Genomic DNA, 116,781 nt, shown 5'->3' with positions numbered 1-116,781 from the left:
GCTCCTGGACACCTTAAGGCCTTTGGATTCATCCTGCCCTGCACAGTTCAACAAAGGAGATTTCTGGTTACTTCTCTGACAGGTCACCTTTAGCCAGATGCTCCTAAAGAAACTTTCTGCCCTTCGGTTTCTGGCCCTGAATATATTCCGGGGATGTTTGTGTGTGCGTGGTCGCCAAGTCGTGTCCAGCTCTTTGCCACCCCCAGGACTACAACACACCAGGCTTCCCTGTCCTTAACTATCTTCCAGCGTTTGCTCTAATTATGTCCATCACAGTCTCATCCTCTGTCACCCACTTCTCCTGCCCTCAATCTTTCCCAGCATCAGGGTCTTTTCCAGTGAGTTGGCTGTTCACATCAGGTGGCCAAAGTATTGGAGCTTCAGCTTCGGCACCAGTCCTTCCAATGAATATTCACCATATTCTAGATTCTTTTTCAATACAGTGCTGTTGAAGTTGTTGTGTGGTCGTTAAGTAGTGTCTGACTCTTTGCAACCCCATGGACTGTGGCCCACCAGGCTCCTCTGTCCATGGGATTACCCAGGGAAGAATACTGGAGTGGATTGCCATTTCTTTCTCCATGGGAACTATCAGACCCAGGGATAGAACCTGTGTCTCCTGTATTGGCAGGCAGATTCTTTACCACTAAGCCACCATGGAAGCCCAAGTTGTGGAAGAGTATAATCTAAATTTTGCACACACACAAAAATCTACTTTTAATGTAATTTTTTTAAACTAGAGAATCTTCAACTTTGGGTAAAAAAGAGGTTTCATTCTACAAGGAGAAAATTACCTCTATAATATTTTTTTTAAAAAATCAGTAGGTATTATTTTTAAAACTTGTCTTAAACCTAGGGAACATTCATTCATAAGGATGGCAAGTATGCCATTCTCTTACATAATCTAAATCTAACCTTTAAAGTGTAGCATCACCTTGTGTCTAGTTAAGAACCTGCCTATACCTGCTTATTGCATCATTTGAGAAGGGAAGACTCAAGGAAAACGGAGAAGGGGGCCAAACAGTGAAAAGGATCTGAGGGCAGGAGAGGGTATAATGGAGATTTTACAAAGGTATAATGGAGATTTAGACACTGGTGGACAAAAGTTGGGTGGAATATCACCCTAAGAGAGCAAGGGAGACCCCACGAGTGACCACACTGAGTGTGGCCTGAGCGGATGCACCTCAGCTGCCTGCTCCCCGGGAGCACTTCCCAGCAGCCTGGACCGCCTAATTCCTGGGAGGGCCCGCAAATCCGAGCCGGTGGCAGCCTTGGGGAGTCAGAGCCTCCTGCCTCCCACACTGTTTCTCCCTTACCTCTCTGCACGCCTTGAAAGCAAATTAGGGCTTTGCACTTTTCCATGTGCATTTCTAAAATTATTCAGTCCTGTTTGTCTTTTATGGAGAGGTGCCTGACCCTCTCTTCACGGTTTAATAAAACATTTGAAGTCGTCATGACACCGCAGCCAAACACCGTCAGGAGGGGAGACGATGGCAGCATTTCAATGAGGGAGGAAATGAGAAACGAGTCCCCAGAGGACACTTCATAAGGAGCAGCAAACCTGTCTTTTCAAACATGCTTCTGAAAACGAGGTTGGCTATTTTTTTTCCAGCTGGGATAGTTGGTGAAGGGACAGCGGCTGCCAGACCAGAGGCAGCAGGAGGGAGCCAGGGGAGCTGGACCACGTGGATCCCGGGAAAGGAATCATCCTTACCACCCCAGCCTTGGGGGTCATTAGGAGTTTACCTGGACACATCCAGCCTGAGTGGTGTATTGGCATCCTCGGATTCCTGATGCAGAAGGTAGCATTCCAGTCACACCTCGTTTCCATTCGGACGAGTTCTTTCTGCTCCCATCGGACTAAGTGGGAAAATGCCCTGTGAGTCTCTCCCTGGTTCCCTTGGAGCTAGGCGTGCTCCAGCACGTCTCCTATTCCTACAACACCTTATCCCCGGCTCCTCCAGGACCACGGGGCAGACAGCGGAAGGTGAGCTAGGACTGCCTGGTGCAGTGAGTGACCTTGGATGCCCACCCCAAATATTGCATACATGTGCATGTAAGTGCACACTCACACACACAGAAACACACACACCCACCATGCTCTTGTGTTCCAACATCTTTCACCAGGCCAGTGCACTCAAAGTGCTCAAGAAAAGGGAGGGCTAGGGACCCTAGGGGAGGTTACATCCAGATCATATAAGAATGAAGAAGCAGTGGTCACCCTGCGGGCAGCAGGGAAGGAAACAAGAGCTTGCTATTTACATAGGATTTTAGGACAAGGTTCACTGAAGGCTCAGCGAGGCTAGAGGGAATCATGAAGGCGGCGAAATGAAAGTCAGAGGTGAGGGACTTCCCTGGAGGTCCAGGGGTTCAGAATCTGCCTTCCAAGGGAGAGGATGCAGGTTCGATCCCTGGTCTGGGAACTAAGATCCCACCAGCCACAGCTACTGAGCCCGTGTGCTATAGAGCCTGTGCGCCACAACAAGAGAAGCCCGCTGCCACAAGGAGGGCCCACCACAGCCAGAAAAAAAAAAAAAGTCAGAGGTGAAACTAGCTAGTTGGAATTACTGAGCAGGGTGGAGAGTTTTATTAAAACCATGGGTGCTGCCTTGCGACCCCTACTGCTGAATCTCCCATTGGTCATCTAATCAGTAATGTCTTTCAGTCGTTGCAGCTCCATTAATAGCTTACAGGTTCTAGGAAGTGATCGTGTCTCAGGAGATGTTTGACCCCAGATTCCCGGCTTGCTATCATGGCCCTGGCGCTAATTTTGGCAAGAACACAGGCTTCTACACGGAAAGAACAATAATACTTTATTTAAAATATATACAAAATTATTACTTTGAAACATATATATTACTGTCCAACACACATCATATAACACGGATTGATGTAAATTTTGGTACCTTCATTCATTAAGTTTGGGGATTTCTCTTTTACTCAAGGCTCCTGAAGAACATTCTCTTAAACGGCCACGAGCGAGGAGGTGCCCAGAGGCTCCGTCCCTGTGGCGGGCAGGCTGTGCTCTCAGATACCACCAAGGCCATGCGGCTCTGCCTCGTGGGGACTGAGGGCAAACCCTGACCTTGCTGGGGGCTCACAGGACACAGACGTGAGGGACACACCTCAATCAATCACACACCAACTGCCCATCTTCGATCAACCTCTCTCTCCCTCTCTGAGTATAAAAGGGTCTAGGGGCTCTGGGTCCGTGTATAAAGGGAGGGTGAGGTTGGTGAGAAAAGTGCCAACTATTTTCTGAAAAAGAACTCCTCTGGGCTTAGAGGAGTGTAAACTGTGTTATCTTTCTTTTTTGCTTCTGTCACAGGAGGAGAATGAGGAGCTAGTCTGGTGATACAGCCTTGGAAAGGAAACGAGAAGAAATACACATGGGGAACATCTGAGTTCCTGCGCCAAATGTGAGTCCTGATTATCCTGAGATAACTCTGACATCTGCCTCCAGGCCCAAACCCCTCCCACCCCACCCCCCAACCACACAGTGCCTTGCACCTCTTAGGCACTTAATTAATGATAGATAAACGCAGGCGGGGGGTGTGGTGTCTACGAGTGGAAAACATACGCATTTTAGAATCGGAGTGTGTGAGAGGTGGCGGGGACCTTGGAGACCTTCTAAACCTGTTTCCTCAGGGATGGGGAAACCAAAGCCCAGAGAAAGTGGGGAGAAACCAGCAAGCTCACATGACTAGTTTCTAACTGAGTTGGGCTTGGAATCATGTTTTCTACATTTTTCTTTAAATCTCCCACTCTCTTCAGATCTGAAAGTGTAAGGACAGTCCACAGAACCAACTGTGTGCCCTGAACTCAGGAAAGTCACTTTCAGCAGTGGAAGCTCCTGGTGGTAACAGGGGCCCAGGGAGTAGAGGCCCAGTGCCCAGGACAAGCAGAAGGGTCCCCTCCAAGCATCTGCCCTCTGGATCACGGTCCTGCCTGGGCTGGGGGACCGGGGTCCCAGGGTCCTGGGGAGGTGGCCCAGGCTACAGCAGTCAGACTCCTGCAGCCCTGCGTGAGGTAGAGGAACACAGAGGTCACGAAGGCAACCCAGTGGGGGTTGTATTCCCGCCACTGTGACGGGGTGATGTGGCGGGCCTCAGGGCATCACGAGAAACATGTAAACAAAGCCCCCAGCCACTTCTGAGCCTGAAAGCAAGTCAACACAAGTACTGAAATGATGAATCAGCAGGACAAGGCATGTGGTGCCCGCTCATTGGTCAGATGGAAGGAGGGCCAGGTGGGGCGGGGCAGGAAGCAGGAAGAAGAGAAGGGGCAGGGCTGTCACCGCTGACCCAGAGGTGGCTTCAGGTGAGGGGCCATGGAGGGCAGGAGGGTTGAGGACATGCATGAGCACTGGGGTGGGCTTCTCCTCTCAGCTGAGCTGCCCTCGAACATTCTCTGGGCTTCGAGCCACCGAGGTCTCCCGTGTGTCACACGGGAGCTGAAAGGCCCAGGGCCCCTCTGTCTCCTATGTGACTTTGGTTTCCAGAAAGGATGGTTTGGCATCACCCCAAATGCCCATCTGACCAACATAAAGAACTCTGCATGCTTCCACCACGCACACACAGATACCAACGCCTGTGGAGGATGCTGGTGCTGCAGACAATGCCTGACCACCCAGAGATGGACGAACCGGGGTTTCTCACATCAGAACAGGGCACCCGGGCGTCTCCAAGGCAGGCCTGGAGAGGGCTCACAGAGCCTTCCTCCTGCCACTCAGCCAACCTCCCTACTGCTCCCCTTCCTCCCTAACTTTCGGCCCAACTCGGGCATCACTCATAGCTTAGTTGGTAAGGAATCTGCCTGCAGTGCAGGGGACCCGGGTTTGATCCCTGGGTCAGGAAGGTTCCTTGGAGAAGGAAATAGCAACCCACTCCAGTATTCTTGCCTGGAAAATCCCACGGACAGAGGAGCCTGGGAGGCTACAGTCCATGGGGTCGAAATAGTCGGACACAACTTAGCGACTGAACCGCCACCACCTGCATCACTGCACGCATCTCCCCTTTGGTCCTGATGCCTTCGGGTTTCCAACAGGTCTGCACTAATGTTCCGCAGCAAGAAACAGAAATAATTCATCGTGCAAACGCGGGAGCCCGTTTCCCTGGTGACCAGCGGGTCCCTTTGTGCTAAGCGCTGACTGCTCGGGAGTCCCAGGAAGTCAAGTGAGGGGCAGATGGTGGCTATTGCTCGCCCCTCCCCTACACCGCGGACTGGTTCTCCGTGCACGCGTACACGGTGCTCGGCTGGATTCGCCTCCGGATCCGCTCAGGCACTTTGGGGAGGATCTGGAAGGTGGGGGGCAGCAGCTCCAGACAGGCCTCGCGGAACTTCTTGATCCGCCAGCAGTAGACGATGGGGTTGAAGACGGACTTGAGGTAGCTCAGCCCCAGCACGCAGGAGCTGGTGGCGTAGAAAGAGGGGCCGCAGTAGAAGCGCCGGCTGAACACGGACAGCAGGCTGTACACCGAGTGCGGCAGCCAGCACAGCGAGAAGCCCACGAAGAGGATCAAGATGGTGGTGAAGGCCTTGGTCTTGAAACTCAGGTCCAGGCTGGCCTGCTGCTGCTGCCGCCGCAGCCGCCGCAGGCAGGCGCGGGGTAGCCGGCGCAGGTCCAGGCGCTCGGACTGGTTGTGCACACGCACCGCGTTCTTGCGCACCGCATGCAGGACGCCCAGGTGGGCGCCGAGCATCACCGCAAAGGGAATGAAGAAGGCGGCGCCCACCAGAGTCAGCACGTAGGCGCGGCCGGCCGGGAGTTCGGTATAGCCCAGCACGCACTGTGGGGCCCGCGCCGGCACCTCCACCAGCGTCCAGCCGGCCAGCGCCGGCGCCGAGACGCAGAAGGACAGCGCCCAGGATGCGGCGATGATCACTTTGGCCCGGCGGGGATTCAGCCGGTCCTGGCGCTGCGCGATGATGAGGAAGCGGTCCACGCTGACGATGAGCAGGATGGACACGCCCTCCAAGACGAAGAACCAGTAGAGCGCGGCTGAGAGCCGGCAGAAGGAGTCCCCAAAGTGCCAGTGGACAGTGACGAGGGTGACGGCCGTGAAGGGCATGCAGCACAAGCACAGCATGATGTCCGAGAAGGCCAGCGTGGCCAGCAGCAGGTTGATGGCGGAGCGCATGGTCGGCCTCTGGTACACGATGATGCAGACCACCGCGTTGCCTAGGAACCCCACCACGACCATCAGCATCATGAGGACCGCCAGGGACATCCTGAGCGTGGCGGGCGGTGGGGGCACCCTGGAGTCCCCCTCGTGGCTCCCGTTGGGCAGCAGGTATTCGTAGGTCTCGATGGACGATTGGTTACAGGCCATCGTGGAAGAGGCCCTGGCAGTGAGGCAGAAGCGGGATAGGAGGGGCCTCAGCGATTCGGGGGCTGCATGTTCCTCCTGCTGGCTTGGGTCTCAGGGGAGCTGGAAGGGCTGGGAGGAGCCTGTCTTTGGGAGCAACAGGCTGGGACTTGCGATTCATCAATCACAGCCTCATCGTCTCCGTGACAACTGGCTGTGCAACTTCGTGGGCTCTGGATGGCCTGGAGCAAAGAAGCAGGAAAGAAAAGGGGGTTAGACCTTCCAAGCATGTGTGGAATAGAACAGTTTTTTTACCTTTTACAGGTATTTTAAGCATTGGAGTGGAGATGACTCACTTATTTACCACTTGGAACAAGGCTGGGTCTTCACAAGTATGACAAGCCTTGTCACATCACCTGGGAAACCTAATCAGACCCACCTTGTGGGGGACCAGAGTTTGCAATCAACATTTCCACAATCAGCATTTATTTAATACATCCTAAAGGAAATCAACCCTGAATACTCATTGGAAGGACTGATGCTGAAGCTGAAGCTCTAATACTTTGGCCACCTGATGTGAAGAGCCAGTTCATTGGAAAAGACCCTGATGCTGGGAAAGATTGAGAGTGGCAGGAGAAGAGGGTGCCAGAGGATGAGATGGTTGGATGGCATCACTCAATGGACATGAGTTTGAGCAAACTCCAGGAGATGGTGGAGGACAGGGAAGCCTGGTGAGCCGTCCATAAGGGTTGCAAAGAGTCAGACACGACTGAGCAACTGAACAGCAGTTTATTAACTTGAATTATAAGCACCCTGATCCAGTGAAGCTTTGCATGAGGCACTGCTGGAGCAAAGCCAGCTTCGTGAGGGCAGGGCTTTGTCTGTGTTGTTTGCTGTGTCCCCAGCAGAGGTGCTCAACAGAAACTTTATTGAGTAAATAAATGTTGGTATATGCCGCCACTCCTTGTTTAGCCTTTTTGTTGGTTAGCCACTCAGTCATGTCTGTCTCTCTTGCGACGCTATAGGCTATAGCCCGCCAGACTCCTCTGTCCATGGGATTCTCCAGGCAAGAATACTGGAATGGGTTGCCATTTCCTCCGGGGGATCTTCCTGACCCAGGGATTGAACCTGCATCTCCTGCATTGGCAGGTGGGTTCTTTACTGCAGAGCCACCTGGGAAGCTTGTTTGACCTTAAACAGTTGTAAGAAATAATCCAGCAGGATCGCATGTCTTCTTCCCCCAGTTTCCACTGTAGTAACACTCCAGATAACTGTGGTGCTGCCAGAGTGTTGGGCTTCCCTGGTGGCTCAGATGGTGAACAATCTGCCTGCAATGCAGGATATGCAGGGTCAATCCCTGGATTGGGAAAAGTCCCCAGGAGGAGGGCATGGCAACCCACTCCAGTATTCTTAAGTCTGGGAAATCCCATGGACAGAGGAGCCTGGAGGGCTACAGTGCATGGGGTCACAAAAGAGTCGGACGCAACTGAGTGACTGATCATCACACACACACACACACACACACACACACACACACACAAGTATATAGTAGTTGGGGTAAGAACCCAGCCTGGGATTCAGATAGATCCTACCAACTGAGTTGATTTTGTTTCTTAATTTCTCTTAAGTCTTTGTTTCTTTGCCTGTGACGTGTCGCCCAGGGAGGCCTGTTACGGGGAGCACAGGCGGGGCCTGGCCCTCAGTGCTGGGAGCAAGGCAGGCAGATCACTGCCCGAGCTGGTCTTTTGTTTTCTTCTTGTACCTGAGCTTTTACTGAGAGACTGTTGACATATCACACGTGTCAGTTTAGGGTGATGATGTGATACACATATATACTGTGAAGTGATGCCCACAGTAAAGTTAGTTAACAGCTCCATCTCTTCATGTAATTATCAGTTTTGGGGTGTGTGTGCATGTGGTCATGAAATTATGATTTCCATTCTTTACAGCAAATTTCAAGTGTATAATACAATCTTGTGAATTGTACTCACCATGCTGGACATTATTCACAGCATCCAAGGCATGGAAACAAGCTAAATGTCCATTGATGGATGAATAAAGATATTTTCATATGTGTGTGTGTGTGTATATATATAATGGAAGCACTTTTGAATTATTAAACAAGATATCATTTATTATATACTTTATTTAAAAATTACCTAAAAGGATAAAGCAATTTAAAAATATAAGACTTAATGAGCCAACAATTTGACTCAATTTTCTTTTTATAGGCCCAATCTTTATCTCCCCTGAGAAATAAATGTTTCATAATTTCAGTAAAAAGATTGTTGCAGTGGGGCATGTAGGTGACTGAGGTGGCCATGGAACCAGGAGGGGAGGCAGCAGCAGCTCTGGGTTCCTCAGGCTCCCCCAGAGGAAGCCCCACTGGCGGTAGGGAGGGATCACATGGGCAGTCCCTCGCTTGGGCTAGTGTGGGCAGGGCCCACAAGGAGCCAAAAGAACACACTTGACCGACTAGAGCCCCCTGCCATTGGCAGCGGTCTGGGAATGAAAACATTCGAAGGAGAACTGAATTGTTTCTTCTTTCCACTACCTTCTGCCAGAAACAAAATGCATGAGCCAGGTGTGAATCAGACCTGTAGACGCTCCTAGAGACACCTTAGGGATATGGCAGCTTCTGTCCTTTGGAAGCCCTCTGGCTTTCCACTTATTTGTGCCCACTTCTTCCTCTGTGCTGGTGAGAAGCATCTTTTTTTCCAGATTCCTTAGAGTCAATATCATAGAGATCTCAAGTTGAAGGACTGGGGTGGCGAAGAAATTCAGGAGGTCTCACACCACATAGTCTAAAGGCTCTGCCAGTGACAATGTCTTGGTGATGTTACTTCAGCTCAGGCCCGCCTGGTCCTCAGTGCTCCAGGGTAGACCCACGGTCTGAGCTCCAGTTCTGAGCATGGCCAGAACAGGCTTATCTCAGTGGTGGAAGCGGTTATCCAAAACTGTGGAGGTTGAGCTATATAAGCAGAGATCTTCTGTGTTATTCTGTAAGTGAAAAGTAGCTCTCTGCAGATCACAGATACTTGAGTTAGCACGAAACAATACTCCCGTGCCTCTGTCTTCCAATCTATGAAATGAAACCAACCACATGTCTACCCCCAGGGTTGTAAGAACATGTGCAAGGCCTGGTACAAAGAAGGGCATTAGTCAATAATTCACCAACTAGTAATTAGTAAGTTAATTCCACATCCCTCATTGTTTCCAGTTCATGGATTTCTGTCTCTTGAATTAAATAACAGGAACCATGACAGGTATGCTTGAAGCCCTGGTGGATCAAGTCCCTCTTGGAGCACAGAATACGGGCCACTGAGAAAAAGACAAACCCCTGCATGTCCATGTGTTTATCAATCCTGGCTGAGCCTTTCACCTGCCCCCGTCTCCACGCTGTAAGAGTGGATCTTTCCTACAACGTAATTATAGGGAGCGATTTCATGCTTAACCAAAGGAACAGATGGTGCAAGGAGTTTTTTTTTTTTAAATATGTGTCTTGAGGTTGAATCAGATTAAAATCGTTTGGGCTTCTGGGCAACAACTTTTCTCAGATATTTTAATTCAGCGTTTTGGTCACAGTCCTGTTGTTTGTCCCCAGATCAACAGCGCTTTTCTTAGCAAGTATTCGGGCACATTAAAGATCAAAGTAAGAGGTAACAGGCAAACAGGAGATGTTCTGGGGCCTTCTTCAGTCTGAAGCAGCTCTCAGCATCTCTCCTGCGGCTTGTATGTGGAAGAGAGGGGTCGTGATGGGAATTGTAAGCCCAGGAAGCATCGAGCTGGGAACGGAACCATTTCAAGGCACTGACTGTAGTTCCCATGCAATCGATCCCACCCTGGGGCTAAGTAGACGTGCAGGTGTTGAAGATAAATAAGCATCTCGGTCTCACAGAGAACCGAGCTGAGCTCCCTGTGCTATACAGCAACTTGCCACTAGCTACGTGTTTTACACATGGTCGTGTATTTATGTCAGTCCTACTCTCTGAATTCATCCCACCTTCCCTTCCCCTATTGGGTCCACATGTCCATTTTCTATTGACCTAAAGGGGAGAGGTGGGATGTGGGAGGTGAGTGGGAGGTTCAAGGTGGAGGGGATATACGTACACACATGTGCTGTGCTAAGTTGCTGCAGTCATGTCTGACTCTTTGCAACCACGTGGACTTTAGCCTGCCAGGCTCCTCTGTCCATGGGATTCTCCAGGCAAGAATACGGGAGTGGGTTGCCATTTCCTCCTCCAGGGGACCTTCCCGACCCAAGGATCAAACCTGTGTCTCTTCTGTTTCCTGCATTGGCAGGTGGGTTGCTTACCACTGGTACCACCCGGGAAGCCCCTGTGTATATATATATAGCTGATTCATTTCACTGTACAGCGGAAACTAACACGTTGTACAACTGTACTCCAATTAAAAAACTGTTGACATATTTTAAAGAATAAAGAAAAAGTTGAGAAAAAATAACAAGCCTTGTAAACTGAGGTTTCATTTACTAAGGGGAGGTGACAGCCTGTGCTCCGCTGTGAGCAGGGGTCCACTGGGCGGCATGCTTAGTGAGCTGCGTCTACCCCGGGGTGGAAGGAGCCACTGGCAGTGAGCAGAGAGGAGACACTGAACGGAGCACGGCATTTGTTGTCTGCAGCTCGTAGGGTCGCAAAGAGTCGGACATGACTTAAGCAACTTAGCACCCACAAAGGGTTTTCAACAGAGGCTCATGCCTCCTTTCTTGTCACGACTAAAGCAGGATTGTCCAAAGGTGGGTCTGCGTGGAGGCAGCAGATCGTCTTATTACATGTGTTAACTGAAAAAAAAAAAAAAAATGTGCAACCTAAACGTTGAGAGTTACGTTTTATTCGGAGGACAAAACTGAGGTCTTATGCCCAGGAGACTGCCTCTCTGCAGTCTCAGAGGGGCTGCTCTGAAGAAGTGCCAGGATTTGGGGAGAGGACCGACGGCAGGAAGCCAGGATATGCAGGAGTTTTTACAACAAAGACCAGGTAGTCAGAACCAGAGATTACTGTTAATTAAAGAAAACCAGACATCTCAAGCTAAGGAATTTACCGCTTTTCTAAGTGCGAGAAGGTGCAGGAGTCTGGGCTCACTGAAATCAGTCCTTTGATGTGCACCTCAGCTCTCCACGGCCAGTATCCTGTGTTTGCACATTCTGAGCCCCCTCAGGGTGCATCGCCAAGGTGGCTGTAATGTGATGGCCTGATGTTTACTGATATAGCTGGTGGCATTGGCAGTTCACACAAGTCTGAGGTTGGTCCGGCCCAGAAAGCCAGAATCACCATTGGGTGTTCAGAAAAATGACTGACCCTCCCCACACGACAGCAACAGCAGCTGCCCACTAGTCCCGCTATCTTCAGAACCCCACTGCTGCTCTGGCTGCCCCCATAGATGCTGCTCCTCTACGTCCTTCAAGCAAAGGTGGGCGCTGGCCTTCCTCAAGCTGTGCCCTGGGTGTCCGGAGAGTCTCCCTGGGGTGCGGCCACCATCCACTTTGAAGAATAAACTCTCAAAGCACTGGGTTGGGGAGCAAGCACTTCTTAGGGAACTATTTTCCAGAAATATTAAAAATAATTCTAATAGTCACTTCACAGCAGCACATCTACATTTTAATTCAAGATTTAGAAATATGTATATAATCTCTGGGGCTTCCTTGGTGGCTCAGTGGTAAAGAATCTGCCTGCAATCTAGGAGACGTGGGTTCGATCCCTGGGTCAGGAAGATCTACCTGGAGAAGGGAATGGCAGTCCACTCCAGCATTCTTGCCCGGAGAATCTCATGGACAGAGGAGCCTGGCAGACTGCAGAGAGTCGGGCATGGTAATCTCCAGTAGAACTTGCTGTCTCTGCTGGTGGGGAATTGGTGAGTTCTTTCTCTGAAGCTGTGGTTATTGCTTCCAGTAACCAATCACATTTGTGATACAGGACTTTTCATCCTTTACTCCAGGAAAATGCTGGTTCACAAATGCCGGATCTAAGGAGTGATGTCAGCTTGGGCAGATGGGGAAGTCTACCATGGAAACAGCTTGAGTCTGTCTTTACCTGCAGCCGCGTCACCTGTCTTTTTGATACAAACTCTCAAACAGATGGTATATCCCAATTTCAATAACTTTATTGGCAATGAAAACTAGGCAAGAGCTGCCAGAAGTAATTCATCAATAGCTTTGCTTAGAAACAGGTGTTAGGCTATGTGTCTCAGCTTCTAAGAAAAGTGAGCTGAGAGAGACCATATTTTTTATTTCTCAGCTCAGGCAAGACTCCTGGGAGGAAAATTTTCAAACAGAACAAAATCGGAGGGACTTCCCTGGTTAAGACTTTGTGCTTCCACTTCAAGGGGTGTGGGTTCCATCTCTGGTTTGGGAACTTAAGATCCTGCATGCCCCATGGTGTGGCCAGACAAAAAAGTGGGGGAAGGGGGAGAGAACAGAATCGGGGAGGCTTTTAATGAAGCACAGCTTTACTGAGGATTCTTAGGATCACCTGAAATGTATTGTGTGCATTATTACTGCCAGACTTAGCCCTGTGATAGCTCAGGAGTCCTCTGAACCTGCATTGGCCAGGGTATAGAAACTTATTAAAAATGCAGGTTATCAGGGCCACCAGACCTGCTGAATCACAACCCCAGGGTTGGGGGCCCAGCAAGCCTTCTGTTAACTATGGCTCTAGGGAATTTAAAGTTCTCAATCCTCAATTTTGGGAGCTGCTGACAGCCTACCTTGTAGAACCCTGCCACTGATGCAGTTTTATAGACTGCAGTCCTTCACCTAGAAAGTGGTGGCAAAAGACACCCACATTAAGACCCAGGAGGGCTGGCTTAACCCTGAGCTGGGCCACTTCCATGAGATTTAAGTGGGCGTTCACATACATGGGTTTTTTAAAACTATTATTCTTTATTTATTTTTGGCTGTGCTGGGTCTTGATTGCTGCTTGCAGGCTTTCTCTGGCTTCCATGCCTGAGCTTCCCATTGCAGCGGCTTCTCTTGCTGTAGCACGTGGGCGCAGTAGTGGCCGCTCCTGGGCCCGAGGGCACAGGCTCAGTAGTTGTGGCTCACAGGCTTGTTGCCCTTGGCATGTGGGATCTTCCCGGACCAGGGATTGAAGCAGCGCCCCCTGCATTACAAGGATTCCTAACCACTGGACCACTAGGGAAGCCACACGGGTCTTTCTTATTAGCAGTGAGTTAGTATTTTGGGACAGGAGCAGTGGAGTCTTTCAGCAGGAATAGGAGGAGGCAGGAACAAAGTAGCTTGGAGGCTCTGTGGGAACAGAGACGGGCAGGAGCACATGGGGCCACGGCAGCCGTGGACGGACCCCAGGACTCTGGCTGCCCTTGAACGCGTAGGACACGCATAGCTGAGCTCTCCCGGGTGCTTCTGGAGAGGAGTGGGTGAGAACTCCTTGTCCCCCTGGAGTTAACGCTGCTGGCTGCAGAGAATGTAGGATGACTGCCACATCCACAGGAGATACAGGGAAGCACCAGGATTTGTGCACTATCTGATCTGTTCAGTCCCCAATGCCACCCCAAGGATATGTACAAAGAGCATTCATATGGCTCTGTGGAGTGACCAGGCTTGGGCCTGAGGGGGCTAAAGCCTGGACACACTGGCAGCCTGGGCATTGCTTTGGGGTCAGGCACCCAGTTGGGAAATTCTAGTCTGTGGAACCAGGCTGCAGGACTCTGTGTGAACACGGGGGTCTAAGACAGACTGAATTCTTGCTCGGACCAAAGAAAACAGTAATAATACCTACTGTTTGGATAAGATTTCAAATGCACAAAATGGGACTTCCCTGGTGGCTCACTGGATCAACATCTGACCATCATTGCAGGAGACACAGGTTTGATCCCTGGTCCCGGAAGATCACGTGTGCTGTGGAGCAACTAAGCCCGTGCTCTACAACTACTGAGCCTGTGCTGAAGCCCATGAGCCTGGGGCCCGTGCTCTGAAACAAGAGAAGCCACAGCAGTGAGCAGCTCTCGCACATCAACGAGAGAGGCCCCACTCACCACACTAGGGAAAAGCCCACACGCAGCACCAGCCAAAAGAAACAAATACTTTTTTCATAGGGAATAACTTTATTTTTTTTAATTTTATTTATTTTTTAATTGAAGGATAATTGCTTTACAGAATGTTGTTTTTTCTGTCAAACCTCAACATGAATCAATCAGAGGTATACGTATATCCCCTCCCTCTCGAACCACCCTCCCATCTCCCAAATAAATAATTTTTAAAAACAAAATTTTAAAAATATAAAAAATGTTCACAGCCACTCGATTACATTAATATTCCCATTTAAAGATGAGAAAACAGTCAAGTGGACAGAGGGCCTCCGGTCACTTCTGCCTCCCCTTGGGCCCTGATCCCTGCTCTGTTCTGGGGCCTTGTTAGCGGTGCCCACTCAGGGTGCAGGTGGGTTTCCTTGTGCAGACAAATCCCTTTCTACAGACTCAGATGCTGACTTGGATCCACTGACTGCCTACACTTGCTCTAGTTATGACATAGAACAGTTGGTGTTATACATCCTTCTGAGAAGTCCAAATGGCCCACCCAACCTTTACCAAATGCCCATTTTTTTCATCTTTATCTTTAGTTGCTCAGTCGTGTCTGACTGCTTTCGCCCCCATGGACTATAGCCCACCAGGCTCCTCGGTCCATGGGGTTCTCCAGGCAGGAATACTGGAGTGGGTTGCCATGCCCTTTTCAGGGGATCTTCCAGACCCAGAGACTGACCCCGCATCGCTTGCGTTTCTCTTGCATTGGCAGGCAGCTTGTTTACCACTAGTGCCACCTGAGAAGCCCTTTGTATCTTTATATCACCCTTAAAGCATATGGCTCACGTAGGGACCTTAGGTTCCAAGTAATTCTTAAAAATTGTGTTTATGCATTCCACTGTGAAAAGCCAACTTCCCCCCTCTCTGATTTAGAAGTATTGCATCTAAGGGGTGGTGTTTAAAGTCTCTGAACCAGGTATAAAGATTTTGCTTGAGGCACAAAGCATATGGTGCTTCTTTAAAAACAGACACAGTTTGATGTTTTAATGAGATCTGAGACACTTAGCACTTTTTCAAGATGCTAAAAAATAAGATCTGCCAATGTCGAGTTTCTCCATGTAGAACAGGTGATGTCCCAAGCCACTTGCCACCTACCACCGGCCCCCACCCAACCAGGCTCCCAGTGCAGCTGCAGCTCCTTTAAATTCTAGAAACCCTGGATGCACGCGGGCTCCTCAGACTTCTCAGCCTTGCAGCCTGGCTGCTTGGCAAAACCTTTTTCCTTCTCCAAAATCACATCTGCAGGTGCCCATCCTTCCCTTGAACTTGACTTCCTCAGAAACTATTTTTAAACTCTTGGGTACCTTTGCAATTTTTCTAACATTTTATCCCCCTATTCTGAAAAAAGAAAACCCTGACTCTGATAAAAAAAAAAAAAAAATATATATATATATATATATATGCTTTTTCATTAGTAATAAAGAAAACACAGCTGATAAATTCTATTAAAATGACTTTTGATAACATTTTAATGTTTTAACAGCTTTACTGAAGCACAATTTACATATCATAAAACCTGCCCATTGTAAGTTTACAATTCAATGATTTTTAGTCAATTTATAATGTTAGGCAACTGTCACTACAGTCCACTTCTGGAACACTTCCGTCGCCCCAAAAAATACCCATTGCGTCTGTTTGCAGGTGACTGATTGCGTTTCATTTAATTTCATTTAATTTTATTTTTGGTCACACTGGGTCCTTGTTGCTGCATGGGCTTTTCCCTGGTCGTGGCAAGGAGGGGCTACTCTCTAGCTGTGGTGTGTGGGCTTCTCACTGCGGTGGTTTCTCTTGTTGCAGAGCATGGGCTCCAGGGCGCTGGGGCTTCAGTACTTGTGGCACGTGATCTCCGCAGTTGTGGCTCCCAGGCTCTGGAGCACAGGCTCAGTGGTTGTGGCACCTGGGCTCAGTTGCTCCACAGCATGTGGGATCTTCCTGGCCCTTGTCTCCATCATTGGCAGGTGGGGTCTTTATGTCAGAGCCACGAGGGAAGGCCTAGAGTTTTAAATTTATTTTCCCAGAGTCCCTAACACTGTTGTCCAGAGGGCTGTTAATCTGGCAGCCCCGCCCTGACAATCCCAGCTGGGTCCACCCATGAGGGAAGTGGTGTCGAAGGGACCACCTTTGTGATAAAGATGAAACAGCACTGGAACCTTGTCAGTCCTGCAGCCTCGGCCCATGTGGAAATTCGTGACCCTTGAGTGAACAAGTATCAGTTGGGCAGGGAGCTTAACTCCTTCGCCTCTGCCTCCACCAAACCACCACCCAACCATCACGGAGTTGAGATGGACCAGTGATGTACAGGAGGCTTTGGCACCGGTCCAGTCAGGGAACTCCAGACCTAAAGCATCGTCCTGCCTCTGCTTCTCAGCCTGGGAAACTGGACCCAGAGATCACCACACTGAGTGAAGTCAGTCAGACAGAGAAAGAGTGCATTGGTCTCTGCATTACATATTGACCAAACTTCCTCCATCAGCAGGAATACCTGCTCAACCATGCTGTTGTTCAGTCGCTCAATCATGTCTGACTCTTTGCAACCCCATGGACTGCAGTACGCCAGGCTCCTCTGTCCTTCACTATCTCCCAGAGTTTGCTCAGATTCACATCCATTGAGTTGGTGATGCCATTCAACCATCTCATCCTCTGTCGTCCCCTTCTCCTCCAGCCTTCAATCTTTCCCAGCATCTGGGTCTTTTCTAATGAGTTGACCCTTCCAATCAGGTGGCCAAAGTACTGGAGCTTCAGCTTCAGCATCAGTCCTTCCAATGAATATTCCAGGTTGATTTCCTTTAGGATCGACTGGTTTGATCTCCTTGCATTCCAAGGGACTCTCAAGAGTCTTCTCCTTGCTCAACCATAAATAGCAACATTCTCCTAGCACCAAGACAACTCCTTAAAAGATAGCATTCCTTCTTGAAGAGAAATATCGTATGATGTCCCTTATGAAGTGAAGTGTTGGTCACTCAGTCATGTCTGACCCTTTGCGACCCCATGGACTATAGCCTACCAGGCTCCTCTGTGCATGGAATTCTCCAGGCAAGAAAACTGGAGTGGGTACCCATTTCCCTCTCCAGGGGATAGGTCTAGGTTTCTCATAGCTTTTCTTCCAAGGAGCAAGTATCTTTTAATCTCGTGACTGCTGTCACCATCCACAGTGATTCTGGAGCCCAAGAAAATAAAGTCTGTCACTGTTTCCAGGTTTTCCCCATCTATTTGCCATGAAGTGATGGGTCTGGATGCCATGATCTTAGTTTTTTGAATGTTGAGTTTTAAGCCAGCCTTTTCACTCTCCTTCTCCCTTACTTCCTGCAAGTGTTTCTTCAAAAGCCCATCTCGGTGTGTCCTTTGCTGCCCACTGACGTTGACAACATCCAACCGGGAGTGCAGCCTGCACCTCCTCTTGGCGGGGACCCTGCCCACACATCTCCAGCAACTCAGGCAGCTTAGAAGCTGTTCTTCAAAATTCATCCAGTGGGGCTTCCCTGGTGGTCCAGTGGTTAAGAATCCGTGTTGCTATGCAGGGGATGCCGGTTTCATCCCTGGTCCGGGAAGATCCCACCTGCTGTGGGGCAACTAAGCCCGTGCGCCACAACTATTGAGTCCCTGCTCTAGACCCTGCAAGCCTGCAAGCTCTGAGCCCTCTCGCCCTAGAGCCTGTGCTCCGAAACAAGAGAGGCAACTGCAACGAGAAGCCCACACACCACCTAGACAGTAGCCCCTGCTCGATGCAAGTAGAGAAAGCCAGCATGCAGAGCAAAGATCCAGTGCAGCCAAAAATAAAATAATTTTAAAAAACAAACATTCATTGAGTGAATGATTTTACTTCTCTTCCATTGCAAATCTATATCTTCTAAACTTTCTGCAGATAACAGGCCACACTTTTTTTCCATAAAAGTTTCATTTTTTAAAAATGTATAGCATTTATGGGCTTCCCTGGTAGCTCAGACTGTAAAGAATCTGCAATGCAGGACATGTGGGTTAAATCCCTGGGTCAGGAAGATCCCCTGGAGAATGGCTACCCACTCCAGTATTCTTTCCTGGAGAATTCCATGGACAGCAGAGCCTGGTGGGCTACAGTCCATGGGGTTACAAACAGTCAGACATGACTGAGTGACTAACACTTCATTTCACAGCATTTTATCTATGTTTCAATTTTACACTATGTATGTTTTGAACTCAAGAATCATGGATATGATGGGTATGGTGTTGGGGGGAACAGACAGTTGAGAGGGAGGCAGGTAGAGGGGACAGGCACAATCCGCCATTTCTGGCCATTTCCTAGACAGCAAGCAAATCCTTTACTAAATCAAAGGCCTGGAATTTAATATGACTTCTTATCAAGAAAGGCAACTCACTAATTTGAACCCAGGGCCAAAAGATTTCAATACCAGCTGCTCCAACTTCTAAAAATTCGCAACATCTTTTTACTGCTTAGGATGGTAATAACATCAAACACGTCCTCCCCTGCATGAGGAACACGTTTAGTTCTAAACCAGCCAAGACAGAAAACATTCGAAACACACAAAGCCGGAGGGTGATTGGGCCCACAGGTCATCGGGTTCCACCTGGGCTTCCCCCAGAATCAGCCGGGGAATAGTTCATTTACTATAAGGGAGGCTTGGGTTCAGGTTTCTTGAGACGATGTTTAACAGTCTGCTCAGACACGCAGGCCTGTTCTGCATTAACCTCCTCAGGTAATATTATCCAGACGTCTCCAATGTATGGAAGGTGAGGGCTGCCTTCTTACTTGGAGACAAAAATCGTGCTGGAGCAGGAACCCTGAGGGTCCCGGGGTCTGCCCTGGCTTTTTTCACACACTCAACTAAAGAGATCCCTTCTCTTCCAAGACTCCTAACGTCCCAAGAGACTGCTCAGGCCCAATTCTAGAAGCCACACCCAGCCCCCTTTCTTGACTCCCATGGTCCTTGGAACATCAACTCTTGGTCTGTTTTCTGCCCAGCCTGCCCGAATCAGAACTCAGCATCTTCGCCCCAAACGAGGCTGTCCCCTCATCGCTCCACATCTCAATAACCAGCCCCACCAGCCCCGCAGGGTCATCTTTGACCCTCCCCCCCACTCCATGCTACCATCTAATCATCTAGCCTCTGCCTTAAGAATTGCAGGGTGTTTCCTGGAGGCTCAGTGGTTAGGAATCCACCTGCTAATGCAGGACACGTGGGTTTGATCCCTGATCTGGGACGACCCCACATGCCACTGAGCAACTAAGCCCATGAGCTGCAATTACTGAGCCGGGTGTCCCTAGAGCCCTTGCTCTGCAACAAGAGAAGCCACCACAGTAAGAAACGCATGCACCGCAACTCAACAGTGACCCCACGGGCCACAACTACAGAACAGCCTGCACAGCAGTGAAGACGTAGAACAGCCCAAAATAAATAAAATTAAGAGGGAAAAAAAAAAGAACCACTGAACTGAACCCACTTCTCTCCACCCACTCTGCTGCTGCTCCAGTTTGGGGGGCTGCCACCTCTCAACAAGGTCACGGCCACCGACCAGCCCTGAGAAAGACAAGACCCAGCCACTTCCAGCTGAAAACCCATGGACAGCTCCCTACCGACCTTGGGATGAAGGGCAGCCTCCCTGCCTGAACATCCAAGAGTGTGCGCAGACACCCCGTGAAGGTGATGAGATCAAGTCTGGGGTCATAACCAGTGCCGACGAAAGCAGAACAAGATGGACGTGGAGGTCTTCGTGCAGGGCGAGTATGGCTGGTGAAGGCTGAGTCCCACCTCCCTGGGTGTCCTGAGCTACGACGTAAATGCATTTCTCACTCTGGGCTGAGTGAAGACTAGTTTGAGAAACGCTAGTGGATGAGACCTTTGGTGAGCTGGCCCCGGCCCGACTCTCCAGGCCCCTCCTCACTGCCTGCTGTGAGGTTCTCTCATCGCCTCCAGACCCAGTTGCCCACTGCCCCCGGCCCTTTGCACAGGCTCTTCTCTTTGCTTGCCCCACTCTGGACTTGCATGTCCAATTCTCACTCCTCAAATCTCAGCTGAAATGTCCTTCCCTCGTGGAAGCCCTGACTGGGTGGGCCCCCTACCCCATGTCACCTTTCCTTCCCCACTGTTGCCCACATCACAGTGCAGAGCAGTGGTTTGCATCTGCTTTCCTGCTATTGACTCCACCAGGGCAGGAATTATGTCTGTCTTTCCCCTCTGTGACTCCCTGGTGGCTCAGATGGTAAAGAGTCTGCCTGCAATGAAGAAGACCTGGGTTCGATCCCTGGGTTGGGAAGATTCCCCTGGAGAAGGAAATGGCAACCCACTCCAGTATTCTTGCCTGGAGAATCCCACGGACAGAAGAAACTGGTGGGCTACAGTCCATGGGGTCACAAAGAGTCAGACATGACTGAGTGACTTTCACTTTCACTTTTCCTTCTCTGCTCCTGGCACGCAGTACATGGAGCAGGCACTCAGTGACCACGTGCTGAATGAACAGACGCTTGAGCCTGTCCGTTAATTCAAGTCTTATGTGTTGCCTGAGCCCCTCTGCTGCACTGGCCCTGTAGACACACAAACAAGGCAGCATCACTGCCCGGAATCCAGAGGTAACATCTTCCAGACCTCTGCATCAGGACCACTGCTCCCCAGGGAAGAGCAAGTTCAGGAGCACAGCTTCCTGTGGGTGATGCCAGGTGCTTAAGGGAGACCCTTTCAGACCCAAAATAAATCAAACAAAACCTCCTCGAGCCCAAATGCAGGACTCAAGCATTGATTTCCAAGCATGGAAATCTTGTATTTCATAGGACATTGTTATATGAAAATTATGCTTACATGTCATGTAAAATTTCATATGAAATAGATATGAAGTCCTTGGCTTCCTCAGAACTTTAATATTCTTGGGCAATGACAAGGTGCCTTGAGGACCTTACGTGCCTGACATGGTGTTTAAAAATAGCTCGAGTCTGCATTTAGTTCTTACGCTGGATTCCTGAGTTCTAGTTGTACTTTACGGGAAGGGTCAAGGGTCTCAGACAGGTTGGGGTAACAGGAAATGTTGGCTCTGGAGTCCCAAACCATCCCTCCAGGGATGGCTGATGGCACCGGGGTTCCCCAGAGGCCCTCAGATCAGCTCGGGGTCCCTCCTTACTCCCAAGTCTGCAGAACAATAGTCTCCCTTGAGTCCAAAGTCTCCTCTGTTCTGACTATCATCTCTTCTTGCATCTCTCAAAGGCAGAAGCAAGTCAGGGAACACCATTAGCCTTCTCAAACTTCATTCATTCTCTTCCCCGCGAAAGAAGTGCCCCTCAGCAAACGCCCCCACCGCCCACTGACTGCATGAGCCAAAGACCCCTGGGGTCAGGCTGGACACTGTCCTTCCTGCCAGTTCATCACCAGCGCCTGCTGCTTTTATTCTTGTCTCTCTAGATCAGCCGTCCCCAGCCTTTCTGACACCACGGACTGGTTTCCTGGAAAACAACTTTTCCATGGACCAGGACGGGTGGGGGCGGTGTGGATGGCAGCAGTGGGCTGGGGGGGGGGCACTCAGGGATGACTCAAGCGCATCACATTTATTATGCTCTTGGTTGTTGTTATTTAGTCACTCAGCCGTGTCCGACTGTGACCCCCATGGGCTGTAGCCCACCAGGCGCCTCTGTCCATGGGATTTCCCAGAGGAGAATACTGAATTGTGCCCTTTATTTCTAATCTAATGCCACCGCTGATGTGGCAGGAGGTACTGGTCCATGGCCTGGAGGCTGGGGACCCTGCTCTACACCACAACCCCAGCATGAGTTTTGACCTGAATTAACACATAAAGTCCCTGAGAAGTCCTGCGTGAAAGAAACCATTGGCACAGTTAACCCAGCCTTTCCAAATCCTATGCGGTCCTGGAATACTCGGCCCCTCCACCACATCTCCCAAAACTATGCCTCATGGGATACTCTTTGGGAAACACCTCTGACCTCCCTGGGGGCTCCCCAGCACGTCCACTCTGTCCTCATTGCAAGCTGCTTCCCGGGTTTAGCTGATGCCAGCTTCCTCCTCTAAAACTCCGGGCACCTCCATCAGTCCCAGCGATGACCTGGGGACACTGCTCCCTATCAGGAGAGGGTCCTCACAGTCAGATGCTAAACCAGGAGCCAGAGCACACGTACCAAAGGCCAGTGAGGAGACATCACTTCAGTCTCTCAATTGTCCTGGTTTTCCAACCATTCGCTTAAGAAAAAGCTCTAGGACTGAGTAACTTCCCTAAAGTAACACTTACCAGCTGGCTGACCACAGAATCACCAGCCTCATTCACTAAGCAGGATTCTACACTTGGAGTTGGAAATACTGAGTTCGGCCTACTTTTTATATACATTTTTTTAAAACTTTCCTTAAGGAATGACACCATGAATGGAAAGAACCCTAAAAATATAAATTCTCTACAACTGAGCAAATTCAGGGACAATGAAAAGTCTAATAATAAACTTGAGACAGACTAAACACCACATAATTAGCACACTTGAACCGAAGGCAGAAGAAAAACATGTAATTAAATCTGAATCTTTTAGGAGGAAATAAAAATGGTCCAATAATAGCTAAATCAACCAGAATGAGAAAAGTTATAAAAAGCAACCTCCAACTGATTTGCCCAAGAAGAAGATAATATAGGACCAAACAGCAAAGGCTGGAAGAAGGGGAGAAATTCTCTACGGATACAGAAAAGTGAGATGAGATGGTTGGATAGCATTACTGAATCAATGGACACCAGTCTGAGCAAACTCTGGGAGTTGGTGATGGACAGGAAAGCCTGGCGTGAAGCAGTCCAGGGGGTTGCAAAGAGTCAGACATGACTCAGTGGCTGAATGATGACACAGAAGAGTGAAGCTGACGCAATTTCCAAGAGCAAATGATTGCTTTTCCAGAAGCACCCCAAAGGCTGAGTTCTCTTACAGTTGGTGAGAACAAAAATCACAAATTTACAAAATTCAGTTCACATGTGAGTATTAATGATGCAAAAACCTGTGGTTCCTGGAACAGCCTACAGCATTTCCACCCCCCGGGGCCTCTGCACTGTGGTTTCCTGCCTGAAGACGTCTCCAAATGATGCCAGGGCTCACTTCACCTCGTTCTCAGCTCTGCTCAGACACCCTCACTGACACAGAATCCCCAGGCACTCTCTGTGCTTCTACTGGGCATTATTTTTCTTCAGAACAAAACATAACCTCTACTCAACACTGTACTGAGTTCGTGCTCAGTCGCTCAGTCATGTCTGACTCTTTGAGACCTCACTGACTGTAGCCTGCCAGGCTCCTCTGTCCATGGGATTCTCTAGGCAAGAATACTGGAGTGGGTTGCCATTTCCTTCTCCAGAGGATCTTCCCAACCCATGGATTGAACACGTCAAAGGCGTGAATAGACGCATCTGGGGAATTTGTTGACTCAGCTAAAGGAAAGCACGTCTTCACTCTCAACGTCGCTGTTATAGATGTAGCTGAGCGGTACTGGTAACTACAGCTGCCCTCAGCCCATCCCTGGGACTGAGTGGTCCTGGCATTGAGTTTGTTTCTCACGACCATCTTCTGGGGAGGTTCAGGTCTCTGGGGAGAAGGGATGCTTAGGGAACAGCCACTGAGGAGCAGACTCAGGACTGCCCAAGCTGCCAGGGGAGCCAAGGGAGCTGGCTGGCAGCCCACACCCACAGGAGGCTCTCCGGGAACCAGCCGATCTGGGATGGACAGAACCATTCCGAGCATGTTGGCTTTTCTCCAGTTTCTGTGCTGAAAAGAGTCCAGTTACTTGCTTCTTCCTCTCTCTGCTAAGAGAAGCCACACAGGAGGGACAGCTGGCTTTCCAGGGACCCTCCAGATGCCCGCAGACACAGTGACCACCACCCCGGGGCCCAGGAGAACCACCTAGGGAGTTTGAGCAGTCAGATGCTCAGGCCCCACCCCCTCACATTCTGTTTGCACTGGTCCGGGGCTGCGCCCTGGTATCTGCATTTTTTTTAATTTATTGATTGACTGATTGATTTCATCTTTGGCTGTGTTGGGTCTTTCGCTAATTGCAGAGAGTAGGGGCTACTCTCTTGGCGTGCAGCATGGACTTTAGGATGTGTGGGCAGTAGCTGTGGCCCCCAGACTCCAGAGCACAGGCTCAGTAGCTGTGGCACACTGGCTGAGATGCTCTGTGGCATGTGGGATCTTCCTGAATCAGGGATCAAACGCATGTTTCCTGCATTGGCAGGCAGATTATTTACCACTGAGCCACCAGGGAAGCCCAAGGCACCTGCGTTTTTTAAAAGTACAACTGTTTGCACGGTGCAGGGGGTTGAGAGCCACTGGGCCCCAGAAGAGGTGCAAGGGGTGGAGGATGGGGCGAGGGTGGGGGGAGAGAGGGGCGAGGGTTGGGGTGAGAGAGGGGCCTCACTTTCTAAATAGAAGATGATAGCTAACAATTTTTACTTTTGTTTCAGGCTCTGATATGGCTCCACAACACTGATTGTCCTGTCTTTATTTAAACATTTTGCTATTTTGTTCATCGTGGCTTTCTTTGCACTCGTGTTTATTTTTAAAATATCACATTGAAATACTATGTTTATCGGGCTTCCCTGGTGGCTCAGACAGTAAAAAAATCTCCTTGTAATGTGGGAGATGCTGGTTCAATCCCTGCGTCGGGAAGATCCCCTAGAGGAGGGCATGGAAACCCACTTCAGTATTCTTGCCTGGAGAATCCCATGGGCAGAGGAGCCTGGCAGGCTACAGTCCATAGGGTCACAAAAGAGTTGGACACGTATTAACAACTTAGCATGCATGCACAAGATATTATTTTTTACTCCATTATTTTACTGTATCGCATGTCCAAGTCTTTAATCTTCATGTAGTCCTACACGGAAGGTACTATCTCCATTTACAGACGAGGAAACTGAGGCTCAGAGAAATTAGGCTCCTCATCCCAAAGCACACACGTCATAAATGTCAGAAGCAGGGTTGCCAAGCTCCACACCCTGTGTTTGCTTCCCACAGCAGGCTGCCTTGGGCAGTGCCGCTGCCTGCAGCCTACAATGTTTTAAAAATATTTTCATTCCTCCAGCTTCTGTTGTCCGTTTATATCTCTTCTCTCCAACAGACTCTCATGCAGTGCACACCTTTACTTTCCCTGTCTCACCTGCACTGCTCCGCCCACTTGCCCAGGTTCTGGCATCTACACTAGGCTGTGATGGAGAGACGTCTCCGCTGGAGAATCTGGAACACAGCTGAAGCCTCTGGGATTAGGCAGTGGAGATGGGCAGTGGCTTTCTGTCAGCAGCCAGGCCATGGCTGGACGGACCTCAATGGATGCTTCACCTGGGGGCAGCTAGTCCCCACACGTTTCCATGGAGACCCTCCTTCTCCCCATCTTGCGCACCAGACCCTCTGCATCGATGGGGACCACTGTTCTGAGGACCCCAGGCTCGCTCACAACAGGCCCCCAGCGAAATGCCCCTTGCGTGGGGTGGGGGTAAAACGGGGGCCAGCCCCGCATTTTTTTTAAAGATCTTTATTTCTGGCTGTGCTGGGTCTTCATCGCTGCCGGGGCTACTCTCCAGCTGTGCGCCGACTTCTCCCTGCAGTGATTTCTCTTGCTGCAGAGCACAGGCTCTAGACACTACCCGTGTCCTTTGTAGTGTGAGTTCTTAACCACTGGACCACCAGGGAAGCCCTGGCCCCACATTTTGTCCAGGGAATTTCCCAGAAGCGGTTTGTAAATCAGATTATCCTAAAGCTAGTTTTCTTTTCCATAGAAATAAAGCTGTTACTGTGGCGATCCCAGCCAGAGCTGTCTGAAGAAGCCATGGATGTGACCATGTCACCAACGCAGCCAGGGAACTGAAGCCCTGCCCCTCTCCCCCAGCACTGGGCATCTCTCCTCTTCTCCCGTCAACAGAACTTGGGTCTTGGGTCTGGTCCAGGTAACTGGGCATCTGTGCAGGTGGGCGGGGTCTGGTTAGGGATGTGTGGGGACCTTCAGTCAGGATGGACTGTCCTGCCAGGACCCCCTGACTGGTTGCAGAAGAGCCACTGTGAAGTTTGGGGTGCAAGGACCACTCACACCCAATCTCACAACCCATCCCCAAAGCTCTGTGCTTCAGCCACCTCCAGCACACCCTAAAGGATGGAGAGGCCTCCAGGGACATGCTGCCTGAAGGGGCCCCTCCTTCTGGCTCCCTGGCCATTCTCAATCCTGTCCTACAGGGCAGGACTCCGATAAACAGATTCTTGCTGGAGTGGTGGGGACTTCCTGAGTTACCACGCGTGAGTGCTAAGTCTCTTCAGTCATGTCCGACTCTTTGCGAACCTATGAACCTCTGCCCGCCAGGATCCTCTGTCCATGGGGTTCTTGGGCAAGAATACTGGAGTGTGTTGCCATGCCCTCCTCCAGGGGATCTTCCCAACCTAGGGATTGAACCTGCGTCTCCTGCGGTTTCTGCGTTGCAGGCAGATTCTTTACCGCTGAGCCACCAGGAAAGCTCTCCTGAGTTACCACCGATACTTTTAGCAAGTGTAAAGCCCAGAATAAAAGAAATAACTTTCTGAAAGATGCAAGTGCAAAAGAAGAAATGCTATTTGGGAAATCCCTCTACTGCCTGAAATGAATTTCCAATTAATGCAAAAGTTTTGCATGCACTTTGGAGGCAAAAAAAAAAAGGCAGATAAAAAGAAGTTGACTAGAAAAGGATGTCTTTGCAGCATCATATATTGTAGAAAATAAACGTTACTATCAAGAGTCTGGGAAACCCAAGTACTGTTTTATTATACCTTGCAGCCTGTAATTTAATTCCCTTTGCATATCATCTTTCAGCTCTGGGGGCTGTAAGTATTTACCAATATATTTATATTTATTCAGTTGCCATAATAAAGAACAAAGGTTTTACTCTTTTTTTTTCAGCCAAGCAGGGGGAGGTAGTCTGAGAAAGCAGAAAATGGGGCGCAGGAGAGGAGTGGGGGATCTGCCACCTGGGGAGTGTCTCAGCGCTTGTCAGGGGCTGGAAGGATGGGGGGAGTGTCGAGGTTGGGGGTTACTGGTGCACCCCCAGGCATTTCCTGCATGTCTCCAGCCACGCTACAGGGTCACCCTCTCTGCTCCCTGAGGTTGAGTGTGGCAAATGGCCCTCCTTGGTCAGTAAGCGTGAGGGGTACCCTCCGACTGATGCTGAATAGCAGGTGAGCCCCTGACTCTCTCCCCACTCCAAGCCCTTGATGCTGGAGTCTTCCCTGCATGAAGGCGACAAACAGGAGAGCCCAGCCCCCCTCGGCAGTCATGGAGCTCAAAGGGCAAGCAGCGACTGCATAACCTCGTCCTCCCGACAAGGACTCGGGGTTCAGGTCACATTTCGGCCACTCCCTGGGGGTTTGGACGAGCGAGTTGCCCTCATTGAGTACGACACACATAGTAAGGCTTCCATCAGCCTACAGAAAATACTTATAAGGCTTAGGGGAAGCACACACCGCAGGGCTGTGCAGTGGCCAGCTCAGTGCCGGCCCATCTAGGTGCTCGGGGAAGCTCAGTCTCTAATCCTCGGGTTCCCTCCCAGGCTTCAGTTTCCTGTCGTGAAATGAGGCTGTGAGGTTGGAGGGGACAGTCCCTGAGGGCCCTGCCTGCCTCGTCTGTGATCCACTCGGAGCCGTTCACGCTGTCACGTTGCAGAGTCTGAGCCCGGAGCGTTTGCCTCTGTCTCAACAGCGAAGGATGACTGAAGGCGGACACGGACTACCCAGCTGTGCCTTCTTCCTTCTTGGAAGAGACGAACGATCGTTTCCCTGCCCTGAGGATCATTTATGATGCTCACAGAGCCCTTGGCGGTGCCCTGCCATAAATCAGTGGCGGGAGTCGCTGGAAGTGACGTGAGATTCAGGGATGTGCCTGGGAGGGGCCAGGAGACCCTGGGGAGAGCCACACGCCTCCCCCCCAGCTTCTGATCAGCTGTTCCAGACTCCGGTTGTTTATTTTTCACTTGCTTATGTGATTAGATCTGCCTGGCTGACAATCTTTCAAGGCTCCATTCTCAGGAAAACCGTTTTGCCATTTATTAAGCCTGAGTAGGCCATGGCAGGGTGGACTGCAGGGAGCCAGGTCAAGGTTTACCATCCCCAGCCCCCAGCCCTCACCTTCAGAGTCTCTGTTACATTTTCCTCTCCATCAGGTGGTCTCTCAGGGCAACCCAAATATTTGCAGACACCTCCTTCCCCAGAAAATTTCCCCCTCCAACCAGATTCCTTCAAACAACAAATAATTACAGCACAGCACCTACTGTGTGCGGGGCACTGTGCTGGGTGCTGGGATGGAACCACCAGGCGACTCCTGGAAAATGGAAAGGCTGGATCGAGCTGAGCAAGTGATGTCCACGTTGCAGAGACCATGGCTATGCTGGGGGTGGGGTGGGGGGCTCCCTTCCACATGTGCATGCTCCCCAAGGGGCCTCCTGCCTCCAGCTCTCCCCTGCCCGGCTGAAACACCCCACCTTGCTGCAAGGACTCCTGACTCTTGATCTCCAGCCCATTGTCTGAGTTTTGGCTGTATTTCTAGCCACCATTCAAACAGTATTAGCGACTGTAATAATAAAATCCAAACAATACCAGCATTTATTATGTGTGAGTTTGACAGTATGCACGCCATCCTCCTTTGATTGTTGTTTAGTCACTAAGTCATGTCTGACTTTGCGACCCCATGGACTGTACCCACTAGGCTCCTCTGTCCATGGGATTCTCCAGGCAAGAATACTGGAGTAGGTTGCCACTTCCTTCTCCAGGGGATTTTCCTGACCCAGGGCTCAAACCCATGTCTCCTGCATCCCCTGCATTGACAGTTGGTTCTTCATCACTGAGCCACCAGGGAAACCCATATGATCCTTCTTAGGAGTCCCCTTATTCTTATTTGGGGTGGGGGGTGGGTGGCGTGCAGGGGTGGCATACACTTGATCAAGGTCACATGGCTTAGAAGCTTCGGGACCTGGATTTGAACTCTGAGCTCTGACACCAAGCCTGAGCCTTCCCCATCGTCCACTCCATCCACTGCCAGTCAGGGGGACCCTCAGCACCTCGTACTCAAACACCTAAAACCAAGTTCCTCCTCCTCCTCTCCACCCAGCCCCTTATCCACTCACCCTATGAGAGGTCTGTCCCTCCTCCTGCCTCGTCTAGAAATGGCCTCATCACTCTCGTGGAGCACTTAGATTGTCACCTGAGTCATCCCTGACTCCTCCCTCTGCCTCTTTCCTCCCATCCAATCAGCTTCTGAGTCTGTAAGACAGCTTATGGTTCTATCCTCTGCCAAGTCTTCTAGGTCAGTGTAATAGCTCCTAAACCATCCCATTTCAGGATCATCTCTCTCCAGCTGACTCCCAAAATGACATGTGATGCTTGTTCCCCTAAACACTGGGTCTTTTGGTTCCTCCCTTGATCAAATACCTGATGGCTTCCTAACGAAACTCATGACTCCTAAGTCCAGCATCCACCCAAGACTTCGCTTCTGGTTTGCATGTGCTGCTGCTGCTAAATCGCTTCAGTTGTGTCCGACTCTGTGTGACCCCATAGATGGCAGCCACCAGGCTCCCCCGTCCCTGGGATTCTCCAGGCAAGAACACTGGAGTGGGTTGCCATTTCCTTCTCCAATGCATGAAAGAGAAAAGTGAAAGTGAAGTCGCTCAGTCGTGTCCGACTCTTAGCGACCCCATGGACTGCAGCCTACCAGGCTCCTCCGTCCATGGGATTTTCCAGGCAAAGTACTGGAGTGGGGTGCCATTGCCTTCTCCAGGTTTGCGCATATGTCCCCAGAAATTCACCCGTGACACCTGAAGCTCAACACATCTCACTTCCGAATGGGAGAAATTATTTGCAAGTGACATGACCGACAAGGGGTTAATATCCAAACTATATAAGCAGCTCATAAAACTCAATATAAAAAAAAAAAAAAAAAACTCAGTCAAAAGATGGGCAGAAGATCTGAATAGACATTTCTCCAAAGAAGGCATACAGGTAGCCAACGGGAACATGAAAGGATGCTCAACAGCACTAATTATTAGAGAGGACGCAAAGCAGACACAGTGCTGCCCCCAGGCCCGCAACTCTACAGCCCTGACTGGGTGCAGACACCCTCAGACCCACCCGAAGTGCTCTGCCCACCTGCTGTCTCTGAGTGAGCCCTGTCTCTGCTGGGCTCTGTGTGCCTCTCCCTGACCTGTCCCCACCTCGCTCCCCAATATCCTCTCCCCCGGACCTCCCAACGTCCCTCCAAACGGTTCTGAGTCATGTGGGATCTTCCCAGATCAGGGAGTGAACCCGTGTCTCCTGCATTGGCAGGCGGATTCTTTCCCACTGAGCCACCAGGGAAGCCCTTGTAAGTTCTTTAAAACTGGATGGATGCTGGTCCATGAAAACGGACCATGGAAATGTCTCTGCTGGGAATCTGCTTTTCCAAAGTGAAGACTAGAAATGTCCCCTCCCGCCTGAAGCCCCAGCTGGCTCTGGGCCTCCTGCCTGAAGCCCTGGCTGGCTCAGGGCCTCGTGGTATCTCCACCCTCCTGGACTGGTCAGCACCTCCACTCCATTCTGTTAGCAGAAGACAACTCTGAGCAGCAAGGCCGGAGGCATCCACCCTCTGGACACTGAACTGTAACTCTCTCTGGAGATAGATTCCTCCACAAGGAATAAACATGGAAATATTTGTGATAAAAAATAGGGTAGAGCCTTGTGTCTCTTTGGGGAACGGGATTCCAATTATCTCCACTTGCTTTCAGGCTCCACAGTGTAGTCTGTTTACAGATTTTTAGAAATCCTTTAACTGTACAAAATTCTTCCCAAATATGCTGCTGTGTCTCTCTGCTCTTTCATGAAGGCAGAAATAGGACCTTGAGGAGTGCATGGCACTCCCTTCCTGCCCCAGTGACATGAAAGGGACTGGAGACAGAGGAAAGCATTCTGAAGTATATAAGCCAAAAAAGTGTTCTTTGCTGGATGTGGGTCAGTGGTCAGTGGTGATGCTGAGGGCTCTCTTGACGGGGAGCTGGGCGCCAGGATGTAGCCTTGGATGACACCCATGGAGCCCATCCTTGGGGCGTACAGTAAAGCCGGGGGCTCACACATTGACCACTGCAGCCACAACAGCTCGCCCAGACCAACCAAATATCTAGTGACAATTTGGAATCAGTCATGGGAGAAAAAGCAAACTGCAAATCAGGTCAAGCTTCCAGGGCACAAGCTCAGTTTTTAAACCTTCACTGCCACCAGCTCCTTTCTCAAGGCATCAGACACGAATGTTTGATGAAAGAATGAGTGGATAAAAGAGATGACATCTTGTTAGAAAAAAATACCATTTTCTCATCCTCAGGGTCTCGGTCATCTGATCTACCACTAGACTACCATTTTTACTACTTAAAAAAAATACTTTTTATTTTGTATTGGGGTAGAGCCAATTAAACAATGCTGTGATAGTTTCTGGTGGACAGCGAAGGGACTCAGCCATACATATACATGTATCTATTCTCCCCCAAGCCCCCTCCCATCCAGGCTGCCACGTAACATTGAGCAGAGTTCCCTGTACAGCACATTAGGTCCTTGTTGGTTATCCATTTTAAATACAGCAGTGTGTACACGTCCACCCCAAACTCCGTAACTATCCCTTCCCCACATCCTTCTCCCCTGGTAACCATAAGATTGTTCTCTAAAGAGTCTAACACTTTTTAAATTAGTAATCACCTAATAAGTAACTCCATCGTCAATGGCTGTACCCACAACAAAAGCCTTGCATAGTAGAAGGGGGAGGAGCGGGGAGAGGAAGGGAGGGGTTGCATAGTAGAAGGGGGAGGAGCGGGGAGAGGAAGGGAGGGGTTATTTATTGAGCAAGTGCCTTAAACATGCTGTTTTTTTCCATCTTCTACCAGCTCTGTAAGGCATTTTTCATCACATCCCTCTTTTACAGAGGAGCAAACAGAAGCTACAACTGGTTCCATAACATGTACAAGATCAAGATCATATGGAGAGAAGGGAGTGACCCCACAGATGCTCGTTCAGGTCTGTCTGAGTCCTGCTCCTTCTGGAATGACATGACTTTCCAGACTTACTCCAGACAGACAGGAAAGACTGATTTTGCGGGGTTTCACCACTAAAATAAAATAATTATTTACATTAACAGTCTTTTCCCCGTTTCACCAGGATTAATTGAATTTTCTTAATTTCATGTTTTTTCTCCTTATTTTTTTCCTAAGGCTTTTGGTGCCTGCTACCCCTTATTGGATAGTGACGTCAGCAGTCCTAAAAGGGATGAAAAATTAGGAAAGGATCCTTAACAACGATTCATGCTTCATTTGGGAGATTTTCTTTTATTACGGAAGGTAGGCTCTCAATTGTGACTTCAGATTGAATGCATGTTCCAGGCGCCTTGGGCGCTGGCAGGAGAGTTACGCACACGGAGCTCATTTAAAAAGGTGTCTGGACAGGATGTCCTGAGGAGGGCCGTCCATCTGAAGGAGAACACAGGACGCACCCAGCTCCACGTTAGCAAGGACACACCAGGGGCGACGAAAGCAATTTCCTATTCAGAAGAAGCTGGTCTCATTCCTTCTAGCGAGCAGCCTGTCTGCTCTAGCTTCTATCAGGAGTACAAACAGTCTTTGGTCACTCAATAAATCACCCATTTGCCACAGAAGACACGTCCTCTTCATTAGAGAAGGGGGAGGATTAGACTCCGACCTTAGAGCTTTAGAGCTGTACTGTGATGCTCCAAACAATTACATAAAAGTCAGACCCCACTGACAGACAACCTCCCAGGACTAAGGAAGGAAAGAAAGAGCTTCTGAAAGCAGCCAGGTCTGAGGCTCTGCAGCCCTGCTGAGAGGCCAACTTCTTCCTTCCAGGAGCCGTTTATTCAGTCACGCCTTCATTTACTCATCCAACACTTTTTCAGCCCTACCCTGTGCTGTGCAGTATTTGGGAAGCCCCAGGATGCAATAGGAACCCCCTCCCATCCGTCTGGTGGGAGACGCGAATAGGGGAGAGAATTCATACAATGCTGCGCCCCACAGGCTCTGCTGGGTGGGGAGGGGGCCTGATGGGGGCCACGGAGGAGTGTGGATGTCAAGCAGGAAAGACGATATATTCCCACACGACCCCTCTCCCACAAGGAAACTTCAGAGTCGACGGAAACGACAAAAGGAAAATTAGACTGGACGTTCAAACTTACAACTTTTGTGCATCCAAAGACACTAACAACAGAATGAAAAGTCCACCGATGGGAAACACTTATAAAAGCAAACACGCAGCAAGGAATTAATGTCTAGAATAGACGAAGAACCCCTACAACTCAACAGTAAAAACAAACAGCCTGATTCCAACACAGACAAAGGGGCTGAAAGGGCATCTCTCTGAAGAAGATTCACCTATTTTCATAGTGTTTAGCTTTCCTTTTTTGTTCTGTTGTTTTCTGGTTTTGACAGCAGAGAAATCATGCGTTCATAAAGAGGCCCAAGAAGAGTTCTCTCTCTTTCTATTTTTTCTGGAAGACATTAGTTAGAATTGATCCACTATTCTTTAAATGTATGGTATAATTCTCCGGTGAAGCGGTCTGGTCTGGAGATTTTAAATTAGGAATTTAATTCCCTTAATAGTTGTAGGACTGTTAAAATTATCTGTTTCATATTGAGGCAGTTGTGGTAGGTTGCACTCTTTCAGAAACTGGTCTATTTCATCCCACTTGCCAGATTTATGTGTAAAGAGTTGCTTGTACCAGTCTCTTACTACTTTTTTTGATGTCTGAAGGATTTATAGTGCTATTTCATTTCTGGTATTAGAATTGGCATGTTCTCTCCTTTTGTGAGAGTTGGACTGTGAAGAAGGCTGAGCGCTGAAGAATTGATGCTTTTGAACTGTGGTGTTGGAGAAGACTCTTGAGAGTCCCTTGGACTGCAAGGAGATCCAACCCGTCCATTCTGAAGGAGATCAGCCCTGGGATTTCTTTGGAAGGAATGATGCTAAAGCTGAAACTCCAGTACTTTGGCCACCTCATGCGAAGAGTTGACTCATTGGAAAAGACTCTGATGCTGGGAGGGATTGGGGGCAGGAGGAGAAGGGGATGACAGAGGATAAGATGGCTGGATGGCATCACTGACTGGATGGACGTGAGTCTGAGTGAACTCTGGGAGTTGGTGATGGACAGGGAGGTCTGGCGTGCTGCGATTCATGGGGTGGCAAAGAGTCGGACACGACTGAGCGACTGATCTGATCTGATCTGATCTCCTTTTCTCTTTGTCAGTCATGATAGAGATCTGTCAGTAACTTTATCTTTTCAAATGGCCAGCTTTTTGTTCAATTGTTTCATTGATTTTCTATTTTCAAATTCACAAGTTTCTTTCTTCTTTTTTCTTTCTTTCTTGAAGTATAGTTAATGTATAATATTGTATAAGTGTCAGGTGTACAACATAGTGATTCACAATTTTTAAAGGTTATTCTCCATTTACGGTTATTATAAAGTATTGCCTAAATTCCCTGGGTTTTTACAATATACCCCTGTGGCTTTTTAAATTTTATATATTACAGTTTTTAATTTTATACAGAATAGTTTTATTTCATAGATAATAGCTTTTATTTTATACCTCTTAATCCCCTTAAGTTCATAGATTTCTGATTGAATATCATTTTCTTCCTTCTATTTGCTTTGGGTTTATTTTGCTGTTTTTTAAGTTTCTTGAGATGGAGGCTTAGATTATTGGTTTGCGACTTTGCCTCTAAGTATTTAATGTTGTAAATTTCTCTCTCAGCATTGAATTAGCTGCATCCCACAAATTTTGATATGTTTTATTTTCATTTTGATTGTCTTTATATTTCCCTTGAGACGTACTCTTTGACTTGTGAATTACTTAGAAGTGTTATTTAGTTTTGAAGTGTTTAGACCTTCCTGTTATCTTTCTGTTATTGATTTCTAGTTTGAATAATAGTGGCCATTATTTCCTTGAGAACTTTTTCAGTCCTGACCTTTTTCTCTTCTCCGTCTAGAGCTCCAAAGACATGAATGTTAGGTCTCTTCTAATAGTCCCGGGGGCCTCTAAGTCTTTCTTCCTTCCTTCTTTCTTTCTTTCCTTTTGTCTATTTTTTTCTTATTTGCTTTAGGTAATTTTTGATTATCTTCCAGTTCACTAATTTTCCTCCTCTGTCTCAACCACTCTGCTGTTAACTTCATCCACTGAGATTTTTCTTTTGTTTATTGTGCTAAAATTTCCATTTCATTCTTTTTCATATTTTCTATTTCTTCAGTGAGATTTTTTTTCATTTTTCATTTGAACAAAGTGTACCATAACTTCCCTGAGCACTTTTATGATGACTCGTTTAAAATCCTTGTTGGGTAATTCTAACACATGTATTATGTTGGTGTCAGCATCTATTGCTTGAGGTTTTTCAATCAGGTTGAGATTTTCCTGATTCTTTGTATGACGAGTGATTTGAGGTTGAAGCCTAGATGTGTTGGGTGTCATGTTATGGGACTCTGGGATGCCAGAGATGAAATAACACCCAGGGAACTCATGGCAGTGTTATCCTCCATGTCCTAAGTTCCCTGGTGGGTCTACCTCCTTCTTGCCACTTTCAGAGTCTTCTTATGCTTATTTTACACAGAATGTTCAGAGATGTTTAGTTCTACCTAGCAGGAAGAATAAGAACAATTACTTGTACATCATCTTCCTAGAAGCAGGAATCTATATGTGTGTGTGTGTGTGTGTGTGTGTGTGTAGTGAAGATGCTACCTCCTTAATAAGCCTTGAGTTAAGAGTATGCAGTTTCCATATTCTGTGCTTTGGTCCTGTTCTCCCACTCACTATCTCTTGCCTGCATTCTTTAAATGGTTCCCAAATTAGCCTCCAAGCTGACGATCTCTCCCTCTCTTCCAGGCTCCTCTGCTCTGCAGATTGTGGGCAAAGACATCAATCTCTAGCCTTCCTTTCTGTTCCTCCATAACTGTGGGCAGCTCATCTCTGGCTTCATCCTAAAACTCAACCTCCTTTGCCTTCAAAGCCAGCAATTCAATGGCTCCACCTCACATCCACTGCCTTCTCTTCATCTGCTCTCCCATGTGATCTGCTGCTGCCGCTAAAATGCATCACTGCTGGGTTCCAGACACATGCTGTGCAGTTGGTTCTGGGTCTTCACACATGCCTTGCCTCCACTCAGAATGCCCCTCCTTGCCCACTCTCTCGAGGGAACCTTCCTCGATCACCCAAGGCAGAACCGATGGCTTCTCCACACTGACATTCACACATAGCCTTTTACTCATCTTTCTCTGAGCACATTCCTCAATCCATTTCGCAGGACAGAATGTGTACTCCTTGCAGGGTCTCTTCAGGCCTTCTTGGCTCAGTGGTCCAGGGAGGAGAGCAGGCCCATCAGCAATGGGAGACCAGAGCTGGCTTCATCCGGAAGCAGGGGGTATGCAGAGAAGCATCTGCTACTTCTAGAAAGTGCACCTTCATCGGGAGATTCTGCTCTGTGTCTGGCTGTTCTGAAGGTCCAGGAAGATTCTTTAGAGATGCGTTCACCACATTTGTCTTGAGGTCAGTTGTGCAGACTGTCTAGAGCAAGGTTCCCCACCCTTCATTAGATCCACCTGTCATGACCGTGATGTGGACAATTCATCCTTTGGGGTGCAGCTGCTTTCTCCGTAAGGGGGGTGTTGGCAGCATGAGGAGTAAGGGAAGGGAGAAGTTGGTGGGGTTAAGTCTTAGCTCTGCCACTTACAAGCTCTGTGAACTCTGGAAAATTATTGAACTTCTCTTTGTATCTCAGATTCCTCCTCTGAAAAATGGGGATAAGTATAAAACCTCCAGAGAATCACATTCAAATGCTTAGAACCACTCACAGCACTCCATAAATGTTACTGGTTAGCATTTTCAATGATTTCCACCAAAGTGCCCTAAACAGTAGAAGAATATGAGTAAGGATCTGGGGAGAGACCCCAAATTAGCCTCTATCTGCTGGACGTTTCTTTTAAGCATCCTGTGTGCGTGCATGCTCAAACACTTCAGTCGTGTTCAATTCTTTGTGACCCCATGGACTATAGCCTGCCAGGCTACTCTGTCCATGGGATTCTTCAGGTAAGAATACTGGAGTGGGTTGCCATGCCCTCCTCCAGGGGATCCTCTCAAACCAGGAAATGAACCCATGTCTCCTGAGTCTCCTGCATTGCAGGTGGATTCTTTACCCACTGAGCCACCTGGGAAGCCCTTAAGCATTCTATCTCATGTTAAATATTTATGCAAGTCTTGCATTCTACTCCATTATAAGGTTGAGTATTTTTTTTAACACATTTTTTACTGAGGGACTTTTGCAGAAACTAACGCCTGCGGCTGGAGATTTATTACGGAAGTGAACAATGAAACACTCTGGTCGATAACGTTTGGGTAACAAAAGATGTATTAATATGTCTGTAGTCATAAGACCCTGATGCTGGGGAAGATGGGAGGCAAAAGGAGAAGGGGGCAGCAGAGGTTGTGATGGTTAAATGGCATCACTGACTCAATGGACATTAATTTGAGCAGACTCTGGGAGACTGGAGAACAGAGGAGCCTGGCGTGCTACACTCCATGGGGTCACAAAGAGTTGGACACAACTTAGCGACTGAACAACATTTCTTCTGCAAATGTATTTAAGAAAAAAGTACACTCTAGGTAGACACCTCCATGTTGCCCCTCGACATGGGCTTGAGTGAGGGGCACAGCCAGGGGACCTTGAGCCAAGGATACAGAGGGTGGGTGCCCAGGCTGGCACTGGAAGGTGCATTTCACTGGTGAGAGCCATGCAGGGCCCCCGCCCCGTTCCCTGCTCCTCCCTCAACTGGGAGCCACAACTTCAGTCCAGCTTTTCTCATTTCAAGAGCTGGCCTTTTCTTGGACGCCTGGGATCTAGAGAATGTGAGCGTGGAAATAAAAATCTTGGCTTGGATTTCCTGAGCTATGATCATCAATAAAATAGGGCAAAAGAGAGCTATAATCTAATGTACTATATTACTGTAATTAGAGCTTCACGCATGGAGCTCTTACCCGCCCTCCCTCCAAAATAACCAAACAGTTTTAGCATAGATAGTAGCGACTTTATTCTCCATCACGGGGCACTCTGTGATTGGGTAATTATGGTAACAGCATCCAGTATGCGGGTGTCAAGTTCAGAATAAGAGAAAAAAGATGGGAAAAGGCACACGAAGGAAGAGAAGCACAGAATCGCAGCATCGCAGGATTGGGAAGAACAATTGTGTACCTTCCTTCCTGCTAACAAAAGAGGAAATGGAGGCTCAAGATGGTGGGGGTGGGCTGGGTGGGGGTAAGCGACCTGCAAATGTCAGACACTTAGATGGAGGCAGAAAAAACGTGAAGATGTCAGTCACTTAGTCATGTCCGACTCTTTCTTGACTCCCTGAACTGTAGCCCACCAGGCTCTTCTGTCCATCGAATTCTGCAGGCAAGAATACTGGAGTGGGTAGCCATTCCCGTCTCCAGGGGATCTTCCCAATCCAGGGATTGAATTCAGGTCTCCTACATTGCAGGCAGAGTCTTTCCTGTCTGAGCCACCAGGGATGGACAGAGGTGGAGTCAGAACCAAAACCCAGGTCTGTCTCTCCTGTTCAAACTCTTTTCTACCTGATGTCCCTGGACAACTGCATAAGGTAGAATATTCTAGAAAACTTTCCACAAGGCAACGAGTCTTAGCTAATGAAACCTGTGGAGGTATAGAACACAGCGCTTCCGTGCCTTGAGCTGTTGTCAGTTCATTTGTTGCCTGAGGCCCAAAGTCATGGGCACTGAATGTCAACAGTCATTAGCAGGAAAAGTGTGAAACATGTTCTGTTTTGTCCATTTGGTTCCTCTGACCCAGCAGATGGGAAAAATGTGCAAGTGCACAAACTAATACTTTGTTCAGCTTCTGGTTAAGGAGGCTGATTGTTTACTTTCAGCGAGATTTTATTTCTGTTATTACACTGACAGCAACTACCACCCTGGTCAGGCGGCAGCCGTCACATCAAGGCAAGGCCCTCTGCCAGCAGAAAGATCATGACTCGATGAAGGCTCGGGTGATGGTTAGCAGTTTTCAGCAATAAAGTGTTTATAATTAAGGTATATACATTGTCTTCTTAGACACAATGCCAGTGCACACTGAACAGACTGCAGTGTAGTGTCAATGTATCAATAATCTTTAAATCTTTTTTTTAATATAAATTTATTTTAATTGGAGGCTAATTACTTTACACTATTGTATTGGTTTTGCCATACATCAACATGAATCCGCCACGGGTGTAGACATGTTCCCCATCCTGAACCCCCCTCCCACCTCCCTCCCCATACCTGTGTTGGGTCTTAGTTGAAGCATGCAGAATTTAGTTTCCTGGTCAGGGATCAAACCCAGCCACCTGCATTGGGAAAGCCAAATCTTAGCCACTGGACCACCAGGGAAGTCCCTCCCTCCAATCACTTTTATATGCACTGGAAGACGGAAAGATTTGTGTGACTTGCTTCACTGCGGCGTTCGCTTTACTTGGGGTGGGGGTGGGTCGGGGTCCGAGTCCACAGCATCCTGGATCTGTGCCTGGAGGTCTACCTTAGTCTCTTCTCACTTGAACCTCCACCACAGATTTCCCCTAATGACAGCAAACCAGAGTGATATGCTCCAATTCTTCCCATCAAATGAAATGAAATACTTGGGGATCTGACAGCAAAGTCAGGGGAAGACCTAGTTCCTAGCAGCCCTCCTCCTTATTAGCACACCAGAAGTACAACAATTAAGGTTATGCTGTTGGCCCACTTTAGATGAAAAGGACACATATCCAATTACTTCACATGACGACAAGTGCAAATAATTAGAAATACACCCCAGACAGTGTCTTGGAACTTTCTGGAAGAAACAACTTTAGGTGTCTAGGTGCTTTCTCAGGCTGCCATTCAGAGCTGAGATCCACCCATCTCCACTCTGCTTTGCTGTTTTCACTCCTCCCTTTCAGACCCGAGGGCAGCGAATCAATTATCAGTGATGTAGGTGGATGTACGTATATATGGAAGTGTTTCAAAGTAGATAAAAACAAAACTCCCCAAATCATACAGAACAGGGTGAAACAAAATATGAATCTGTGATCAACTACTGTATAGAAGGGGAAAAAACTCAAAACATGCAAAAGAAAATAAAACATTGGAAATTTCCCAATAAAAAATTCCGAACACGTTTGTTAAAATTTAAAAAAAATTTGCCTAACCAGGCTGTAACACCAGTGAAATTACTCTCACCAAGTCTCCCAGGCACCTGTGACTGACTTTCTTATTAGTTAATACAGTAGAGCAGTGGTTCTCAAACTCTGGGGGGGGGGGGCGTGTGAATCACCTGGAAGTCTGGTTAGCATTCAGAGGGTCAGTTCAGATTCAGGTGGTCCTGGGAGACTGCTGATTAACACAGCCACTAAGAAGAACCTACGGAGGTTCCTTAAGAAAAGAGGAATAAAACTACAATGACCCAGGAATCCCCCTCCTGGACATACACCCTGAGAAAATCATAATTCAAAAAGACACATGCACCCCACATGTTTGTAGCAGCATTATTTAAAATAGCCAGGACGTGGAAGCAACCCCAATGTCCATAGACAGATGAATGAATAAAGAAGATGTAATACATACATATAATGGAAATATACAGCCATAAAAAGGACTGAAATGGAGTCATTTGCAGTGATGTGGATGAACCCAGAGTCTGTCATACAAAGTGTACTTCAGTAAGAAAGAGAAAAACAAACATCGTACACTAATATACATAAATGAAATCTAGAAAAATGGTACTGATGAACTCTTTGCAGGGAAGGAACAGAGAAACAGATGTCAAAAACAGACTTGTGGACATGGAGGGGTCGAGTGAGAGCGCAGCATGGACATATATACACTCCCAGGTGTAACACAGCCAGCTAGCGGGAAGCTGCTGAAGAGCGCAGAGAGGTCAGCTCGGTGCTCTGTGATGACCTTGAGGGTGGATGGAGGTGGGGGTGGGAGGCTCAAGAGGGAGTGGATATATGTGTTCATAGAGCTGACTCACTTTGTTGTACAGCAGAAACACATAGCATTGTAGAGCAATTATAAATTAATTTATAAATTATAAATTTATAATTATAAATTTTTAAAAGAACTTACATTTCTGGTGTCAGCTGCTGCTGCTGCCACCTACACTCAGAAGCCCCCAGACTGCAGCTCTGGCCTGATATATGTGAGCCTCACAAGGTCATAGTTCACCCTTGCATTGTGTGGTTCATTCAGAGTTGCATCTAGGTGACCCCAGAATGCCTAGCACATAGCACATGCTCCAAAAACATCTGTTACAACTTCCTGGGAGACACTTCTACCTACATATCCCACAAGCTAACTGGCAACTGAGATCAGGGGTATTCAGAGAGTTATATATCACAAAAGGATATTATATAAACCAGATTCTTCCCCCACCAATATCTCCAATGGCTCCATCGTCCACCAGTTTTGTGAGATCTAAGAAACCAAAGGGGCATCCTTGAATCTTCACAGGTCAAACACGTGTTGATTTTGCCTGCTAAGTTTCTTTCTTTGTTAAATATTTACTTATGTTATCTTTTCATGTGGGTCTTAGTGGCAGCACATGGACTCTCCATCTGCAGTACATGGGTTCAGTAGTTGTGGCTCCTGGGTTTAGTTGCTCTGCCGCATGCGGGATCTTAGTTTCCTGATCAAGGATCAAACCCTTGGTCTTTGCGTTTCGAGGTGGATTGTTCACCACTGAACCATCAGAGAAGTTCCCTAAGTCTCTTTCAATCCTTGATTCCCATTGCCACTGCCTGGCTAGGCCACCGTGGTGTCTCGCTGGGATACCATGGCAGTCACCCGGCCCCCATCCCTTCTGTAGTCTCCCCACCGCACAGCAGCCAGCTGACAATCAGATCTCATCCTCCATGCGTGTCCGGGCCTCCTCCCTGCCAGAAAACCACCACCACCCCTGCCCCGGCCTGAGTCTCCTGGTGGCCCTGCTGACCCCCTGGCTGTCTACACACTCCTCCCCCAGACTGTGCTCCAATCAGCCTCAATGAGTTTTTGTTCCTCAAACCCTCCACACTCTCTTCTTTCTGAACCATGATGTATGACCTTCCTGCCACTCGGAACAGACTTTCCTTTTCCTCTGACCACATTTTACTGATGACCTTGTGCTCATGTTTCAGTTCCCAACTTGAAGATTCACATCCTCCAAGAAGCCTTCCCTTTCCCCCTCAGGAAAAAAAAACAACAAAAACTAGGATATGGCCTGGAATGTTCTGTATCTGCATGCAGTGTCACCCCCGCTTATCTAAGTATCTGGTTTATCTGCCTGTCCATGGGGAGCTCCTGTCCATGCAGTGCTGGGCCCAGGGCTGGGACTCAGTCATAAATTTCTAAAAAAAAAAAATTATTTGTTTATTTAGATTTTTGGCTGTGCTGGGTCTTTGTTGCTGCATGGGCTTTCTCTAGCTGCGGCGAGTGGGAGCTCCTCTCTAGCTGTGGTGTGTGGGTTTCTCACTGCAGTGGCTTCTCTTGTTGCAAAGCATGGGCTCTAGGGAGCATGGGTTCCATAGTTGTGGCTCCTGGGCTTAGTTGCTCCTCAGCATGTGGAACCTTCCCAGACCAGGGACTGAACCAATGTCTCCTGTATTGGCAGGCAGATTCTTTACTACTAAGCCACCAAGGAAGTCTCCAGTCCTATTTGCTAAAGGAATAGGCCAACCAGATTTAATGTGAGATACTGAAAAGAAATCAATCTAAAAGGAAATCAGTCCTGAAATATTCACTGGAAGGACTGATGCTGAAGCTGAAGCTCCAACACTTTGGCCACCTGATGTGAAGAGCCGACTCATTGGAAAAGACCCTGATGCTGGAAAAGACTGAGGGCAGGAGGAGAAGGGGACAATGGAGGATGAGATGGTTGGATGGCATCACCGACTCAATGGACATGAGTTTCAGCAAGCTCTGGGAGATGGTGAAGGACAGGGAAGCCTGGCGTGCTGCAGTCCATGGGGTCACAAAGAGTTGGACACAACTGAGTGACTGAAACACACTGAAAAGAAATTATTTTTCTATGTTGGGAACAGCCAAAGAAGAAGTTATATCTGGAAAAGGACACAGAGGAACACTCACGGACCACAGAGATTTTCTCTCTCTTACTCTGGGAGCAGGTTATGTGGGGGTCAACATAGGTAAAGTTTGAGCTGTGCAGTGAGTTAAGTGTATAAATGATACTTCAGTAAACAGAAAGAAGTTAGGGCTTCCCTGGTGACTCAGAATTCACCTGCCAATGCAGGAGACATGGGTTTGATCCCTGGTCTGGGAAGATCCCACCTGCTGTGGAGCAGCTGAGCCTGTGAGCCACAACTTCTGAAGCCCACACTCTAGAGCCTGTGCCCTACAACAAGAGATGCCACCGCAATGAGACGCTCAAGCACTGCCTCCAGAGAACAGCCGCCGCTGCCACAGCCAGAGAAAAGCCCGCGCAGCCATGCAGGCCCAGTGCAGCCACAAATAGATAATAAATAACAATCATCTTTAAAAAAGGAGTCCTGCTACCCTGACTTTTGGGCAAGAAAATTTCCAAGCATATCAAGATACGTAGGATTGTCTACTTTACGTCTAGTTGGACGAGAACACAAAACCCAGATGTCCAAGGCTCATTTCTAACCAGTGGGCAAAAACAGAGGGGACTTAGCTGCTTATTTTCTGAAAGCCACTTTTCGTAAGGAGCCGGTTTTGTGGGGCTCACCTTGGGCTCCCTAACAGCCCTGATGGCTCCAGAGCCGCGTGCGTGCTTTGGTCTGATCTGTGGTCCCTTGGACCAAGGAAAGGCCAGTTTGAAACAGCAACGGAAACATTCTTGGGGCAGCGTGAGAAACTACACACATCCAGAGTAATGAGATCGAGATCTACCAACCACCAAAAGCACTCTCCACACGTGATGGGGCTCACTGCCTTCAGCCCACTTGGGTGACTTTTCTACAAAGGACCTCTTTTACCCCTATTCCTGGTTATTATTTTTGGAAAAGCTTCATTTTCCTCTTGTCTCCACTTACTGCTGGTATTTTCACACCCAAAAATTAAAAGAGAGAGAGAAAAAATTAAACTCCTGATTATCTAATTTAGTGAGGATATTACTTTATACTTGATCATCATCATCAACATCATCATCATCATCATTACCAAGTGAGGGGGAGTTTTTAATCAGACCTCTCCAGCACCAGAATTAGAAAAACCGAGAGCATCGAAGCCTGATTGCTACCTTAGTTAACCGGCCCCGGACAGATGACTGCAAGCCCCTCTGATCTCTGATTTGAGGAGCTCCGATGCTTTTTCAAAGTATTACCCGTGAAAAGGAAATAATCTGATAAAGTTGTCTTTACACCAGGGAGGAGGTGGGGGAAGCCGGGATGGGCGCAGGTCAGTGATGGTGATGGTGGTGATGGTGATGGTGATGGTGATGGTGATGGTGCTGGTGCTGGTGACGCCGGCCCGGTCCTCTCCCGTTGCTTCATCACTGCCTGTCCTCTGCCTCCTGCGTCCCCGTGTGGCCTCTGCCCTGAGAAACACGGCCGACAGGACTCGCACCCAAGCCGCACGTCCGCAGGCGCAAGGCTGCGGCGCCCAGCGAAAGCGCACAGTGTCCCAGAGCGCGGCGGCTCGGCACCTCCCCCACGACCCCTGCGCCGCCTCCGCGCACCCCAGCGCCCCTCTCGGCGCCCTCTCGGCGGCGGCCCCTCCGCGCCCACCGCGCCCCGGCACCACCTGGCCGGGCGCGCACAGCCCGAGCTCCGGACAACCGGGCTGGCCCGCATCCCCCGCAGGGAGTGCCCCCGACCCGGGCCCGCTCCCTGCCGAGCCCCCCCGCCCGGCCACCGGTCACTTACGCCTGCGCTGGGCCCTCCGCCCGGCTGCCCCGAGACAAAGGCTGCGCGGCCGCTGCGCCGCCGGCTGCTCCCAGAGCCTCGGCTGCCGGGGACCCGGAGGAGGATGGGGCGGAGGAGACGGGGAGGAGGGGAAGGGATCGCAGGGGAGGGGCCGCCGCACCACCGGCCTCCCGGCTGGGGCTGCGAAACCCAAGCCCTTCTCCCCGGCCCGCCGCGCTCCCGGGTCCTCGGCCTAAACCTCCCCCAGGGACCAGGGTACCGCCCCTCGCGGGGCGGAGTGAGAGGAAGAGGATGGAGGGAGATGAGTGTGTGTGTCTGTGTGTTTTCCTCCTTCCCAATCACGAGTCTCTCCATCCACCCCCGCGTCCCCAGCCAGCTTTGGAAAATGCCGGCCTCTGCTTCACCTGGGCAATCCTGGAGGCGCTCCCGACCCACCCCCCTTCACTGCCCGCGCCTCTTCCAACAGGGACGTCAGCCCATTTCAGGGAGAGCAAAACCGAGGCCAGGAGGGGCTCGCTGCGGGGGAGGAGGAGGGGCGCCAGCTCTTTAAGAGCGGGACCCACCTTTTACCTGTTTTCCTTCCGAAAGCGTGGCACCTGTCGGACAGACAGACCTGCAAGGTGCAGGGTGGCGACTGAACTTGCCCTCTCTGGGAGAAGTTACACTTCCGCCTGGCTGAGTGATTTGCATCTTGTTATGAAGAGTAGCTTGGATTTATTTTTATTTTTTAAACTTTTTTATTACGGCATTTTAAAAATCAAAAGTAGAAAAAATTGTATCCTGAACCCAGGAGTGCTCAGCTCCAGCCTGAAAGATTGTCAACATTTTCTTTCTTCTTTGATCTGCTCCCCACTCCCCCAGGCTAACTAAAGACTTTAAAAAACCATGATCACAATATCATTATCCTATGTCACAAAATTAAGAATAACTTCTTAATATCATCTGACTATGATTTATTGACAGCTGACTGTTGTCATCTGCCTGGTCTGTTCCGGCGCTTTACCTGTGCGGCTCAGCCTTGGTGGGCCCTGACTTTCGCTAAAGCTGGTGGTGGACAGGCGGTGAGCTGGCAGTTACCTGCCTGCGATAGTTTGTGGAGCAGGAATTAGAGAACAGTGACCCCCTCCCAGGCCCAGACACTCCTTTCTGGGCCTGAACGCCTTGAGAATTTTGATTGAAGGCCATCCTTCCAGAAAAAAGGCACACAAAGAATTTTTATTTAAATTCCAGGAGTTTCACACTTATTAAATAGATAAATAACAAGGACCTAAAGGATGAGATGGTTGGATGGCATCTTATCTCAGGCGAGAATACTGGAGTGGGTTGCCATTTCATTCTCCAGGGGATCTTCCCGACCCAGGGATCAAACCTGCGTCTCCTGCATTGGCAGGCAGATTTTTTACCACCGAGCCACTGGGGAAGCCCAACGAACAATATCAGCGTCACCCAGACACCTGTCCGTCATCCACTAGATGGGTGCAAGGGGTGCCTCGTGTAGCGTGCACACAGATCACAGGCCCCCCTCCCAAGAGGTTTCGGCCCAAGCCAGGACCTCCCAGCCATTAGCTTGGGCAACTCACACCTGTGCACTTCCCCAAACCCTTCCTGGGGGCAGGACAGGGCCGGAGGGGGGAAGGAATGTGCCCTGGGCTGGGGTGTCCCAGTCTCCCCGATTGTGACCGCTTGACCTTGCCTCTTCTCCTCCTGGTTGCTCTGAATCTGCCGCCCTGAGTGGGAAGGCTCCTCTCCTCTCTCTATTCTCCCCCTCCCTTCCCCCACTCACGACTTCCTGTTTTCTTTTCCTATCTCACAATCCGGATTGTACTGGTTTTTAAAACCATTTGATGTACTTTGCTTGTATCAATGAGGGACGATGTAGGTGAATAAAACCAAGATTAAAGTTTTTGTGGAGTGAGATGGACTAGTGACACTCAGCGTCCAATTCTACTCAGGGGAGAGCAGCCCAACAGGAAGACTTCAGTGGAGAATATCTGAGGGATATTCAGGTCTATGGGTCTTCTCGGGAATAAATTTACCAAAGGCTCCCAAGGTAACCCTTCCAATGAGCTGACTTATTAGAAAAGACCCTGATGCTGGGAAGGATTGAAGGCAGGAGAAGGGGGCGACAGAGGATGAGATGGTTAGCAATACCAACTCAAGGGACATGGATTTGAGTAAACTCCGGGACATAGTGAAGGACAGGGAAGCCTGGCGTGCTGCAGTCCAGCATGCAAAAGACATGACTCAGTGATTGAACAACTACCACCCAAGGTAACATGGAGTGTTGCCGGCATCTACTAGACATGACTCAGTGATTGAACAACTACCACCCAAGGTAACATGGAGTGTTGCCGGCATCTACTTGTTCTTTGGGGGACAGTCTGACACTCTGTGCCAGCTCTAAGGAAGAACTATTAAAATGACAAAGAGCCTTAGTCGTGGTAAAGAAATAGGGTTTGGTTTAGCTAAACGGAAGACCATGCAGTTGTGAAAGGACAACTCTTGGCGATGAATGGATTTCACAACCCTAATGATCAGTTCACAGAAGATTAATAGAAGGAGAGCTGTATGTTATCAGGGTGTCCAGCTGTCAAGAAATGGGAAACTTATTGACACTGAAGGTAAGCTCAGATAAAAGGCACTCCATCCAAATGGAGAGAAAATACTTGAAAATAAGCCTAATGTTAGCAATTAAATGAAGGCAGTAAATACATCTGTGGTTCCAGGCCATTGACTGTTATAGAGACCACAGATCATCATAATGAGCCGCAGATGATTAACCACCAAGTGCTCCGTGCATCACAGGAACCTGAACCCTCACGCTCCTACATCAGAGGAAATCGGCTGTCCTGACAAGGGAGCTTTCACACCTTAGCTGGAAACTAAGAGAGTTGAGATGATCATACGGGGTGAGGTGTGGTCTGCGCCCCACCCACTGAATCTGGATGGGCTTGGGGTGGCTTCGGCCAACAGAGAACGGAGGAAGGGTCCAGTGGGGTCTTCTGGGACCAGATCGTCAGAGGCATGTAGCCTCCATCTGGGTCATTTGGAGCACTCACCCTCCAGTGCTCCCTCTTGGGATAAGCCCATTCAGAACATGGCTCTCCGGCTGGGAGAAGTCTGAGCCACATGGAAAGGTCACGAGGGGTGCCCAGATCAGCAGTCCTGGACTTCGAGCCCTCCCTCCCAGCCCAGTTGCCTCCCAGAGATGCTGGGGCCCAGCCTTCAAGCTCTCTTCCTCCCTGGGTGTCTCTTTCTCCCTTCTTTTTCCTTCTTGTCTTTCCTTTTCCCTTCTCTAGTAATTTCCATCTGTAAGACCCAACCCCTCTCTGATATATAACCAATGATGTCAGCTTCCTGCCAGCATCCTCCAGTTCTTTCCTGGTGATAAAATCCCAGCAGAAACCTTTGCCACACATACACCTTTGCAGTTTCTAGAACAGGAGGTGTGAGGGGGAGAGGAAAGCTGGGGAGGACCTTGGTGCCAGCCAGGGGATGCTGGTGTACCATCAGGACAAGGGCCTCAGTGTGGATGACAAGGGTAGGGGGGCGGGACGGAGGGGCTGGCCCAGAGCAACTCCTCACACCCTGTTTGCACAGGTGTTGGCTTTACTCTGCGGGACAGGCTGGTTATAAACACAGGTAATACGGCGGAAAGACTACTCCAGGACAGCCCCGTGACGCCCACCCCCGCCCCCAGGGGTAGAATCTGCTCTCCTGACTGTGGGGGACTGGTGCAAACAACCGAACCTCAGTTTGGACAGGAAGGAAAGAAAGATGTGTGATCTTTGTGGCGAAGCTCCCGCCACGGAGCTCAGAGCACGTGCGGTACCTGCTGTCAGGTGAACAGCAGGTTTGGGGGCGCAGAGCATCGGGATGCCCAGGAAGCCAGAAGAGGGTGGGCTGGGAGGCTCTGTCTGTCTGGAGTCCTGCCCGCCCTCGTCCTCCGGGCTGTCAATGTGCTCAGGAATGTGGTCGGGACCCAGCGAGGCAGCTCGCACTTTGCCGGTTAGATGCTCGTCCTGTGACTTGGTTATTTTGTCTGAATCAAATCCCCAGAATATTAAACACACGCATAATCAAATGTAAGTAAAAGCTCACATTTGAAAGTCAAATATAAAGAGTTTCTGCATTTGTATCATTTTGCATTATCCAGGCTTCTGCTTTCATCCGTGGGAATGAATAAATAAGAGTTGTCTGAGACCGAAATAATTTTCTGGGCAAAGCAGAATGAATGTGTTAAAATGAAGGGGAAAAAAAAGAAAAAAAAAACACCAAGCCTCTGAAAATGAAGAGATTTTCACCCAAGATGGAGATAGGAGAGATGGAATCTGCCTGTTACTTTCAATTTTGATCATCCAGCCTTTTGTCATCAGTGTAATGATAAGGCTGCAGAGAACATCTTGAAGGGAAGATGAGGCCAAAACAGCCCCGGACCTGAACCTTGGGAAACAGTAGTCTCCAAGCAGCTCCCCTCAAGGTTCTTATGAAAACCAAATTTTGCTTGATAATTAATATGTTCAGAGGAAGCCTGAGAAAGCCACTTCTCACTTAAGACCCTAAGTTAGCTGGATGTTAATTCAAATAAAGGAGATTCTGCAGTTCGTGTCCTCGTTCCATTTTTAGAAGAGTATTGGCTCAGCAGACCTGCAATGTGAGAGATCTGGGTTCAATCCCTGGGTCAGGAAGATCCCCTAGAGGAGGGCAGGGCAACCCACTCCAGTATTTTTGCCTGGGAAATCCCATGGACAGAGCAGTCTGGTGGCCTACAATCCATGGGGTCACAAAGATTCAGACGAGCCTGAGCGACTGAGCATGCACACACAGAGACCTTTTCTAGCTCAAGGCATCTTGGAAGCCTTCTAAACTGGGGAGAGATAAATTATTAAAAGGGCTTCCCAAGTGGCTCAGCAGTAAAGAATCTGCCTGCCAATGCAGGAGATGAGTGTTTGATCCCAGGGTTGGGACGATCCCCTGGAGAAAGAAATGGCCACTCACTCCAGTATTCTTGCCTGGAGGGTCCCATGGACAGAGGAGCCTGGTGGGCCACAGTCCATGGGGCCACAGAGAGTTGGATACTACTGAAGGGACTACAAAACAACAACAAATTATTAGAAAACTGTTTATCTTCTGACAACTTGGTATCTCTCATCTTGGCTTATCTAAGAAGCCCTATTTGTATTTTCAAAACTGGCTTTTTCAATAACATTTATGTAAGAACTAGTTCTATTTTACATTGCACAGGCATCTCCCCTTGTCAAAGACAACAGGTACTTTGATTAGTGAAATGGAATCCGTGGGTTGAAATAGCATTTCTACGTGGGCCACCTGGATTTCTGCTGCTTCTCTGAACACGGAAGGTCACTTCTTATTGTGGGACACAACATCCGTTCAGGCGTGTGCAGCTGAACGGATAATTCTCCCGGGGACACTGCGTGCTGTCACTGTGGAGACCAAGGAAGAGAACTCCACCAGCACCCAAAGGCCCCGCTGGCTCCCCACCCACAGCCCCAGACTTCACCTGCAGCCTCCACGTGCTTTCCTTTTCTTTTCTATAATTGACTTATTCACTGTTGGCTGTGTGGGTCTTCGTTGCTGCTAAGGCTTTTTGAGTTGTGGTGAGAGGCAGCTCCTCTCTGTTTCGGTGTGTGGGCGGGCTTCTCTTGTTGCAGAGCACGGCCTCAAGGGCACGCAGGCTTTAGTAGTTGTGGCCCGTGGGATTAATTGGCTGAGGCATGTGGAATCTCCCTAGACCAGGGATCGAACCCGTGTCCCCTGCACTGGCAGGCGGATTCCCATCCACTGGGCCACCAGGGAAGTCTCATAGGTTTCTCAAGAGGCAGGTCAGGTGGTCTGGTATTCCCATCTCTTTCAGAATTTTCCACAGTTTATTGTGATCCACACAGTGTGTATACATGTATGATATTAAAGATTCAGAACCTTTCTCAAGACATCAAATTGCCAACATCCTCTGGATCATGGAAAAAGCAAGAGAGTTCCAGAAAAACATCTATTTCTGCTTTATTGACTATGCCAAAGCCTTTGACTGTGTGGATCACAATAAACTGTGGAAAATTCTGAAAGAGATGGGAGTACCAGACCACCTGACCTGCCTCTTGAGAAATCTGTATGCAGGTCAAGAAGCAACAGTTAGAACTGGACATGGAACGAGAGACTGGTTCCAAATCGGGAAAGGAGTATATCAAGGCTGTATATTGTCACCCTGCTTATTTAACTTATATGCAGAGTACATCATGAGAAACACTGGGCTGGATGAAGCAAAAGCTGGAATCAAGATTGCTGGGAGAAATATCAATAACCTCAGATATGCAGATGGCACCACCCTTATAACAAAAACCAAAAAAGAACTAAAGAGCCTCTTGATGAAAGTGAAAGAGGAGAGTGGAAAAGTTGGCTTAAAGCTCAACATTCAGAAAACGAAGATCATGGCATCCGGTCCCATTACTTCATGGCATCCGGTCCCATCACTTCACGGCAAATGGATGGGAAAACAATGGAAAGAGTGACAAACTTTATTTTGGGGGCTCCAAAATCATTGCAGATGGTGAGTGCAGCCATGAAATTAAAAGATGCTTGCTCCTTGGAAGAAAAGCTTTGAGCAACCTAGACAGCATATTCAAAAGCAGAGACATTACTTTGTTGACAAAGGTCTGTCTAGTCAAAGCTATAGTTTTTCCAGTAGTCATGTAGGGATGTGAGAGTTGGACCATAAAGAAGGCTGAACGCTGAAGAATTGATGCTTTTGAATGGTGGTGTTGGAGAAGACTCTTGAGAGTCCCTTGGATTGCAAGGAGATCCAACCAGTCCATCCTACAGGAAATCAGTCCTGAATATTCATTGGAAGGACTGATGCTGAAGCTGAAACTCCAATACTTTGGCCACCTGATGTGAAGAACTGACTCATTTGAAAAGACCCTGATGCTAGGAAAGATTGAAGGCAGGAGAAGGGGACGACAGATGATGAGATAGTGGGATGGCATCACCAACTCGATGGACATGAGTTTGAGCAAGCTCGGGGAGTTGGTGATGGACAGGGAAGCCTGTATAGCGCAGTCCATGGGTTGCAGAGTTGGACGTGACTGAGCAACTGAACTGAACTGTACAGATACTGGCACAAGGCCACCCAAGGTCACCACGTACATTCCCTGCCTTGGACACAGCAGCGACTTCTCCAACAAGCCCTGATTCATTTTTAGTACAAAATAGTATTTAGAAATCAGGTTGAGTACGGTTGTACGCACAGCTGTGAGTAGTGGCTGTGTCGGCAAGCACCGTTTCCAGTGGATCATTTTCTGGAAAGGTGAGTTCCTGTCTTAGCACTGCAGGTCACCTGGCCTCCTGGCCCTGGTGCAGGAAACACCAGCATTACCCCTCAATCACTGAGAACCCCCCCCCAAAGGCCTCCCCCCCATTTTCCATCCTGGAAAGAGTCACTGGTCCATACCACTTTCACCATCAAATGCACCTGTGATCCGCATCTGCACTCTGCCTCCCTCCAGTCTAACAGAAGAAGGGAGCTTTCTCCTGTCTGCGGTTACAGCCTCCTCTGTCCTCACTTCCCTGGCTTCCCCAGGGCTTCTCTCCTCCATGTCACCCCCTTTCCTAACATCTTCTTCTCTTTCCCCGCTTCACTTCCTTCCCCACCTACACTTCCTCCATCTTCACTTCCTCCCCGCACCTTCACTTCCTTTTGCCATTATGGAAACACAAATTAAATCTACACTGAAACAACACAGAATGGCTAAAACAAAAACCAGTGACAACATCGAATGCAGAGACGTTGGACCTCTCACACCTGGCTAGAGGGAACGTAAAATGGTTCAGTCCCCCAGCCAATAGTTCAGTCGTGTCCGACTCTTTCCAACCCCATGGACTGTAGCCCGCCAGGCTCTGTCCATGGGATTCTCCAGGCAAGAATACTGTAGTGGGTTGCCATTCCCTTCTCCAGGGGATCTTCCCAACCCAGGATCGAACCACATCTTCTGCATTGGCAGGTGGATTCTTTACCACTCTGCCACCAGGGAAGCCTCTAACAGTTCAGCAGTTTCTCATAAAACCAAATAGGCAGTGACCATGTGACCCGCACGCTTGGGTCACTGTTCAGAGAAATGAAGATTTGAAAGTGAAAGTGATGTCACTCAGTCATGTCCAACTCTTTGCGACTCCATAGACTGTAGCCTACCAGGCTCCTCTGTCCATGGGATTTTCCAGGCAAGAGTACTGGAGTGGGCCACCATTTCCTTCTCCAAAGAAGACTTAGGTTCACACAAAAATACGTACCTAGAGGCTCACAACAGTTTTGTTTGACCTCAGACTGGAGGAAAGACTCCAGTTAAAACTGGAGTTTCAAGTTAGGGAAACAATTAAAAATTAGCCATATTCACCATTACGTGCAAAAATAGCCTCCCCCACACACAACAAAATAAAGTCAGTAGCGTAAAAATGCCTTTTATGAGCTCTTTCCTGCTTTGTAGTTGATGCAAACCAGCGGGTGATCAGGGAAAGTTCTTGTGTGATGAAAGGGGAAGTTTTCCATTTAATGTATTCATGTTCCAGGACTTTCTAACCCCTGAACAAAGTTTTGAGACATGAGAGGAGGGGGACATCCCTCCAGTTTAAATGCAGAGGTGCTGCCGGACTCACTAGGAGCCGCATGCTTCCTTCTTGATAACATCCTGACGCCTCTCATCATATAGATGAATCGGCAGGAATTAACACTCAGCTTTATTTCTTGCCTTTCTCATTAGAAAAACCCATAAACTTTACCTGTTACTTATGCTAATGTTTTTCAACAAACTTTGCTGTCTTATTTGCATAGTATCAGAATATTGCTTGAAATCTTGCATTCGTCTTAATTTCAAGCTCAGAGACACGTGAGCACCAGGATGAGCTAAAACCTCCCGGACTCCACACTTGGTACTCCATCGCACGCAGACAGCATTTTGTTTCTCCATCATCTGTTGATGGGCACTTGGGTTGTGACCACTTTCTGTAAATTTTAGAACTGATATGACAGCCTGGAGAGAGGGGTGAGGCCCCACTGCACTGCCCCACGAGCCATCCATCCTACCTGGGGGACACTGATGGTTAGGAACTGGGTCAACAAAGAGGAGACAGCTGATACTTACAGAGAAGTGGCAGGAGGACACAGGCTCCAAGGTGAGAGAAAGTGTCTAGAAGGATGAGATCCAGGCCTCACAGAGACCAAGTGAAAGGGCCTCTGCAGTTAACACCCTGGTGATACTGGAAAAAGCCAGGCCCCCATGTGGTGGAAGCATCCTGGGCCAGGGCCTGGCAGAGCAGGGTGTGTGTGGGGTGTGGAAGGATATGGACAGGCACCAGGAGGAGGGGAAGTGGGTGGGGGCTGTGGGGGGGTGGCCCTGGGGAGCAACAGGCACACTCCCACCAAGGAAAGGAGCTGTGCAGACCTCCTGGGTCTGGGAGACCAGAGGACAGGCTGACCAGACAAGACTCACTCTCAGCAGAGGAACACCTGAGAACAGAATGGAGCTGAAGGAACAGCTGGCTGTCGGTGTCCACCAGGCAGAGCCCATGGGAAAGCCGGAGTCTTTGAAAAAGGGAATGGTCAGTGTTGACCTTGGCCATGGGGCTGGCACATGCACCCCAGAAACGGCAGGGTGCTCTGGGGATAAAGTCACAATTCATGCCATTGACCTGATAAAGGTAGTTCAGGGCACTGACCCTGAGGGTGTGCTTAGTTGCTCAGTCATGTCTGACTCTTTGCAACCCCACAGACTGTAGCCCACCAGGGTCTTCTGTCCTTGGGGATCCTCCAGGCAAGAATACTGGAGTGGGTTGTAGCGGTCGAGGATGTGCTTGTATTTTTTCCACAGGACGCAGGTTGCCACGTCCTCCTTCAGGGGATCCTCCCAACCCAGGGATTGAACCCAGGTCTCCTGTATTGCAGGCGATTATTTACCATCTGAGCCACCAGGGAAGCCAGGCCCTAAGGGTAAATGAAAGAAAAAATAGACATGCAAGAATGCTGGCGACACATTATTTACAGGATCATTTTTAACAAGCCCACGTGACCAACAGTATGGAAACTAGCTAAGTCCATGAGGGAGCATATGCTCAGTAGAGGGACTATTATGAGGTCATTAAAATGATAATTATGGAGTTCAGAGTGGTTACGATAGTAAATGAAAATCTGTTTTAAAATCGTATGTATGCTACAATTACAACTACAGAAAATATGCGCTCATGTGAAAATATGCAAAATAGAACTCCTGAAAATGCTACTAGCTGTCAGTTGGGGATCATGGTAAGATTTATTATTCTTGTTCAATCACTAAGTCATGTCTGACTGCTTCCAACTCCAAGGACTATAGCCTACCAGGCTTCTCTGTCCATGGGATTTCCAAGGCAAGAACACTGGAGTGGGTTACCATTTCCCCTACAGGGGATCTTCCTGACCTGGGAATCAAACCTGCATCTCCTGAGTCTCTTGCATTGGTAGATGGGTTCTTTACCACCAAGCCACCTGGGAAGCCCGGATGGGTTTTTCTCTTTCTCCATTTGGTAAATTCACTTTGAATCTGAGTGCTGCCAGTGCTGGTTAGAACAACAGAAAAGCAGCTTTATATCTTATTAGTTCTCAGCCTATTGGAAAGAGCTGCTGCTGCTGCTAAGTCACTTTAGTGTGTCCGACTCTGTGTGACCAATAGCAACCCACTCCAGTACTCTTGCCTGGAAAATCCCATGGATGGAGGAGCCTGGTGGGTTGCAGTCCATGGGGTCGCTAGGAGTTGGACACGACTGAGTTACTTCCCTTTCACTTTTCACTTTCATGCATTGGAGAAGGAAATGGCAACCCACTCCAGTGTTCTTGCCTGGAGAATCCCAGGGACGGGGGAGCTGGTGGGCTGCCGTCTATGGGGTCATGGCTGAATTCTTCCCCGCGGTCCTCTGACAGTATGGAGGTCTAAGGAGACGGCATTTCTGTGACACATCTGCCTTGGATGGGGGAGGCTGAGTGTTTCCAGCCAGGGCTGTCTCCTTCCCCAGTGCAGCCCGGGTCAGCCCGCAGGCACCTGGATGCTTCTGGCAGAAAACATGCTGATTAAACTCCTGCCACTCTCCGTCCACGTGTCCTGCCAGGATGGATTGTGGGCGGAGGGCAGGGAAGTGGAGAGATGGCCATCCTGGCCAAGTCCCTGGAGCTTCTGAGCCCCGGGGGCATGTCCCTGGGTGGGGTCTCATCCACCCCCACCCCTCCCACCTGAGACTCAGGATGAATCACCATCCTAAATGGGTTGATGCTGTGTCTCAGTCTTGTAACACTTGCCTTCCACTATTTTGAGTTAAATTCTCTCCACTTTTCTTTTTTTTGTAAACTAGCATTTAGACAGTTTATTAATATTAAAAACGCTGATGTAAATGTATATTTTGAAATAGCAACTCAACATCTCAGGGGAGCTATGCTGTCCTGGGGGTGGCAGCTGGAGGAGGCAGCTGGGGCATCCAGCCTTCCCTCTGCAGGAAACTTCCTTCTCTGCAGGATGCTGTGGCCAAGTCCTGCGAAGGCAGATCTTGGTCGTCTCCAACAATCCACCTCTTGGAAAAGGACCCAGTTTATCCTCAACACAAAAATAATTTATTTGTCACTATGTGCAGCAACAGAGAAGGCAATGGCACCCCACTCCAGTAGTCTTGCCTGGAAAATCCCATGGACAGAGGAGCCTGGTAGGCTGCAGTCCATGGGGTCGCTAGAGTCAGACACGACTGAGCAACTTCACTTTCACTTTTCACTTTCATGCATTGGAGAAGGAAATGGCAACCCACTCCAGTATTCTTGCCTGGAGAATCCCAGGGACGGGGGAGCCTGGTGGGCTGCCATCTATGGGGTCCCACAGAATTGGACACGACTGAAGTGGCTTAGCAGCAGCAGCAGCAACATATGGGAACTCAACCTCTTATGGTGATCCTTTTGCAATACAGGCAGACCTCGGAGGTGCTGTGGGTTTGCTTCCAGACCTCCATGGGTACAGCAAATATCACAATAAAGTGAGTCACATGAAATGTTTGGTTTCCCAGTGCATAAAAGTCACATTTATGCTATACTATAGTCTATTAAGTGTAGTATCATGTCTAAGAAATGTACAAACCTTAATTAAAAACATTTTATTGTTAAAAAACACTAACCATCATCTGAGCCCTCAGTGAGTCTTATTTTTTTTTTCTCAGACCCATTGGAGGAGTCACTATCAATGGTGGCTATAGCCTTAAAAAATGTTTTTCATAAATAATGACTTGAAAGTTGAAATTACTCTTTGAGTAATTTCATGGACCGCAGGATGGATGCTGTGCTAGCTGGCATGAAAACAACTTTAATCTCATTGTCTCCATCAGAGATACTCTTGGGTCCCTCTCAGTAAGCAGTATTATTCTGAAAGAAACTCAAACAAAATTATTTATTCATTCATTGTATTTTGGGTCTTCATTGCTGCGAGAGTCTTCCCTAGTTGTGGCGAGCTGGGGTAACTCTCTAGTTTTGATCCACAGGCTTCCCATTGCAGTGAGCTCTCTCGTTGCAGAGCACAGGCTCCGGGGTGCATGGGCTTCAGTGGCTGCGGCTCCCAGGCTCTGGAGCACAGGCTTGATAGTTGTGACTCTTGGGCTGAGTTGCTTCGAGGCAAGAATGTCTTATCATCTGTGTGTGTTCACGGAGCACTTTTCATTTTCTCTAAGGACCTTTCCTTTGCATCCACTAGCAGGCTGTTTGGCACAAGAATGTTAGCTGTCAGCCTGCCGTGGCTTTTGATGTGCTTTCTTCATTAAGCTTAACCATTTTTGGCATTTTTTTTAAGACGTATTTATTTAGTTTTGGCTGCACTGGGTCTTTGTTGCTGCGTGCAGGCTTTCTCTAGTTGCGGCGAGCGGGGGTTCTTCGACTCGGTGTGTGGGCCTCATGGCAGTGGCTTCTCTTGCTGCAGAGCGCGGGCTCTAGAGCTCGGGTCAGCTGTTGAGGCACATCGGGTTAGTTGCTCCGCGGCACGTGGGATCTTCCGGGGTCAGGGATTGAACCCATGTCTTCTGCATTGGCAGGAGGATTCTCAACCACTGGACCACCAGGAAAGCCCCATTTCTAAATTTTTATTTCAAGTGAGAGAGACGTGGATCTTCCTTTCACTTGAACACTAGAGGCCACTGAAGAGCTATCAATTGGCCTAATTTCAATATTGTGTCTCTGAAAAGGTGGAGGCCCAAGGAGAAGGAGAGAGATCAGTAACGGCTGGTCAGTGGAGCAGTCACAACACACACACGTTAATCGATGAAGTTCCTGTCTTTTGTGGGTATGGCCCATGGCAGCCCAAAACAATTACAGTACAAAAACGTCAAAGGTTACTGATCACATGTCACCCTAGCAAATTTAATAATAATGAAAATGTTGGAAACATCAAGAGAATTACCAAAACGGGACACAGAAACACAAAGAGAGGAGATGCTTTTGGGAAATGGCACTGACAGCCTTGCTCAACACGGGTTTGCCGCAAACCTTCCATTTGTAAAAAAAAAAAATGCAGTATCTGGGAAGCACAGTAAAATAATGAAGTATGCCTGTGTGCAAATATCAAATCATTATGTCGCACACCTAAAACTAATATAGTAAAAAGGAATCAATTTTATAAGTGAGATAATTATATATTCAAATGTAAGCATATGAAAATATATCAGAATTTAGTTTCATCTGCAACGGATGGATCTGAAAATATAATTAATACGCCTGTTTCCAAGGGCCTTAGAACATCCATGGATCACCTAGGTGAACCTGGGGAGGAGCCGGGGAATCCACCCCTTCACCTCACCGCATGGAGTTGCTTATTCTGTTGTAAACTACTCCACCTTGTGGTTAAACAAAGGTACTGCCCGCTAAAAATCTGGACACGTCACGGTGAAAAATCACTATTTTATGTGATAGAAGTTATGAATGAGCTTTAAAAAGTTCAAACCACACATAAAAGGAGAAAGTGAAAAATTATCCATAATTTCACCGCCTAAAGATATCTAGACACAAGTAGATTCTATAAATCAAATACAGGCACATAATAAATTAATATCCTTTGATAGAAGAGAAATAGTCATCACTTGGCTTCTTCACTTTCAACGAATCAACATCTCCAGATGATTCAGGAACGACAGCTGGTCAGGATTTGATCAGTTGGCATGTTGGAATAAAAACTCGGAACCCTGTCACCCAGCAATAAGGGAAGCCACCCCCTTGGTGCACCTCGGTGTCCCCGTCTGAGAAAGGGTCAGAGGTGTCAGAGGTTGCACCCCAGTGGGACCCCGCGTCTGGCCCCTGACTTCCTGGTTCCCGTGTGGGGAGCCTCTGGTTGGTGACCACTGGACCGAACGAGCCCCAGGCTCCCGCCCACTGGACGATGCTCCTTCCTCCCCAGTGGTACTCTCCTACCTGACGTCTCTCCAGGGCAAGGGGCCTGTGCTTCCATCTCATACCCTGGTTCCCACATGGATCCATGGTTCCCACATGGATTGGAAGTTTCATGGTTTCAATTTGCATCATCTTGAGAACCCCTGGTGCCGATGTGTGTGCGGGCCTCCAGCTTGCTCGGCATCTGTATGCAGAGATGCCTCCAGGGAGAGCCCCCCTGCGCCGTGTGACAGGCCACAGTTCACTGATGCCCTTGTCGCCGCCTGTGGGCAGCCAGGCCAGAGTGAAGGGAAGCCAGATCCAGGAGGGCCTGGAAGAGGGACCTCACCAGGAATCCAGCCAGCCTGGCGAGGTCAGCCCACCTCGCGACACAGCAACGCCCAGGGCACAGCGCCAGGCAGCAACAGTGGGCACCGACTTCCTGTCACTTCCTCAAGCAGGCGGCTGGTGTGCAGCGGGGCAACTGCCAGGAGCAGCTAGGGTGCAGTCTCTGGCCGCTGCCCTGTGGGCAGGACCCACCTCCTTCTCTGGGCAGTTTTAATGTTTCTGGTCAAATTGCTAGTCACAGTGGTTCTCTAGGAGTGGTTTCTGAGACTGCCCCGTGTCTCACTTCGGTTCTGAGGGGTCCAAGGAGCCCTGGAACGCCAGGATTCTGCCCCATTTTTCAGGCCGGAGGGCAGAGGCTGTGGGGACAGAGGACAGTGGTCTCCTGAGCAGCTGTCACCCCAGGCTTTGAGCCGACCTGCCAGGTGAGGGCGGCCCATCTTTGGCTCCGAGTCATTATCTCAGTCGACATTTCCCAGCAGGGCCTAATTGCCGTCTAATTGTTTTCTGTTTGTTGTGTGTCTCTAATTAAACACACACTTACGGCTTGGAGGACAGGAACTCCATCAAGGGTTTTCTGCAACCCCTGTCCTGCGGGACCCCAAAGCGCTTTGTCCCCAGTGAAGACGCTGCAGGCAGATGGACGATCTGGGTCAGACAGGCAGACGGGCTCAGCTCCTGAGTTACCTGAACCACCCACGACAGGCCGGCAGTGACAGCCCTCCCCGAGGTGGCCTGCTCACTCCCACGCCCCCTGCGAGCCAGGTGCTGGGCAGGAAGCAGAGTCCACGGCCCGCGTCTAATGGAGGAGACAGGTGCACAGACCAGCACCGCACGCCACGGTTGGGCTGAGGATGGGCGGATGCGAGGGCAGGAGGGGTGCTGGGGCCAGCGGCTGGGCTGCTCATGGGCACCAGGCAGGGTGGCCAGGTGGAGGGTCAGAGCTGGACCTGGTGGCAGTGTCAGGGGTCGGCCACCCCGCTGGCGCTGTTGGGGAGCTGCAGGCAGGGCTGAGCCTGGGGCCAGGGGTGAGGGGCCCCAGACCACTCTGCACAGCCCTGAGGTGAGAGACCCAAGCCCGACCCTGGTGCCCAGGTCCCACCTCCGGGCACAGGACTGTCTGCCAGGCCTGTCCCTGCTCCACTACGGCTTCCTTGGGGGTGGCCTTCGGTCCCAAGTAGTCTGTGGGAAGAACCCCAAGGAACAAGCAAGCAAGACCCTGGATTGGGAGCTGAGCACCAGCCCCTTTCCTGCCCTGCAGGACGTCCACCCAGCCCCTCCCTCAGGGGTCACATACCCCGGCAGCCTCCCAAGAAGACCCTCCTTTTCAGTGTCAAGTCCAAGTGTGGGGCTTCTGCAACCTGCAACTGAGGTCCTCACGTAACTGACCTGCAATATTCTGCTTCATTAATCACCATCATGAAAAATGCCCCTCCCACCACCTGCCCCTCACTTCAAGGTAGCATACTGAAATCACAGGAGAAAAATTTAAGCAACAGTGGGGAAGCTGCGAGGGAACAGTGATGATGGCATCTCCGGCGGAGAGGTTGATGGCAGGTGAGACTCAATCAGGAGAGCTCGGGTGAACCCCTCACTCTCCACATGGAGAGGAAGACCCCACACTACAAGGCTGGCTCCCCGGGCAGGTTTCAATCAGGTGTTGGGAAAATGAAAAAGGAGTAAATTTGCATTTCTCCTGAGAAGTCTTCATAGAGGATCCAAAAGCGGTCCTAACTTTTGTGGAAGCTTTAAGCAGCCGTGATTTCGTGGGAAATGGCAACCCACTCCAGTATCATTGCCTGGAAAATCCCATGGTCAGAGGAACCTGGCAGGCTCTCATCCAAAGGATTGCAGAGTCGGATACGACTGAGCGACTAAGCATGCATGCAACAGGAATTTACCATTTTCATGAAGGGGTCTCCTCCCATGCTTTAAAGAAAATTTCCCAGAAGGAACCTGTCTGGCTGGTATTTATAATGTAGTAAGTAAATGTCTGATGAACAAAACTTGAATACAAAGAGGCACTAACATAGCAAGGCTACACTGTGACCCTCCGTGCTGCCACTGCAGGAACAGAGCCTGCAAGGCCGAGGCCCGGAGTAAAACCTAGGGTTTTCATTATCAGGGATGAGGAATCCAAGAGACCAGGAGCGACTGCTTGGAAGGCCCGGAGCAGGCGTGTGGTTACCGTCTCCAGGGACTGGCAAGCTTGGGCGAGGCCCCCAGAAGCTTAGAAACTCAAAGTTAAAGCAGGCCCTCGGTGCATTACATCATGACCCGTGAGTGTCTTCTGATTCTGATATCTAATTCTACCTATGGTTCCTTTTAAAAAACATCTGAATTTTATCACTTTGTTTAAAAAAACTAATGGCCTGAGTTGAAGGAACACAGTGATATGACTTTGAATTCCTTTTTTCCTACACTTTGCACCTCTATAGTAATTTATATTTTCTAAGAAATGACAGGAGAGAATTGACAAGATCTTGCTCAGTGCTGAAGCTCAGGAGTTTTTACAGCTTAGCACTCAAAGACGACTGCCAATTTTTAATAATGAGTTTACTGTTTCTTATCCAAGGATTTACATATAGTAAGAAAAATTTCTATATCCCAAGGCTGGTCACCAAAGGTGGCAGTATTTTTGTGAGATGTTGATTTTTATGGCTCCTTGATTACGTTTTTAAACTTTTTCTTTTTTTGGCTGTGCGGGGTCTTCATTGCAGGGCCTGGGATTCTCGAGTTGTAGCGTGCAGGCTTGGCAGGCCCCTAGATGTGTGGCCTCAGTTCCCCTATCAAGGACGAGGCCCGCGTCCCCTCCCTCCAGTGGAAGGCGGATTCTCTACCACTGGACCACCAGGGAAGCCCCTCGACAGTTAATTTGGTGTAAAGAGTCACAGCCTTCACGATAGAGGTGCCTGATGTCAGCATCGTGCAAACGTGATGGGCTGACCTTCCCTTAGATACTGAGAGGTCCTCCTGGTTGGCCACCTCCCTCGTGTATGCGGGCCACACACCCGTGTCTGTGGGGCTGCCAAGTGGGGTGTAGCCTGGACGTCCTAACAGACGTGGAAGCTCTGGGTCTGCAGCGTCCAGCTAGCTACTCCATCCAGAGCATCGTGCTTCTGTGTGTTCTGAGGGGCCAAGGCAATGAAGCATCCTTCATTTTCAAGGACACTGCCTGTTCACACCATGACTCCCCCCGCCCATCCAGACTGAGACCCCCGCACACACATGGGTAACTGAACGATAGAGGATACGGGGGTCAGGGGCAGGTGGGTTTCCTGATGAGAATCACAACCCACGATGACCGGGCACCTACCGGGGCCCTGCGGGCCTGCGGACTGTCCTGATCCCCCAGTGCTTGTATCACATTTGGAAGGTAAAGTGGACACTCGTGTCCTCCCCTCCCAGGCAGGCAGAGATCACGCCCAGGGCCCTCAACCCCTGCTCCCCCTGGGCCAGGCCCTCTCACCACACTGTCCGCTGTATCCAGGGCTGCACACGAAGACCAGACTTACTGTCCCACACAAAACCCCAAACCCGCTCACACCCGCGATTCCCAGTGTCACAGGGAGGGACCCCCAGGGCACCGTGCGAGCCCAGAGCCTCGGAACTGATTCATCCTGTGACTGCAAGTCCGTGTCCAACCTGGAGGGTACCGTGCTCCGTGAAATAAGCCAGACAGAGAAAGACAAACACTGCGTGGTACCACTTATACGTAGAATCTTAAAGGAAAAAAAACAAAAGTCAAACTCATAGAAACGGACAGAGGACTGGTGGCTGCCAGGGGCCCCGGGAGAGGCGGGCCTGTCGTCGTCGTCATCAGCGACTCGGCGGGGCTCCTGACAAAGACACTGCGCTGGCTCCATTCTTTTCGACAAGCATCTCATCCCTCAATTGTGAAAACTGTGTAGCTGTCTGGAAAATCGACAGCACGCGGAGGATGGAGTTCAAGTCTGTGCTGCTCTTAGGTCAGCAGTGTGGCTCCAGAGCTCAGATCCGTGGGCTGGGCCTTCCCATCTGAGAAAGGTCTCCTGGCTGGGTTTTGCTGAATGTTCCTTTCAGATCAAATACGCCAGGAGTCTGAGTTAGGCTTTGAAAACTCTCTTCTGAAAAAGTTTTAAAAGTGAAGCAGCAGAACAAAGCTAAAACATTTTAAATAATTATTTTCAGAAGGCGACCTTCACAGCATCGCATTAGAGTACAGCATCTCACGAGGCAGCCGCCCAGCCGGCCCTGGTCTCCCGTGTGCCCCTCGCTTTCCCTCGAGGGACTCTCAGCGTTTCTTCCAGGTGAACTTCCTGCGGGCGCCCTCCTGGCCTGGCTTCTTACGCTCTCGGACACGGGGATCCGTGGTGAGCAGTCCAGCTGCAGCATAAAAAGAGACGCCTTTAGGAACCACGGAAGACGCAGGGAGGCAGTTGAGTCGCGTGAACCGACAGCTCCTGGAGTAAGAGGAAGCACCCAGGCCCACGGCCGACTCCCCGCCTCACATAAACCTCCAGACAGCAGCGTGCTTTCCCTCTTCGGGGCTATCTTCCTGATTTCTGGGACAAACACCAGGCACATTATTTGAGTCTGCTTGTCTTCTGCTCTGAGAGCTATGATCAATTCCTCTTTGGTTTTAAAACCTGTTCAACTAAGGACAAAGCTGTTCCTGTTTGGCATCACTAGTCACTGCAAGGAAAGCCACCTGGCGCGCTTACCGTTACAGAAGCGCAAGTCTTACAGACACTGTGACTGTAAAGGTCTATACTGCCACACACTTCACCATCCAGGAGGTTTTTCTTTTCTACCTCTGGTCTCCATTATGTACAAGTAACATATGACTGCACGAACACATTTGAGAAAAGAAACTTACACTTTTTAATTTGTGTGACAATAGTATTTCTTGGGACTTTGTTTCAAGATCTAAAAAAAAAAAAGTTTTAGAGTTGTGTTCTCAGCACAAGACTTCCATTCTGGGAGAGTAAAGTCGGTCTTGCTGGTGGCTTCCGCTCTCCCAGTCCTCAGGAGTGATTGCGAGTCACTCTCAGCCTCCGTTCCTGATGTTTATAAGTATTACACAGGCTGGAGCTTTTCACTGTTTTCTTCACTCCTCCAACACTAGCACTTCTTTGCACTGTGTGCCAGGCTCACATATTTTGTTAAGAGTACTTTTAATGCTGCTGCTGCTGCTAAGTCACTTCAGTGGTGTCCGACTCTGTGCGACCCCATACACAGCAGCCCACCAGGCTCCCCCGTCCCTGGAATTCTCCAGGCAAGAACACTGGAGTGGGTTGCCATTTCCTTCTCCAATGCATGAAAGTGAAAAGTGAAAGTGAAGTTGCTCAGTCGTGTCTGACTCTTAGTGACCCCATGGACTGCAGCCCACAAGGCTGCTCCGTCCATGGGATTTTCCAGGCAAGAGTACTGGAGTGGGGTGCCATTGTACTTTTAACGGCCACACAGCAAAGGCAAAACTTCACTTAACCATATACCCATGGCTTTTGCATGTACTCGACTTAAAAGGTGTGGGAAAAAACAACGAGCTTGCATGGAAGGCAAACCAGACCTGTCTGAATTCTAGCTGAAAAGAAAAGTGCTGATGCTTTATTACTTTTCAGGGCTCACAGAAACTCAAACTAGCCGTACCTTGGCGCATCCATTCAACCTCATCCTCGGTGATGAAGCTGCACAGGGCTCTGGACATGGCCAGGCGGATGGCCCCCGCCTGTGACGACCGCCCGCCCCCCGACACCGTGCAGGTCACGTCGTGCTTCCCAAGCCGGTCGAGGAAATGAAAGGGGAACATGAGCTGCTCTCTGAGGACATCACAAGAGATGGAGTTAGATTTGCGGCATATACACATGACTTCACAGAACGCTCACACTCTAGTCGTTTATAGGAACCACAACACATGCAGAGACACTGCTGTTTCGGATACTCAGACACCGTGAGAGTGGGGTTGGTCTCTTTTTTTCGGGTGCAGTGGCACAGCTTGCCTCACTGAGGGTGAGTGACGATGCTACTAAGGGAAGCTCTGCTCACCTGCTCGTTTGGGAGCTTAAATATATATCTGCTTTAATTCCTGAAACTTCTAAGATTCCCAAGCAAATGCTTATAAACATAAAGAAACTGAGACTAAAGTTGAGAAAAAAATCAGGAGATATGAGAGCATTTGCATCAGGGTGGTCAAGGTGAGAAAGATCCCCTAGGAAGCGGGGTCTGCACAGTCAGGAGGCAGGTACCCAGAATACAGCAAAAGTCTATGAGGACAGGGAACCACACCCAAAGGGGAGTAGCTAAAAACGGTCCCTCCACTAGTGATCTGAATTAACCTGGACTGGAGCTTCCCTGGTGGCTCAGTGATAAAGAACGAGCCTGCTAATGCAGGAGGTGCAGGTTTGATCCCTGGGTGGGGAAGATCCCTCGGAGAAGGGAATGGCAACCCACTTTAGCATCCTTGCCTGAGAAATCCCACGGACAGAGGACCCTAGTGGGCTACGGTCCACGGGGTCGCAAAGCAGTCAGACATGACTTAGCAACTAAACAACAAACAACAAAGAGAAGCAATCGGGCAAACGCCAGGAAATCATAAGCCTTGTTGATCGGGATGTATCATCAAGTGTATTTCCTTTAGGATCAAAAAGCCAAACCCAAACGCAGATCTCACCTGTCTTGGGTCACTGGGAAGTAGAGCAGGTAGTCGACCCCATTTATTTCTATCTTCCCACTGCCATGGCCATAAACAACCGCCTCTGCATTTGCAGTCTTTCTCTTACCTTGAAAAATACAAGACATCTATGCGGTGAACATCTTGAAGCCCAGTGCTCTGAGTGAGGCAAAACTACATTAATTTCCTCCCCTCAGAGTAACAATACCTAACACTCTATATAGGAAAGTTCTATAATTATTACATGTCACACAAAAATAAAACAGGCAAACTATACCATAATTGATGTAATGAACTTATTATGGCGGTGTTTTGTTCTTTGATCCCATTTTAGAAGTACTACAACCAAGTAATTCACATTTGTTTACATTATTTTTTTTTTAATTAAATTTACCTAGTATTCTTTTTTAAATTAATAAGAATATACTGAATCTCAACTGTAAATTTTTACAATACATGAACAGTATAATAAAGTATAACTAAAAGAAAAGGAATAAAAGGTTGAAATAAAAGGAATCCTCAGGGAAGGTTACACTTCTTTGAAAATATTAACTGAAAATGACAAAGGAAGTGATGTTAAACTTTTTAGAGCTGCAGATGGATCATTTAATAGCTCAATTCTTTAAAGTGACACCATGTCAAATGGCTCTGGGCATCTACAAGGAAGACGTGAGCTGAGGACCTAAAGTTTTCAGGTTTCGTAGTTTTGGCGTCTGACGGGCAGATTCACTGAACATTTTCAGTGAATCTAAGACACTCTGTGATAAACATCTTGTTGTTTCCACCAGCTGAAAATGTGAGAATACCAAGTGCTAATGTGATTGTGCAGGCTATGGGTCCACATCTTTTCTTGGGACATTAAAGGGTTCCGTTTTTCAAAATGTCAACAAGAATCTTAAAACCTTGGAAATCCAGTGTAACAACAGCAAAAATAAACAAACGGACACAATGAACAGTACAGGGCGAGAGCGCACACACGCCCCACTGTCTCCCCGCGCGCGTGGGCGCGCCTCGTCTCCAGGGCGCCTTACCTTGGCCTGTGCTGAAGGCCATGCCCTGTTCGTCATACTGCAAAGGCTCGATCAGATGTTTCTTCGACTGAACGGTCACTGTCCTGCGGAACCTGCCCACAAATTCCTCTTCAGCTGCATCGCACGGCAAGGCTGATAACCTTTCCAGCAGCCGGATGAACTGTGCATACTGCAGACAATAAAAATTCATTAGGAGATGGGAGTGTAATTGCATTTGCTAAGTTTTTTCTATTTTTATATACTTGATCTTTCCAGTGTTGCTTTTCTTGATGAATTCTGACAGGATGACACTCGCACTGCTTCTAAAACAGTGAGCAGGCGTGGCATTCTCCCTGGGCACCTCTGGTGCTCAATCGTTTCTTTAGAGAAACAAAGAGATGAACCTTTCAAAGAAAAATCCATTTTTCTGAATTGGGATATTACAAGAAAGTGAAATTTAAATTCCGTTTCAAAAAAATATTTAGATGATCTTTGAGTGTGACTTCTACTCTTTTACTAGAATTGCTATCAAGAGGAGCTTCATAAATAATTTCCAGTGAGTTTCGCACAGTAAAATGGGGAGAGTCTGATTTTGAGAAAATGTACCTCTTAAATTATATTTCATAATACACTTGGCAAATATATCTTTAGCTGTTCAAGCTGTGTTACTTTAATGTTTATGATTTCCTTTAAAACTGAACAATCAAGCTATTTAAAAATTCAAGAGATACTTGACTTAAAGGGCAACCTCTTGAAATAAATTATCCTTGCTACTCTGTGCATTTTTTTAATAGTTCTTGAACATGTGATTAGAAAGTAAACAACTTGGTATTAACCCCTTAAAATTAGCAGCAGAGCAGTCACTCTGAAGTGTTTATGCAGGAGGAGACAGCTGAAGCTTGACATCCCTGGTGAGTAGAGCGTGAAGCCCAGCTTTCTGATAACCTGATTTATGTTTTTGCCAACCCTAAAAATCAGGCTCGCCTTTATGACCTCTGCCTTTATAGTGAAAATCTGCCACTAATGATTTGAAATATATAAAAATCACACAGGTAAGATTCAAAGGGCTGCTTCAATGATTGCCTCCAAGGATGTTAGGAGAGAAGCGGTCTAAGGAAGGGTGAGATACTTAGGCACCCAGCCTGGTAGAGCTCCATCGCCTCCATTCACAGCTGTCCTTCCCCAGCTGCTCTCAGTTCCCCTGAATGTGCCGTGACACCCTCGAACCCACAAGCAGGTAACTACAGGTGTGACACAGCCAGCCTCAGGAACTGAGATCATGAGTCGGGCTATCACTGACCACTCCTGCCTCCTTCATCTCAACACCAGTTGTCAGCTTCAGGATTTCTTCCATTTGTCCAAAGTACAAAGGCCCCATATATTTACAGACAGATAGATGAATAGATGAGCCTATATATTTGGTTGTTTTGTTTTCATGGCTGTGCACCTTTAACAAAGTCTTTGGGATATTTTCAAAATGAAAACAAACTTGTTATTTTATTAAAAAATGAAAGGAGCCAGGAAATGGGAAACACAGAAATGATGCAGTCAGTTAAGAGGCAAAAGACAGATTTTCTTCAGCTGCACCCAACACAGCGATACCGACTTGGCAGTCAGGCTATTAGAAATCAACTCCGGCTCTACCACTCACCAAATGTCCAACACCTCACTTTAGCAAATTGCAACTTTTCCAACACATTAATTTCTGTAATAACGTAAGTGAAGAACAGAGAAATTTAAGTATATGACTTAAAATCTACACGGTGGCAAGGTGCTACTGTCAGTCACTGCCATGGGAGGGAAAAAACCTTTCTTGAAACAATCTGTGAAATTTATCTATACTCTCATCTTCTAGAAATAATCTAAATCCAGAACATCAACATACTTAAAACATCAGATTTCCTCTGACAATTTTGAAATATGCAAGAATACTGAGCAAATAAGAATCTGGCTGAGACCTACCCACGAATCACCATCTTTACAGGCTTTTGGGAGCCTGCTAAAAATGTATATTCCTGGGTGATGCCGGTGGGAATTCTGAGCAAGGCCTGGACCGTGGGAGACCGCATTTTGTTCCCAGCATTCCAGGTGATCCTGACAATGGTGGTTTTGCTGATTCTAAGAACTGGCCACACAGACACTGCATATGCTAAGCAGGAAGGGCACCCTGTGCTTCATTTCTTTCCTATTTCATCTCTAACGGCTCCTTATACTTACCATTGGCCTGTAAAATTAACAGCCGCTCTATTGAAGGATGTAAAAAATGACACCCGCCACACTCCCCCCAAGACAACGGGCAGAGAGAGACGGCCAGCGCACTTGCAGGGGAGGGCCTGGGTCTTCTAGGCTGCCACCTTCCTGGCCTACGCACAGAATCAGCTTCAAATTTTTTTTTTTTTAAAGGAAAACTGTCTTAGGAACACATGCCTCTTGAGGAACATTACTATTAGGATCCTAAATATTAATATAGTAATTGTCTACAATCTTACGGCACAGGTCCCCTTAAATTAAAAAGATTAATTACTCACGTCTTGATCTGACAGTTTTTCTACTAACATTTCTTCCAGTTCCTCCTTAATCAGCCATCTGCTGCCAATCAGGTCTCTGTTAAAATATCACATGTATTCTCTTTTAAATTAACCATGCAATGAGAGTTACACCATGAAAGATCCCACAAGTGGTAGCGATTCTTGACGGGGGAACACACTTTTGTATTAGTATTACACAGCTGTAAAATTCCATCCAAGTGAATAGTTTTTTTAGATAGGTTATTACATTTCCTCAGTCTACTTTAAAAGAAGAGATACCCAGTCTAGCAAATGTCCCGTTGGCAGAGTTAGACTCGGCAGTGTGAAACGTGCTGGATATTCAAGTCACCAGATTCCTCAAAAATTCAAATTGTGCTTGCTTTTCAATAATTTGTTTGAAAGGAGAGGTTATGGAAGCACAGTAATCTGTCAGTGGACTAAAGTAGTAATGAAAAGTAAAGAAAAGGCTAGGGGTAGTACTTACAGCCTAAACTAGCCGTGTTCCAAAACCGGGGTCTTTTGAACAAGAAAAACACAGGAACGTGCTGTGCTCTGTGTGCTCAGTCAGGTCTCTGTGCCCGCAGGGCCTCCAGCCCGCCAGGCTCCTCTGTCTCTGGGATTCTCCAGGCAAGAATGCTGGAGTGGGTTGCTACTCCTTCTCCAGGAGATCTTCCTAACCCAGGGATTGACCCCACATCTCTTGTGTCTCCCCTGCATTGGCAGGCAGGTTCTTTACCACTGTGTCATCTGGGTCAAAAATTTGTGTCTTTTGAATAAGAGGAAATATATGACTAACCAGTCCAAAATTTAAAACCAGTTGGTCAAGTTGATGGATCTAGTCTATCACTGTTTGCTAAACGGATGCACAAATCTTTAAACACAAAATACATAAAACACACACACACACACATACATACATAAGCACAAAAATTTTGAAGAAATAATATTCAAATATAGTAATTAAGTGCCATTTAATGTATAAATCTGGAATGAAGTATTATAAAAATAATAACCTTAATATTTACATCCTCTCAAACACACAAAAAATTATAAAGATTAATGCTGAAATAATGAACACATTTTTAAGCTTTATGTAATGCCTAAGAAACACCAATGATAAGTGGAATGTTTTTAGTTAGTATTTTAACACCAAGAAGAACTTACTTGGATTTCGATTTTTCTGAAAACAGACCCTTGGCTCGCAGCTGGTCCTGCCGTTCTTCTGCGTGGAGCACCTTTCCATACGCTTCCTGTGGCAAGTAAAACACGCTAGACCGGGAGACAGCACGTTCTCATCACTACTTTCTACCTCCCTTGAGTCCCCTCATCTCAAAAGTACCCCTCCTTAATTCTCAAGTCACAGCTGCACAGCAAGTACTGCTGAAAATGCTCTTCCACAATACTGTTTCTCACTCAAACTGAAGCATGGTAGAGTAATTTCAATGAGACTTTAGCATTCTGCAGAGTAACACACTTCAACTGGATTTAAATAGCTCTATAAAAGGTTTACAACTAGCTCAGTGAGGATATTAAACACAAAATAAAGTTATAAATGATTTTCCTTAAGAATTCCTCAAACAAAACCAAAAATTTTCCTTAAAAAATTCCTAACTTATATAGCAATATGCCTTTAAACTTGGAGAAATACCACTAAAAATTATACTTAGCACTGAACAACTTTTCTAATATTTAATACTTATGTAATAGTTAAGTCTTCACCATGTAGTCTGTGTCTTTATAAGTTCTCTATTAATATTTACTTCTCATTATTTGATTTCTATTAATTTACTTTCTAACAAAGACTTCAAATCTATGTCACCTGTTAAACTGTAATGCAAGTAAGGGAAATTTACCATTTTGTTAGAATTGCAAAAAAGCAATAATCTGGCAACACAGGTGATTAATAAAATACATTTTTCCAGGAAATGAGTTTACAACAAGCAGAATAACGCAACCGTCTCCCAGTTTTTTTGACTGAGCCTATGTGAAGACTCATGTTGAATCGGTGTGTACTCATTCATCATTTCATACTAATTTCATGTGCGTGTTCATTTATAATATACTAATCGACGGAACAGACATGCTCAAAGGATGAACTAGAGATAATTTATTTTTTTTCTTGCTAAATCATGAGAACATCCACTAATCTCAGAAGACACAACTGGTTACTCCGAGATGCCTGTCTGTATTTCAAACAGTCTTAATAATCTCCAGCTTGGGGGACAACCTTGTGTGGGGGCTGATCAGAGCACTATTTTATATTCAAAGCTGCCGACAGAGAGTCTGCTCTAAGAACAGGAGTGTCCCTGGCTGCTGCCTCTGTACTGACCAGTGCTTACATTTTATTATCTTCATTCTGCAACCTTTTCTCAGGAATCCATTTCTTTCAAGTGGAAAAGGGAGAACGGGCAGACGAAGGAAGAAAGGATGTGAGGACTGCACCTTTGATTTGCATAAACATAGGTGAGAAAAGCCCAGATCATACTCCATGGACTAGGAATGGTGAGACGAAGACAGAGCTCATTTCCTGTGGCTGGGAGACTCCTGAGAGTGTGTTTTGTGTTGTTTGTTCTTGGAAGGAGAGTAGAACTGATAACTTAGACAAGAAGAAGAAAAGCAGCCACATGTAGAAACTGTGAAGCCGGGTTGAGCATCTCCAAAATGGTGAAGAATCACTAACCAGTCAGAGGTTCTACAGCTAAGACACCATCAGTAAAGCCCAATACCAGGTCAGAAATGCACCGTCTCAGGCTCCACCCCAGACTTCCGGAAGAGGAACCTCTGACATGGGCTTACTGATCTGTTAGAACCATGCCCTGGAGTAATGTACACTGAAGTCCGGGTTTAAATACCGGAACTACGGAAAGAAATTAGGTTAATTCAATTCTATTGTCCAGATTAAAAATAACTACCTCTACAACTTGGACAGCAAGAAGATCAAACCAGTCAATCCTAAAGGAAATAAACCCTGAATATTCATTGGAAAGACTGATGCTAAAGCTCCAATACTTTGGCTGCCTGATGCAAAGAGCCAACTCACTGGAAAAGACCCTGATGCTGGGAAAGACTGAAGGCAGGAAAAGAAGGGGACAACAGAGGATGAGATGTTTGGATGGCATCACTGACTCAATGGACCTGAGTTTGAGCAACCTCTGGGAGATGGTGAAACACAGGGAAGCCTGGCGTGCTGCAGTCCATGCAGTCACAAAGAGTTGAACACGACTGAGCGACTAACACACCCAGCTTCTTAAAGATCTATTTAATTTTCTGGAATAACCAAGGCAACAAAAACAAAAATAGTTGACCTGCTTCATAGGTTAAGTTTCAAGTCAAAGTTTGGGCTGCTAAAGTTGTTATTGTTTGCTGGTGACTTCTGAGCAATGTTTACATTAAGTCCACATTTTTCTTAAACTTTTCACTCTGCTTTTATCTTCTGCAGTTCATATTTAGTTTCATAAAAATGCATAAATAGTGTATGTAAATCACCAGAAAAAATGTCGAAAATGAGAAAAACCACCCATGAAGGTACACGCCAAATTTTGAACATGCTAAGTTCTAATCATTTATGGAGCTTCCCTGGTGGCTCAGATGTGCTTTGACAGTTGTGATCCATCAAGTCATATAATGCTCACATTAAAGCCCCTCATTCAGTTCTCTAAATATTTAGGAAAATATATGTAAAGTTCTTGGCACAATGCCTGGCCTATAGCAATGGCCAAGAAAGGACACAGGGGTGAGGTATGGCGTTTGGGTGTCAAATAAGCGAAACCACTTTATGTGCATGCCGTTTCTACCTTTCTTTCTCTTCTAAATAATAAACCCGCTCTTCAGAGCCTGTCCTGGCTACTCTGAGACAAGAGTCGTCTGGAAAGTACACCCTACAGCTTCAGCTCCCTGAAGAGGTGTGTGCACTAATTTACATCAGAAAATCCTCGAGAGTATAAAATACGCCAGGCACTGCCAACATCACAGATTATCAGGACTGGCTTCTGGTCTATTGTTCAATTTCCACTTAATTTTTAAGGGGCGCCAGAGGATTAGCCGTGACCCCAGCCACGCTAAGTTTATATACTGTATTTAATAGTATAATTTTCAAATATGACAGGAATAACCCAGATGTGAAATGCTGAATCATTAATCACAGCTATGATTAATATTTCATAAAATCAAAGCCAGTCTATCTACCCCTCATGTCATCAGATTTCCATAATGTATGAGTCGCATTTAGAAGGTGCCTAATTTGAAAATACCAGATGCTCAGGGTGCAAAAAAGAAATGCTTAAACTAAACTCTTCCAAGAGCATGAGCAATACGATTTTTAGTCTAAAGAAATCTGATTTTAGGCTTCCCAAATCTGTGTTGGTTTATTAATCATGTAGAAGTTCCAATTTTAGGAAAGGCAAACAAATAACATTTCTTAGGAGGGTGATACAGAAAAAGTCTGTATGTATATATATATTTTTTGATATACAAAATATATACAACTAACAGTAATTACTATCTTAGCCACTAGTTCAATACAGTTGAGACTTTAAAATGTTTGTTGGGAAAAAGAAAATCACAGAAAATAAATTTCCTAAATAACAATCTTCTCAAAATTTTTTGGCTACTGGCATATACAAAACCAACTGAAATAAACATACATATAATTCATTTCTCGTGGATTTCATCATGCTGTTTATCTAGAGTTCCAAGAGACATATTTCCACGGGATGCTGTTTATCTAGAGTTCCAAGAGACATATTTCCACGGGAGACCATGGCTATCACTTCATGAACACAGTATGCTATACAGGTACACTTCATGTAATGCTATTCAGCACAAACAAAACAGTCTCACATACAGGTCACAGAGACAAGTTTCTGGGAAAGTACACACCAGGAGTAACTACACAGGAGTGCTTGTGACTCGATACCATACATTTTTACTACCTAAAGCTCCATCATATATTTAGAAAAATAATCTTATAAAAGAAGTGATCTGATTGAAATGAACAGAGGCGGTAAGTTGAATCGGTTTTTAAAAATTGATTTTCCAACATACAAGATCCACAACAGTAATTATTCACATGTGAGGAAAACGTATATTAAAGATACTTCCAGAACAGCAGATTCTGTTACTCAATTAGTTACCAAAGTAACTCTCCACTATTCTTGCCTGGAGAATCCCATGGACAGAGGAGCCTGGTGGGCTACATACAGTCCAAAAAGCTGCATGGAGTTGGACACAACTGAAGCGACACAGCACGCACAGATGCATGTCAAGAAAGGACTGCAAACAGCACGCAGATGCATGTCAGCATGGTCTGCAGCTTTCTAAAAGGAAGCCCTTAATGTAGCTGTAAAGTGGAATTCTGTAACATGTCACTGTGGGAAGGGTCACTGCTTTAAGTCCGTTTTTAAGAAGTGCTGCTTCCAAAGTTTTCAACGTGCACTACCCGGTGGCAGGGAGGATGTAAACTAAGGAAGAATCTGGGTGCCAGGTCCCTGGAACTTTCGTTAGTTGGGTCTGCAACAACGTAAGTGGAGATACACACCCCTCTGGGGCTGCTGTGTGAACCCAGAAGTTATGTAAGTCACTTAAAATAAACTGGAGAATTTCTACATGAGCCAGGCAAATGAATCCTGTTTATACCTACACTATCAGGATTAGAATCACTTCTTTTTTTTTCCACATTTTTAACTTTTTCCCCCCTAATTGGGTAGAATAGTTTAAGTATATAATAATCTGCTGCTGCTGCTACTAAGTCGCTTCAGTCATGTCCGACTCTGTGCCACCCCATAGATGGTAGCCCACCAGGCTTCTCCGTCCCTGGGATTCTCCAGGCAAGAACACTGGAGTGGGTTGCCATTTCATTCTCCAATGCATGAAAGTGAAAAGTGAAAGTGAAGTTGCTCAGTCGTGTCCGACTCTTAGCAACCCCATGGACTGCAGCCCACCAGGCTCGGGGATTTTCCAGGCAAGAGAACTGGAGTGGGTTGCCATTGCCCTCTCCAATCTACTTATTCCTTAATTTGACCTTTCTTTGGTTAAAAATTTCATCTGTGGCCATATACTTGCTTTGAATTATAGAAATATTCTGGCAATACTCCAATGTTTACTGTAAGACAAGTCATGAAATATAAATGAGGTTTCTAAATTCCCAGTGTAGCTTTTAGAGATGAAGAACCTTATCTTAAAGGTTATGGTGGGGAGAGCTGATGGAAAATTTCAATAAATGCTGAATGTTTCTGACAGCTTACAGTGTTTTCGAAGTGTCTCACACCCTTTCCCGAGCTCTGGTTTCATGGGACGTGAAAAGGTGTCTGGGTGGAGAGGTTTCAGGTCACTTCCTTTACTATCTTTTTTCATTCTGCTCCTGAAAGCTTAAATCATGTCTGAGAAATATACAAGTTCTACTGGTGAGTGGCTGTTAAGGAGATGGAAAGTCATCTGCTTTGGGTAAAAAAGGCAGATGAGCAGGGCTGTCCAGCATTGAGCCCCTTAATCCTCAGTGATCCTTTGAGAAACCATAAGGCTCTCATCTCCTCTTATTTAAAATGACCTTTACTGTTTAAGAATGTACTCATTAGTACTGTTTCACACTTCATTCACTACATACGTACATCTTACTATTTTGTAAAATAGATGGTTTTTATTGACTTTCCCAGGAACCTGGAGACAGCTGCATGGCTGTGCCCACAGGAGGGAGTTCCAGCCAACCTGCCTATGAACTCTCTGGGTGTAACACACTCAGAGTATAACACGCTCACTCAGGGTGTAACACACTCAGGGTATAACATGCTCACTCAGGGTGTAACACATTCAGGGTGCAACCCCTGAGGACCAGGACGTGCTCCTGCACCTTACATTCTCCCAGTAGCTTCACTTCCGGGCAAAACAATGAGCTGCTTCTTTCTGAGAATCCTCTGCTTCCCTCAAAACTGCCCCAACTTCTCCACAAAAGAACCGGATGGACTAACTTCAGGCCAGTGGGAAACAGTGCTCACTAAAGCTTTAGATCTCATCCTCAACTGGAAGCTGCAGCAGGCCTGTGTTACATAACTTTAACAGGCAGGCAGTGATCAGACATGGGAAAGCGGCTCCAACGTCATTACAGAAGGTCAACAGATGCCACAGAGGCCCCCGGCAGAGCCGCACACAGGCTTGGGATTGGTGCTCTTCTGCCAAAAAGCCTGGCCGTGGACGCCCATGGCTCACACCATCACAGACTGCCCAGGACATGGGAGAATCAGAGTTTGGCTTAGAGTCTTTTACCCCGTCACATGGGAAGAAATGACACCGACAGCAAGAGACGGTGGCAACAGTGATTCACTTCCCGCCCACCTGTCAGTCTTTGGGGGTTCGATGCCCTGGGCTGTGGTGGATGGTAGTAGGGAGGACTCCCCTCCCACAGAGCGAAGGGCACCCCTCCCCACCGAGAGAGGGCAGAGCAACACAGGGAGCAGCTTCGAGGTATATTGTCTTATATCACATGCGATGCCTGGTTCACCACAAACAGGGAGTGTTTAGTCACATACACAGTTCAGGGTTACAAGCAGCTTCTTGCATGACGCTGACCCACACCGGCCTGGCAAGGACAAGTGTGATTAACAACATGTGCCCTGCATGAGGTGCAAGCACTTGGCATGCACTTAGGGAAACTCCTATCCTTTTTCCCATACATATAATTAGTTTAAAATTTCATAAGGTGCAGTTTTTGAAAATACAAATTTTATTATCTGAATTAATATGCTCAAATTTAACCAAAACATCTGTAATTCACAGGTGTAAACTGTTCTGATGGACAACAAAAACAAATACCAAACCCACAGTGTTTGGGGGTCAAAACACGCAACAGACAAGACAGAGCTAAATTACTAGATTTAACTAAAATGCAGAAGCCCAAAGAACTCTCCTGTATGTAATGAAACTATATGATGCATAAAGGAAGACCGTTGATAAACTGAGTGTAATCTGACATTTGAGTTTAGACTGGGGTAGTATCTGATTGGCTGAGAAACCAACCAGATTCTTGAGTGATCCCTTTTAAAAACATATAAACTAAAGTTAGGCCTCTTCTCCGATGTGTAATTTCTTCATTATGATGGAATGCAACCAAATACCATGCCCTGAGGTTGCTCCGTTTCAGCCCAGACAAATGCAAATGGCTTGTCGGGTGACAGCTGTTTGATAAGGCTCCTCTCCACGACCCGCACGCTTTACTTTTTCCCGTGAAACTTGGGATGAAAGGCAGAAGGCAGGAAGAGAATTAATGTAGCATACAGTCTAAAGGCAATGCTACAACCGTGATTAAGTAGAAAAGTTAAAAGGCACAGATTTTCCACAGCTTCGCTGCGTGCAAGCCATCCGTGTAACAAGCTGACAGCCGAGCGCGCCAGCTCCATCACCTCTCCGACAGCTACTGCGCCGCTGTGCCCCTTTTCAGGGGGAATTTGCGTCTGTACCATGAAGCGTTGTACATTATTTCTGAGCTCTGCAGGGGGCTCAAGTCCATATGGAACCTTCACAAATATTACCACAGATCAAACCAGCGGCGTCAGGAGGCAGATTTGACATACCTATTTAAATGAGCGGCAGGGGTCCCCGGGCGGCCGCGGGCGGTGCGGTGAGCCTGGGCAGAGAGCGCGGCCGGCTCCATTACTCAGCAAAGATGCCCTCCGCATCCATCATTCATTTCATTTCTGCTGGGGCAAGAAGCTCATTTGCCCAAGGTCAACAGAAAGTGAAAGGAAGGTTTTCTTTTTTTCCACGCCCCTCCCCAAGAAATAAATGCACCTGACAACTGGGGATTCTATCCTCTGGCTTTGCAGAGCGCAAACACCAGCCAGCTTGACAAAGCAGAGTACCCATGTGCGCGCGGGCCAAGCTGCCCGAGAGTGCACTGGGGCCATGGAGGCCTGGAGACTGTTTCCGTTAACTGGGAGAAGTCATACTATGAATAAAATAAAACTTGACACCGTGTTCTAAAGATGAAGCAGGGTCTGTTGTTTAAAACTGGGTATCAGCATCCAGCCTTTTGTCACTGTAACTGTAGGAGATGCCCCAGTGTGTACACCATCAAACACCTGGGCTCTGCAAGAAAATACAACCTGTTCTCAGGACAGGCAAATGCGGTGGGGGGTCAAAATGTAGTGAAATCACTTCTTTGTGGGTCCTCTAGACCCTGATTCTAGCCTCATACACCGTGCTGGCCTATGAAAAACAAATTGTATTTGAATAACTAATCATTTCATGGCAAATAGATGGGGAAACAGTGGAAGCAATGACATATTTTCTTTTCTTGGGCTCCAGAATCACTGCAGACAGTGACAGACAGAAATTAAAAGACACTTGCTCCTCGTAAGGAAAGCTATGACAAACCTAGACAGCGTATGAAAAGCAGAGACATCCCTTTGCCAACAAAGGTCTGTACAGTCAAAGCTATGGTTTTTCCAGTAGTCATGTATGGATGTGAGAGCTGGACCATAAAGAAGGCTGAGCACCAAAGAACTGATGCTTTCAAACTGCGGTGCTGGAGCAGACTCTTGAGAGTCCGTTGGACTGCAAGGAGATCAAACCAGTCCATCCTAAAGGAAATCAGTCCTGGGTGTTCATTGGAAGGACTGATGAGGAAGCTCCAATACTCCAGCCACTTAACGCAAAGAGCTGACTCACTGGAAAAGATCCTGATACTGGGAAAGATGGGGGGCAGAAGGAGAAGAGGGGGACAGAGGACGAGATGACTTAGTGACTGAACAACGAGAGGGAAGGACTTTGCCTCTTCCCAGGTGAGTGAGTGCCCCATCACCCAATGATGTCTTTCCTGATTCTGGCCCTGTGATGCACACCCACACCTGCATACTGACCTGAGCATCTCTTTCTCAACACGACCTTTGGAAGTAAAAGCGTTTTAAGGACAAGCCATTCTGACATAACTTCTCTAGTGCTTACCTTTAGCAAAGATAAATTAATAAGATATAAAGCCTTTTAACATACTGTCTTACCTCTAGAAGTCTTACTTTTTGTCTGTTATGAAACGTACTAGGTAAATTCTGAAGCTGAGCAAAATCCCTGGTATCATTAGTTACTTAGCTAACAGTTCATGTTATTTACCATAAGTGTGATATACTTACATGCATTAATGAATAGTATGACTGTTTGCCAGTGTAAAAGAGAAAATGAAATGGGCGGCCATCTTCTCCCCACTGGACAGCTAATAAAAACCAAATGAAAACAAATAAGAAAAATAAAAATACAGAGACCAAATAGCCTGCATTTAATTGCGGTTTTGTAATTCTGCAATAAGACATGCTTTTAATTCTGATTAACTTTTAAAATAACAAAAAAAAGCATTAATAATTAGAATTGAGTTTGGCAGGTTTAACCTAAATTTAGGATATTTAATATTTCATACCCATTGATATAAAACAATGTTTATATTCCATAAAACATTCCTAAACATTTCACCATGAGGGTTTCCATTATTTGTTTTAAATTAACACACAAAATACCAGTATTATCTTGCTAGAACAAAACAATTTGTTTGGTTATTAATATAATGCACTCCCATAATCTTAAAAAGGAACACCAATAAAGTCAAATGTAATACAGTTAGGAAAATATAACACAGAAGAGAACGAAATGGATTTGTCTGTGCCACTCTGTTTCAACTCTGTGGAGACACACCTCCCAGAGTTTAAGAAGTCTAAAATAGAAGGGGCCCCACACAGGAGTTATGTGTGGTTCCTTTTGAAATACAGATAATCATTCACATCCAATAAACAGCAAACAAGCTGAGAAATGGCGTTGTAGCAGTAGATGAAGCCAACGTTAACTCCACGTCCTTGTGTGTGTATGGCAATGTTACTCTGTTAACCACTGGCAAGAACTCCGAACACGGAGGTTATACTCTCTACTGCACGAGTTGTAAACGCTTTTCTCCCCATCTGCCCGCCTTCCGACCTTGTCTGGGGTGTCCCTCACAGCCGAGACATGCACAGTGCGGCAGTGGACTCTGTCCCTGTTCCTTTATGGCGGTGCTTCTCAACTGCTTTTTCATTATCATCCCTACTAAGGAACCCTTACTAGACACTTTCTCCCTCATCGCCTGTCTCCCCAGGAAAGCTGAACACTGTAGATGCACCGAATATCTGCTGACACACACTGTGGCCCTTTCCAGGGCCACAAACATAGTAACAGTAAGATTTTTTTGCCTCCTATGAACCAATTTACACTCCCTTGGGGGCAATACCACCCTCATTGAGAAAACCTGCTCTAAGACTCTGGGCTGTCTAAAAACTATTTTCCTATATACTATCTTCTGGAATTTTTCTATGTTTTTTCTGATCAGAAATTTAATCAATATGCAATTTATTAACACATCTGCGAGGCAGAAATCCAAGTACAACCTATTCTGTCCAATAAAGAGGGTCATTACTCCATCAGTTTTTTAAAGATAATATGCTCTTTTCTTTTGAAATGTCACCTGTACAGCATGTAGGGTATCTTCCTCTTCTGGGATAACTGGATTATACACAGGCCAATTTAAGTGAATACACTTAAAATGAAGGCCATTTTATAATAAATGGTGGAAAACAGGTGTGTACTGGTATCTCACTGTTGCTTTAGTTTGTGTCTTCCTGGAGCATCTTCTCATCCGCTTAGTTTCCACCATCTGAGTATGTTCTCCGGTGATGTGTGCTCGGTCTCTGGCTCATTTTTAAAGCAGGTGGTTGTTTTCTTATTGTTGAGTTTTAAGAGTTCTTCATACATTTTAGGTAACAGTCCTTTAACAGATGTGTCCTTTCTAAATATTTTTCTACCGGCCTATGTCTTGTCTTTTCATTCTCTTGACCATGTCGCTCATAGAGCAGAAAATTTTAACTGTAATGATATCCAATTCATCAATTCTGTCATGAACCATGCCTTCAGCGTTGTATCTAAAAAGCCAGGGGCAAACCCGTCTTCTAGGTTGCTCAGTACTGGTTCAGTTTCTCTAACAGGTACAGGCCGGTTCACACTGTCTACTTCCTCGTGCTCAAATTTCAGCACATGGCCTTTCAGTGAACTGGTCCACTCCATCTGGGTTATCAAGTGGGTGGGCATAGAGCTGTTCACAGTATTCCTTGATTATCCTTTTAATGTCCCAGGACCAGAATCGCTGCCCCCTTCCTTTGCTGATAACAATATTGTGTCCTCTCTCCATTTTTCCAGCTATGCCTGGCTAGAAGATTATCAGTTTTACTGTCTTCTCAAAGAACCAACTTTTGGTTTTGTTCATTTTCTCCCTTAATTTCCTTTTTTTCAATTTCACTGACTTCTCTTCTAACTTTTAATGTCTCTTTTCTTCTGCTTACTCTGATTTAACTTGCTTTTCTGTTTCTACTTTCCTCAGATGGATGTTTAGATAACTGAATTTAGATTTTCCTTCTTTTCTAATACATGCATTCAGTGCTACAGATTTCCCTCTGAGCACGGCTTTGGCCCACTCTTCTTATCTTAATAATCTTTCAGATATTAGAATCCCCCCACCAGAAGCAAGCTTAGAGATTATTGCTCTGGACTCCTTCACTGCATTTACATATGCCCACCTTCTGAGATAGAGATGCTTGTTGTGTGTGTTTATAAGTAAAAGTGGCATCTCTTGATCTATCCAACTATTTGTCCCTCTATTAGAGAGTGTGTAATTGAAAGAACTTAGGCTGCAAAGTCAAACTTCTTTGGTTTGTTTTTTAGCTTCTTTACTTAATAGTTGTGACCGTAACTGGGTTATTAACTCTTTTGTGAATCAGGCTGCTCATTTGTGAAAAAAAAAAAAAAAGAAAACCACAAAATAATCACGAGGATTATGAGAATAAATGAACAATACTTAAAACACATATATAAAAAAATACAGATGGCATCCAGCTGCATTCACATCACACACCTGCTGCAGAATGAATGTCTGTGCCCACCCCCACCTTGCAGGAGCCTTGAGCCCTGTGGAGAAGCCGCTGCAATGAGAAGCCTGCATACCGTTAAGTAGAGAGTAGCCCCTACTTGCTGCAACTAGGGAAAGTCCACACAGCAGCAAAGACCCAACACAGCCATAAATAAATAAATAAAATAAATTAAAAATTTTTTTAAAACCCAGAAAGTGAGAGTAATCCAAATGCTCTGCTGATGAAAATTCATCCTCACCAAAACAAGGTAAACTGAAGGAAACTTCTGGTGAAACAAGGAAACTGAAACACAACCCTCCGAACTGAATTAAATATCCTCAAGCAAACATTTGGAGTTTTTGGAGAACACTTTGAATCAACAGTTCAAAACTGAAAACAGAATGGACAAAAAACTCAAAGAAATGAGACAGCTTGATTAAATTCAGGGGAGAAACAGAAAAAGTTAAAAGAATCAGGAATGTAGACTAGCTTATAAGTAATTTAAAAGAGAATAGACTAAAACATAATACATTAAAAAAAAAAAGGAAGCAACCCAAGAAATGAAAATGAGATAAAGAAGTTAAGAGTCAGAGTTGGTGTGACGGATCTGGAAGGCAACCAAGGAAGGAATAACACTTATATAATTGGAGTCCAAAGGAAAAGAATTAAAAGTGGAACAGAACTAAAATTTGTAACTGTTAAGAGAACTATTTCTGGATGTAAGGACTTGAATCTACCTATTGAAGAACTATCACCACTGTAATCTAACCCTCAATAATAATCAACTGGATGCCATGCTTTCACAAAGCTACTAAATAGACAAAAAACCCTTTAGACCACCAGGGAAGATGACTAGCCCAGAACTCCTCAAGGCAAGGCAACAACGGAGCAGCAGTTTCAGTAACTCAATGAAAGAAGTACGAACCAGAGACTTTCTCCTTCAGCGAAGCTGTCCTCCAAGTATCAAAGCTATGAAAAAACAATTTTAAAAACTCAAGAATTTCTATCCATGAGCCCTTTTGGAAAATCTACCAGGAAATGAATGAACTGCATTCAACCAACAGATGACCAGGGAAACCTTAGCAAAAGGAGCTGTGGATAGCTTTTAACCTCCCACATCGGAAAACAAGAAAAACAACAGTTATCTACTCACTAAAGCTGTTGTGAAAATTATGAGTTAATGTACGCAAAACATTGAGAACTGTACCTGGTCTGCTCTAAGTTTCAATAAATACCAGTTGGTGTATTATTCAGGACACTTTTCAAATCAATTAGAATCAAGTTACCCATGACAATTTTATACTTTTAAATACCCTCTGAATATCATTATGGACATTATGTTTTCCTCTTAGGTTTTCTTCTTCCATTCACCAGACTTGCTAGCACTTGATCAATTTCACCAATTTTTCAAAGGGTTAGTTGGTTTTATTTGTCCTACCTTTTCTTTTAAATTCCTTTAATTCAATCATCCATTTCATTCTTTTTCTGCCTTCTTGAACTGACTACTGTTCATTTTATTTCTAGTCTTTCTCAAAGCTTAATAAATACGTTTGCCTCTGTGTTAAACATTGTCCATATCCCATAGGGTTTAATATGAACTGTCATATATTTTTCAGCAGTCTGTAATCTCAATTTTGATTTCACTTTAACCCCAAAGTTTTACAGTTCTAATCCACATAATTTCTATTTTTATAATTTGTTGGGTTTTCTCTACAACCTACTGCATCATAATTCTATTAATATTCCACTGGCATCTGCATAGAAAATGTATTCTTTGTACTTCAATCTGTAGCTATAAAATCATGCTGTGTTACTCGAATTCTTTAGAGCGTTAGTTAACAGCTTTTTGCTTTAAATGTTTCCATGCTAAATGCCTGGTGCAAAAAGGTTCATGGTCGTCAAAGCCACTTAATGGATATTAGGTTTTATCAATATAAATTAACATTCCTGCCTCACTGAACCCTTCCCTAAGCTCCCTGAGTTCCATTCTGTCTGGTATTAGGGGTTCCTCTTTGCTTCTGTCATCAACCGGGTACATATCTTTGTTTTTCCCAATAATTTTTTAATCACTTGCTTTAAACAGCAGAGCAGGATTTTATGTTAACTCAATCTAGAAGCTTCCATCTTTTGATAAGGGGAGTGGGAGCACATTCAAAGTGCCATAATCTATTCAAATCTAAAATTCAATGATACTTTTTAACATACAAATCAATTTGTTCTGTATTTACAAAGTATAGCAAAATTGGTAAGTAGGTCAATAGACAGATGGCAAATTCTAGCTGATTCTAAAGGTATAGTGTTTGAAGTGAAAGTGAGTGTTACTTGCTCAGTTGTGCCTGACTCTTTGCGACCCCATGGACTGTAGGTAGCCCAGGCTCCTCTGTCCATGGAATACTCCAGGCCGGGAATGCTGGAGTGGGTAGCCACGCCCTTCTCCAGGGGATTTTTCGAACCCAGGGATCAAACCTGGGTTTCCTGCATTGCAGATGGATTCTTTACCATCTGAGCCACCAGGCGAGCCCCCAAAACACAGATAAATGTACTTAACTGAAATGTAAGAAAATCCTACCAACATGGACATGTTTCCAGGATAACACATGGGCATTTTGCAGGGATACACGGACACTTCAGTGGTTACAGTCCAGCTGACAGTAGCAAAAGCTTCCAACTACTGAGAAGCTGGTGTGACACCAAAGGACCAGGCTCAGAGGGGCAGACACACAAGAAGAGGCGCAACCAACAGAGACACAGAACAGAGAGAGAAGAACACAGGTGAGGAGCCTCCGGGGCTGAAAAATGGAGAAACCACTAAAAGAGGGGGAGCATCACTATCGTTATGATCATCTACAGAAAAGCTCTAAGTGTAAGCTACCGTGCACTATGCCTTCAGTTTTACTTCTAGAAAGCTGAGTTGTGTCTTTGATTTACATTCTAAATATAGCCTTCATTTATTATCTTCCCAGAAACTATTAATTGATGTCACAGTTTATTATCAACCACATGTAAGAGTTCAGAAAATATAAAAGACAGAAAATATTTATTAGAAGATTCAAAATACCTCTAGCAGGATCCAAAATAAAAGTTATCCTGAAAAGAGTGAAGCAGAGAATGACAGAATGCCTAGCTTTGAACAGAGGTGAACATTCAGCAAAAACAGCAATTTGGAACAAATTGATTTTTAATAGACATATCTACGCTCTTACCAATCAATTTATTGGCTCTGAAACACTCTAATGCCACCCACCAACTGAGCATCTGTGGCCAGAAGGCGCCCCTCCAGTGTCTCCACACATTTTCACTGCTGAGGTACACGCTTACTAAGAGTCAGTTGTGTTTATTCCCAAACGTGTTTATTATAATTGTACTCACTCCTACAATTACATGAATTAAGTATTCTATAAACAGATGAAACCTGGGTGAAAACAGAAAAAGACAGTAGCTGCTTCTCTGAAGACTAAGTTGAATGCTTTAGAAAGATTCAAAGGCAAGTTACTAAAAAAAAAAAAAAAAGGTTTGTTCAACTTCAGTGTGGTTGGGGGGACATCTGCAGAAATATAAAAATACTGCTCTCTCAGACTTCTTAAGGAAGTTTAAGTTCTTTGCTCCGGTGTAAGGAAAGCGAAACTGAAACCTTTGATGGCACATCAGCGGGAAAGGTGCATGAAAGAAACGAGGAGGGACAGACGCACCCTCAAAGGCAAACTCTCCAGGGTTACAGCAAGTCTGCTCAATACAAATCTCTATTTCAAATGTTTTCAAGAAATGATTTCTGGCTTTAGTACTTTTTAAAGTAAATGACAACCCACCTCCCCCCCAAGCTTATCCAGGAAGCTTCTAATCTGAAATAGAAAATATATACATGCTATTTCCTGGTGACCTTAAAGTTTGCCCCATGCTTTCTCCAAGGTTTCAGTTGACATATTTAGAAGATAAAGAGAAAATCTTAAAAGAAACTAGAGAAGACAGGGGGCAAGAGAATAGTGATGACTAACTGCTCATCAGAAACAACAGATCACACAAATAAGACCAAAAATTTGTATTTAGTGAAAGTATGCTTACAAAATGAAGAACATGTAAAAATTCTCGTATTTAAAAAAGCTGAATTTGTCTCCAGCAGATCTATACCCAATTCTTCTTCAAAAAGGCACATCAGAATGCAAATAAACTGACATCAGTATAGGCGTAAACTCTAACCTGATCTAGTTTTAATATTATTTAGTGAAAAGGAAACAATCTGCAAAGCCCAGTTATTCATTATTAGTTATAAAATATTCCTGACTTCTTTCACAACAACCATGACACAGATTTCCACACACCTGAGTGACTGAGGATACCTAACAGCACTGTGGAAAGAAAGAGCTAGTTTATTCCTGAACAAACTCACCTCTCTGTTTTGGAAAAATCTCTTCGGGATGCTGTAAAATAAATTAAAAATGTATTAGGTAATTACTGTAACATAGAAAGCTAAGTGAAATTAGTAAAAAGTATTAATAAAGAGAACTACCTTCATTATGGGCCGGGCTCGCTTCTCAAACAAACCACTGGGAAAAAGGTAAGTGATCGCCCTCTGAAAAGACACACAAAATTAACACCAGTTGTAAAATCAAGTTCACGTTTATGACTAACAGTAACTGAGTGCTTACTATGTGCCAGGTACTGAACCAAGGGCTTCACGGGCACTATCTCGCTGTGTAGTCTTTTGAGTGAATTAATAAAACCACCACACACACATTCCCCAAAGGGCAGGCCCCAATCCCCCACCGCCGTGACACGTGGATGTTTTCAGAAGCTCTCTGAACGTTTCCTCGAACTTGGGAGAGGCTCTTCAACTATGTTTTCCCAAGTGCGTTCTCTTCAGTGCCTGCTTCTCAATGGGGATGCTCTTGGCATTTTGAAAGTGAGGCTGCCCTGTAGGCTAACTTCCCCCATACAGCAGGTCATTCTGTCATCCCTGGTCCTTCTCCCAAAACCTCCGGCAGGAACATACCCGATGCTCTTGACACATATCGCCCCGGCACGTTTCCAAATGCCCTTCACCTCCTGGGGGCAGTACTGCCCCCAACCTGAGATGGACCACGTAAGGCCCTGCAGTCTTCTCCAGCAGCCTCCTCACAATCAGAAGGAAAAGCAAACACAAAAAGCACGGGTCTTCATCCCTGCTGCACATCATCAGATGAAAGCCTGTGGACCCTACAACCCTCCCCGAGCTCAGGATGGACTGGCAGCCCCTGCAGCACCAGCGCTCTTCTTTCAGAACCTGTTTCTTCTGCACAGAAAACATGCGGGGGACTTCCCTGGTGGTCCAGGGACTAAACTCTGTGCTCCCAATGCAGGGCCCCAGGTTCGACTTCTGGTCAGCGAACTAGATCTCACATGCCACAATCAAGGCTCCATGCAGTCAAAGAAATATATATTTAAAGAAAACGTGCTAGACCAGATCCTGTCCCTAGAAGTAGGGCCTATAAATTCTGGGGGGGGAGGGGTGGCAAATTCAATTACACTAAGGAGCCTAGGTGTGTCTCTGGGTCAAGTTTTACTCATTCTGCCTTCCGGCAATAAAACCAACACTAAAAAACAAAAACAACAAAACTCGGGTCAAACACCAGAGTGCTACTTTTGTGAACTTTTTTCTTTTTGAAAAAACCAGGGGCTCCTCTATCTCCTTCTCTGCTGAAGGTGGACTTTTTATTTCATAAATGATGTTGAGATAAGTGGTCACCAATTGGAAAAAATAAAACTGGACCCAAACCTCACACCACATATCTGAGTAAACTCCAGATGAGTCAGAGAGCCAAAGGTGGAAAACGAAGTCAAAGCAGTACCAGAAGACAACATGGATGAGTTCCGTCAGGGCCTCCCCTGCTGGCCCGGAGGTAAAGAATCTGCCTGCAATGCAGGAGCCTTGGGTTCGATCTCTGGGGTCTGGAAGATCCCCTGGAGGAGGGCATGGCAACCCATTCCAATATTCTTGCCTGGAGAATCCCATGGACAGAGAAGCCTGCCAGACGATAGCCCATTGGGTCGCAGAGTCAGACACGACTCAGTGACTGAACAACAACAGAGAATCCTTTAGAAATTTATAAGACTACAGCGTGGCTTATCTAAATCCAAAACAAAAGAATGTAAAAAAAAAATTAACTCAAGTGTCACAGAGTAAAGTAAGGTATTTCTCATTTGTAAACATGCCGCTTACATCTTCAAATTTTCATGAGAATACTGGTGACTGCAGAGTTCCCTCCCATGAAGGCTAAATATGTAACTATATATTCTCAGGCTTTATGTCAAAGTATGAAAGGACTGCAGACGCCATGCGGGACATGGAAGCCCTGGGTCAGGACTGCAATCCCTATTAATTAGGGATCCCAGCTGGGCAGTGGGTCTGCAGCTGTTAACGTGATCAATGACTTACCTACATGTCATCTCTACTGATTCGCTTATAAATTACCAGCAAGTGAGACTAATGTACAGGTGCTAATTTATTTAAACTGTTCTCTGCAGCGCTACACAGCTTTATAAACTGCATCTGGCACCTAATGTTGGCTGTCAGTTGTACTTAGACATGCCTGTCCTAACGACTCTGTTCATTAGAAGTGAGCACAAATTATGAAATATTGTGAAAAATGATACATCAAATGGAATGGGCACAGCAAATCAATTAGAGAAACTTCACACAGCAGATTCGCACTTAGGAGAATAAAACACTCAGGTTTCGGAAGGAGGTCTATAATACCAATTAAAAAGTAATTGGTAGACTTCAGCAGTATTATATATCAATTTGCTGGCTTTTTTCCTGAATTTCTTGACTAAAGCAGAACTTAACTTTTAATTCCCAAATACACTCATTAGTAAATGCAAGTGCAATTCTGTATCCGTAATATTTAGGATAACTGAAATATCTCCAAACTTAAAATTGATAGGCTGAATCAAAAAGAAAGATGCAAATACTGGTGGTCCTCACCTTTTTGTGTATTTGCAGCATGACTTTGAGAAAAGGAATTTTGATGATCCATGTGAACCATCAAAAAGGGTTAAGAGTCAGTCAGCAATACTACAAAGGTCTGTTTACTCCAGCAAGCAACGTGTGACTGTGTCTATGACTTCTGGGGCCCTGACCACCACCCACCTGACCAGTCTGCAGCCCTGGGTCAAGATTTGCAGAAAATATTTCTACCCCACTCCTGTTATACATGACGGGGCTATTTCTCAGTTTCTGTACAAAAAGACTCTCTCTTGGCCAAACTACAACTGCTTGACATTGAATTACAACCCCACACAGCTCAGTGTTCATCTGACAGACACTACCACCCCCGACCACCCCAACCCAGCGCACAGTATTCTCAGATGAGAACACTCGTCTGATCAACGTCTGGCAGGCACCTGGGAAAGATTTATGGCACAGGAGTTGAGGTCCATGCCATTAAGGTCTACCTTCAAAATATTTAGCATGCATTTAAGTACTTTTTCAGCAAGATGCCACATACACAGACTACCACTGCTCGTCACGGGGTTCCCTGGCAGCTCAGTGGTAAAGGACCCGCCTGCCAATGCAGGAGACTTGGGTTCAATCCCTGGCTTGGGAAGATCCCCTGGAGGAGGGCATGGCAACCCACTGCAGTATTCTTGCGTCTGGAATCCCAAGGACAGAGGAGCCTGGCAGGCTACAGTCCGTGGGGCTGCAAAGAGTCGGACACGACTGAGCGACTGAGCACAGCACAGCACGCTGCTCGTCAGAGGGACTGCTTTTCCTGTCACCAGCAGCCCCAGTGATTTGGGAATGAAGAATGGTGCGCGGCTCCTTTCTTTTCAATATAACTGAATAAGTTAGACAAAATTCAAACTATTTTGAAATGGAGAACGTCTACACCTAATTTCTTTCTAGTGAATTTGCTATTTTACCAACTACCAGAGTATTTTTCATATAAATTTAGCATTAAATATTTTGCAAAAACATTTCCAGCAGATATACAATGCTGGAGCTTTATTAATAATAATAAAATTTCTAAATAATGTAACTTTAAATATCAACAGTGACAAGCAGAATTATTTTTATTCATAAATTCTACCGATGACATTTCTGCTTTATTTCACTAATCCACCTCAGCACTCTTTTTTAAAAGGCTTATTAAATTAAGGGTACACCAACATGCAAGGTTAGCGAGGTGGAGTTTTCATACTTTTACGTTATATATGCTTCTTTCACTGAGGCCAGAGGCCAGACTTCTAGTCCAGCTCAATCTTTTGGAATAAAGTTGTAAACCTAGAAGCCAATGAAAAAGGCCTATAAATGAGCTGACATAAATCTGTGATTTTACATAGAAGGAAGGGCATATGGGTCCTCATGCCGAGTCCAGGGGCTCTTGGTTCTAACTCACACACCTAACAACCTGAGCTGTGCCAAAGGCAGGCAGGTGAAGGAGCGCCGAGAAGCAGAAGCAGAGATGGACACGTTGGCATGGAAGAAGGGCAGTGCCAGGTCATCCAGTACAGGGACAACACGTCCTCGGGGACCCCACAGTCTGACAACCATCCCAGAAAGGAAAATCCTGCAGCTCTGAAAGGTCCATTGCGCTCACCGTGTTCTACTAAGTAAGGCAGGGAGGCTGCATCTGATTGTAGAAAGTGTTATCCAAATCAAATCTTTGAAAGCATGGGAACAGCAGACTTTGGGTGAATGCCTTGTATAGTCTTGGCATCGGCAACAATAAACACCTGCCCTGTGAGGTTTTTTTTGAAGATGAAACATGGTGATGCATCCTGAGCACACACAGGAGGTTTCAGTAAGTGGCGGTATTCTTTGTTACAAATAACGATGAAAAGTAAGTTTCTCTCCCTTTGGACTTCCCTGGTGGTCTAGTGGTTAGGAATCCACCTGCCAATGCAAGAGGCACAGGTTCCTTCCCTGGTTGGGGAACTAAGATGCCACATGCCATGGACCAACTGAACCCACACGCATGGCAAGTGCAGAGTCTGTGTACCACAATGAAAGACCCTACACGCTGCAACTAACAGCTGACATGGTCAAATAAATTAATTTTTTAAAAAATATTTTCCTAACTTTATTGACTATGCCAAAGCTGTGTGGATCACAATAAACTGTGGAAAATTCTGAAGGAGATGGGAATACCAGACCACCTGACCTGCCTCTTGAGGAACCTGTATGCAGGTCAGGAAGCAACAGTTAGAGCTGGACATGGAACAACAGACTAGTTCCAAATAGGAAAAGGAGTACGTCAAGGCTGTATATTGTCACCCTGCTTATTTAACTTCTATGCAGAGTACATCATGAGAAACGCTGGGCTGGAGGAAGCACAAGCTTGGAATCAAGATTGCCGGGAGAAATATCAATAACCTCAGATATGCAGATGACACCACCCTTATGGCAGAAAGTGAAGAAGAACTAGAGTCTCTGGATGAAAGTGAAAAAGGAGAGTGAAAAATTTGGCTTAAAGCTCAGCATTCAGAAAACTAAGATCATGGCATCCGGTCCCATCACTTTATGGCAAATAGAGAGAAAGAGTGGAAATAGTGGCAGACTTTATTTCTTTGGGCTCCAAAATCACTGCAGATGGTGACTGCAGCCATGAAATTGAAAAACGCTTACTCCTTGGAAGGAAAGTTGTGATCAACCTAGACAGTATATTGAAAAGCAGAGACATTACTTTGCCAACAAAGGTCCATATAGTCAGGGCTATGGTTTTTCCAGTGGTCATGTATGGATGTGAGAGTTGGACTATAAAGAAAGCTGAGTGCCCAAGAATTGATGCTTTTGAACTGTGGTGTTGGAGAAGACTCTTGAGAGTCCCTTGGATTGCAAGGAGATGCAATCAGTCCTTCCTAAAGGAAATCAGTCCTGAATATTCATTGGAAGGACTAATGCTGAAGCTGAAACTCCAATACTTTGACCACCTGATGCGAAGAGCTGACTCATTTGAAAAGACCCTGATGCTGTGAAAGACTGTGGGCAGGAGGAGAAGGGGATGACAGAGGATGAGATGGTTGGATGGCATCACTGACTCAATGGATATGAGTTTGGGTAAACTCCGGGAGTTGGTGATGGACAGGGAGGCCTGGCGTGCTGCAGTTCATGGGGTCGCAAAGAGTTGGACACAACTGAGCGACCGAACTGAACTGAACTTTGGATATCAAATTATTTATTTTTGTCCTTAGAAACAAGCATTTTGTCAGTATAGAAATGTTAAAGAAGACCCATAAACTGTACTGTCTCTTTCCAGTGATACATACAGCCAGACCTCTTACAGAAAGAATAGTTTCAGAAACATAAATGGAAACAGGAATTATAAAATGATACATGACTTCCCTGGTGGCTCAGATGGTAAAGCGTCTGCCTACAATGCTGGAGACCCAGGTTCAATCCCTTGGTTGGGAAGATCTCCTAGAGAAGGAAATGGCAACCCACTCCAGTATTCTTGCCTGGAAAATCCCATGGACAGAAGAGCCTGGTAGGCTACAGTCCACGGGGTTGCAAAGAGTCCGACACGACTGAGCAACTTCACTTTCACTTTCATACAACTACAATGCTTTGGTAATGGTTGGTTGTCACTATCCTCTTCTGCTTTAGCTAATGACAAGAGTCAACGGACATAAAGTGTGAGACTTGGTAAAGCTGGTCAGTCAGTGGCAGTAAAGTGGAAGGCAGTGGCACTGCGTCACAGAGAAGGGTTCCCATTTCCACATGGGCTCCCAGACATGGGCGAGGCGAGAGCACGCCCCAGCCCACAGCGCAGAGGGCTCTCGGGATGAAGCGGCCCCAGGATGAATCCACGTTCCCGACAGGACTGCAGAGTCTTCTCCCCAACACACTGCCTCATGGAGAGTCATGCAACCGAGGCCACTGGAGCACTGGTGACTGACTCAAGTCACGGCAGATTTTATTTATCACAGCAAATGGCAATGAGAGCAACGACACAACACATTAGTCTCCTGCTCCTTAGATTCTGAGGTCGAAAACAGGAGTTATTCTTTCAGAGATGGGGAAACCAAGTGACGATGCTGTGACTTGCTACACGGGTAAGTCCACGACACTGCAAGGACTCTAACGCCAGCTTCTGTATCTTTCTACAATGTCACTTCAACTACAACAAATTTCTCTTCTAAAGAAAGATTAGTAACAAAGTTCTCCATCTACATTCCTCACAAGAAATCCAGCCTCTACATATTTTTTTAAAAAGGTTCTATATATTTTAAAAGAAGATAGTGTATGTTTTTTTCATATTAATTCATGATTTCACTACTTTAGTGGCTAACTCTAAAGAGGATTTTTATTATGTTCAATTAGCACAATGATAAAAAATATTATCAACTTACTTTCACTGAACACACACACACACACAGTTTTAAAAGTACAGGAAAGCTGTGACCTCTCACACTTACAGCAAGATTTTAAACACATCTTCTCTGGAAAACAACTCTATATTTTAAGGGCCAGAACTAATAATACTGCTTCTACCTGACTGAATGACAGAATCTTTTAGATGTCTCTAAATAATATAAGAAGGATACTCTAGACCAAAGACACGAATATGTATCTTTTTTAAACTTCTTAACAAAAAAAGTTAGCTATTTTTATATGTGAAAAAATTGTTTTACATCTTCAATATTTTTGCCTAAATGAATTTCATGAATGATTTCAGTGATCATTATTTTAGCAACTGGTTAAGTATTAATAATAAGGAAAACCCAATCTCTAAAACACATAAAATAATAACAAATGGTGTAATGTGAATACAGTGGCACCCAATTTTCCTATGTAAAAATTACACAGTGAGCCCCGACTTAACTAGCTGTGTTCAGTCACTCAGTCATGTCCTGCTCATTGTGACCCCATGGGCTGTAGCCCACCAGGCTTCTCTGTCCATGGGATTTTCCAAGCAAGAATACTGGAGTGGGTTGCCATTTCCTTCTCCAGGGGGTCTCCCTGACCCAGGGATCAAACCCACGTCTCATTCAGCTCCTGCACTGGCAGGCAGGTTCTTTACTCACTGAGCCACCAGGGAAGCCCCTAGTTTAACAAGTCAATGAACGCAACAAATAAGTAAATAACTTGTATCCTTTAAAGTACAATAATAAAAAAACAATCTCTGATTCTTGTGAGTTTTAACTGACATCTAACACTTCATTTAAAGGCTTTACTGTTAAGAAGTCATGTTTCACTGAACAACGTTAGAAAAACAAAGCTCTGCCCTTGTTCCCGTGATTCCCAGAACAAGCACTGCACTTACATCAACATCCTCCTGGGTAAAGGTTTCTGGGTCCTCCCCCATCATGTTGGCCAAGTGTCTCTTCCCGATGTTGAACTCTTCAATCTGCTTTTTAATAAAGTCCACCGTGTAACTCTCACGTCTTAAGGCTGCAACATTTTTTGTTGTTGTTACAGCCGGGGAATGTTTGAGCCTTAATATCTAGCAGAAAATACAAATGGAAAGACAAGATTTTAAGTTAAACAATGATCTTATAGGCCACTGTCTCTAAATAAAAGAAGACATTTCAAACAATTGTCTTTTTAGGACGGTACTCAATTGATAGGAGCCTGGAAACGAGATAAAGCGTGCTTTTAAAAGCCTATGCTCACAAAGAAGCTTAAACTACTAACATTTCAACACATTAAAAATAATAATAAAAATAACTGGGTGATATGCTACCTCCATTATCTGCTAGAAATATCCACATTTGATACCAACTGGTCAATGTCAGCTGCTATGGGACTTGACGTATAGTGAATGAGGGTTAAACGGTACAGTGCATCCTCAGTCTTGTCTGACTCTTTGCACCCCATGAACTGTAACCTGCCAGGCTGCTCTGTCCGTTGGGATTCTCCAGGCAAGAAAACTGGAGTGGGTTGCCGTGCCCTCCTCCAGAGGATCTTCCAACCCAAGATGGAACCTGTGTCTCCTGCACTGACAGGGGGATTAGCGCCACCTGGGAAGCCCAGAGAGAAACACCACTCCCCTTAAAATAAGCCTGTGTACATGCAGACAGAAAGCAGCAAGCAGAAGACACAGACCTGGTGTGCGCTTCTCATGAACAGAATACCCTGACAAAGCAGAAGGACACTTCTGAGGTCAGGTTACAAGAAGACTCTCCTCCCCCTCTTCTCTCTCTTGATCAGACCAAGGAAAGCAAGACGTGGTGAGCTGCCCCCCAGGGGTCCACAGGCCAAGAACTGAGGGTGGTCTCTGGCCAACAGCCAGCACAACAGCTGCAAGGATGTGAATCCTGCCCACACCCACACTGAGCATGTGGGCAGCAGATTTCCGCCCCTGGCCTGAGATGACCATGGGCTGCTGCCTTGCGGGAGACCTTGAGCAGATGGCCCAGTGCAACTGTGCCTGGAATCCTGACTCACAGAGTCCACGAGGGAAATATCTGTTGTTTCAAGCTGCTATATTTGAGGTTAATTTGCTATACAGCAATAAGTAATCACTCAACACCCCAATTCGGAGAAGGCAATGGCACCCCACTCCAGTACTCTTGCCTGGAAAATCCCATGAACGGAGGAGCCTGGTAGGCTGCAGTCCATGGGGTTGCTGAGGGTCGGACCCTACTGAGCGACTTCACCTTCACTTTTCACTTTCAAGCATTGGAGAAGGAAATGGCAACCCACTCCAGTGTTCTTGCCTGGAGAATCCCAGGGACAGGGGAGCCTGGCGGGCTGCCGTCTATGGGGTCACACAGAGTTGGACACAATTGAAGCAACTTAGCAGCAACACCCCAATTACAACAATAAAGCGGAGTACAAGAAAGTTCACTTACTCTGTTTTATAAGGAAAGAGAGGTAGCAACGACGGGCATACCTTTTATCAAGTTTTCTTTAAATAAGAACTTGGTAAACTACATGAGGAAAACGAAAATTTTAATGACCCAGTATTTTCCATAATTAAAGTGACGAGGGACACACTGAAACATCTTTGCTACCAAAGGGCTTTCTTTCCTTTCCCATTGCTAACAAAATCGAATTTTAAAAAATTCAAAAATTATCTGGGGGAAAACACAACTAATGCACTCAGCTGTATAAAGCATCTGCTACAAACACCGGTCAATTTTCAAATCTGCTTTGCAAAGACTTTTGAAGAATTTGCCAGTAGTATTAAAACTACTGAAAACAAACTGGATGCTGTGATAAACACAGAACATTATAACCTCCAGGAGCCCACAAGATGAGAGATGAAAAGAACAGATCCTTAAGAGAGAGGCAGCAATGTTTTTTGCAGTAAAAGCAAAATACACAAGGGCTAAGCCATCGAGTATCATCCAGCATTCTTCTCTGGCGGACAGTCCGATCAACAAAGGCTTGTTGGCTCAGTACAAACTTAGAAAGTGCTCAGTAGAAAATCAAGAGGACATACTGATGTTTATAGTAACAGTTTTCAAAATAGAGATTGGCCTACTGCTTTTTCCTATTGTGAATGTCATAAATATTACAGAAAGCTAAATGAGCATTCTTACAGAAAATTGTATTGATAGGCATTAAGAATTCATGGATAACCTTTGTATTACACCGTGACTGTCAACTACTTATAACAAAGCCAAAACTACTTTTATTTGTGACAGTAAAAGAGACACGTGTACCCCAATGTTCAATGCGGCACTGTTTACGATAGCTAGGACATGGAAGCAACCTAGATGTCCATCGGCAGACAAATAGATAAGAAAGTTGTGGTACATATACACAGTGGAGTATTACTCAGCTATAAAAAAGAATGCATTTGAGTCAGTTCTAATGAGGTAGATGAAACTGGAGCCTATTTTACAGAGTAAGTCAGAAAGAAAGTAAATCAGAAAGTCAGTCAGAAGAAAGTAAGTCAGTCAGAAAGAAAAACACCAATACAGTATATTAATGTACATATATGGAATTTAGAAAGATGGTAATGATGACCCTACATATGAGACAGCAAAAGAGACACAGATGTAAAGAACAGACTTTTGGACTCTGTGGGAGAAGGCAAGGGTGGGATGATTTGAGAGAATAGCACTGAAACATGTACATTACCATATTTGAAATAGATGACCAGTTCAAGTTCAACGCATGAAATAGGGCACTCAAAGCCAGTGCACTGGGACAACCCGGAGGGATGGGATGGGGAGGGAGGTGGGAGGGAGAGGGACGGGGAGGGAGGCGGGGTTCAGGATCGGGGGAATGGGGAACACATGTACACCCGTGGCTGATCCATGTCAGTATATGGCAAAAACCACCACAACACTGTAAAGTAATTAGCCCCCAATTAAAATAAATAAATTTTAAAAAATCAAATATCTTAGCATAGCAAAACACTTTCTAATCCCGTCTCGCCATTCTCTCATCAGTTATTATACCAACTGTAGTTGCTAGAACCAATTATTTGTCGTTGCCAGAATCCACTGACTGTGCACATCTCTGGTGCTTGGGTACCTACTGCCATCTTCCTGGAACAGAATCCCTCCTTTCTCATGTAACTCCTGGCAGACTCTCCCATTACCTCCTCGAGAGGATGCTGTCATTCTATCCATTTCAGCTCGTGTGTGTTAGGCTCTGCATGTCTGTGCTCCTCTGTATTTACCTCTACAAATCTCACAGTACACTGTGCGCAGATCCTTGATATTCACAGGTTTAAAACCAGAAAAATCTGGCCATTCACAAGTAATATTCCCTCCTCCACTCAAATTTGGGACACCAAGATATCTGCACTTGTACTGCACTTGTACTGAAGCATTGATGTGAAACATGGATTCCACAGTTCTGGTACACAGGAGAAAACCCATCGCGGAGGCTCCCAACTGAGCACCCAGGAGTCACAGTTTAACAGAACTTATTTCTTTTTCCTTGTTGCATCAGTGTCTCTCAAACGTTTCTGACTGTGACTGATAGTAACAGCTATTGCTTATATCACTATCTGGAATTCACTTATACTTAATAAACAAAAAGTAAAAATACCCTCTATAAGAAGGCTTCCCTCGTGGCTCAGTGGTAAAGAATCTGCCTGCAATGTAGGAGATGAGCGTTCGATCCTTGGGTTGGGAAGAGACCCTGGAAAAGGAAATGGCAACCCACTCCAGTATTCTTGCCTAGAGAATTCCTTGGACAGAGCTGGTGGGCTACAGTCCATGCGGTTTGCAAAGAGTTGGACATGACTGAGCAACTAACAACAACAAAGACACATAAGAGGTGTTTAATAATAATAATAATAATAATTGGAGAGACTTGTACTATACATGTTAGGTAAAGAAACAAAAAGTAGAAGAGACTCCATTCTTTAAAAAAATATGCATTTCATGTATGTCTGTATGTGATTAAAAAAACATAAAGAAAGACACAGAAGGATACATGTATTAGCAACTTTGGGAGTTCCAGGGAGGGAAAAAAATACTCTTGGCCGCCTCCCCCACACTGTCTACAATAAAGACATTCTGTAACCTACAGTACCTTTCACAGAAAATTGTGTGTATACAAAAGGATATACTCAAAAGAGATGCATGAGAAAATAAAAACTTCCAGCCTATTTTCCAGTTAAAAAACAATAAAAACAAATGTTTGATGGGTAAATGGATGGATCGGTTGCTGTGAGCTAAAATGTAGAAGAAAAAATGAAAAAAAGACAGTATTCCTTTTTTCAACAGTTTTTGATCATAGTACTTGACTTCTTTACAATATCTGGTACTGCTAATCACTTTCCCTCCTTGCAACATTCTCCTGTTTTCTATCACTCCACACTGCCTGGTTTTTCTCCTACTTCTTTGGTAGGTCATTCCCAATCTCCTGGGGGCCCTTCTTTCTCTACTGTTTGTCCTTCAGGGTCTGGTCCTTCTTCATTTTCCTCACTGACTGCACCTTCCCCCAAATAATCTAATCCATTAATTATCACACACAAGGTAACAGAGGACTTGTAAACCAGCTCTCTTCTTGAACTATGGCTTGCCTCTCTTTGGGTCCACTTCAGATCAGATCAGATCAGATCAGTTGCTCAGTCGTGTCCGACTCTTTGCGACCCCATGAATCGCAGCATGCCGGGCCTCCCTGTCCAACACCAGCTCCCGAAGTTCACTGAGACTCATGTCCATCGAGTCAGTGATGCCATCCAGCCATCTCATCCTCTGTCGTCCCCTTCTCCTCTTGCCCCCAATCCCTCCCAGCATCAGAGTCTTTTCCAATGAGTTAACTCTTCGCATGAAGTGGCCAAAGTACTGGAGTTTCAGCTTTAGCATCATTCCTTCCAAAGAAATCCCAGGGCTGATCTCCTTCAGAATGGACTGGTTGGATCTCCTTGCAGTCCAAGGGACTCTCAAGAGCTATTTGAACTGTATGACAATGCACCTGGATATGGACCCATCATTTCTAGTCTCCTCCAGCTTTTGGGCAGGTTCAATTTTATATACAACTGAGTTGCTGCACAGCAGAGAAGTAAGAGAAGCCGTCTCTGTGAGCACAGCTATACACAGTGTAGAATAAACATCCCTGAAGTTTTTTTGATGTTATCTCTTTCCCAGTCCTGAAAATAGTAAAGTTAATATGAAAAGCTAGATTGTGCTGTAAACAAATGTGATATTGTTTAGTTTACTTTTGGTTCTACACAAATATTTTTTGTACAACATTAAAGAAAGTGGACGTCTTTCTAAAAAAAAAAAGAGTCTTCTCCAACACCACTTGGACACCACAAATATAACTATGCAATAAATGCAATTATTTCCAAAACTAAGCTCGTTTTTTTCCCCTCTCAAATTTTGTTCCTTTTACTCAGGTCCCATGTCAGTAAATGGCATTATCATCCAATCACTTCTGAAGCTAGAATCCTGGCTTCCCACTGGCCCCAGGATTAAATGTAACTTACAAGTTCTGGTCTCCATCAATCAGAGACATACTACCGAGAAAATTAACAGAATGGAAACTGCTCAGACGTAAGACACTTTATAAATGTTTCTCTCTCCTCTCCACTGTATGACCTCCTGCATTAAGTCTTTGGGCCACTGCAGGAGTCCAGTTCTCATCCACCTCCACCCTCTTGATCGGGGTCTCGGGGGCCAGGGCTGAACCCATAATCCACCCAGGCGACAGGTCAAGGGAGGGGTCGCTCTGTTTCTGTCTCAGGTAAGTTCCCCCTCACTGCACCCTGAGAAAACCAGCCACAACCTCAAAGGTTGGCCGCTGCAAGGCAATTCCACCCTGTTTACCTGAGACCTCTGTTGACCACCTAAGATCCCACAGGCCTCGGCTCCCAATGCTGGGGGCTGGGGTTCAATCTCCCGCCAGGGAACTAGACCTCATATGCCGCAACTAAAGAGATCTCGCACCCAGCAACTAAAGATCCTCAGAGAAACTAAAGACTCTGGAGGCGCCTGGCCACACCGCGTGCTACAGGGACCAGCACTGCCACCTTTCTCAAGCCTTACCTGGCATCTGGTACCTGTCTGCAGCCCAGAAGCCGCGGCTTTCCAGAGGCCTTGTTCCCGGGCGAAGCTAACCCTACCCGCAAGAAAGAGCCGGTAGGGAACTGCTGCGCCGCAGGACACACTGGGAGCTGCCATGTTGGGGGCAGGAGGCGCGGGCCGGAGGGTGATGGGGCAGGGCCTGCAAACTGCGCCGGCGCAGATGGGCGCCGGGTCCGCGAGGCTGCCGGAAGAGGCGCGGAGCAGGGGGCGTGTCCCGCCACCCCCCGTTGGCTCGTCGCTGATTGGGCGCGGGAGCACGCGGGGCGTGTCCGCCCCCGCCCCTGGTCCGGGTCCCTAGTCTACTTGGCATCCTGGTCTTTCTGGGCATCCTGAAGTCGGTGGCTCATCGAGTCTCCTTGGAACGACTTCCACATGGCTTCTCGCCAGCCCTTTCGTGCCACGCCCAGCTTGCCCTGGCCCCAGCTCCCCCTGCGCAGCCCTGACTTCACGCCCATTATTACGCAGCTCCTCTCCGAGCCTCTGCTCCCAGCCGACCGCGTCGGAGCACGGGTTTTCCCTCCTTCAACCTTCCCACCTGGGCCCGGGTCCAGGGTCTCCGTCCTTCTGCGGGAAACTGGTTATTTCCTAAGTGTATGATGCACAGGCTAACCCTTACACGGGCGGGAACAGACACTCCCCTACTGTCGGGCTTCACTGTAGCTCAGCTCGTAAAGAATATGCCCGCAATGCGGGAAACCTGGGTTCGATCCCTGGGTTGGGAAGATCACCTGGAGAAGGGAAAGGCTACTCACTGGGGAATTCCACGGACTGTCACAAAGAGTCGGACTCGACTCAGCAAATTTCACTCTTCCTTTCCCCTACTGGTGGCTCAGTGGTAAAGAATTCACATCCCAATGCAGGGGACAGGGCTTTGATCCCTGATCTGGAAAGATCTCCTGGAGAAGGAAATGGCAACCCACTCCAGTATTCTTGCCTGGGAAACCCCACGGGCAGAGCAGCCTGGCGGGCTACTGTCCATGGGGTTGCAAAGAGTGGGACAGGACTGAGTGACTGAACAACAACAATAACCCTTACTATTAGCAATACTAAGCCTCCCTGGAAACCCAATCAGAACTAAATATTAATAAATAGGTATGAATCCTGATGACTGTGCCTTACCTTCTGAGGCTTGTGCGCTCCTGACGGTAACTCCCAACATGCTTTCTACAAAATACTTATTAAAGGAAGCAGTAAACAGCTCTGAAAATGTTTCCAAACACTTAGATTTGAAAGACCAGTAAAATTAATACACAAACACACACATATGGAAAATCTGAGGTCAAGTTGTCAAGCAAATAAGTATCATCTGCTATTACTTATTTTGTAAAACAGAACATTTTAATTAGTAAGAAGGTAGAATTGACACAATTGCAGAATGAAATGTGGTCCTTTAATTGGAATCCATTTAGTTGTATGGTAAGTTCACTCTTCCATTCTTTTTGTTGTTACTTTTTAGGCCAGAAGTTGGCAGAGGCCCATGAACTAGCATTTGGGAACCAAGATTTAGCTCATGACAATTTCACCAAGTATAAAACAATCAAGTATGTTAAAACCGAATTTATATCATTAAAAAAAATAACATGTCAGAGCACATAAAAACTACAGAAGTACTCAAATCAAGGTTAGAAATTGTGGAGGGTTTTTTTTTTTTCTCTAGAATTCATGTTATGATATTTTACTTAGATTTACTGCTGCTGCTACTGCTAAGTCGCTTCAGTCGTGTCCGACTCTGTGCGACCCCATAGACGGCAGCCCACCAGGCTCCCCCGTCCCTGGGATTCTTCAGGCAAGAACACTGGAGTGGGTTGCCATTTCCTTCTCCAATGCAAGGAAGTGAAAAGTGAAAGTGAAGTCTCTCAGTCGTGTCGGACTCTTAGCGACCCCATGGACTGCAGCCTACCAGGCTCCTCGGGATTTTCCAGGCAAGAGTACTGGAGTGGGGTGCCATCGCCTTCTGCTTAGATTTACCAGATTACAGTAAAGTCGTTAGTAAAGTAACTGTAATACATATCCCTTCTCTAGGGGCAACCCTTAGACTGCTGCATTCAATTTCCTGTGTAGCCTTTGAGTTTGGGAAGAAATACACCACTGTAAGTTAACACTGGGTGCATAAATCTGGAGACAGAAGGAAAGAGTGGAATCAGGAATGTACTGATAAACGTTTAAAATATGAAAAAAAAATCTTATGATTTTACCAAACAGCTGAAGTTTAGATTCATTTAATCTTTTCTCATTTACTGAGCACCCATTATGTTGGAGACGTCAGGCATTCTTGGTCCTATATCAGGATTATAAAATCCCAACTATCCAACATGGTGGAATCATGTAAATATGAAAGTTTGGTTCTAAAACCAGCTTCTAATATAAATATCAGGAGAGTCAAACACTGCACTAACAAAACAAGTGCTGCCAGATATGAACAGCAGAAACTGTTAGGTGCTGCTGGTGAGGGTGTAAATTGATACAGTTTTCCTGAAATCAATGAGTCAGTGATCTATGTTAAGATGAACACACCACATAACTTCACTGATTACGTTTCTAGGTATATACCCTGCAGAAATTCTTGCACAGTGTATCAGGATACATGCATGCAAATATGTACAGAATCATTTTCTTTTGTAACAACACAAAAAAACCCCCACACAGACACCTTTAAAGGATTCCTAGAAATCTCTGGAAATGCAGAGCTTTTTTGATCAATATGGAAAACTTTAAGGGGCTTCCCAGGTGGCACTAGTGGTAAAGAATCCACCTGCCAATGCAGAGAATGCCGGTTTGATCCCTGGGTTAGGAAGATCCCCTGGAGGAGGAAATGGCAGCCCACTCCAATATTCTTGCTGGGAAATGCCATGGACAGAGGACCCTGGGGGGCTACAGTCCATGGGGTCACAGAGAGTTGGATACGACTGAGCATGCACACAGTTTAGTTAGACCAGTGGCCTCCCCTTTTGATAATCTATTTACAAACATTTTTGAGGATATTCCCTAGGTTTAAGAAATTTGTGTTCTCTACTTAGACACTGTACAACCCTTTTTACTTAATAATCACCAGCTGAGTATCTTTGGCCAAGCTCAGTACCTCAAAATCCCATATTCCAGGATCTACTAAGGTCTCCTATTAACTGTTCCTTTGTTAGAAGCATCTGGTGATGAAGGTGGTTCCCTTGCCCCATGAGAAATAGAGCGGCCCCTCAGTCTTCTCTCATTAAAGAGATGGGACAGTCAGACACAAACAGAAAGGGTTGTAAAAATAACAGGCCACTGATGCTGCACAAAAGGGGTTCCAGAAAAGGGTGCCCCAATTTCTTCCCTGACACCCCCATTACATATTCCTTATGGTTCCTAAGGTTTCCAGTCCTTTGGGTTAAGACTGAAAGGTTGCAGTGTCTATCAGAAACTCTATTCAGTGGCCTGCCACATCACTGCACGCCCAAGGCTTGACATTAGTTATGTAGATGGTATCTCTAGGCAGAATCACTTTTGGCCTTAGGCCCCTTCAGTCTTCTGATTGCAAAACTGTCAGTGACTGAGGGGGCCCCCGGTATTCTCTAGCGTCTGGGGCATTCCCTCTACCAATACCCTGCCTCTTTGCAGAGGGTGCATCAAGTGCAATCTCCCCCCTAGTGCCCCTGTTGTCCACACAGGCTGCAGTGGTCCTGTCTGGGTACCCATGGGCCTGCCAGGGCCAAATTGGCCCCAAAAGACAGACCTCCCCATTGGTAGTCTCTGAATTGACTCAAAACTGTTCCTTTTTATGGCTGAGTAATATTGGAGAGGAGTAATTCTAATGAAAAAGTTGTGGGTTCAAGTCTTACTCGTTTACTTATTTCATGATATGCATCAGAATTCCATTCCCTTTTAAAGCTACCTAATATTCCATCGTATGTACAGACCACGTTTGGTTTATCCATCCAAGTGTCCAGGGACACTTGAGTTGCTTTCACCTTTGAGCTTGTAAATAATGGTGCTACAGACATGAGTGTACAGTGTCTGTTCAGATCACTGCTTTCAGTTCTTTGGGGTATATACCTGGAAGCAGCATTGCAGGAGTCTTGTTTTTAACTTGGCCAGATTTTTAACTTAATCAACACAAGTGAGTGCCCATAAAAGATAACTTGATAATTTAAATCTACAACTTAAAAAGGCTCTAGTTGTACTGACCACTCCCAGCTAAACAGATAGTATACATGGGGTGTGAAAATGAGTAATGTTAATCTCACTGGAGTTTAAAAATATTTCTAAGGTAATTTTAGTACATAATTTCTATAGATCAAGCTTCTATTACAGTTTAAAAACTGAATCTGTCTCAGCCCACAAGTAAATGTATTCTCCCAAGATGCATGTATTTACCATATTGATTGAATTTTAATAAATAAGAAATAGAATAAATATCTCCTTTGGTTTTTTGCCCCACTGTGTTCAGTGTGAACCCCATCCATCTGCATATGCTCTTTACCTACCAGCTGTCAGTTATGTCTGCTATAAAACAGACAGCACTTAGGGAGCTGTCAGTCAACGCTGTTATGATGCTTCAAGAATCATTCCTTCAGGCTTCATTATCAAAAATAAAACAAATTTACATGAAACATAAAGGTGGATTGATCGCACGATTTGCTGTGCATGGAAAATGACTTCAAACACACACAAGTTCAAGGGGCCATGTGCTTGGTCTCCTTGACCGTGTTTGTAATTCGTTTGTTTAAAGTCATTTTTTAAAGTGCATTGCGACAGTGAAAGTGGTTATCCTGATAGAGTGGTGGGACTATATGTTGTTCCCCTACCTGAAATAATAGTGTGTAAAAAATGTTATATGTCATTGTGGGTGTCTCTTTATCCATGCCTGTGGCCTGGATTTGGGCTGCATCCAGGTCTCCCTTTTGATGGATGCTGAGTGAAGGTAAAAAAGACCTAGAAAAGAGGAACTAAATGAACACGATTGTAGCCTGGATATAGTCAAGAGCCTGGGGCTTGCAGAATGAAATAGAATTGGAATCAATAAAATCACTAAGGGCATGGCAAAAATAAACAATAATCAAATTCCAGAAAACCAGAACTAAAGTGTACTTCTTGAGGCATCAAAGAGACAATTTTAGGACCAAGAGAGGAAGTACCACTCTACCCAGCAGGGAGGCAACTTAAAAAGCGCATTACTCCTAAGAGGTTGATGCAACCTGAAAATGTAAATAAGTAGAAGAAGACTGTGATCAGACCTGAAAAATGAAAGTGTTCTCATTCAAAAATGTACTGAAGGGTAATTGTCAGTTTTTACTCGTAAAGGTGAGAGCAAATCTCTAGGGTCTCTATCAGAGAAAGTGCGTGGATTTAGATGGACCACAGGGTATGATTCTAAGCAATATAACAGAGAATTGTATAAATTGTACTTGCATGTACATATGGGCTTCCCTGATGGTTCAGATGGTAAAGAATCTGCTTGCAATGCAGGAGACCTGGGTTCGATTCCTGGGTCTGAAAAATCCCCTGGAGGAGAAAATGGCAAACTGCTCCAGTATTCTTGCCTGGAGAATCCCCATGGACAGAGGAACCTGGCAAGCTACAATTCACAGGGTTGCAAAGAGTCATACATGACTTAGTGACCAAAAAACAACAACACAAACACAAATCCCCAAATTATTCGGATTTTGCCTACTCAAAGATAGCTAGGAATGTTCAAGTTCTAAGACTCAAAGAATTCTTCCAGAAAGGTCAAACTTTCAGGGAAGTGGATACTTAGTGATTTGAAGACATTGGACAGACCTGCCCCACAACTCTGCTGACTGCCACCCAGCTGGAAAGTGGAGTTTGGTACGTTAAGAATTAAAGTAAAAAAATAATCTACACAGAGACTACTTTATCACCCACTATTTATTGATGTATACTTTGCAAGGCTCTGTGATAGGAACTATCTGGGTATTAAGATGATACCTGTCTTTCAGGAGCTTATTAACTTATAGGAAAAAAAGATATTTACACAAATCTAATCATTCTAGAGAGACTGTGATGTAGTTGTGAAAGAATCGCAAAGTAAAGTGGGAGTTTGCAAAGGAAAACATTACTCCCTGCCAAATGGATCAAGATGGTTTTATTTCCTAAATGTTTTAAAGAGCTGCAAATCAAAATAAGGAAACCATCGAACTCATTTCTTCACCATTATGCAGAACCACTTCTAAACTCTCTCTGAAAGCAATTAACCAACTCCATTTTACAAACCCTACAAAGTGGAATTTTCTATCTCAATTTATCAGATCAGGTGATTAAAAATTATTCTGCAATATCCTTAAATGACTCTCAAGAATTTGCACACCACCTTTCCTATTTCCAGTGAAGAAACATTCCTGGCCCATTTTCCAAGTGTTTTCCAAAATCAAGTATCCTACCTGAAAATTGAAATTGTGTCCAATTCCACTGAGCAGATCACAGCCTAGTGTGTGATTAAACCATCACATCTCTTTATGAATAAAGTTCACTGTGATTAGATTGTAAACACCTGCATGTTGTTATTTTAACTTTAGACTCAAAAGAACATTTTATCCTAGGAAAATGCAGGTTCCTGAAATAAGCATGTAAATTTTCAAATGAAGCTATTAGAGTTACATTCTTAATAACCTTGAAGTTTAGAAACATCTATGCTTACACGGTAAATCCATGATTTCCCGTCATTTATGTGTGCAGCACTCTTTAGATATAGGTTGCTGACCTCAGGGTACACACTTGTCAGATATTCATGTTCTTTGTGCCTTCATATCTAATTAGAGCAATGAGTTTCTTTATGTAGTCAGAACTCAAGTTCAATTTCAGAATTCAACCGTTCATGCAATTTATAACAGGGGAGATAAAATTGACAATACGAGCCTGCGTGACTTCCAGATTTTGTTATATGTTTCATCTACTGTTGGAAAGAGAAAGTGAAAGGAAAGAAATGGGATTTTGGTTTTCATCTTTTGTTTTTTGAGTCAATATTATAGAATTACGTCTTCCCAGCGGCAGGGAGGGACTCTCAAGAAACCACATATGGAAGCACTGGGTTATTAACGTTGCATCAATCTGTGCTCAGTTGTGTCTGGGGTGTATTACCTGGTAGTAAGTAACTGACGAAGTCATGGAACAGGGTGGTGAGTCAAGCACCATCTCCCTGGAACTGCACTGCGGGTGCTAAGATGTGCACCAGCCAAGTGGATGTCTAGGACCAGTGAAAGTGAAAGTCGCTCAGTTGTGTCCGATTCTTTGTGACCCTATGGTCTGTACAGTCCATGGAATTCTCCAGGCCAGAATACTGGAGTGGGTAGCCTTTCCCTTCTCCAGGGAATCTTCCCAACCCAGAAATTGATCCTGGGTCTCCCACATTACAGGTGGACTCTTTACCGTCTGAGCCCCTAGATCACAAGGGAAGCCCCTAGGATCACTACATCCAACTATATATCCAAGTCTCATACAGAGGCCTCTGATTAGCCAGAAATTAAATCATACCTGGAGCTCTAGCTGCAAGGGGCTCTTTAACTTCCCAGCTTTCGCTGTGCAGGAGGGATGACATTTTTTTTTTTTGTCATCTTGCTTACTGCTCTATTCCTAACAGTTTTCCAAACAGTACCCAGAACCTGGAACATAAACATCTGTTGAAGGAAGGAAATTGGAAGCTAATTCATGGTTTTTGCCACATCCGCTCAATGGGGATACGGTTTCCCAGGTGGCTCAATGGTAAAGAATCTGCCTGCAAACGCAGGACACACAGGTTCGGTCCCTGGGTTGGGAAGATCCCTTGGAGTAGGAAATGGCAACCTACTCCTGTATTCTTTCCTCGAGAATCCCGTGGGCAGAGAAGCATGGTGGGCTACAGTCCATGGGGTCGCAAAGAGTCCGATACGACTGATCTTAAAGGTATACTCAGTGGGGATATATGCAAAGGAGGCTTAGCGTGTACAGATGCTTAGATGAGATGAATTGGGGTCTTTGTCAAATCCCTGGAGGACAGAGTCCATGTCTGTTTCGTTCATACTGTGTCCCCAGCTCGACTATCAATAGACTCTTGCTGGTTGAATGAATGATAAGTAAAACATAAGCTGTCATTTTCTTCTGTCTCTACCTTTCTTTAGTGGTCAAGATTTACATATCGATTATTTTCCTATTTTTGTTTGCTATCGTATAGACATCATAGTGGATGCTTTTATCATTTGGTTTCCTTTCCCTAAGTCGAGGATGTGTATAAACTGAGGTTTGTGAGTATGTCTGTGTGCACCTCCTCTTCATGCTGACAGCTGAATTTATTTATTTTTTTAGATTACACTTTACTTATACTTTTAAAGACTATACTCCAGTATATATAACATTATAAAACGATGACTGTATTCTTTGTTCTGTGTAATACATCCTTGTGGTTTATTTTATTTTTTATTGGAGTGTCATCGCTTTACAACGCTGTGTTAGCTGAATTTATTTTGCTGCTTCGTTAACTCAGAGTAAGTCTGGCTGTTACAATAACAGTGCTGTTGTCTGCTGCGTCCGTTACTATTTTTACTGCACAGAAAAATATCCTTGAAGATCTTTACCCTCACAGAAGCTTTCTTCCTTCTAAGCCTAGAAAACGGCACCTTGGCTCTTGAAGCGAGGCTAATGCCACAGGATTAATCAGAAAGTGACGATCATCATGTCAGCGCTCCAAAAGCACGTCCTTGCTGTGGCTTTATTTCTGTGAGTGGGAGTGAAGGATACCCTCCCTTTTTCTACACTCATAAGTTTTTTTTATTCTTTATTTTTAAAACTCTGATTTTTCTTTTCCTAAAAAAAGTCATTGGTGTTTCATTTTCTGTTCTAATACCTATAGGAACCTCCATTTCATTTTATGTGCAGACCCAGTTTCTGCATATTTCTATCAGTGAATTGTGATGATTATTTAATCGAATTACCCCAAATTCAGCACCTTTAGGAATTAATTAAAGGGAATTTATTGCACATTATACACAATTCCGTGTTTTATTTCACAAATTTACACTTCATAAGACTTCTTTCCAAAATTAGATTTACAACCATATCTACAGCAGAAAGTATACCTTATATTTATTCAATAATATATTTTTAAAGCATTTTTACATATTTTACGTCATTTGATTTTCACAACAACCTAATTATATTTCAAGTCTATTAGAAACTGTGTCAAGTTTGAATACACTGGCTTGATATTTTAAATGCTAAAAACTGATATTCACAATGGAGAAATGTTATTTGAGCTTTAAGAAGAAAAAGCCACCTATTGATACCGTGAAAGTAAAGTATTCAAAGGAAAAATAAAACATTAGGTAGACTGGTTGCAAAAATAGAGTTACTCCTTGCATTTCTTTGATGTTCTTAATTTCTAGAACACACAAACACACGTGTACACACACAGTCAATAAAGATTACCCTGAATAAGATGAAATAAATTCTTTAATAATTTTTGAAATAATTTCATCACCACAAACACAAATTTGCCCTAAATATTGATATCCAGGTTTCATGAAATGATCCTTTGGCCAGGGAGTCAAGCTTATTCTCCAAATTCAGGGTAAGAGTGAGTCAGCAAGGATTCAGAAAACAACTGGCTGAATGTTTCTTTTACTCTTTTTAAAATGCTTTATTTATTTTTGGCTGTGCTGGGTCTTCGTTGCTGCTTGTGGGGGCTATTTCTCATTATGGTGTGCAGGCTTCTCACTGCGACAGCTTCTCTTATTGAGGAACATGGGCTCTATAGAGCGTGGACTCAGCTTTGTGGTGCACAGGCTTAGTGGCTCCACCACATGTGGGGTCTTCCTAGACCAGGGATGGAACCCGTGTCCCCTGTATTGGCACGCAGATTCCTGTGCATTGACCCAGCAGGGACATCCTGCTGAGACATTTCTTCCATCACTTCCCTGCCATTGTCCTTCAGTGCCTTATTGTTCTCACCCTGTAAACTTTTTCTCTCTCTTTCTTTTTGTGGCAAAATAAACACAACTTAAAATTTATCTTGCAAAACTGAAACTCTGAACTCACAAAACAGTAACTCTTCATCCCTTCTCCTCTCCACCTCCTGACAACCACTATCTTATTAATTTTTTCTTTATGAATCTGAACCTCAAGGAACCTCAGGTAAGTGGAATCACACAGGACGCGTCTTTTTATGACTGGCTTACAGATGGCATAGTGGTAAAGAATCTGCCTGCAATGCAGAATATGCAAGAGACTTGGGTTTGGTCTCCGGGTCGGGAAGATCTCCTGGAGAAGGAAATGGCTACCCACTCCGTTATTCTGGCCTGGGAAATCCCATGAACAGAAGAGCCTAGAGGGCTACAGTCCATGGGGTCACAGAGTCAGACATGACTGAGCACACACACACACCCCTCACTTAACATGATAGCCTCAAAGCTCATCCATGTTATGACATATGTCAGAATTTCCTTTTTGAAGGCTGAATTGTATATTACTTTTCTCATCCATTCATCTGTCAGTGGCTGCTTGGTTGCCTCTTCATTTTAGCTATTATGAATACTGCCCTAAATATTGATAACTACTATGTAGTTATTATTTGCATGGAATATCTTCTTCCACCTTTTGTCTCCAATCTATTATCATCTTTCATCTAAAGTGATCCTCTTGAATTGGGTAGATAGTATATAGTTGGGTCATGTGTTTATCCATTCTGCCAATCTGTCTTTTTTTTTTTTTTAGAATAGTTTTATTGCTTTGCCAGACAAAGGGGGCCACAGCAAGTTAATGGTCTCTAAACTGTGCGTCCTTCAATCTCTGTCTTTTGATTGGAGAGTTTAATCCACTTACTCTCAAAGTAATTACTGTTAAAGAATTGATGTTCAATCGCAAAGTCATGTCCGACTCTTTGAGACCTCATGGCCTGTAGCATGACGGATTCCTCTGTCCTCCACTATCTCCCAGCGGCTTCCCAGGTGGCTAGTGGTAAAAAGAACCCTGCCAATGCAGGAGACATAATGAGATGCAGGTTCAGTCCCTGGGTCAGGAAGATCCCCTGGAGGAGGGCATTGCAACATATGCCAGTATTCTTTCCTGGAGAGTCCCATGGACAGAGGAGCCTGGTGGGCTACAGTCCATAGCGTCGCAATGAGTTGAACATGACTGAAGCAACTTAGCATGCATGCATGCCACTACCTCTCAGAGTTAGCTCAGATTCATATCCATGCAGCCAATGATGGTATCCAACCATCTCATCCTCTGCTGTTCCCTTCTCCTGCCTTCAATCTTTACCAGCATCAAGGTCTTTTCCAATGAGTCAGCTCTTTGCATCAGGTGGCCAAAGTTTTGGAGCTTCAGCTTCAATATGAGTCCCTCCAGTGAACATTCAGAGTTGATTTTCTTTAGGATTGATTAGTTTGATTTCTTTGCTATCCAAGGGACTCTCAAGAGTCTTCTCCAGCACCACAGTTCAAAAGCATCAATTCTTCGGTGCTCAGCCTTCTTTATGGTCCAACTCTCACATCCATACATGACTAGTGGAAAAACCACAGCTTTGACTATATGGACCTTTATCGGCAAAGTAATGTCTCTGTTTTTTAATATGCTGCCTGGGTTTGTCTTAGCTTTTCTTTCATGTCTGCAGTGATTTTGGAGTCCAAGAAAAGAAAATTTGTCAGTGCTTCCACTTTTTCTCCATCTAGTGGGGAAGTGAACTGTTTCATGAAGTGATTTGACCAGATGCCGTGATCTTAGTTTTTTGAATGTTGAGTTTCAAGCCAGCTTTTTACTCTCTTCTTTCACCCTCTTCACTGATAAGGAGAGACTTCTGTTATTTTTTGATTGCTGTAGGCTGTCTCTGTGCTGATAATCACCCTGAAATGCAAACACAAGGTCATATATTTGTTTCCTCAGGCAAGCATGATGACTTTTCTCGAAATGTCCTAGACCCTAAATGTTTGACTCTCAAAAGAAGAAAATGAAAAGGGAAAAGGGAGACTGAAGAAATTTTTAGAAGACATGCGTGTGTGCTAAGTCGTTTCAGTCGTGTCTGACTCTTTGCTATTCCACAGACTGTAGCCCGCCAGGCTCCTCTGTCCATGAGATTTTCCAGGCAAGAATACTGGAGTGGGTTGCCATGCCCTCCTCCAGGGAATCTTCCCAACCCAGGGATCAAACTCACGTCTCTTGCAATGGCAGGCGGGTTCTTTACTGCTGAGCCACCTGGGAAGCCCCCATATCTTTAGCTAACAGCTACCAGTGGGCCCAGTGAAAACGCAGCTCTCTTGCTCCATTTGGGATAAACTGTGACAAAAAACTCACAGATCGGTTCTCCTGCAGGATCAGCCTGTTTCTTCTCTTCAGCGAACTTTGCCCGAGGTCACACCCTTGCTTACTTTTGCTCTTTTCATCTTGCTCCACCCAGCAACCCCATTCATGATTGGTTCCCCCTGGGAGCACTTCCTGAATAAATCATTTGCACACACATTCTTGTCTCAGGATCTGCTTCTGGGAACCCAGTGAGGCTACAGTTCCTTGGTGGCCTCCTAGAGTAACTAACCAACCATACAAAAATGTTCGTTAAGGAAGGAAAGAGAAAATCTTAGAGTGAAATGTTAATTGGAAAAGAACAAACTTATTCAGCAATGCTTGACGAGGCCTCAAAGTCACCAAAGAGGACATTCTATTTTTATTCTTCATTTGAAAGTTAAAAGATTATTCTGTGTTTTTGAAAACTGCCCAAAGATCCCATGCCACAACTACTGATATTTCCACCTATTAGGCAACAGCATCAACAGCAAAGTACTGTCATATATTTGATCATCAGTATCAAACTTGCAGAGATGAGTATATGTATTCTGCCAGGATAACTTAACCAGGCAGACTTGTGAAACTAACACACCCTAACTAGATGCCTTGTCTACTGGCTACTGGCGTGGGACCAATGATGACATGCCCATGTAGAAACACGGTTCCATGAGAAGTCAGAGCAGACACCATTTTCCCTTCTTTCTTGGCAAGAAAATACTGGGTTACTTTTAAGTGGGTCACGGTGATGCAAGAGTCATTGCTGGACCACTTGCGAATAGAAAGACAAAGTAGATCCAGTCTAATTTTAGACACAGGGGGCTCAAGAAAACACTGCTCATTTTTGCTCTTAAGCCTGCAGCCTTAGCAAAGAAGCAAATACTAGACCAAGGTCAAAAGTGGCCTGAGCCTTCTCTGAAGCAGTCGTTTCTCTAACCTGGAATTGAGGCCATACCAGCACAAAGGCAGCTCCTTTCTTTTCTAATTTTATCATCTGTGCTTTTTCTTTTAAGTTTACAATGTTGTGTAGGTTTCTGTCATACAACATTGTGAATCAGCCATAATTATACAGACATCCCCTCACTCCCAAGCCTCGCTCCTCTGCCCCACCCCATCCCTCTAGGTCATTATAGAATGCCAGGCTGTGCCCTATGTCACACAGCAGCTTCTCACCAGCTGTCTTACACCTGATAGTGTATATATGTCGATGCTACATTCTCCCTTAATCCCACTCTCTCCTTCCCTCAATGTGTCCACAAGTCCATTCCCTACATCTGCGTATCCATTCCTACCCTGCAAATAAGATCCTTCTAAACACACAGATTCGAAGGCTGAAGAAAAGCCTTCATCTTCCAGAGCTGTCAGTCTAATGCCTTTTTTTGACAATGAGATTTACTAAAGAATTTTATAGAGAAAAAAAAGAGAGAGAAATTAAGCAAAATGTCCAGATGTCATCTGTTAAAAATGTTTTATTGAGACAATAAACAAATAACATCAACAAGTACTAAAATTTTAATTAAAATATGATTTACAATGTTGCTCGACACCACTGGAAGCATTCTTATCGGAGGAAAATAAGATTGCACCACTTCATGTCCTTAGGACACTCAAATAGCCCATTTGACTTTGCGGGTCTCCCCCACGTCGTGTGATCTCATAATGTCTTTTCCATGCCCATGAGCGTGAAAATGTTCTATAATACTTGAAAACACAGTGGTGATATCAATCCTTCCCTTTCATTGCTGGCTACATCACTAAATAGATGTATATTATGTTCTCTTGCCTTCTGCTCGGAAAAATCTAAGTATTGCATTTCTGTCAATTCATTGATTGAAGAGCTTCTCCCTCAGAATGTTGACAGCTGTTTCCAACATTTATAAAATAACTTGGATAACAGCTGCCAGCAGATTGGCTAAAGAAGATCTGGAACCATGTAATTAGCATTCATCAGACATGCACATTTCCTTTGAAAAACCCCTCCAGCCCAAAGTTGGCTCTCAGGAAGCTGATGATTCTTGTTAAGTTCAGAACAGGTCTGGCTAATGCTTAACTGTCCATTAGCTGATTTTAAATGGAGCATATTAATAGAGTTACTATTGAGTGCTTTAATATTGAATGCTATCATAATATTGAATGCTAGCAGTGAGTAATACTGCTTTAATTTTTGTCCTTCAGCCATCAAACGTCCATGTGAGAACTCTCTCTTAATGATACCATGCACTGAAAAATAATTTGATTTCTTCATTTTTGGCTGTGCTGGGTCTGCGTTTCTGCATGGGCTTTCTCTAGTCAAGGTGCGCAGGCTTCTCACTGTGGTGGCTCCTCTTGCTGTGGAGCGCAGCCTCTAGGGTTGGTGGGCTCAGTAATCACGGCAGTCGGGCTTAGTTGCTCCATAGCATGTGGGATTTTTCCCAGCCCGGGACGAACCCATGTCTCCTGCATTGACAGGCAGACTCTTTACCACTGAGTCACTAGGGAAGCCCTCATTTGACCATTTAAAGTGGAAATAAACCCAGTCACCTTGAGCCACCAGGGAAGTCCAATTAATTACCTTTATGGACATAAAAATACTCTTTGCAAGAAATAACATGAATATGTGCGGTAATCACCACTATGTTAAGGAGTGCCTTGAAATCTTTGAAGTAAACACCAAAATATCAGCGGTGGACGTTCAGTGCAGCATGCCTGTGGGAGGTTTCTCCTTCTTCCCACGTATGACAAGCATTGTATTTGGACATGCAATTCTTACATGATTGAAAAAGCTAAACTTTATATTATAATGCTTTGAGAAATTAAAGGAAGCTCCGAGAGCACCTTCAGAGTGAAAGGGAGTACTTACCCTTTCTTGAAAGTATCTGAAACACTTAAGTATCTTGAAAAGATTGGGACTTAAAAAGAACTTTCCCAGGGACTAGGTTCCTATCGGTTATAGGAACAGATACTATTAATGCAGTTTTTGCAACATCTACATTGCAGAGACTATAAGAGGACTAGTGTCATACAAAGAGTGAGGACATTCAAACACAGGATCACATTAAAAAATAA

The 116,781-nt window shown here is 45.9% G+C and overlaps 2 protein-coding genes across 4 annotated transcripts; both read right to left on the bottom strand.

Annotated features, from left to right (window-relative positions):
- Positions 1-2,793: 2,793 nt before the first annotated feature.
- On the bottom strand, positions 2,794-45,318 carry GPR45 (G protein-coupled receptor 45). 2 transcript variants are annotated; one of them, XM_024999356.2, is made up of 2 exons: positions 45,230-45,314; positions 2,794-6,547 (listed from the first exon to the last, which is right to left on the bottom strand). In XM_024999356.2, the coding sequence occupies exon 2, from the start codon at positions 6,327-6,329 to the stop codon at positions 5,208-5,210; it is 1,122 nt and encodes a 373-aa protein (XP_024855124.1). In that variant the 5' UTR covers positions 6,330-6,547; positions 45,230-45,314; the 3' UTR covers positions 2,794-5,207. The 2 variants fall into 2 exon arrangements, 1 of the variants encoding a protein (XP_024855124.1); XR_003037100.2 differs by lacking the exon at positions 2,794-6,547 and adding an exon at positions 44,464-44,901 and having other exon boundaries at positions 45,230-45,318.
- Positions 45,319-63,686: 18,368 nt separating this feature from the next.
- MRPS9 (mitochondrial ribosomal protein S9) lies at positions 63,687-101,611 on the bottom strand. 2 transcript variants are annotated; one of them, XM_005212443.5, is made up of 11 exons: positions 101,461-101,611; positions 95,322-95,501; positions 87,587-87,649; positions 87,467-87,497; positions 80,296-80,375; positions 71,345-71,430; positions 70,181-70,256; positions 67,674-67,842; positions 66,643-66,751; positions 65,622-65,791; positions 63,687-64,355 (listed from the first exon to the last, which is right to left on the bottom strand). In XM_005212443.5, exons 1-11 carry the CDS (start codon positions 101,593-101,595, stop codon positions 64,264-64,266), a joined length of 1,191 nt encoding a protein of 396 aa, XP_005212500.1. In that variant the 5' UTR covers positions 101,596-101,611; the 3' UTR covers positions 63,687-64,263. The 2 variants fall into 2 exon arrangements, with proteins under 2 accessions (XP_005212500.1, NP_001030409.1); NM_001035332.1 differs by lacking the exon at positions 63,687-64,355 and having other exon boundaries at positions 65,553-65,791; positions 101,461-101,606.
- Positions 101,612-116,781: the final 15,170 nt, after the last annotated feature.

Source organism: Bos taurus, chromosome 11 (genome assembly GCF_002263795.3).
Source record: "Bos taurus isolate L1 Dominette 01449 registration number 42190680 breed Hereford chromosome 11, ARS-UCD2.0, whole genome shotgun sequence".
Lineage (NCBI taxonomy): Eukaryota > Metazoa > Chordata > Mammalia > Artiodactyla > Bovidae > Bos > Bos taurus.
This window is presented reverse-complemented; position numbering and strand designations above follow the sequence as displayed.

Excerpts from the sequence above, each read along its gene's own strand:
- MRPS9 (XM_005212443.5), bottom strand. The coding sequence starts at position 101,595 with ATGGCAGCTCCCAGTGTGTCCTGCGGCGCAGCAGTTCCCTACCGGCTC. Across the intron at positions 95,502-101,460 it reads AGACAGGTACCAGATGCCAG|ATATTAAGGCTCAAACATTC; the intron begins GTAAGGCTTGAG and ends ATTTTCTGCTAG. Across the intron at positions 64,356-65,621 it reads GGTTGAATGGATGCGCCAAG|CTGGACTGCTCACCACGGAT; the intron begins GTACGGCTAGTT and ends TTTATGCTGCAG.
- GPR45 (XM_024999356.2), bottom strand. The coding sequence starts at position 6,329 with ATGGCCTGTAACCAATCGTCCATCGAGACCTACGAATACCTGCTGCCC.